The sequence below is a fragment of the Xenopus laevis genome, chromosome 9_10L (genome assembly GCF_017654675.1).
Source record: "Xenopus laevis strain J_2021 chromosome 9_10L, Xenopus_laevis_v10.1, whole genome shotgun sequence".
Taxonomy (NCBI): Eukaryota; Metazoa; Chordata; class Amphibia; order Anura; family Pipidae; genus Xenopus; species Xenopus laevis.
In genome coordinates, this window is record NC_054387.1 from 59,219,646 (window position 1) to 59,363,824 (window position 144,179).

General features: G+C 42.6%; 4 protein-coding genes and 1 long non-coding RNA gene across 19 annotated transcripts in view; 4 read left to right on the forward strand and 1 right to left on the reverse strand.

The window, feature by feature from the left end:
- Window positions 1-5,667: 5,667 nt before the first annotated feature.
- Window positions 5,668-59,734, forward strand: ercc3.L (excision repair cross-complementation group 3 L homeolog). 3 transcript variants are annotated; one of them, XM_018235647.2, is made up of 15 exons: window positions 5,668-5,821; window positions 7,046-7,254; window positions 11,497-11,733; window positions 12,228-12,277; window positions 12,442-12,577; window positions 12,689-12,853; window positions 13,061-13,265; window positions 13,538-13,852; window positions 14,193-14,377; window positions 16,154-16,356; window positions 17,798-17,894; window positions 18,719-18,836; window positions 19,614-19,732; window positions 20,304-20,459; window positions 20,656-21,989. In XM_018235647.2, the coding sequence occupies exons 1-15, from the start codon at window positions 5,794-5,796 to the stop codon at window positions 20,788-20,790; spliced, it is 2,358 nt and encodes a 785-aa protein (XP_018091136.1). In that variant the 5' UTR covers window positions 5,668-5,793; the 3' UTR covers window positions 20,791-21,989. The 3 variants fall into 3 exon arrangements, with proteins under 3 accessions (XP_018091136.1, XP_018091139.1, XP_041433139.1); XM_018235650.2 differs by lacking the exons at window positions 19,614-19,732; window positions 20,656-21,989 and having other exon boundaries at window positions 20,304-20,447; XM_041577205.1 differs by lacking the exons at window positions 18,719-18,836; window positions 19,614-19,732; window positions 20,304-20,459; window positions 20,656-21,989 and adding an exon at window positions 59,567-59,734.
- Window positions 27,386-35,659, forward strand: LOC108701260 (cytochrome P450 27C1). The gene is made up of 9 exons (XM_018235651.2): window positions 27,386-28,278; window positions 31,441-31,631; window positions 31,783-31,982; window positions 32,383-32,592; window positions 32,892-33,055; window positions 33,642-33,808; window positions 33,955-34,033; window positions 34,562-34,765; window positions 34,882-35,659. The coding sequence occupies exons 1-9, from the start codon at window positions 28,021-28,023 to the stop codon at window positions 34,996-34,998; spliced, it is 1,590 nt and encodes a 529-aa protein (XP_018091140.1). The 5' UTR covers window positions 27,386-28,020; the 3' UTR covers window positions 34,999-35,659.
- LOC121398261 lies at window positions 57,956-68,493 on the reverse strand. Its single transcript, XR_005964214.1, has 2 exons — window positions 68,339-68,493; window positions 57,956-59,667 (listed from the first exon to the last, which is right to left on the reverse strand). It is a non-coding gene; the product is annotated as an uncharacterized LOC121398261 (long non-coding RNA).
- On the forward strand, window positions 65,325-77,307 carry cyp27c1.L (cytochrome P450 family 27 subfamily C member 1 L homeolog). Its single transcript, NM_001094332.1, has 9 exons — window positions 65,325-65,647; window positions 70,080-70,270; window positions 70,422-70,621; window positions 70,996-71,205; window positions 74,629-74,792; window positions 75,534-75,700; window positions 75,812-75,890; window positions 76,380-76,583; window positions 76,704-77,307. Exons 1-9 carry the CDS (start codon window positions 65,549-65,551, stop codon window positions 76,818-76,820), a joined length of 1,431 nt encoding a protein of 476 aa, NP_001087801.1. The 5' UTR covers window positions 65,325-65,548; the 3' UTR covers window positions 76,821-77,307.
- Window positions 77,308-97,898: 20,591 nt separating this feature from the next.
- bin1.L (bridging integrator 1 L homeolog) overlaps window positions 97,899-144,179 on the forward strand; it is a 64,253-nt gene continuing 17,972 nt past the window's right edge. Inside the window, exons 1-12 of one of the 13 annotated variants that reach the window (XM_018234349.2) lie at window positions 97,899-98,145; window positions 122,422-122,502; window positions 132,337-132,391; window positions 133,662-133,756; window positions 134,405-134,500; window positions 134,774-134,881; window positions 135,572-135,664; window positions 139,057-139,142; window positions 140,199-140,274; window positions 142,213-142,304; window positions 142,625-142,669; window positions 143,888-144,047. In XM_018234349.2, coding sequence (XP_018089838.1) covers window positions 98,065-98,145; window positions 122,422-122,502; window positions 132,337-132,391; window positions 133,662-133,756; window positions 134,405-134,500; window positions 134,774-134,881; window positions 135,572-135,664; window positions 139,057-139,142; window positions 140,199-140,274; window positions 142,213-142,304; window positions 142,625-142,669; window positions 143,888-144,047 — 1,068 coding nt within the window. In that variant the 5' untranslated portion in view covers window positions 97,899-98,064. 13 annotated transcript variants of the gene reach the window in all.

The window sequence follows — 144,179 nt, forward strand, 5'->3', positions numbered from 1 at the left end:
CTATGTCTATCATCACAGGCGCAATGAGGTGTAATCCCTCGCTGCCATAAATACTTTCTGAAGGAAGTTATAAAAATTTTAGGTAGGACTATAAAAATGTCAGAGTCTGAAATAGGATGTAATAAAAATCCCCGGCAGGAATCCTCTAAAAAAGGTAATGCTGAGGGGCAGCGTTCCCCCTGTCAGTGGGTAATTGAACAGAGTCCTTGGTAAATGAGGCTAAAATTGTCTTGGTCAACGTATTCCCTTCCCTCTGTATATGAAAGTTTGTTACTGCTCACTACTGGGACTATACAGAATTTCCACAGATGACACCAAGATACAGAATTTGCCCATGTGTGCCAGCGGCTGGAAACTGTCTGCAGTCAGACACAGCAAACAACTTGAAAGGTACTGTGACTGTGGGATAGCAGATATAGTGGGGAAAATGGTGTCTATAGTACAGTGGGAATAATAGTCTCTGGGAAGGAACTGTGGCTATGGAATAGCACTAGCAGGTACAGTAGGGAGAGATGGTGCCCAGAGTATCAGAGGGAATAACAGTAACGGAACAACTGGGGACGGGGCCCGGGTACAGGCTATGCAGCCAGGACCCCCCGCCTCCGGAAGACCAGATTGCAGCAGATTTGCAAGAGTGCGAACCACCAGCGGACAGCTAGGGCGTGCAGGCCCTGATGCAGTCACACCATCTACACCCCCAGTAGTTCTGCCAATGGGGAATAATAGCTTCTGAGAAGGGGGTGTGGCTGTGAGATAGCAGGTATAGTAGGGAGAGATTGTGCCTATAGTAACAGTGGGGATAATAGTGTTTGGGAAGGGACTGTGACTGTTGGATAGCAGGTACAGTATAGTAGGGAGAGATGGTGTCTATATTAGCAGTGGGATAATAGTCTCTGGGAAGGGACTGTGACTGTGGGATAGCAGGTATAGTAGGGAGAGATGGTGCCTATAGTAGCAGTGGGGATAATAGTCTCTGGGAAGGGACTGTGACTGTGGGATAGCAGGTATAGTAGGGAGAGATGGTGCCTATAGTAGCAGTGGGATAATAGTCTCTGGGAACAGAGGGGATTTTAAGACAGCACAAGTAAGTCAAACCACTTATTTATAAACAATAATACCCAATATTCCCAATGAAATAATATTCTATAATAATATTGTATATTGATAGACAATAGAAAGGCATTCACAAGAATTGACAGTGCAACCCTAATCCATAAACCAGCCACTTAAGTCAATTCTTCTCTTTCTCCCACGATTTCAAGAACATTGAGGCATAAACATTTATGTTTTCAGTCACACTGGAGCCAAACAGCAGAGAGATAATAAGAATATAATTTACTTACAATTGCTTTTTCTACTCATATAAAACAAATGGATGGTCACTGAGCAATATTCTTATTTTACTTTTATTTTATGTGCATGAATGTTGGGGGAATTGTGTTTTCATAAATATGTTCAGTTTTCATATCTTCCTGTAATAAAATTTGCTTTATGGCCGAGATTCTAGCTATATTTATAACAGAGCATTTTGTCATAGTGGCACAGATTACATCTGATACCCATTGTAACCAACAGTCCTGCCCTGCTTCATGGCTGAGATTCTAGCTATATGTATAACAGAGCATTCTGTCACAGTGGCACAGATTATATCTGATACCCATTGTAAGCAGCAGAACATTGCGTCACAGTAGCACAGATCCTATCTATCCATTGTAAGCAGCAATCCTGCGGGGTGGCAGGAATACTGTTGAGGGGTAAATAACCTGATGTCGTCTTTGTGCCTGCACCTGCAATTTAGAAAATGACTGAGATCTTGAAGTTCATCACTTTCACTATCACTTTGCTTTTCCTTTTGTAAATGGGTATCTCCAGCAGTTGTGCAGCAATTTGCATGTCCGTTTAAACCCCCAGCAGCTAATTTACTCATAAGTAGGTGCAAATGCTGGAGAATTAAGGGGTGTAAGTTTGCACCCTCTAGAGCCCCATACACTAAGCAGTTGCATATCTTTATCGCACAGAAGGGGCTCAATGGCATAATGACCTCTAAAAAAAACCTACTGCCAATGTGCCACAGTTTCTGTATGACAGCATGGCAGTTGCAACTCACAGGGGACCTGGTGGGCAAAAGAAACGTGATGTTTTGGTTCTGTTCTAAAACATACCTCCCAACTGTCCCATTTTCAAAGGGACAGACCCTCTTTTGAGAGCTCAACCCGCAGTCCCTCATTTGTACTGGAAAGTCCCTATTTTCTCTGCACTGAACAGCCAGAAAAAGAAATAAAGTTTCTAACTTAATTGGCTTTTAGCAGAGAGCCCAGAACAGGTAACAGGTGCAAATAAGATACTTTGTAACAATTTTGAGACACAAAAAAACAGTTTGGATAAGGAGAAATATTTTCAAACTTTCATAACCTGCCAAATTTTATAAAAACAACATGGTAATTATGGGATGTGCCACGCAAAGGGCGTGGTCAAAAAATGTGCTACGTGCAGAAAAATGTTGGCCCTCTTTTTACTTCCAAAATGTTGGGAGGTATGCTAAAGTCCTTTCAGAGCCAGTGTTTTGGTTTTCAGCATGTAGTAAATGTCCAGAACTAGATCACAAAGTTGGTCCATATACACTCATTGTCTCCAGGCACGTTAAATAATTGCTGAACAGATATAAGCTCAATACGGTCCCCAAGAGGTTCGAACTTGCCTACCAAAAAGATTTCCGGTTTGCCCCAGCCTAGCAGTGCCGGCCCCAGGCAAGCCAGCTGACCGTTGGCAAGTTGGTTGGGTCCCCGCCACAGCTGTGCGCAAGGGCGCGCAACCGAGGACGCGCGTGCGCAACCGTGCGTAATCAAGGACGCGCGTGCGCAATCGTGCGTAATCAAGGACGCCCGTGCGCAATCGTGCGTAATCAAGGACGCGCGTGCGTAATCGTGCGCAACCGAGGACGCGCGTGCGTAACCGTGCGCAACCGAGGGCGCGCAGCCGATGGCATGGTCGTGCGCAAAGCGCTTCGACTTCACAGAGCGCGCCCAATTTTCAATGTGGTAAAATTTGCTGGACTAGGGGTAGGCTGCATATTAGGTAAGTGCCTGGAGCCCCTAAGCTTTGCGTCCTAGACACCTGCCTCTTGTGCTAGGACAGTTCACATCAGCCTTATTTCCACCATAGGCCTTTGTAAAAGTGAATGCCATTTTCTACAATGTATATGATATCCAACTGGTGGTGTGAGAGTGGGCCAAGGGTTCTCTGATGGTCTCTAGCAGAAGGAGTCCAACAGTGGTCCCTAAGTAAGTGAATGTACAGTCCCTTACACCTGTTTCCTCAAAGGCTGGTTAGTGTTTCTCTCCATATTTGTTCTGTTTAAAGGTACCCACCATGACCCAATTAGAGACTACGATCCATTTATGACTATTTAGGTATGTGAGTAAAGGACAAGTGATAATAGGACAAGTGAAATAATAATAGCTATAACTCTACCTGCACATTTTTGGGTGCAGTTAATTTAACCCAAACCTAACCTGATATCAACCACAGCCCTTACATTGGGTACAGACACTATCATATTGACAGCCTTATATCACTTGACACAAGCCATGGATCCAATCAAGAGGCAAGTAATCAATGTGCTCCATTCACAGTCCTAATATAGAACAGCATTGGGCAATACTTGGCCCCTCATTTTCATTCCTGTCTGGGATAATAGGGACTGTTTATACCTTAACCTTTACAAAGCAATATGAAGTGCAATTCATCATCACAAAAGGGGATATAAATCTCTATAATTTGTCAGGGTGACGCTGCCCTTTAAATGTTTGTGTAAATGTCAGCAGAGAATGTCTATCGACATAATTACATATTTCCCCAATAATGTATGGATCTCCCTTGAATGCTGGCTGCACATATGTCAATTTAAATAACAGTCATTTATAAGACATCATTCGGAGCCCGTCCTTACATGCAATTTGCTGCTGGCTACGAGGTAATTTGCCTGCACAAAGAGTGGAGATATGCTAGCAACTGGCAGAGGGTATTTGCTTTGGCATTTACAAAAGGAAGAAAAGTTCATACTTATAAATATAAAATCCAATATCTGTAACACAGACTCCCAGAGAAAGAGCATGAAGCGTCCAGCCCATGGTCACTGAGAGTGCTACCTGGCTGTCATTTTATCATTCCAGATTGCAAAAATGATACTTGGTGCCAATGTTATTAGGAGGTGCAACCCGTAGTCATTAAACTATGAAAGAGGTGCTGTTGCTGGCTTTAACAAAAGCCTAAAATGAATATGGCTAGAAATGCTGTAATTAATATACTGACCTTACTATACCAGCCCAGAGGTCCAGCAGCAATAATCCAGTGGATCCCCATCTTCTGTTATTGTTATGCCACCTCTTGTGTGTTACTGTCACTGCACATGCTCTGGCCTCCTCCATCCTCTAGTCTCCCCTCCTACCCCTATGTGCAATTTTAGGGGGGGCATAAATTATTATCAATAATAATAATGTTGATTCACCTTGATAAAGCACAATTGCGAAACGCACGTCTGCGTTTTCATCTTGTTGCCCGGTCTATTTTTAAACTGTTCTACGGACAACTATTTTATTATTTAATTTACAAGACTGAGCTTTGAAACCAGTCTTCTTAGGGGGCTTTTTATAACCTTTTGCTCAGCTCTCATCTTTCTCCCTCACTGCACTGAATTACAAGGGGCCTTGATTTGTGTTTTTTTAGTTCCAGATAGCCTCTCATTCAAGCACAGGTTTAGTTTTAAATTTGAGACCACAGTCATGGTTATCCTGCCTGACTTTGCTTTGTGATGTCCCTTGATAGAAAAAATATAGCCAGTTAAACTTTGGGACAACTTCACCGCTCTTTCTCTTCCATTTTCCAACCTATTTTCATGAACTTGAGCAAGTGGTTTTAATCGTATCTTATATTGGTGCTGGTCACATTAATTATTCATTCTCCTACTACCATTTATATTTTCAATTGGCGATCCTTATTATATGGGTATTTATTGCACTGCATTTTATATGGAGGAATTTTGATCCTAATTGATTGGGATGAACGTTTGTGCAATAAGTGTCAATTAAATTGTAGCTTTATAAGTTTATAATTAATTGTGGTTATTCACTTGATTACTGTTAGCACTGCATTTTATTATTAGAGAACCCTTGTGGGTTTAAATTAATGAATGTATATGTTACACTACACTGTATAAAAGTGAAAATTTATTTTTCTGAGTATATATTAAATAACAACATTAGATACCGCGGTTTAGGTCGTAATAAGATTCACTAATCCCCAATTTGTATGCATTATAGTGGTGGGTGGAGGAGAAGGCCACGTGTGATCTAAGATTTAAGATAATTTTATCATTGCTGACCCAAGTCAGACCTCAACAGAGAGATATGGTTATAAATAGGTAATCGGGAGTACTGATTTGCCCTGCTATTACAATAATTATGATAATACATAATAATTATTGTTATTATTATTACTTATAATAAAATGATTCCCCCATTTAATAAAGTTACTTTAATCCCCCTCTCATTATACCCCACCTCTTTCTTCCTACTGTCTACCTTTGCGCTCTCTGAGTTTTTATCGGCAAGTTTATTCTCCCCTCGAGAAAGAACCTATTTATTCCAAATGTAAGTTCATTCTAACTAGGGGCCGCCAGGTGGCAGCGCTAAGCTACACGAGAGCAACGAGTTGCGAGGTTCTTGTCGGATTCCGTAGTGCGTGGCGGAAGTGGGGAAGAAGCAGCCGGAAAGTGTTGCTGCCAGTGAAGCTGACATGGGCAAGAAGGATAAAGCGGACAGAGGTAGAGGTTTTCTCGGGCAGGCGCTGTCACCCTGTGGCCGTGCTAAACTCGGGAGTAGTAATAACAAGTGGGATTTCTAGAATTTGCACGTCATTACACGGGCTGCTTGTAGACAAGGGTTCTGTGTCCCATTAGGGAAAACCCTGTGTAATAGTTAATTGTGAGATATTTGGGCTATATTGTAAATGTGTCCTGTCTGCAACCTCCCAGCGGTTGTTTCACTGCAGGACCCAGCATGTGACAGCCGAATTTGCCGCAGGATTCTACCCTTAAAAAGTTGCCACTGGATTATATAACGCACAGGTCCAGTAGGATTATAGCACTCATAGCTCCCACTGGATCGTACCCCCTCCCACAGGTCCCAATACATTGTACCCCCCACACACACACACGTCCCACTCCCACAGGATTTTACCCCCACCCCCAGTCCCATAAGATTGTATCCCTTCCCACAGGATTGCACCCCCTCCCACAGGTCCCAATACATTGTCCCCCCTCCCCCCACACACACAGGTCCCACTCCCACAGGATTTTACCCCCACCCCCAGGTCCCATAAGATTGTATCCCCTCCCACGGGATTGTATCCACTCCCACTGGATCGTACCCCCTCCCACAGGTCCCAATACATTGTCCCCCCTCCCCCCATACACACACAGGTCCCACTCCCACAGTATTTTAGCCCCCAAAATTTGTAACCGCTCCCATAGGTCCCACAAGATTGTACCCCCTCCCACAAGATTGTACCCCCTCCCACAAGATTGTATCCCCACCCACAGGATTGTATCCCCACCCACAGGATTGTACCCCCTCCCACAGATCCCACTGAATTGTACCCCTCATAAAGGTCCCACTGGATTATACATCCATTGATGGCACATGATTGTACCGTCTCATAGCTATGGGGTGCCACAGTATTATAGCTCTCATAGATGCAATCTTACCAGTTCTGTGGCACTTTTGCTCTTTGTAACAGCCAATTCCCTATAGAGTTTGGGGGAATGGCTTTGTTTTTTTTGAGCTGCACAGTGGAATCTCTATTGCTAAAACATAGAGCTGCCATGTTGCTTCCAACTGCCAGCAGTCCTGTGCCACATTATTTGTAACCTCCCAACAAGTTCCCATGTCTGCTAGGCTCCACCAAGATGGGCTGCTTTCTCTTCTTTTGGGGCATTTTGTAAGTAAATGAGTCACTTTACTGCTCTCTGCTGTAATTTCCCTCCCAGGAGACAAGAAGAAGTCCAAGAGGCGTCACTATGAAGAAGAAGACGAAGAAGAAGATGAACTTCCTGGAGGTGAATACCAGGAAGCTGTTCCTTCTGCTGCGGGAAAGCAAGTGGATGAAGCTGGCACAAAACAGGATGAGTACGGAGCAAAAGACTATCGACTGCAGATGCCTCTGAAAGGGGATCATTCCTCTCGCCCCCTGTGGGTGGTACGTGCCTTATTTTACTCACTGTGAGACTTCCATGGTGTATTGACTATTAACAGTACTAGTATTAGGTGGCAAGCATATTTTGTTAAAGCAAATATCTGGTTCATCCCGATTAAGGCAAATATACCCTAAAGGCACATGGCACAGATTTTATGTTTGTGTATCCTTTTATTCACATTGCAGTTTTATTCACATAATAAATGCACTCCACTGAGTGACAAATCAAATCTTGTCTCCAAATGAGAACAAAACAGCTTCCAGTGTTGGGTAATAGACTCAGTTGCTGCTCTTAATCTTAAAAAAATAAAAAAAAACCTATGAACTCTTCTTAATCTGTGGGCTCTGTGTGCCCTACAGAGCGTTGGAATCTCGCAGCATAAACAGGCAAAAGGAAAGCTGTACCATTAGTCAGTGGAAGGCTTATTTAACCCAAATTACCACTTGGATTTACTTCTCTTTTACGTATATTCTGCTAATCCATTAATCCATTTATTAAATGGACACTTTGTAACAGGGTCCCTGGCTCCTGCCATTCAAAACAGATTGTTTAGACCCCATAAACAATGTTCCCTCTAATTCTTTCTCGGCTGTGTGCACAAAAAATTACTTTGTGCACACATTTTAAACTTGGTGCTATTTAGAGACTGAAAATATCCACTTCCAAATCTCTTGATTAAAACCAGGGTCTGACGTATGTCAGTGCCAATTACATTTATATGTTATAGAGAAAATAACCCCTTATTAACCAATGTATTAAATTACCATTCCCTAGTTAGGGTTAAATTCTAATTTCCTTGGTGCTCCCCCAACGACCCAACAATAACTAACAATTTTAAAAATGAATCAACCATAAATTAGTGTGATAAATTAAACCGCCGTAAAATAGATTGAGGTATCTATAGTGCAAGTGCGCAATAAAATAAGCAATCCCTTGGACTAAAATCCTTAATTGTAAAGTGACTAGTGCTTATGATAATCAATCAATAATCCACAATGAATTAGTACAATTAATTGACCTCCTTCATTTAATTGAGGTATCTAAAGTGCAAATACTCCAATCAATTTATACTGCATTGAGATCCAATACTTAATTCTAAAGTGACTTGTGTTAATAACATTTCAAGGTAAGTTTAACCAATTTACAAAATAAATTATCAACCAGCTCAATTGATTTAAAAGTCAGGAAAATTAAATATGTAGACGGTGCAGTTGTCCCAAGAAACTATCTTGTTTTTTGCTATCTATGGGACACCACAAAGATGGAGATGTCGGCAATACCTGGGGTCTCGTATATTAATCTTTTATCCAAAACCGATCCACAAATGGTGCACTCTGCCGAAGAAAAATTACAAACTCCGCTTGCCTTCATCCATATATTAAAGCATACCTAGTGATACAATGGCTTCAACAGTTCATGTACGTTAACGCGTTTCGTGTTCAAACACAATATTCGGCACTTCCTCATTCTGAGTTCAGTTCCTCAATTGCCATAGTGTGATGTCGCCACGTCATTGTGTAACTCTAACCTCATTGCGTCATCACGTTGAGGCGTTCCACCGAGGGTTTGGCTCAATATCCAATAACACTCTCTTTTCAATAATGCTTGTTCTAAATTACCCTTTCCAATACCTAGGTTAACTTTTTCTACTGCCCACACTCTTATGATTGGAAGGACTCATAGAATGATATCTTTTAAAATGCTGTGCTACTGTAGAAAGTGTGTTATCAGATTTATTGTGATTGCTGGCCGTTTTGATGGAACTGCAATGTTGTTGTATCCTTGTTTTGAGCATTTGGGTTGTCATCCCTATATACTTCATATCGCAGGGACACTATGTAGTAAGTGACACCCTGGCTCTTGCAGTTGATATAATCATTCACTTTGTTTTGTTTTCCAAATCTATCTGTAAATGTGACAACTCTTCGTATTCTATAGCAAATATTGCATTCCCGACATGTAAAGCATCCTCGGTTTTTGATTTGCTGTCTATATTCTTGAAAGTGACTTTTGGACAACATATCTTTTAAATAGGGCTCCTTCTATAACAGGTCGATACCCTGTCTTGTAGAACTGACCTCATAGTACTATCTTCTAATAGTACTGACCAATGTTTGTTTAGATTATCTTGTATTTGGGAACTATATGTGCTGTATGTGGTAATGAACCTTACTGTATTTTCATACAGCACTAGCCACTTTACAATCAAGGATTGAAGTCCAAGGAGTTGTTTATTTATTTGAGCACTTGCAGTTTAGATACCTCAATCTATTGAAAGAAGTTTCATTTATCACACTAATTTATGGTTGATTAATTGTTAAAATTGTTAGTTATTGTTGAGTGAACACCAAGGAAATTGGAATTTAACCCTAACTAGGGAACGGTAATTTAATACATTGGTTAATAAGGGGCACATTTTAAACTTTTGTGCTCAGGTCGTACTTAATACAAAATTTTGTGTTTTCACACAAAATTCTTTGTGCGCACTTAGAGGGAACATTGCCTTTGAGGATTGACAATTGATCCTTCAGAACCATTACATGGTTCTCCAGGTTATGCTAGAGCCCCGTATTTGATATCTTTCCCCGCTAGGTTCTATGGAGCTAAAGTAAGAAAAGTTGCAAAGCTTGTAGAAGTTAACTGTCACCTTTATACACTGGAAGTCAAGTGCACTGGGGATGCCAATTTGTTAACCACCACAGTGAATAAAATTGCTTACTTACTGACAAGGGTTTCCTTCTATCAGTGGATGTGGGGGGTTTAATAATATATTGTATTCATTAGCAGGGGTTCCTGACATGGTGGTACCACCCAGACTGAAATTCTCTTTCCTTGTGCTTTAAAATAACAAACAACTCATAAGTTGCTATGGGTTACTAGAGCTGATTCAAATATTGTGAGTTATTACCTTACACTGCTGTTTCTAAAATTATTGACCCATCTAGGCTTCCCTAAAGCTGGCCATAGATGTAAAGATTTTTAAAAGATCCGATCGTCATTGCGAGACCACAATTATCTCGAAACGATCGTATGAATTGTCCATCGACTAAAGACCAATTTGCCAGGAAAACAAAGCTGCCTGCTTGGCCCTGCAAACATAGATAGATTGCACTGGGACCGACAAAGATTTTTTAACCTGGCCGATCAATTTCCTGACAGATGTCGGCCGACAAATCGTAAGATGTACGATCGTTCGAATCCCACGAACTTCACGATAATTTCAAAGGATTGGTCGGAATTTGGTAAAATCGGTCGTTCGGCAAGAAAAATCTTTGCGTCAATGGGGAGCTTAAGAGCCCACAAGAAATGTTAAAGAAGGAAGGCCACTGTCCAGCACCCAGAGGTGATGTTGGACTAGAGCGAGTGAAAGGAAGCAGCCTTTGATAGATGTATTGATAGACGGATAGATCTGATAGACAGCACAGGACTATAAATTAAAGGATAAAATATGCGCTTAATATATACATTGTATAAGCTTCTCTCTGTAATTTGTACCAGATGTTCCCATTAGCTTAGCTTTGAGAAATAAAAGATGGTCACGAGTTCAAATAACACGGTGTTTGAAAAACACTTTATACGTATACTACAAATCTGCTTTAAAACTCCATAATCTACTTCATATAGAAACTCTGTAACAGATTCTGTGCCTTAGCAGTTTAGACTATTCAGACATCCGAGCGGTTGTTTATTATTGGGGTATCTTCTTGTCAGCACAGCAAGCTCCTCCTTCCTCAGAGAGCAGTATGACTTATTCTGCGTCATTGTAGATAGGACTTAATAAAGATAGTATCAATATAGAAAGTATCAATATAGAAAGTCCTCAGAACATTCAGCATAAGGGAATAGCTTATTGTGTGCCCAAAACATTCCTGCTCTGCATATTTGTATTTATACATATGGAATGGAGTTGCTATATTGTTTCTTTTAGACAGTACAGTATGAGGGTTTAGCTTATTGTGTGCCAAGGAAATACTCAGTTCCCATTGGCTGCAGCTTCAGTGCCTAAAAAGTCCTAGGGGGTAATGTAATACAATTTGCAAAACTTGTGCCAAGTCTGATAAAGAATGGCAACTAAATGCAGAGACAATTTACTGATACAGAGCATTCAGTGGTGTTTCCTGTTTTTTTGCTTGTAATGAGATCCATAAACTGGTTTCACAAGTTACACACAGCTCTGTTGTTGAGATACTTTGCTGTAGTGACAAATTGTTACAAATAGATGATGCCAATGTGTTCTTTGCCAGGCACCCGATGGGCATATCTTTCTAGAAGCCTTCTCCCCGGTGTATAAGTACGCTCAGGATTTCCTGGTGGCCATATCGGAACCCGTGTGCAGGCCTTCGCACATCCACGAATACAAACTCACGGCTTATTCGCTGTACGCGGCTGTCAGTGTTGGGCTGCAAACCAGCGACATAGTCGAGTATCTGCAGAAACTGAGCAAAACTGGGGTCCCTGAAGGGATTGTACAGTTCATTAAGGTGAGTGCGATACCAGGACTTAGGCCAAGGGCAGACAGAGCATTGGCTGCATTTTGTTTTTCAGGCTGAGAGAAGTAGATCCGGGCCCATTGCATGGGTCAATAAGTGGCCAATTCAGTCTGGATGGATGGCAACTTTTAGCAGCCTATGTATTTTAAAGGGAAGCTAAACCCTCAGCTCCCAGACCATTAAAAAGACCCCAATTTATCCCCAAATACATTACCCCCCCTAGTGCCCAAATACATTCCCCCCCCCCTTCATGACTGAAGAACTGCAAAGCAGCACAACAGTGTTGACAGCTGCCTTGTTTGGTTGTATCATTTTCATTCTCTGCTTGAATGGAGGTGACCAACAAATAAGAGAATTTGCACTGGCTCATTATTTTCCCCAACCATGCTAATTAATAGGCATCAAATACAGTCAGCACATGATAGATCTCCTTGAGGCAGATTTATTATTAGAATCTCACCATTCCTGCTTACTTTTCTCCACAGCTCTGCACTGTCAGCTACGGGAAAGTGAAACTGGTCCTGAAACACAACAGGTACAGGAGCTATTGTATATTTCTCTGTTTTTTGCAGTTGCAGTAGAGATGGCTGACATTGAGGGATGGCCGGGGGAGCTGATGTCCTCCTGCTCTCCTGATATATTGGTGAGGACCCAGTGCAGACTTGTTGTTGTCATTCTGAAAGAGAATCTCTTTTCAAGATACTTTGTGGAGAGCACCCACCCGGAAGTCATCCAGGAGTTGCTACAACATACTGTCATCCGAAGCTGCCGACTGCGAGATGCTGAGGGAAATGAAACTGAACTCATCACTGAGACCTTTACAAGCAAATCTGCTGTAAGACCAGAACTGGCACTAGGTTATGCCCATCAACAGGCTTTTTTAAAGCTGTGCTTACTTTCTTTATGTCTCACTCTTACTGAACTATTCTTCTCACACCCTTCCAAGATTTCCAAGACAAGCGAAACTGCCAGTGGACCTTCTACCTCCCAGGTACCAGAGGGGCAAGACAAGACAAATGTGCCTGCTGATTTATATGAGTTTTATGAACAGATGGACAAAGAGGAGGAGGAGGAAGAAGAGACACAAACAGTGTCTTTTGAGGTCAAACAGGTAAAATCTCCTATCTCTGCTACTATTTTATGCTCCTTTTTTAGAAGTTAGTGCCGCTAGCCAACCAAAAGGTAGTAAAGTGGTAGTAACGTTGATCTGGGGCACAGAGGCACATGAAGAGTTTACTTCCCCTTTTTATTCTATTCATACAGAATATAACCAATACTTTTGGCAATTGAGTTAGTTAAATATTCTGTACATTTGCAGGAGAAGATTGAAGAACTTCAGAAGCAGTGCATACAATTGGAATATCCTCTGCTTGCAGAGTACGACTTTAGGAATGACACAATGAATCCGGACATTAATATTGATTTAAAGCCTACAGCAGTGCTACGGCCCTACCAGGAAAAGAGCCTGCGCAAAATGTTTGGAAACGGCCGAGCAAGATCTGGCGTCATTGTGCTTCCTTGTGGTAAGAACTTGTACTGTGAACTAATGCAGATAGTATGCAAATTATAGGCAGGCCTTTTACTAGATATTGTGGTGTATAGTAAATTAACTAGTATACTATCTAGTACAGTCCAACGGAAGCTTTATGATAGGAGACTCTCCGTTTGGGTGCAATGCACTTTATCTCAGTATTTCTTTTATACATACTTATATTACACAAAATATATTGGGTTGCCAGTTTTATGTGAAGTATTTATTTGCAGAGTGGTTCTGAGTAGAGCTGTGTTTCTGCAGGTGCCGGCAAGTCCTTGGTTGGTGTTACAGCTGCTTGTACCGTTCGCAAAAGGTGCCTGGTGTTAGGGAACTCCGCCGTTTCTGTGGAGCAGTGGAAATCCCAGTTCAAAATGTGGTCAACCATCGATGACAGTCAGATATGCCGCTTCACCTCTGATGCAAAGGACAAGCCCATCGGCTGTTCCATTGCCATTAGCACATACTCTATGCTGGGACACACAACCAAACGATCATGGGAAGCAGAGCGTGTCATGGAGTGGCTCAAAAGTCAGGAGTGGGGGCTAATGATCCTAGATGAAGTGCACACTATACCAGGTAATTATTTTGTACCTAGGATTGGAGGAAAGGAGATTTCTCTATCAGCACAGGAATGGTAAATGTGTCCCCCATTCCTACATCACATGCACATAATGAGTGAGCTGGGGCATTTGCTCATTATGTTCATGTGTGAGCTCTAACATTGCAGACCAGTGCAGGTAGCATAGCAACTGCCGGAGGGTGGTTCTTGAGGAAACCCAACTGAAGTGTGGGCTCAATTTGACCGCACCTCGATGGGAAAGCCATTTTTGCCCCTTATGTGATTGCTGTGGAGCTGTTTGCCGATCAATATAAATGGGCAGAATAAATACCGACCGCTAATTAATTCTCCTTTCAGCTAAAATGTTCCGTAGAGTCCTGACCATAGTGCAGGCACACTGCAAGCTGGGACTCACAGCCACACTTGTACGAGAAGATGACAAAATTGTGGATTTGAATTTCCTGATTGGTCCAAAACTGTACGAGGCCAACTGGATGGAGCTTCAGAACAATGGCTATATAGCCAAGGTGCAGTGTGCTGAGGTGAGTGATAAACTGCCATTGCTTTTGGCCACAGATACACTGGGTCAGCATATTTTATTGAAGATAATGTCCAAGTCTCAGACCCCACTGCTGCTAGGCAGTAGTGCTAATCTATGATCTGCTGTGCCGCAGTAAATGATTTACTAACAAATCCACTTTAATTCATGACGTCTTCTGCTCTAAGTCTCTTCAGCTCTTTGCCCTAACTGAGACCTTGCTCTCTCACATGACAATGCTATCGAGTCAGCTCTCTTTTATGGCAACATTAGCCAAGTCCTGTGCCTAACCTTGTGCACTTTTTCATCTCCAATTCGTGCCTGTATGTTAGGCTCCCATCCACTTAGACTGTAAGTTCTACTGGGCAGGGACCTCCTTCCCACTGTCTCTTACCACATAGCACTTAAGCTCTTTGTCCTGATATGATTCTGTATATATTTGTGATTTGTCTTGTATGTATATATATATATATTTGCACTGTACAGTGCTGCAACTCCTTAACAGCGCTTTACAAATAAATTATACATACATACATACATACATACATATATATTAGGGATGCACCGAATCTAGGATCCTTATGCTCGGCCGAACCAAATACGAATCCTAATTTGCGTCCAACCAACGTGTAGGCTGCACACCTTGAAGTCAAATAGAAACCTGGTTGCTAATGCAAAAATAAAGAATAAACTGTGCATAGTGATGGCGCTCACAAGATTTACACAACACCAACAAAATATAAACTTTATTGATCCGACGATTTGGTCCCACACAGTTCTCTCTCTCTCTCTCTCTCTCTCTCTCTCTCTCTCTCTCTCTCTCTCTCTCTCTCTCTCTCTCTCTCTCTCTCTCTCTCTCTCTCTCTCTCTCTCTCTCTCTCTCTCTCTCTCTCTCTCTCTCTCTCTCTCTCTCTCTCTCTCTCTCTCTCTCTCTCTCTCTCTCTCTCTCTCCCCCCCCCCCATCCTGTGATTTATGTAATGCAACATGTTTTATGGCTTCGGCCCATGTTGCACCATTAAATAAATCACAGGCTGGGGAGAGACCGTGCCTGGCAATTCTCAAGCATCTGCTGAGTCTTGGATTCCCCTCATCACGTTCCCAGCTTGTTCCTATTAACTGGAGGTTAAAACTCCCAACTTTTAGGCTGCCCTTTCACATGATGGATATGTTCCTGTCTGTGTACCTTTAAATGAAATTCTTCTAATTAAAAAGAACATGAAGTATTTATGCTAGGAACTCAATATAAGTACCAGACATACTTATAACCGTTGCATAGGCCAATTCCCTGACCTTTATAACTCAGCTTGCAGCCTTGTTCCTTCATTATATGGACAAAGAACTATGCATTGACTTCTAATATACTTAGAATTTACAGAAGGGTGTACATTATTCTTTATAATATATGAGTAATACTCGGAGTTCCCTCTATAACTCAGTCTGCAGTCTTGTGCCTTTATATGGTCACATAACCCCTTTGTGACTTATAATGTCCTTATAATTTACATTAGGCTGTATACTATCCCTATATATGTGATACTCAGAGTTCCATGTATAATTCAACCTTGTGCCTTTATATGTTTCCTGATAAAGAGAGTTACACAAGGTGCATGTTTCAGTGTAACACAGTAGCAGTGTGTTGTTGTTGGTAAGTCAGTGCTAGTCTAATCATTGCGCTGTTGTTGGACTCTTTCCCCATTTATTGAAAAGCAGCCTATTCAGCCAACGAGCCTAGAACGTGTGTGGAATGCTACTCCTATTCTGACTGTGTTTATTCCTCAGGTCTGGTGCCCCATGTCTCCTGAGTTCTACAGAGAATATGTTGCCATAAAGACAAAGAAGCGAATTTTGTTGTACACTATGAACCCAAATAAATTTCGGGCCTGCCAGTTCCTTATTAAGTTCCATGAAAGGAGGAATGACAAGATCATTGTGTTTGCAGACAATGTCTTTGCACTGAAAGAGTATGCCATTCGGCTCTGCAAGTAAGTAACCCAGGAGGGGCTGAAGGGGAGGAAGGATTAAACATGTATTTCCCTGGCTTGGTAGCAAATTTACTCAGGCTTGTGCTCCATTGTTGAGCTTGTGCAGGGTTTATATGGGGGTTCATTCAAGAAGCATTACCCCCCCCCCAAGTTTTAATTATCCCTTTTTTTAAAAAAAAGAAATTTAATGTCAGTTGGACAGTGCAATCTGTACTGTCCAACTAACATCTGCATTCCTTTAATAAAATAATCACCCATGTTAGAGCTATAATTTATTCAGACAGCCAAGGAGTTACCCCCATAGTGCCGTCAAGTTATGATTTTGGGTTTTTGAGTGCTTATTTGTGCTCTGGATACTCCTGAAATTATAGCAGGGTGACTGTCACCCCAATGTTTCTATATATCTGTAACTTTATAAGCTAAGGGAGTCCAGCATAAAGGTCAGTTATGGTGAGATTTGGGTTGAGTGTTTATTTGTGCCCTTGGTACCCCTGGAACCATAGCAGGGTGACTGTTACCCCTATGTTTCTATATATCTTTAACCTTGTTATGAGCTAAGGGCAGTTAGGGTGAGATTTGGGGTTAGTGCTTATTTGGGCACTGGGTACCCCTGCAACTATAGCAGGATGACTGTTACCCCAAGGGGTATGTATATATGTAACCTTGTTATGAGCTAAGGAGGTCCAGTCTAAAGACCAGTTAGGGTTATATTTGGGGTGAGGGTTTATTTGTGCCCTGGGTATACATGGTACTATAGCAGGGCGACTGTTAACCCAATATTTCTAAAGGACAATTAGGGTGAGATTTTGGTTGAGTGCTAAATTGTGCCCTGGGTACCCCTGGAACAGTGTGCAGTGTGACTGTTACCCTGATGTTACTATTTATCTGTAACCTTGTTAAGATGGGCCCTTCGCGTTTCTGTCTTCTGTAGTGCCCTTTGCATGAATGGAAACGACACTTTTTTTTGTAAGCTTTATAAATAGGCCCCTTTGGTGCTTTTGAACTATAGAGAATTCTGTCAGCATTTACCACTCTGACCAGCTAAATTCATTCCAATCAAAGTTATTTTGTTAATAAAATCAGATATGAAATACCAGGACTGAAAGTGCTTATATAGTTCCAGGAAAGCTCTTTTGAAATATATCACTGCTGTTTATTGATGTGAAAAGGGTCTGGAAGGGGCTCAGAAAGCTTTCTTCTATAGCTACACATCAGCCTGACCGTGCCCTGACCTCTTTACCTCTGGAAGGCTTGTGGCCTGTAAGAAAAGAAATAATAGGCCCATAAATCTTTCAGCTTTTAATCAGTGCATTATTCAGTGAAAATAGAAGAGACTACTACAGCTCTGGCTGAAATCAAACTTAGCACCCTAGAGCTGCAAGGCACCACCCCATAAGATGAAATCTTTTTCATTTATACATTTATTTATATTTCTTTAAAGACCTTACATTTATGGTCCCACATCCCAGGGAGAGAGGATGCAAATTCTCCAGAACTTCAAGCATAATCCAAAGATCAACACAATCTTTATATCTAAGGTGGGTCGGTTATATTTACTATTTTGCATTGTGCAGATATTTGGATGCATAGGGGTTAATTTTTGCAGCCAACCTTGTGCTCTTAGCTGTATGGCAACCCATATACCCAACCCCAGCTGCTTGTGCTGGCTCAGGTGGGATTGTCTCTTTTGCAAATAGAAGTGCAGTGACACTCAGCTGTATATTTCACATGGCTACTGACAGCTTCTGTTGTGACTGCGGCCCTGTGGATTTCATGGGTAATATTAAAGGAATACTAAAGTCTAAAAATAATCTAGATAGAAATGCTGTATTATATATTCTGAAATTCTGATACTAGCTCAAAGATTCAGCAGCCCTGTAACAGTAATGATACAGACCTTTAGAGTTGCTCCCAGCAGCTCCCCATTATGGATCTTTATAGGTTATCTTTTGTCGGTGGCGCTGCTAATGGTTATTGTGATCTGGGCTGCTATTGGGAAGCTAAGCTTAGTGGTCAGGTAAATCAAAAGTGAGGGCACTTTTATCATAGAAGTTGATGCTATAGGGCTGATTATGAATCAATTCTGATGCAGACTGCAAAATGCTGTTATGTAATTGGAATCTCAATTCATAACTAATCAGCCTTATATCAGGTATTTTATATTGTCCGTTATATTGTGCATGTGCTGTAAATAAGTAGAAGACAAAGAGCTACTAGGGGGCATTTATGGAACATTCAGTGCTAATGAGCTTGGGATGGCCTTAGGCTAATTGAAAAAGTCGTAAAATATAAGGTGCAGCATATTTACACTAGTTCTTTGTTGAGCTTTCATTTACATTAAATAAGACACTGCTTTATACAGGTAGGGGACACATCCTTCGATCTGCCAGAAGCCAACGTGCTGATACAGATTTCATCCCATGGTGGATCGAGGAGGCAAGAAGCTCAGCGTCTCGGAAGAGTCTTGAGAGCAAAGAAAGGTAAAACTAGTTACAATTTCACCAACACACTAGCATATTGTGAACGAAACACAATCATGTGTCTGAAACATTGGGAACAATAAATTGATTTCTTTCATGGTATAGGTCTGAAGGGCGAGTGAAACACTGGATAATGTGAACTCAACATGAACTTAGAAAACTCCAGTTAACACTGTTTTTTTTTTTTTTCTTTTCCCATAAGCTAGCCAAAGCTTGACGTACTAGAGCCCATTTATCCTATTGTTAAACTAAAGGAACTAATAAACTTTGTAAATGCTACCTGATAAGCAGTTTATTCTGTGAAATCTTCTTAAAGGAGGAACATTCTGAAAAAAAATGCAGAATTCAATCCTAGAAAGCACTTACCCTTTATTTTAAAAGGTACATGTTATGTAAAACGCATGTAAACCGCAGACACCCAGAATAAAACAAATTACAAAGTGGTAGTGACAAGTGCACCACACTCCATTAACACACAGTTAAGAGTCTGGCATCACAGGGCATGCGGGAGACATATAGGGTAAAGCTTCACAATCCAGTAGACAACATTTGCTTTAGTAACCAGCAATATTTATGGGGTTGCAAGCAGAGGAGACTGTCCAATGGCTCGCTTATGAACTGATGGGCGTTCATTTAAAACAACCTTTTCTTCTGGTGCTAGGCAACAACAGATGACACAGGTGGTATATGGAGGCTACAGCATAATGATTCATATGACAATTCCAAAAAAAAAATAGTTGATTGTTGCTGTGGCTGCAACATTATGTCTCTGTGCAGGAATGGTGGCGGAAGAATACAACGCCTTCTTCTATTCTCTGGTGTCCCAGGACACGCAGGAAATGGCTTATTCCACGAAGCGACAGAGATTTCTGGTGGACCAGGGTTACAGCTTTAAGGTATCCGCAGAATACTAGTTGGGTATTTACACAGATCATCAGCTGGGGTAGTGAGGCCTGACCCTAACTTACCCATTCCAACACACATAACTCAGCCCAACTTCTTGCAGCGTTTTTTGTCTGGCCCCCTATATGATCTCAGAGCTGGGCAGGGTGTTAGTGGACATGTCACTGTAGTTGGTGGGGGAGATATGTGTTGTGATGTCACTGGGGGATGCCATAAAGGGAAAGGATGTCATTGAAGGGGACGGTTCTAGTAAAAATGTAGGTCCAACACTTGCCCTCCCACTAGGATCAATTTATCCAAATACACCCCCAAGTTAGTGGTGCACAGGTTGGAATTTGTGAAGTTTTTCATCCTCCACTCCTATACTCTCTCTGTATTCTTCAGTGTGCACATGGCTGTTCCTTGTTGCAGTTTTAGGAGAGGCAGCTGTTGTCTTGAAATACTTCTTGTAAGCCACAAGGAATGTCGCCAGTAATTGCAGTGATGTCACAGAAAGCGAGCCTGCTCAGCTGGCTAGATAGAAGTTGCAGATAAAGTTCACAACAATGTATTGTTCCTTTTCAGGTGATCACTAAGCTTGCAGGGATGGAGGAAGAGGACCTTGCATTCTCCACAAAGGAGGATCAGCACCAACTTCTGCAGAAAGTCCTCGCAGCCTCTGACCTTGATGCAGAGGAGGAAATAGTGGCTGGAGAATTTGGATCCAGATCCTCCATGCAGGTACATGTTCTGGTGTTGGATCATTCAACATTATCATTGGGGTCTGAGGATCTGTATTACAGTGAAATACAACATTGCTACATTATCGCCAGAGTTCACTCACTTATGAAGGAGAGTGATCCATCTGGATTTATGTTTAAATGTGCTATCCTGCCAGCAGCAGCTTTATCCAGTAACCATTTCCATTCCCCCGTAGGTATCTAGACGCATTGGTACCATGAGCTCCATGTCCGGAGCCGATGATGCTGTCTACATGGAGTATCACACACCACGAAACAAGGGAGCATCGAATAAACATGTGCACCCCTTGTTCAAGCGCTTTCGGAAATGAGAAGATGCAGCTTCACCTTTCCATAGCACAATATGGAGTCAAGACAAAGCTACAGACTTGTATCTATTTGTATAAAGTACATTTACAGTTAGACCTTTCAGTTCACTTGGCAAGTGCAGAGCTGACACTGAAGGATTCTACAAACGAGTCTGGTATTTCTCTCAGAACTGCTACATTTTGCTCTATTTATTTGTTATTCCCAATCGGCTGATGGACTAGGATATCTCTTGATAAGTTTCCTTTATACAGTATTCCTGAGGCGAGGAATTAAAAGCTTGTGTTGTTCATGCCACATGTCTGTGATGGCAAATATGGTTTTGGCCTTAATGAAGGTTAAATATATACTCAGGTTGAAGAAGGGGTTTTGCTTAAAAGACCAGTAAAAAAAAAAGTTTAAAAAAAATGTTTCTACATAACGAAAAAATAAACTCAAACACATTTAACTTTAAATTCGCAAAGTCTTTATTAAGAAATAACTAAGATTCTCCGCTTGTGCTCCTCTTCAGAAACGTCGTCCGGTGCTCGATTTCTCCTCCATGCTTTCTATAGGAGATAGCCAGGGAGGCAAAATCGAGTGCAGCACGATGGAATGTCACCCTATCGCCGTTTCTGAAGAGGAGCGCAAGCGGATAATCAGCAAGTTAATTCTTAATAAAGACTTTGCGAATTTAAAGTTAAATGTGTCTTGGTGTTCTGTTTTTTTTTCTCATTAAATACAAACAATAATGGGTAAAGTATGCCGACCTCCAGAGCCAGACCCTGTGGGAAAAAACCTTTTGATGCACTTCTGAAAACAAGGTAGGGCTGTGTGGTTGGTGGCTGCTGTATTTGTCTTTGTAACTTTCACTCTATGATGCCAATTGCCAATCAGGAGTGTGCATACTGGAAGCCAAGAGCAGGCCTTAACAGCCTTTAGTTCAGAGGTGCCCCACAGTTTCCCTTCCCATGATTTAAAATGTATGCCCATAGCCCACATCACTGGCAAGGCATCCTATTCCCATGGCTGGATTGTGCCAACTGGAAGCCCGCACTATTCAATGAGAGCAACTTGTGAAGCCATCAATCACCGGGTGGAGATGTAGGGTCAGTGAGTTGTAGCAACTGCAAAGCAATTTACATTTCCAAATATAAGCTTACAGACAGAAAAGGCTGAGTAAATCAAAAATCTTTAAGTAATAAAGGACCAATTGTCAAACTTCCACTGTCTGTATGATATAGATGCTGTAAATAACATATGTTCTATGCTGTTACTCATTGTAACCTCTGCACAGCAACTGACTAACTCTATAACTACCAGTAAGTCTGAGTGGGTGAGGCATATATGGCCAGTGGTGCTGAACTTTGCACTTGGTGTTGTCACTAGTTCTGCAGAAGGCAGGCTCCTGTCAGTGAGAGGGGACCCACAAACTGCCTGATCTTCCCTATTGACATGTGATTATTCTCTCTGCCAGAGACGACACCTCCTGGAAATTGACTATAATGAGGGTAAGGTTTGCCATAGTTCCTGATTTATATCATTGGCACCAAACATCTGTTATGTGAGTTGGGCCTGCAAAATAGTGATCAGGTGGCAACCCTACAGGTGGGAGCATCTACTTATTCTGATTTCTGTTCAAACTATAAGATCGTAATGGAGGGTGCAGGGGATATATCAGGTTTTAATAACCTGCCCATTTGGGAGCCTGTAAAACAAGTCTGAGCTACTATTTCTTATCGTGAAAAAAGCAAATAACTGAATCCATTCAGGCAGAAAAATGTCTGAAATGTAGCCGCCTCCCAACATTCCATCTCACTGCAACTGTGTCATAATGTGAAGAGAACCATTTGTGCAGGCTCTGCTTTCTGTGTTGTGTTTTGAGCCACTCCAGGCATTTCTGACACCTGATTTTATGATAGCAATTACAACAGACGCATTAATACCCTAATTAATCAGAGTTAAAGGAGCACTGGTGTGTTTGCTTCAGAAACACAACTATACTTTATATAAACACTAGGGATGCACCGAATCCAGGATTCGGTGTAGGATTCTGCCTTTTTCAGCAGGATTTGGATTTGGCTGAATCCTTGTGCCTTGCTGAATCAAATCCTAATTTGCATATGTAAATTAGGGGCAGGTAGGGAAATTACATGATTTTTTATCACAAAAGATTTTGTTTACCACTTTTTCTTTTTACTGCCCCTAATTTGCATATGCGGATTCAGTTTGGTATTCTGCCGAATCTTTCACCAAGGATTCGGGGATTAGGCCGAATCCCAAATAGTGTATTCGGTACATCCCTTATAAACACGCTGCTGTGTAGCCATGAGGGCAGCCATTCAAAGTTCAAAAAGGCTCAGGATACACAGCAGATAGTAGATCAGCTCTGTAGTATACAATGGGATGCTTCTGCACTTATCTGTTGTGTATCCTTTGCTAGAATGGCTGCCCCCATGGCTACACAGCAGCTTGTTTATATAAACTAAAGTAGTGTTTCTGAAGCAAAATTGCCAGTTTTAGCAAGGCAACACTGCATTATATTTTCATTACTTTAAAACACTTTCATTGAATGGTGTTACTGTTCCTTTAATTGATATCTGCTATATCAAATGCCTTCAAGTAGTTTTCTTTTGAAGTGTGGCTCCTGCAATCTGCACCTTGTATAATAGGAGTTAAGGGACAACTATGTCTATTAAAGGGATTGAGAATTGGAAAACAAACAAGGTTTTATTCCTGCACCAATACAGCGTCCAGCACGCAACGCCAATGATTACTTACTGTTCTTGGTGGTCATGTGACTACTTGCTTCTGGCAAAAACCCTGCAGTACCATTACACTTTATGGCAGGAGCCAAGTCATTTGGTCATTAACAAGTAGGAAACACCACTAATGCTATTGATCCATTAGTGTTCATTTTGGGTTTCTGTATTCGTTTTTGTCCAACCTTTGGCCTTTTAGCACCTACCAGTAGCCAATGTCTGACATCCTCATTTTACCCCTTTGCATGGGGCCTTGTCGGGTACTCCCTCTTCTGTTACTTTAGCCCTGCTTGCAGGATTCTATAAGAGTGGCTGCTGAAATGAATGAGTGTTGGACATGGTGCTGCCTGGTTTCACTAGCTGGGGTAGTAGCGACAGAAGGTGAGAATGGGATCCAGATGTCAAGTACTGTGTTGCATTTGATTTCCACATAACAGAAAAAAACATCAGACCCATCAATCTATTTCATTTTGGCTAGAGTAGTAGTGGGGATAATGGACTCTGGGAAGGACTGTGGCCGTGGGATAGCAAGCATAGTAGGGAGAGATCGTGCCTATAGTAACAGTGGATAATAGTCTCTGGGAAGGGTCTGTGACTGTGGGATAGCAGGTATAGTAGGGAGAGATGGTGCCTATAGTAACAGTGGGCTAAAAGTCTCTGGGAAAGGACTGTGGCTGTGGGATAGCAGGTATAGTAGGGAGAGATGGTGCCTATAGTAGCAGTGGGATAATAGTCTCTGGGAAGGGACTGTGGGTAGCAGGTATAGTAGGGAGAGATGGTGCCTATAGTAACAGTGGAATAATAATCTCTTGGAAGTGACTGTGGGATAGCAGGTATAGTAGGGAGAGATGGTGCCTATAGTAACAGTGGAATAATAATCTCTTGGAAGTGACTGTGGGATAGCAGGTATAGTAGGGAGAGATGGTGCCTATAGTAGCAGTGAGATAATAGTCTCTGGGAAGGGACTGTGGCTGTGGGATAGAAGGGAGAGATGGTGCCTATAGTCAGGGCCGCCATTAGAATCACGGGACCCCCTAGGCCCCACCCACACGGTCGCCCAAGCCCCACCCCAGATCCCACCCACTCCACATCACAGTTAAAAGACCACTCAGGCTAAAAAAGTAACCCCCCACACACACACGTTATAAAAAGCTATTGATGGTCAGGGCCTCCTTATAAGTAGAAAAACATTGGCGCCAGGGCCCCCCATAAAATTTTTTTTTTTTAAAAAAAGCATTGGTGCCAGGCCCCTCCTTACAAGTATATTGATGGCCATAGGATTAAAGAAAAACAAATTGGTGTTCAGTAGAATTGAACTCATGGCTTCAGGACTTTTTATTGATGGCCATAGGATTAAAGAAAAACAAATTGGTGTTCAGTAGAATTGAACTCATGGCTTCAGGACTTTTTTGCCTCCTTTCGTGACTTTTCACCACTTCGGCAGTTCAGCTTCGGCTGTTTTCGTGGCTTCGGGTCCTTCAACTGTTCGGCACTTCCCGATTTTGGCTGTTCAGGACTTCAAAAATGGCCGCACTGCTTCAGCGCTCTCAAGGGGGGCCGGCTCTTTCAAAACTGCAGCACTGCCGGGCCCCCCTTCATCCAGGGGCCCGGGACACTTGTCCCCCCCCTGATGGCGGCCCTGCCTATAGTAACTCTCCCTACTATACCTGCTATCCCACAGCCACAGTCCCTTGCCAGAGACTATTATCCCACTGTTACTATAGGCACCATCTCTCACTACTATACCTGCTATTCCACAGTCACAGTCCCTTCCCAGAGACTATTATCCACTGCTACTATAGGCACCATCTCTCCCTACTATCCTATATACTAACCGAAGGCCTATCTATGTCCCGAGTGGAGGGGAGGCAGATGCGCACGCAACTTCGGTTAGGATCTATGAGATGCGCGCGCAACTTCAGCCGAAAGACATAGATGCGGCCTTCGATTAGCAGATGTGCTGGAAGGTTAGGATCAGAACAGGTTAGGATCGGGGAGGCAGATGCGCTGGAAGGTTAGGATCTAGGGAGGCAGATGCGCTCACCGTCTCCTTCTGCCTCCCGCCGCCTCTTCTTTCCTGCTCACTCAGGCGGCGACCGCTGGAAGGTTAGGATCTAGGGAGGCAGATGCGCTCACCGTCACACTAGGGGAACCGGTTGCGTACCTGCACGAAAGTCTGTATAAGCGTCGGCCATCTTGCTACTCCTCTGCGACTTTGTCATCCGCCCACTGCCAAATCCGCCCACTAAAGTCTGTATAAGCGTCGGCCATCTTGCTACTCCTCTGCGAGTTTGTCATCCGCCCACTAAAGTCTGTATAAGCATCGGCCATCTTGCTACTCCTTTGCAAGTTTGTCTAATGGCGGCGCTAGCGTCACTCTAGGAGGGGAACCGGTTGCGTACCTGCACGAAAGTCTGTATAAGCGTCGGCCATCTTGCTACTCCTCTGCGACTTTGTCATCCGCCCACTGCCAAATCCGCCCACTAAAGTCTGTATAAGCGTCGGCCATCTTGCTACTCCTCTGCGAGTTTGTCATCCGCCCACTAAAGTCTGTATAAGCGTCGGCCATCTTGCTACTCCTTTGCAAGTTTGTCTAATGGCGGCGCTAGCGTCACTCTAGGAGGGGAACCGGTTGCGTACCTGCGTGGGTGGCCATTTTTAGCAACTGACTGTATTTAGTACTGACTGTATTGATTCTGAAGACGAAAGTGAGAAACTTAACTTCCCATTAGAATATTTAAACACTATCAACAATGCTGGATTACCACAACACAATCTTATACTCAAAGTAGGAACAATAGTCATGCTGTTAAGAAACCTTAAGGGTAGGGGCACACGGCGCGATTTCGCCGCGATTCTGCGCTAAGCGAGTTGTCGCTGCGTTTTTTAAGCCGAAATAGCTTTGCTAACTTTGGCGCTGGCGTCAATGCAAATCGCGGCGAAATCGCTGCGCTAATTCACACGCGGCGATTCGTTTTCTATTGTCGTCCGAAGTTGCCTCGCTGAGCGTTTCCGGGCGACAGTAGAAAAAGAATCGCCGCGTGTGAATTAGCGCAGCGATTTCGCCGCGATTTGCATTGACGCCAGCGCCAAAGTTAGCAAAGCTATTTCGGCTTAAAAAACGCAGCGACAACTCGCCCAGCGCAGAATCGCGGCGAAATCGCGCCGTGTGCCCCTACCCTAACACTAAGCAAGGTTTATGTAACGGTACACGGTTGGTTGTGAAGAGCATGAGACAAAATGTTATCAAGGCAGAAGTGCTTACAGGATCCCATAGCGGTGATACTGTTTTGATTCCCAGAATTGACCTTACCAGTTCTGACCAGGAATTACCTTTTAAACTTAAACGACGACAATTCCCCATTAAGGCTGCATTTGCCATGACAATCAACAAATCACAAGGACAAACATTGGATAAAGTCGGCATTTACCTATCTGAGCCTGTGTTTGGTCATGGTCAACTTTATGTTGCATTTTCAAGAGTGCAGCGTTCATCTGATGTTAAAGTCAAGATTTTAAGTACAGCTCACCAGGGAGAACTCATTCAAGGACAGGAGAACATTTTCACAAAAAATGTTGTTTATAAAGAAATTTTTCAGTAACACTTTACTACCAATAAACTCAAAATTTAAGAATTCTAATAGCAGATAGGTAATAACAAGCAATAGGCACAGATTCACTCTACATCCCCACAAATTAGCGTCGCCAGTTGCTGCCTGGGGATGCCGAGTGAATCAGCACCCATCGCATTTTGCTGCCTCACTGTTGTTACCATTCTTTCATTAACGATTCTTTAGAGAATCGGGGGTTTACTGGTACCTGCTATCCCACAGCCACAGTTCCTTCCAACAGGCTGTCAGCATTTTGGTTGGGGGAGACACATGTTGCAAAATAGAGTAATGTGCCTGTACTTATACACATGTAACATTAACAAGGCTACTTCTGAATTGGCCTCCTATTGTATGGCAAAGCACAGGGAGACGGGACAATGGATCACAAATAACAGCTTTATCTTTGATCACCTCTATATTATTCTCTGATAAATGACTAATAAACTATAGTCCTACTATTACCCAAAGTATTATTTTAAATTAAAATCTGATCTGAAGCAATGCAGAATTAAAACAAAAAGAAAACAGATATCTATGCTTCTGGGTGAGGATATAGCTATGTGTGAATATATGGTAGAATATAATATATAGAGCCTTTTGGGAGGAAATAGAATATATAGATGTAATTGCAGATATTTTCTCTCTCTTTAACCAGGACTTACCTGTAGAATAAGAATCATGTAAAGAAATCTGAATAAATTGATTTTAAGGCTAAAGAGGTGGAACAAAGGAGCTGTGTGTTACACAGTAGGGGAATTACATAAAATTGAGGCCCCCCCCATCCCCAGTCCTGCCCCCATGGAGGGCGGATAAATGATGGAGCAGGGAATGTATCGCACACACAGCTCTTGGGACAGACTTGGGCATCCTATCGAGACATCAGATGGCAGCACTGGGGCACCTACTGAAGTGCTCTGTCCGGCTGGAGCTGGAGAGCTTGGCCAGGGGTTTCCACCAGTTCCCCGTGATGCAGGCAGCTGAACAGGCATTGGAGCGCAATCAAGCGGAGGTGGTGTTGGGGCCCAGAACCAAGGGGGCCCCAATGGTGAAGAGCCTTAAGGACATGCCCGGACCCAGCACCCTGGCCAACCTGGTGGAGTTCTTCTGGCGGGATGGGTTCGGCCATATCCAAGACATTCAGGTATTGAGTCAAATAAGGGGCTGGGGGGCACCCCCCCACCCGGGGCTCCAGGTACTAATTGTGGGGTTCCAGTTGCTGTCTGCGTGCAGAAGATTTGAAAACTGGATTTGCTGCAGATTTGGGGGGTTCAGGTGCTGACTGAGGGTTCCTGCTGATGTACTAGATTTGGTTGCTGATAATGATGCAGAAGGTTATCTGATGAGAGGGAATTACTGGGGTGCCAGTTGTGTGACTGGACATATCCCAGTGATATGGGGTCTCTTTCTTGCACAACAAGAGTTAATATCGAGTAAATCCAGCAGCAGGGGGAGGAGGTCCAGTAGTGCGGTTGTGAAAGTGATTGTTGGAGTGCAGTGATGCCCCCCAGGATCTCTCCCTTGTGCAGGTGAACAGGGTGCAGTGTGAGTATCCGAGAGGGCAGAATAGAGCTGATTAGCAGCCGCTCCCCCCCCCCCCCCCGCCATGTGCTCCAGCAGTTACACAACTGGAACCGCACCAACTACTGCTTCTCTCCACCCTGTCTGGGGGAGTCATGGATCCTACTCTGTAATACTCAAGCTGGATCTGCCCCTTGGGGGCGTGTAATGGACTGGAGAAGAGTAATATTACTCCCTGTGTGTCACCCAGCTTTGCTCTGCCCAGTAGGTTGGGGGATTCATAGCTACTTCTATGCTGCCTACTCTTTATCTGCTCCCCTTGCTTGGGTATTTCTCACTGTGTGAGACAAGCCCCTTGGTAAGTGTAATGGAATATCGGGAGTGGGGGCGATTATTATGTAGCCCCTGCTTGCATTTACCTGCTGAGTTAATAGCTCTTATTGAATGTCACTGAGATTGCCTCTTTGGGCATGTAATGGGTTAGAGGGGGGTTAATTTCTGAGTCAACCAGACTGAATCTCCCTACTGGGAGGGTGTAATGTAATGAAGAGAGAGGCGTTAACTCTTACTGTGCCACCCAGCAATGGGAAGGGAGGGAGTAGTATTTCTTCCCCAGTATTATTCACTATTATAGATTCACTTTTAACCCCTAAAACACTCAAAGTGCAGTGAGGAAGAGAAAGGTGGGGAGGGATGAAGCAGAGGTGGGAGGGGGTCAATGTGGGGTTGTTGCTCAGTATTCAGGAGAGCAAACCCAAAAGAAAAGTGTAGCTTGAGTCTCTGCTTTCCAGTAGAGGGAGGGGGGAGGACACGTCTGGGCACAGAGCCAAGGTGTGTATTAGTGGGGCACGGAGACTGGCCGAGGAGGAGACATGAGTGTCACAACCAGAAAAGCAGAGAGAGGAGAAGGCAGATCAAAGAGAAATCATTGGCACTGAGATGTTTATAAAGCCCCCCCCCCCCCAGCAAGGTGCAGGGAAGCAATTGGGTAGAAGAGATGGGACAAGTCAGAGATGGTCAGGAGAGAACTGCTCCAGCCTGCAGAAAAAGGGCATTTTAGTTACCTTTCTACTGGTGTTCCAGGCATCCCTAAAACAAATGTCTCTATTTGTATGTATGCTAGAGTAAAGATTCCCCCACTACACATGCACAGTCTGGAGTCACCAAAGGATTAAAAGTAAGGATCAAAGGTAAAGAAGAAACGAGATGCCAGCACAGAGTGTTTTTCCACTTAGTGATCTAATTCATTGGGGGTGTCCAACATTTTGTCACTCCCCCAGTGAAATAGACTGTACATGCCCTTTAAAATCTCTAAGCCGCCTATAGAGGCCTCCCATGCCCATCCCAGAACAGTACTATAGCAGACCCCCAATACTGCCCCATTGCCATACCTGATAATAAAAAGCAGAGTAGTGCTAAATGCTGTGTGATATCATATTTCCAGTGATTGTACCACCAGCACCACATCCAGTTTGGCTTCAACTACTCATGGTGCCCACTTGCCCTCATTGCAGAGTCTATGAAGTACTGGTCCTGTTATTGCAGAATAATTCCCTCTCTCTATATTTTTTAAAGCAGAACAGACCTTGCTGTGTTGCTTCCTTCTCGGTTTGCCTTTATATAACAGCTGCCTCTTTGCACCAGAGGAGGGAATTGAGTTTTACATCTGTGACCTTCTCCCTATACCCGGCTCTGCTTTCTACAGGGCTGGGATTGGGTTTTGTCGCTTCGTGGGAATGCTGCCAAGCGTCTGGGATGAGTGAGAGCAACATTCACACAAAGCAAAAGCATGACCGGGGTGGGAGTGTTAGGTTTGTTACAAACCAGCCAATAAGCACAAATCAAACTGGAGATTTTTAAGGGGCTCTGAAATCTATAAAGGACACATTATATCATGCACATGGCGCCTCTCCTGCCCCCAGGGGAATTGGTTTTCCAACAAGCTCATATATCCCAGCAAATGCAGTCAGCTGTAGCCAACCACAGCAGGAAATGAGAGTGCAGGTGGTTAAGTCCCTTACTTCATCCTAATAAAGGGAATTATCCCAAAAATTCCCTTAGGATCTCTGCCACTGTGACAGAATGCTCTGTTATACAGATAGCTAGAATCTCAGCCATAAAGCAGGACAGGACTGCTGCTTTGTGAATTTAAATGATAATGTAACATTTCCAAAATGATAATTGGTTTTTTTTTTTTACATAAAACTGCTTCCAATTCCAAAAGTCCAATTCTAATTTTTTATTAAAGCATTCATTGCCTGTTGAAGCTCATTTAAAAATCTCAGCTGTCAATAAAATATTGCCTGCCCCTCCTAGGCATAGAGGTGGAGCAGACAATTACTTTCACTTTCCATTCAGCACTTCTTAGATGTCACTGTCTCCCCACATGGGGATGGACATCAGGTCCCCCATTCTGGTGCACAAATAAGATTCTGATATGATGCAGGGCTTGCCTTAATAACAAGGTCCACAAAATGGCTCCTGCCTGCTTTCTACAATTATGAATTCCCAGACTGAAGGAAAGAGTGATATAATTTACATAGTGTAATTAAAGTTAATTTTGCTTGACTAATGTGATAAAATAGGATTTTGAATAATTTCTTTGGGTGACAGGGCCCCTTTAAGGAAGCCAGTTGGATGGGGGAGAGGCAGGAAACAAAATAATTCTGCAATTACAGTATAATCACTTGCATTTCAGCCTTCTGGAGGATCATGGTAAATGTATATGTTTAGCTTTAGAATTTGGGGTTCAACATATTGCCTGTCTCCCCCTTACTAATTCTAGCAAAAGCACACGCGCCAGTATGGCCGGATATTCAAGTCACACTTTGGGCCTCAGTTTGTGGTGTCCATCGCTGACAAAGACTTGGTCGCCCAGGTGCTCAGGGCAGAGAGAGATGCCCCCCAGAGGGCCAACATGGAGTCCTGGCATGAGTATAGAGAATTAAGGGGCCGATCGACTGGACTCATTTCAGCGTGAGTTAAAATTGGGGTTTCATTTACTAACTCTGCCTTAAAGGGGAAGAAGTAATGTTCTGGGCAGACACCAAACTGTAACCTCATGCTGTGCCACCTAAGGAAAACAAAATGGCAGATCCAAGGGATATGTTTTGTTGTTGTTTTGCAGGGAAGGGGAGAAGTGGCTGAACATGCGAAGTGTCTTGCGACAGAAGATTCTCCGGCCAAGGGATGTGGCCATGTATTCTGGAGGGGTAAATGAGGTCATTGATGATCTGGTAAAGAGGATCCGCAAACTTCGAGCCCATGAAAGCGATGGACTGACTGTGACCAATGTTAATGATCTGTACTTCAAGTACTCCATGGAAGGTTAGTAGCCTCCACAGTCACATAATCTTTTGTTAAGTGGAACTCAAGCCCAAAGCTGTTTTTGGGCAATGAAAGAAATGTCAGATTTGTCATTATAAGCAACCTTCCAGTCTACACTCGTTGGTTATTGAAAGCAGTGTCTGTTCCTTTCTGTTCTCTTGTTTTGACTCTTAAAACAATGCCAAATAAGGCAGTTTCCTCCAGGTCTGTTAATCAGCTTGCTTCTGCTATATTGTTTCAGGAGACAGAACCAGCAGTGCAGAGGTTATCAACAGAGTTGTGTTTGTTTGTACCAGATAGTCACTGGTACAAACACAAGGACCTATTGGATACCAGTGCCCACTGGAGAAGCTGTTGGTATCAGAATGTTTTTCCATACTTTTCTTTTTTCCCTCATCAGCTATTGCCACAATCCTGTATGAGTGTCGTCTCGGGTGCTTGGATGACAAAATCCCTCAGATGACAAAGGAATACATTAAAGCTCTGGAACTCATGTTCAGCATGTTCAAAACAACCATGTATGCTGGTGCCATCCCCAAGTGGTTGCGCCCCATAATCCCTAAACCGTGGAGGGAGTTTTGCAGGTCCTGGGACGGACTCTTTAAGTTCAGTAAGTTTCTACTTATTTATTTCTTCCACTGTTTCTGTAAATAAACATTACTACATAACAATGGTCCCCAGAGGCCCCAATTATCATGAGAAATGGTAAAATCTATACTTGGATTAAGAGAATTCCACCTTCTCGCCAAAGACAGATAATGCAGCTTTAAAAAGAAGGTTTTTAGTTAATAACCCATGGGTCTTATTGAATGTTTTCTGAAGCTAAAATACATTTAATATAACTGATGCCACATCTTGCCCCTCTCTCAGAAGGCAAATAGTCAGTGTGATCTATTTCTCACTGCGCAGGTCAGATCCACGTAGAAAACCGACTGCGGCAGATCGAGTCCCAGCTGGATAAAGGGGAAGAGGTACAAGGGGGCGTTCTTACGCACCTTCTGCTCTCCAAAGAGTTGGACTTGGAAGAGATTTATGCCAATATGACAGAAATGCTACTGGCTGGTGTTGATACGGTAACATACAGTTCTTGTGCTTTTTGTTCTTCTTGGAAAGCTGATGGAGTGGTTGAGAGATGTGTCCTGAGTCCTCTAGAGCAGCAATAAGTGGTAGAAACTTGTGAGAGCACCAGGGATAGTAGGCAACAGTAGAGGTTGAGACAGTGTGACAAGATAGAGAGCAAGATGGAGACAGTAGAGCAAGATGGAGAACATAGTGAGGTGGGAACAGTAGGAAAGCATGGGGACAGTAGGACAAGATGGGGACAGTAGGGCATGGTACAGAACACAGTGAAATGGAGGCAGTAGGACAAGATGGGGACAATTGGGCAAGGTGGGGACAGTAGGACAAGTTAAGATGTAGAACACTGTGAATTGAAGAAAGTAGGACAAAATGGAAAAGACAGAGTAAGATGGTGACATTAGAATGAAGTGGAGGCAGTAGGATAAAATGGAGGCAGCAGGACAAGATAAACAATTGGGCAAAATTAAAAGAATGATGTTTCCCTCAAATATTAGAACCCTCATTTCTACCCTATAAAAATCAATGCTAGTTCAGTTTTGTCTTGAAGTAATTTCTAACCTAAAACATATTTCCCCCTAGACTTCCTTTACTCTTTCTTGGGCAACGTATCTGCTGGCTAAGAATCCCGGTATTCAGGAGAGTGTATATCAGCAGATTGTGCAGTACTTGAGGAAAGACCAGGTTCCTACTGCAGAAGATGTTCCCAAAATCCCATTGGTCAGAGCTGTCGTCAAGGAAACCTTGAGGTGATATTGGGTGGTCTTGGATTCCTACCCCAAGGACTGGGATATCCTATACAAATGTTAAAAGGGAACTAATTCATTCAAAAACTATTTTTGTGTAATGGGGGAAAAATCGTGAATGAAACACTTCTTTCTCTGCTTCTGCCCAGGCTCTTCCCTGTTTTGCCTGGGAACGGCAGAGTAACCCAGGATGACTTGGTTTTGGATGGATATTTAATCCCTAAAGGGGTGAGTATAGAAGTAAACTATTTGATTGACTGATAAAACAATTTAGCACTTTCTGCATCAATGTCTAGGGCTGGGGAGGTATAAATCCCTTTTGTAATGCAACACCTTCATTATTATAATGTTAAGTAATGTAAGTACTTTGAAGGGCACAATGCAGACCTGGTGCAGAAACAATGCAGACCGGGTGGTCTGGACCTCTAAGGTTAAGAAGAAACCCACCTTTAAGAGCTGCTGCACATGTGGGAAATAATGGCGCTCTACTTGATGCATTATGAAGCCACGCATATGGAGAGTAGTAAGTTATGGTCCGATTTGCCTTAGAGAACTAATACTTTGGTTCTGGAGATGGTCTGTCCCACTCCTGGCAGTGCCCCATTGGAAGAGACGTGAATTATTAAATTAATCTTTATACACAGGCCAATAGGCTGCAAAACTCCGTTACTCAGATGTCAATGTGTACCCTAATGCCTGGGGAACTGTTATTCCATGCAACCTTACTAAAATTTCCCCACACTTTTCTCTTTACAGACCCAGTTGGCGCTCTGTCACTATTCTACATCCTTCGATGACAAGTGCTTCCCAGCTGCAGAAGAGTTCAAACCAGAGCGCTGGATACGCAGTGGGAACCTGGAACGAAAGGAGAACTTTGGTTCCATCCCATTTGGCTATGGAATCCGCAGCTGCATCGGTCGGAGAATCGCGGAACTGGAGCTCCATCTGTTGCTGATTCAGGTAGAACCTCTGCTCAATGTTTGTCATCTTCCTAAGCAGGATGGCTGGCAAGGGGTTAGGGCAAATATTCTAAATATTGCAGATGATTAATACTTTCGCTCTAATCTGTGTTGCAGCTTCTTCAGAATTTTGAGATTAAAGTGTCGCCCAAAACAACGAACGTTCTCCCAAAAACCCACGGGCTTCTTTGTCCAGGGGGAAAGATCAACGTGCGTTTTGTGGACCGGCATTGAACATATCCAGAAAAGATCCCAAATACCCCCCTTCTGCACTCCAAGGTCTACGGGGACGATTCCTGTGGAATGGATCTCAGTGGCATTCAAGGACGATGCACTGTATCTCCCCCCACTGATTGCCATATAGTGGCGCACAATGGACAGCCAGTCTCATCCAGCCCAGTCAATTTAAAGGTCAGCATTCCAGAATTGCCTTAATTTGGTGCCCATGGCCAAGACAAAACCTCCCTAGACCTCAAACTGCCCTCCCCCCACTGTGTGCATAGAGTAACACTGGGGATGGTACTATAATGCTAGTGTTTATATAGTATGTCTCAGAAACTTACTCTGTGTCCTTTTTAATCTTTCCTGCTTTTTTCTCCTTTTTTTACTCTTTATTTAAGCTTCAAGCTTCAAGTTCAGCATCAATATTTTATAATTATTCTTACTGTGGCTTTACTGGTCACTAGTCCAAACAGTGATATCCTGGGACAATTTGCAATTGGTCTTAAGTTTTTCATTGTATGTGGATTTGATTTATTTTGATTTTTGTTCCAGTTTAGCATTTAAGAAGCTATTTGGTTACTAGGGTCCAATTTACCCTATCAACCAGGCAGTGGTGTGAATGAGACACTGGAAAAAGAATAGGAGATTGTTTAAATACAGAGTGCCGGCTCCACTGCTTCCAGCCTGTGTTTTTTTCTGCTGGCTGAGAGAAGCCGATCTGCTCCCTTTCCCAGCTCCATTTATCTGCACTGAATAGAACAGCTTCTGCTTGAGCCTATATAGCTCACTCCTGCCTTGCTGGGCACTTCCTTTTTTGGCCTGTAACATCTAGAAGTAACATCAGACAGAAGTGGCCAGACCATTGGGGAGGTTGGTACTATTAGGGCTAGCTAGTGGACAGTAGTGGCAAGTGAGTTCACTTTAGGAGTGAAAGTTAGAGAGGGCTAGCAAGCACAGATAGACTGTTGTCCCAACAAGGAGTAATAGTTTGGGCTAGAACTGAGGATTCAGGTGTAGGTTAGTGGAGAGCCTACGGAAGAAGCTAGGGCATTGTATGTGAGGTTACAGCAGACAATAGGGGGTAAGAGATCCTTAGCAGAAGGAGCCCCTAAACAGCATAAGACACTCCTGCCAGTGCATTCTATAGGACAAGGTCCTGGAGGCTTCAGAAGAGAAGCTGTGGTGTGTGAGTAAAAAGTACTGTGTGATAAATATCCTTGGCAACCAGAACCCTCGTCTGACCTGCATGATGTGCCCTGCAAGAGGCTGCATAACAATAAGGTGTTTGAGTCCATTTCATTTATTGTGACCGGGAGTTCTTTGGGCAACTAAGACCTCAAAACAAACTAAATTCATAATTGCAGGCATAATATGTGGCCCAAAGCACTTCATGACTGAAACAGCATGTGGCCCCAAAGAATTTAATGACAGGCATAGCACATGACCCAAAGCTTTGTATGACCTATGCAGTGTGCGGCCCCCAAGCATTTTATAACAGGCAGTGTGTGTCCCCTCCAGCCTTTCATGACTGACAGTGTGTGGCCCTAAAGCATTTCATGGGTGGCCAGCATGTGGGCCCTCAGCATTTTATGACAGGCCCTGTGTGTGGCACCAGCATTTCACAACAGGCACAACATGTGGCCCACCAGTATTTTACTGTATTGCAGCCCCGGTGTTTAGGAACAACTTCACCATTCACATGAGATTCCTTGATGATTGTTTATACTGAGACCAACACCAATGAAGTTCATTAACTGCGACAATGTGACCATGGCAATGCCAGACAGGAGGGGGTCAGACCACTGACAGGAGCCTCCATAGAGGGGTTCTTCACATGTGTGACAATTGAATATTAATAAAAATAGGGATATGTGAGTACATAGATAGGTCTGTATAAGTATGCAGCAGCTGGAACTCTTGCCAATAACTTTACAAATCAAAAAAATAAAGTAATTTATTGTGACAATATTTCTCTGTTAGCCAGTATGGGGCGCTGTTTTACCATTAATGATTTGACAACAAGAGATAATTAAAGTATAAAATAAAACACAACAAACAGATTTTTAAAGGCTGAAGCTGAGGGCCCAGTAGGAACTCAGGCTCTAACCATGACCCTTTAAAATCCTTGACAAATTAATTAATGGTGTCATCTTCCATTTACTTTGATTTTGTGTGTGGGATAAGCAGTTATTAAGGAACTGCAGAGCTTTTACATCTACAGAATTCTTACTCACGCTTTCATGTTCATTAGCCAATAGCCATGGATCTGCGCTGGGAAATCTGCAAGTACATTTTCTTACCTTAACTACAAATATAACTACTGCATGAAATGGGGTTACATTGAGCAGCTATGGATCTACACAATGATAATGGAAGCTACTGACATTGCAAAGCTCTGTTGCATTCTACACTCAATAGGCCATTTAAGAGGTTTCTTGGGAGCTGCAAACAACCACAATATTCTCCTTTTAGACTTATAGCCAATCAGAGAAATAGAACATTCAAAAGATTTGTTGATTCTTGCCGTTTGCCAAAGATCAAAATCCTCCAGGAATCTGTCGCAGGGATTATTAAGGCCACTACCTATCCCTGACAGACCCTGGTCCCATCTCTCGATGGATTTTTTATTGTCGATCTTCCCCCTTTTTAGGGGAAAACTGTAATTTGGGTGGTGGTAGACAGGTTCAGCAAAATTAGTCACTTCATTTCCCTCCCACACCTCCCTTCTGCCAAAACCTTGGCTGAGTTATTCATTTCCAATATCTTTAAGTTACATGGTTTTCTGGTCAATATTGTTTCTGATAGAGGGGTACAATTTGTTTCGAAGTTTTGGAGAGCATTTTGCTCTTTGGTTGGAATTGAGTTATCTTTTTCTACCGCATATCACCCTCAAACTAATGGTCAAACCAAAAGGGTTAATCAGTTCCTTGAACAATTTCTAAGGTGTTGTGTGTCTGACAACCAGTCCTCATGGGCTGAACTATTACCCTGGACAGAATTTGCTTACAATAATGCAACTCATTCTTCAACTGGTGAATCTCCATTTTTTATTGTTAACGGTTTACCTCCCAAAGCATTTTTCTTTTTCTGGTTCTTTGTCCCCTGTACCCTCTTTCAATTCTTCTATCCGTTTGCTAAAATTTGGTCTGGGGTGCACGATTCTCTTTTTGCAGCTACGGCCGATCAGAAAAAAGCATGCACCCAAATATCAGGTAGGAGACTCTGTATGGTTGTCTACAAAAAACATTAAGCTTAAGGTCCCTTCTCTCAAGCTGGGGCCCAGCTTTATTGGTCCATATCCCATCATTGAAATAATCAACCCTTAGTCTGTTCGTCTCAAACAACCTGACAATTTCAAAATCTCTAACTCTTTTCATGTTTCTCTTTTAAAACCAGCTTCACAAGTCCGTCAATTATTTGTTCCTCCCCCAGTGTTGGTTGAAGGTCAGTCCAAGAGCTCCTCGATTCTCGCCTCTTGCAAGATAAACTTCAGTACTTGGTTAAATGGAAGGGCTACGGCCCTGAGGAGAACTCTTGGATTCCTGTTGGTGACATCAGGGCTGACCGTCTCAGGAAACCGTTAAACCTAAAGTTTCCTGAGAGAGCTGGGGGTCCAGTGGCCCCACTAGAGGGGGGTAATGTAGTGATCTTACCTGGTGGTCCAGTGAGGGGACGGCGGGGACGCCTGCCTTCCCCTCGGTGGGGACGCCCACCGCGCTGTGCGGTCTCTGCCATTAGACCGCAGGCCCCTGCTCTCTAGGGCGTGCACAGCGTGCTGCTGACTGATTTAAAGGCGCAGGCATGATGATGTCAGCGCACAAGGGCGCGAAATTTAAAAAGTATAAATAGCCTAATAGGGCTTCCAGACCTTGCCGTTATAGGAGTTTGTTACTGGTGCTATTTGAGCTTTGTGCTATTCTGTTTGAACCTGTTTGATTCCTGTTGTGACCCCTGCCTGGCTTTTGACTATTCTGATCTCTGGATCCTAACCCTTGCCTGAATACCGACTACCTCTTCTGCTTAACCCCTCTGATTGACTTCCTGGTTTGACCCTTGCATGCCTGACTATGTTAATTCTCTGCCTGCCCCGATCCGGCCTGATCTGACTTCTCTATTGCCTAACGTCTTCTACCACGACCTTCTGCCCAAAGACTTTACCTACAGTTGTGCCCCTTTGCTTGTTTAGAACCTTTTGCCTCGCACCTCTCGTTTTAAGACCTGGCAGCATCTGAGTAGCTGAGGGCTCCTCCCGAGGCCAAAGGCGGCTGCTACAGGAAGAAGCACGAACCGAGACCAGGGTGCTTGGCATTGGTTCTAGGTTTAGGGTGCCACCATTACAGGGGGGGTATCACTGTGCCTCTGATTTTCTGTGGGCTATGGGGGGGTATCACCATGCCTCTGATTTTCTGTGGGCTATGGGGGGTATCACTGTGCCTCTGATTTTCTGTTGGCTATGGGAGGGGGTATCACTGTGCGTCTGATTTTCTTTTGGCTATAGGGGGATATCACTGTGCCTCTGATTTGCTGTGGGCTATGGGGGGGTATCACTGTGCCTCTGACTTTCTATGGGCATTGGGGGAGTATCACTGTGCCTCTTATTTTCTGTGGGCTATGGGGGGTATCATGTGCCTCTGTTTTGCTATGGGGGGTATCACTGTGCCTCTGATTTTCTGTGGGCTATGGTGGGGGTATCATGTGCCTCTGATTTGCTATGGTGGGGTATCGCTGTGCCTCTGATTTTCTGTGGGCTATGGGGGGTATTGCTGTGCCTCTGATTTTCTGTGAGCTATGGGGGGGGTATCAGTGTGCCTCTGATTTTCTGTGGGCTATGGGGGGGTATCACTGTGCCTCTGATTTTCTGTGGGCTATGGGGGGCCATCACTGTGCCTCTGATTTTTCTTTGGTCTAAGGTGGGTATCACTGTGCCTCTGATTTTTCTGTGGTCTAAGGGGGGTATCACTGTGCCTCTGATTTTCTTTGGGCTATGGGAGGGGGTATCACTGTGCCTCTGATTTTCTGTGGGCTATTGGGGGGATATCACAGTGGGCTATTGGGGGGCTATCCCCATATAGCAAACACCTTCCCTGCTGCCCTTTTTTGGGGTTTGCATAGCTTCAGCCCACGGCTAACCTTGAAAATTGCTTATTTTAGTAGTAGTGTAGTGTTCTGTACAGAACTTGAAAAAATATTGGGTTATCTGGGTTTAGTGCTAATGCAGCTTGAAGAAAAGGGATTCTTAAGCATGCCTCCAAGGTTTCCAAAATACCACCCGGGAATCGAACTCGGGTCTCCCCGGCCATTTAAGAGACGCCTTAGCCGGTGCGCCACAGTGGCCCAGTGTACCAGCAACGGTTTTGGATGACCATTAGCATTAACTGGCTAATGCTGCTTGAAGAAAAGGGCATCTTAAGCATGCCTCCACGGTTTGCAAAAGGAACCTCCCGGGATTCGAACTGGGGACTCCCCGGTCATTTAACAGGCGCCTAATCCAGGGCGCCACAGCAGCCAGGCCTTCCGGGGGGGGTTCCAGGTGACCATTACAACCGAACATCCCATAGTGTCTCTTCATATAACAGGTAGTGCCGGCAGGCTATTTTCTGCCTAATAGAGTCAATAGGCTCCCTGGAGGGCCTTATAAGGGAGACCTTCTGGATAGCCAAGTGGTTAAGGCATCCGCCCCCGGTGCACAAGGTCGTGAGTTCGATTCCCGCCCCCGGCAGAAACTCGTCATCGTCTGAACAGGTCATTGGGTCGAAGAAGGGGATCAGATGGTGCGTTGATCAGTGGAAGTTGCTGGCTGGTGTAACAGTGCCCGATGGATCTGAAGAAGTTGCAGCCTGGTGTAAGAGTGGCCAATAGAACAGGGGAAGTTGCAGCCTGGAGTAAGGGTGACCGATGGATCAGTGGAAGTCACCTCCTGGGGAAAGAGCACAGCGTAGCTCAAAGGAGGAATAGGGAGGGACGATGGCACGATGGCCAAGGTGGAGGTGACCTGCCTGGGATGGAAAGAGGGGTCTTGCTGAAAAAAATGGTGGTTGGCAGGTGCTCTTGCTGAATGAAACTGTATTTGGCTGGCTTTCTTCTAATAAAGGTTGCCTTTTTAACCCACTAAGGTATCTGCCTTGGGTGGGTTCCCCATCTGGCTTCCTATCCACTAAAAGGGGTTGTTCCCCTTTGAGTTAGCTTTTAGTATGCTGTAGAGAGTGATATTTCGAGACAATTTGCAATTTGTTTTATTTATTTTTTGAATCTTTTTTATTCAGCAGCTCTCCAGTATGTGGTTTCCACAATCTGGTTGCTCTGGTCCATATTACCTTAGCCACCATGCATTGATTTGAATAAGAGACTGGAATATGAATAGGAGAGGACCCGAATAGAAAGAGAAGTCATAAAAAGTAGCAGTAACAGTAAATGTATAGCCTTGCAGAGCACTTCTTTTTAGATGGGGTCAGTGACCCCCATTTGAAAGCTGGAAAGAGTCAGAAGAAAAAGGCAAATAATTCAGAAACTATAAAAAAATAAATAATGTAGACCAATTGAAAAGTTGCTTAGAATTGGCCATTCTATACCATACAAAAAAGTTAACGTAGAGGTGAACCACTCCTTTAAACTACCCATGCATCTGCTTCTGGTCATGGGTCCCCATTTAACACATTGCCCATACCTTGCGCTTACCTTGCCCATACCTTGACCTTTCTTTGACCTTACCTTGCCCATGCCTTGCCATCACATCGATTTGGGGGAATCCCCATATAGCAAACACCTCTCCTGCTGCCCTCTTTTGGGGTTTGCATAGCTTCAGCCCACGGCTAACCTTGAAAATTGCTTATTCAGAGTAGTGTTCTGTACAGAACTTGAAAAAATATCGGGTTATCTGGGTTTATTTATGCTGTGTTAAACACACAAACCAAAGTGACGTCGTCTGTATATACCCAGCCATATTGTTACACTGAACTGTTGCTTTAATGTAGCCAAATGGAAAAAAAACCACATACCCCGGTGTGGAACAGACTAGCCCCAAGCGGGACTCAAATTTCAGCCTCTGTGGGGTGAAAGACATGTAAAGACATGCAATTTGAAAAGGAAATCTAAAGCATGCCTCCAAGGTTTCCAACCGGGATTCGAACTCGGGACTGCTCGGCCATTTAACAGGCACCTTAGCCGGTGAGCCACAGCGGCCAAGTGTTTCAGGCATTGTTCCGGATGAACATTAGCCTTAACTGGCTAATGCAGCTAGAAGAAAAGGGGAATCTTAAGCATGCCTCCAATGTTTCCAAGACATACCACCCGGGAATCGAACTCCGGACTCCTTGGCCATTTAACAGGCGCCTTAGATGGCACGCCACAGTGGCCAGGCCTTCCAGGAGTGGTTCTGGATGAGCATTAGCATTAACTGACTACTGCAGCTTGAAGAAAAGGGAATCTTAAGCACGCCTCCATGGTTTGCCAAAGATACCTCTCGGGATTTGAACTCGGGACTCCCCGGCCATTTAACAGACGACATAGCCGGCGCGCCACAGTGGCCAGGCCTTTCGGGTGTGGTTCCGGATGACCATTAGCATTAACTGGCTAATGCAGCTTGAAGAAAAGGGATTCTTAAGCATTCCTCCAAGGTTTCCAAAACATACCACCCGGGAATCGAACTCGGGTCTCCCCGGCCATTTAACAGGCGCCTTTGCCGGTGTGCCACAGCGGCCAAGTGTCCCAGGAGCGGTTCCGGATGACCATTAGCATTAACTGGCAAATGCAGATTGAAGAAAAGGGAATCTTAAGCATGCCTCCAAGCTTTGCAAAGGATACCTGTCGGGATTCGAACTCGGGACTCCCGGCCAGTAAGCAGGCACCTTAGCCGGTGCGCCACAGTGTCCAGGCTTCCGGAGCGGTACCAGATGACCATTAGCATTAACTGGCAAATGCAGATTGAAGAAAAGGGAATCTTAAGCATGCCTCCAAGCTTTGCAAAAGGATACCTGTCGGAATCGAACTCGGGACTCCCGGCCATGTAAGAGGCACCTTAGCCGGTGCGCCACAGTGCCAGGCCTTCCTGAGCGGTTGATGACCATTAGCATTAACTGGCTAATGCAGCTTGAAGAAAAGGGATTCTTAAGCATTCCTCCAAGGTTTCCAAAACATACCACCCGGGATTCGAACTGGGGACTCCCCGGTCATTTAACAGGCGCCTAAGCCAGGGCGCCACAGCAGCCAGGCCTTCCGGGGGGGGTTCCAGGTGACCATTACAACCGAACATCCCATGGTGTCTCTTCATATAACAGGTAGTGCCGGCAGGCTATTTTCTGCCTAATAGAGTCAATAGGCTCCCTGGAGGGCCTTATAAGGGAGACCTTCTGGATAGCCAAGTGGTTAAGGCATCCGCCCCCGGTGCACAAGGTCGTGAGTTCGATTCCCGCCCCCGGCAGAAACTCGTCATCGTCTGAACAGGTCATTGGGTCGAAGAAGGGGATCAGATGGTGCGTTGATCAGTGGAAGTTGCTGGCTGGTGTAACAGTGCCCGATGGATCTGAAGAAGTTGCAGCCTGGAGTAAGAGTGGCCAATGGAACAGGGGAAGTTGCAGCCTGGAGTAAGGGTGACCGATGGATCAGTGGAAGTCGCCTCCTGGGGAAAGAGCACAGCGTAGCTCAAAGGAGGAATAGGGAGGGACGATGGCACGATGGCCAAGGTGGAGGTGACCTGCCTGGGATGGAAAGAGGGGTCTTGCTGAAAAAAATGGTGGTCGGCAGGTGCTCTTGCTGAATGAAACTGTATTTGGCTGGCTTTCTTCTAATAAAGGTTGCCTTTTTAACCCACTAAGGTATTCTGCCTTGGGTGGGTTCCCCATCTGGCTTCCTATCCACTAAAAGGGGTTGTTCCCCTTTGAGTTAGCTTTTAGTATGCTGTAGAGAGTGATATTTCGAGACAATTTGCAATTTGTTTTATTTATTTTTTGAATCTTTTTTATTCAGCAGCTCTCCAGTATGTGGTTTCCACAATCTGGTTGCTCTGGTCATATTACCTTAGCCACCATGCATTGATTTGAATAAGAGACTGGAATATGAATAGGAAGAGGACCCGAATAGAAAGAGAAGTCATAAAAAGTAGCAGTAACAGTAAATGTATAGCCTTTGCAGAGCACTTCTTTTTAGATGGGGTCAGTGACCCCCATTTGAAAGCTGGAAAGAGTCAGAAGAAAAAGGCAAATAATTCAGAAACTATAAAAAAATAAATAATGTAGACCAATTGAAAAGTTGCTTAGAATTGGCCATTCTATACCATACAAAAAAGTTAACGTAGAGGTGAACCACTCCTTTAAACTACCCATGCATCTGCTTCTGGTCATGGTCCCCATTTAACACATTGCCCATACCTTGCGCTTACCTTGCCCATACCTTGACCTTTCTTTGACTACCTTCCCATGCCTTGCATCACATCGATTTGGGGGAATCCCATATAGCAAACACCTCTCCTGCTGCCCTCTTTTGGGGTTTGCATAGCTTCAGCCCACGGCTAACCTTGAAAATTGCTTATTCAGAGTAGTGTTCTGTACAGAACTTGAAAAAATATCGGGTTATCTGGGTTTATTTATGCTGTTTAAACACACAAACCAAAGTGACGTCGTCTGTATATACCCAGCCATATTGTTACACTGAACTGTTGCTTTAATGTAGCCAAATGGAAAAAAAACACATACCCGGTGTGGAACAGACTAGCCCAAGCGGGACTCAAATTTCAGCCTCTGTGGGGTGAAAGACATGTTAAAGACATGCAATTTGAAAAGGAAATCTAAAGCATGCCTCCAAGGTTTCCAACCGGGTTCGAACTCGGGACTGCTCGGCCATTTAACAGGCACCTTAGCCGGTGAGCCACAGCGGCCAAGTGTTTCAGGCATTGTTCCGGATGAACATTAGCCTTAACTGGCTAATGCAGCTAGAAGAAAAGGGGAATCTTAAGCATGCCTCCAATGTTTCCAAGACATACCACCCGGGAATCGAACTCGGGACTCCTTGGCCATTTAACAGGCGCCTTAGATGGCACGCCACAGTGGCCAGGCCTTCCAGGAGTGGTTCTGGATGAGCATTAGCATTAACTGACTACTGCAGCTTGAAGAAAAGGGAATCTTAAGCACGCCTCCATGGTTTGCCAAAGATACCTCTCGGGATTTGAACTCGGACTCCCGGCCATTTAACAGACGACATAGCCGGCCGCCACAGTGGCCAGGCCTTTCGGGTGTGGTTCCGGATGACCATTAGCATTAACTGGCTAATGCAGCTTGAAGAAAAGGGATTCTTAAGCATTCCTCCAAGGTTTCCAAAACATACCACCCGGGAATCGAACTCGGGTCTCCCGGCCATTTAACAGGCGCCTTGCCGGTGTGCCACAGCGGCCAAGTGTCCAGGAGCGGTTCCGGATGACCATTAGCATTAACTGGCAAATGCAGATTGAAGAAAAGGGAATCTTAAGCATGCCTCCAGCTTTGCAAAGGATACCTGTCGGGATTCGAAACTCCGGGACCCCGGCCAGTAAGCAGGCACCTTAGCCGGTGCGCCACCAGTGTCCAGGCCTTCCTGGAGGGTAACAGATACCATTAGCATTTACTGGCTAATGCAGCTTGAAGAAAAGGGAATCTTAAGCATGCCTCCAAGGTTTCCAAAAGAACCCCTGGGATCGAACTGGGCTCCCCGGCATTTAAAGGCGCCTAGCCGGGCGCCACAGTGCAGCCAGGCCTTCCGGGGGGGGGTTCACTCCATTTCAAGGAACTCCCGGGTGTCTCTTCATAAACAGAGCAGTCGAGGCATACAAAGGTTCATATAGATGCGGCAGGCTATTTTCTGCTAATAGAGTCAATAGGCTCCCTGGAGGGCTATAAGGGAGACTTCTGGATAGCCAAGTGGTTAAGGCATCCGCCCGGTGCACAAGGTCTGAGTCGATTCCGCCCGGCAGAAACTCGTCATCGTCTGAACAGGTCATTGGGTCGAAGAAGGGGATCAGATGGTGCGTTGATCAGTGGAAGTTGCTGGCTGGTGTAACAGTGCCCGATGGATCTGAAGAAGTTGCAGCCTGGAGTAAGAGTGGCCAATGGAACAGGGAAATGTCAGCCTGGAGTAAGGGTGACCGATGGATCAGTGGAAGTCGCCTCCTGGGGAAAGAGCACAGCGTAGCTCAAAGGAGGAATAGGGAGGGACGATGGCACGATGGCCAAGGTGGAGGTGACCTGCCTGGGATGGAAAGAGGGGTCTTGCTGAAAAAAATGGTGGTCGGCAGGTGCTCTTGCTGAATGAAACTGTATTTGGCTGGCTTTCTTCTAATAAAGGTTGCCTTTTTAACCCACTAAGGTATCTGCCTTGGGTGGGTTCCCCATCTGGCTTCCTATCCACTAAAAGGGGTTGTTCCCCTTTGAGTTAGCTTTTAGTATGCTGTAGAGAGTGATATTTCGAGACAATTTGCAATTTGTTTTATTTATTTTTTGAATCTTTTTTATTCAGCAGCTCTCCAGTATGTGGTTTCCACAATCTGGTTGCTCTGGTTCCATATTACCTTAGCCACCATGCATTGATTTGAATAAGAGACTGGAATATGAATAGGAGAGGACCCGAATAGAAAGAGAAGTCATAAAAAGTAGCAGTAACAGTAAATGTATAGCCTTGCAGAGCACTTCTTTTTAGATGGGGTCAGTGACCCCCATTTGAAAGCTGGAAAGAGTCAGAAGAAAAAGGCAAATAATTCAGAAACTATAAAAAAATAAATAATGTAGACCAATTGAAAAGTTGCTTAGAATTGGCCATTCTATACCATACAAAAAAGTTAACGTAGAGGTGAACCACTCCTTTAAACTACCCATGCATCTGCTTCTGGTCATGGGTCCCCATTTAACACATTGCCCATACCTTGCGCTTACCTTGCCCATACCTTGACCTTTCTTTGACCTTACCTTGCCCATGCCTTGCCATCACATCGATTTGGGGGAATCCCCATATAGCAAACACCTCTCCTGCTGCCCTCTTTTGGGGTTTGCATAGCTTCAGCCCACGGCTAACCTTGAAAATTGCTTATTCAGAGTAGTGTTCTGTACAGAACTTGAAAAAATATCGGGTTATCTGGGTTTATTTATGCTGTGTTAAACACACAAACCAAAGTGACGTCGTCTGTATATACCCAGCCATATTGTTACACTGAACTGTTGCTTTAATGTAGCCAAATGGAAAAAAAAACACATACCCCGGTGTGGAACAGACTAGCCCCAAGCGGGACTCAAATTTCAGCCTCTGTGGGGTGAAAGACATGTAAAGACATGCAATTTGAAAAGGAAATCTAAAGCATGCCTCCAAGGTTTCCAACCGGGATTCGAACTCGGGACTGCTCGGCCATTTAACAGGCACCTTAGCCGGTGAGCCACAGCAGGCCAAGTGTTTCAGGCATTGTTCGGATGAACATTAGCCTTAACTGGCTAATGCAGCTAGAAGAAAAGGGGAATCTAAGCATGCCTGCCAATGTTTCCAAGACATACCACCCGGAATCGAACTCCGCGACTCCTTGGCCATTTAACAGGCGCCTTAGATGGCACGCCACAGTGGCCAGGCCTTCCAGGAGTGGTTCTGGATGAGCATTAGCATTAACTGACTACTGCAGCTTGAAGAAAAGGGAATCTGTTAAGCACGCCTCCATGGTTTGCCAAAGATACCCCGGTTGAAACAGACTAGCCCAAGCGGGACTCAATTTCAGCCTCTGTGGGTGAAGACATTAAGACATGCAATTTGAAAAAGAAATTAAAGCGCCCAAGGTTTCAAAGGTCACCAGCCGGATCGAAGTGGACTGCTCGCCATTTAACAGGCCCTTAGCGGGAGCCACACGGCAAGTGTTCGGCATGTTCCGGATGAACATTAGCCTTAACTGGCTAATGCAGCTAGAAAAAAAGGGGAATCTTAAGCATGCCTCCAAGACATACCACCCGGGAATCGAACTCGGGACTCCTTGGCCATTTAACAGGCGCCTTAGATGGCACGCCACAGTGGCCAGGCCTTCCAGGAGTGGTTCTGGATGAGCATTAGCATTAACTGACTACTGCAGCTTTAAGAAAAGGGAATCTTAAGCACGCCTCCATGGTTTGCCAAAGATACCTCTCGGTATTTGAACTCGGGACTCCCCGGCCATTTTACAGATGACATAGCCGGCGCGCCACAGTGGCCAGGCCTTTCGGGTGTGGTTCCGGATGACCATTAGCATTAACTGGCTAATGCAGCTTGAAGAAAAGGGATTCTTAAGCATTCCTCCAAGGTTTCCAAAACATACCACCCGGGAATCGAACTCGGGTCTCCCCGGCCATGTAACAGGTGCCTTTGCCGGTGTGCCACAGCGGCCAGGTGTACCAGGAGTGGTTCCGGATGACCATTAGCATTAACTGGCAAATGCAGATTGAAGAAAAGGGAATCTTAAGCATGCCTCCAAGCTTTGCAAAGGATACCTGTCGGGATTCGAACTCGGGACTCTCGGCCAGTAAGCAGGCACCTTAGCCGGTGCGCCACAGTGTCCAGGCCTTCCTGGAGTGGTAACAGATAACCATTAGCATTTACTGGCTAATGCAGCTTGAAGAAAAGGCCCTCCAGGGAGCCTATTGACTCTATTAGGCAGAAAATAGCCTGCCGGCACTACCTGTTATATGAAGAGACACCATGGGATGTTCGGTTGTAATGGTCACCTGGAACCCCCCCCCCCGGAAGGCCTGGCTGATGTGGCGCCCTGGCTTAGGCGCCTGTTAAATGACCGGGGAGTCCCCAGTTCGAATCCCGGGAGGTTCCTTTTGCAAACCGTGGAGGCATTTTGACAAATGTCATGTGTACAAAGGACACATGACATTTGTCAAAATATACATAATATTAAAGGACGTAAATTGTTGTTGTAGGTGTTGTTGTTAAACAGTAGTGGTTATGTCTTCACAATTTTCAAGCATGATAATTGAAAATGCAGCACCTAAGAAGAAAACATTCTTGCACAAATTGCAAAGATGTCTCTTCTACAAAAAGTTGACATCCTCCAATTATTTATTCAGGTGGTGGTGGTAGTAGTAGTAGTAGTAGTAGTAGTAGTTGTTCTAGGAATCTATTGCAAAAATGAAAATTTAATATAAACTTTATCTCACTGAAATAAGGCACTTTCTATATACAAAATATTTAAAAATCTCTTTTAAATATTTTTAAAACTTCAACATCTCACTATACACAACCTGTCACTCTTCATGCTGAGGTCTGGGTCAGACTTTGATTGACAGGTATGTTTAATACATCTTTTGGGGGGCTCCCTTTCATAGCAGGATAACTTAAGTAACCAACTCCAGCACAAACTAAAGGTAACAAAATAAAAGACTCTGGCAGAACCCAAATATGCCCCAAATGCTAGTTTTCTGTAACATGCACATGCCTGCATGGTTTTAATACTGAAGCCGTACCATCTTGTGTTGGTAAACCAAGAGACCAATGAAAGCTGTAGAACTGTAATCCTCAGAATGATAGAATTTGCATAACTATAGCAGTATATTATTTATAGGGATGCATCGAATCCCAATTCTGGATTCGGCTGAACCCCCGAATCCTTCGTGAAAGATTCGGCCGAATACCGAACCGAATCCGAATCCTAATTTGCATATGCAAATTAGGGGTTGGAAGGGGAAAACATTTTTGACTTCCTTGTTTTGTGACAAAAAGTCACGCAATTTCCCTCCCCGCCCCTAATTTACATATGCAAATTAGAATTCGGATTCGGTTCGCCCTGGCAGAAGGATTCAGCCAAATATGAATCCTGCTGAATAAGGCCGAATCCTGGCAAAATCCCGAAACAAATCCTGGATTCGGTGCAACCCTAATTATTTACATGACTGAGTTTGAAAAAAAAATAGCTTTTTTATTTTAATATCAAAAAAACTCTAATATCCACGTTTAATAATGCATTTCTTATATACCAGAGGCATGTATCAAGTTGGAATAAAATAATCTAAAAAAAAGATAAAAGCAAAAGATAAAAAAAACCATAAGACTTTCTGATGACTAAACATTATTTCTGTTTGGGGCATGTACCAGATTTGTTCACTTAAATGAAACATTGCAAATTTAAACTACTTGTTGGAGCAGTAATAGAATTCTGTATATATAAAATCTCTGTAAAATTACTTTTCTTTTGTGCTGCACTTGGCTACTTCAAACCTTAAAGCAATACTGACACGTTCTTATAAAAATCATAGGAAAGTGTCAGTATAAAGTAAATGCTGCACCCGTAATCATTCCCCGAAAAGCCCCCCGGCAAAGCTGCCCCCAGCCCCGCGAACCTGTGTGCTGCCGAACACTGACACTACTACCAGATCTTCCCAGTTGCTTCAGTGATGCCGGGCTGGGGGCGGAGCGATCCTTCCATAGGCTGAATACCTGTTTTCATTCGTAATCAGCCTATGGAAGGATCACGGCGCCCACAGCCCAGCGTAACTGAAACGGCTCAGAAGCTCTTTTAGCAGCGTCAGAGGGTCGGCTGAGTGCAGGTTTGCGGGGCTGGGGGCAGATTTACAGGGGGCTTTGACGATTACAGATGCAGCATTTACTTAATACTAACACGTTCCTGTGATTTTTATAGGAACGTGTCAGTATTGCTCTAAATTTTAGCATTGATTTCACCACTCGTGAGGCTCCACCTGTGTCTTCTGTGTGTGTGTTGTATATAATCTGTGCTCATATTATAATATGCAGTAAATGTGTTCATTAACAACATGACTTTTATTTGTTTATTTTTTATTATAACAGAATTCACTAAGACTTCTGAAATACCTGTAAATGAACAACCTAGGTGTAATCTATGTGTTTTCTGACACAGATAACCAGCCTGGGTTTGTCAAGTATTACTATATGTTACATCCAGTTTTGAAGCAGATAAAGCATTGCTGTAATTGCTATTCTAATAATGCTTTTGATTCAGGCTTAAAATCATTATACATCAAACATGCTTTGTATAATGCTACACTCTGTATACCTCCAACCTGGATCCATATCAGCCATCCTTTACATATGTTTTGCTAACTGCTTTACTAGTCAGGTAGTAACCATGCTCTAGGTGTCTCTGATCTGGAGTTATCACAGCCTGGAAGTGTAGCATCTATGCTTTACGGCTCTCTAAAAGGGATATGGTGATGATTGACTCGCTACATGATAGTGTAGCATAAATTGTTCCAAATAATTGGAGATAGGTTTCTTTTTCATTAAAGAAACTAAAAATGGGATTTTATTTTTTTGCCTTTACATGTCCTTTAATGGCTGATTAAAGCATCCACTGTGGAAACACTACAAACACAGGGTTCTTGTCAAAGGGCACCTTAAATGTCAATGCCGTGTGTTCAGCATCTTAGCAGTGAAACTCCAGTGTTCCTTGTGATGAAAATTCCATCCAGTCCATCCAACTGAATGTCTATTTCAAACCTTAAATACAAAGGGAACCAATGAATCAGCAAAATGGAGCTAACGCATGCATCCATCCATCCAAATGTGTCCCACACAGGATTTGAACCCAGGACTCCCAGACCATAAACTAGTCACCTTATATGCTGCACCACAGGGTCTACTCTAGATTCATCCAGATGACAATTACAACCAAATGTCTCTGGGGGCCCACCAAGATTTTCTCTGGTTCCCGCTGGGCCAGTCCGACACTGGTTTCTAATATAGTTAGGCGAAAATTGAATGTATAAAGGCTGGAGTGACTGGGGGTGTAACATAATAGCCAGAACGAGTGCTTGATAAAGGTCCAACCCTGTATATAGCTCACTCCTGCCTTGCTGGGGCACTTCCTTTTTTGGCCTTTAACATCTAGAAGTAGCATCAGACTAAAGTGGCCAGACCATTGGCAAGGTTGGTACCATTAGGGCTAGCTAGTGGACAGTAGTGGTAAGTGGGTTCACTTCAGGAGTTAGAGAGGGCTAGCGAGCACAGATAGACTGTTTTCCCAAAAAGGAGTAATAGTTTGGGCTAGAGCCCTGAGGTGACTGTGCACCAGAGTTAGGGAACTGAGGATTCAGGTGTAGGTTAGTGGAGAGCCTACAGAAGAAGCTTGGGCATTATATGTGAGGTTACAGTAGACAATAGGGGGTAAGAGATCCTTAGCAGAAGGAGCCCTTAAACAGCATAAGACACTCCTGCCAGTGCATTCTATAGGACAAGGTCCTGGAGGCTTCAGAAGGGAAGCTGTGGTGTGTGACTAAAAAGTACTGTGTGACAAATATCCTTGTTGGCAACCAGAGCCCTGGTCTGATCTGCATGCTGTGCCCTGCAAGAGGCTGTATGAAAACAAAGTGTTTGAGTCCATTGCATTTATTGTGACCGTGAGTTCTTTGGGCAACAAAGACCTCAATACAAACTAAATTCATAATTACAGGCATAATATGTGGCCCCAAAACACTTCATGACTGGCACAGCATGTGGCCGTGATATGCATATCTCCTTATGGGAGAGTTATATTTGGCTCAAAGCAAGTAAATTTCCCATAGATGATAATCTTTTGCCTTGGTAATTTCAAGCAGTTTTTGGCCCAATGGATAAAACAGGTATCACCTGCTCAGAGCAGCTGGAACTATTTCTTGACAGTTACTTTACAAATTAAAAAAATAAATAAAGAGTCATTTATTGTTTACAATTTATAGAAAATGTGACAGTGTGACAACTTTTGCTCTGTCAGCCAGTAGGGGGTGCTGTTTTACCTTGAATGATAAAATAAAAACACAACACACAGGTTTTTAAAGGCTGAACCTTAGGGCCCAGTAGGAGCTCAGGCTCTGACCATGACCCTTTAAAATCCTTGACAAATTAATTAATGGTGTCATCTTCCATTTACTTTGATTTTGTGTGTGGGATAAGCAGTTAATAAGGAATTGCAGAGCTTTTACATCAACATCATGTTTATTAGCCAATTGCCATGGAACTGCGCAGTGAAATCTGCAAATACCTTTTCTTACCTTAACTACAAATATAACTACTGCATGAAATGGGGTTGAGTAGCTATGAACCTACACAATGATAATGGAAGCTACTGACATTGCAAAGCTCTGTTGCATTCTACACTCAATAGGCCACTTAAGTGTTTTCTTGGGAGCTGCAAACAACCACAATATTCTCCTTTTAGACTTATAGTCAATCAGAGAAATAGAACATTCACAGGGTCAAACCAACTTGTATCTAGTGAGTGCATGGGACATTCATAAGGCCAGAACAGCCTGGAGGTGATTAGAGCATTGGAATATTTACAGGATCAGAGGATTAGAGCATTCACTGAAGGAGATCCATCTCCAGTAGGAGCAGCCCTAGAAATTCACCTGTGCATTGGTTTAGATAGTGATCCCACAGAATCAGGATGTGTCACACCATAATTTGTAAGTTCAGTATCCACTTGGTTAAACACAAAACTTACCCCTGGGCTTTATACCAACATGTTTACAAAACATGGATATGTGCTCCCCTGGCATTGACCTTAAATCACACAGGGCCGGGAATAGGGCCAGGAACTGTAATCAGGATGTTGCACTTTCAACACACTCAGTACATGAACTCAGATATGATATAAAACCAAACTAGGACCTTAGTAGAGTTGCCGCCTCACCCCTTTAACATCAACCAGACATTGAATCCACATCTTGCATGGCTAATTAGTAATTAATTTAGATACATGCTGCGTGGTTGATCATAAATCAGTTCAGTCTGCAGCATGCATCGAAATTAATTACTAATTAGCCATGCAAGATACATGCAAGCACAGGTTTGTATTTATTACTTCAATATTGCTGGGATCATTTCTACTCTTTGTGCCCTTAGATACTTTTTGTAACTTGTATCTTTGCCAAGAAAGCAGTGCCAGGCCAGGCCCCAGACACAGCCGTGCACAACCAAGTACGCGCGTGCGTAAACGTGCGCAACCAGGGACGCGCGTGCGTAACAGCCACAGTGCGGTAGTGCGCAAAGCACTTTGACTTCAGAGAGCGCACCCTCTTTTCACTGAGGTAACAATTGCTGGACTAGGGGTTCACAAACAAAACAAAGCTGATTTGTGCCTGGTGGCTTTACACGATCTTTAGATCTGGAGAAATGTGAGCGGCAGAGACAAAATAACCCACAACTTTTGGGCAACGTATGGTACAGGTACAAATTGCCAGAGTGGCCAACAGGTTTCCATATTAGAATAGAAACTGAACTGTATAAAATATGGCAATTTAGCCTTCAAACAATTCCCCATGGGCAGATTTACCATCTCCCCCAGTCTGTGCTTTATATAAAAAGTGCAAAGAATGCAGAATCCCACTGAGTGTTAAAAGTAATACCCCGCACCTTGCTACCATTTTATTGGCACTTCATTATAGTTTGAGGCGACACTGGGAATTTATGAGTAGATCTGTAGTTGTTTTTATCTTATTGTATTCACTAGCAGGGCTGCAGGGGTTCCTGACATAGGGACACCACCCAGAGTGCAAATCTCATGCCTTTTGCTTTTAAAACAAACAGCTGATTGGTTGCTATGGATTGCTAGACCTGGTTCAAATATTGTAACTTATTACTGCTGTTCATATGGTTATTGACCCTTCTGTGCTTCCATAAGAGCCGACTAGAATTAGGAAGGCCACTGTACCCTGAGGTGATGGGCTAGAGGGAGTGGAAGCAGCCTTTGATAGATGGATAGACAGATAGATCTGACTATGATTTAAAGTATACCAATAAGCTTCTTATATACAATATTTACATTCCTCATTAGCTTAGCTTTGTGAAATAAGAGCGTGTCATGGGAGTTCAGCTAACATGGCCTTTTCATCAAGTGAAAAACATTGTATACGTATATCACAAATCTACTTTAAAACTCCCTAATCTACTTAATATAGAAACTCTGTAACAGATTCTGAACTCTGACAGTTTAAAGCCGAGCTGTTCAGACATCTGAGGGGGGGGCATTTATTATAGGGGTATTAATGTGTTTGTAAGCACAGCAAACTCCTCCATCTTCAGAGTGCTGCATGGCTTCTGCGTCATTGTTAATAGGACTTAAAGTATGAATAAAGAAAGTACAGCTTGTGTGCGCCAGACAGTACAATGGAAGGGTATAGCTTATTGTGTACTCAGAACATTCCTTCTCTGCCTATTTATATTTAAAACTATAGGTAGGATATGACATATTGTTTCACATCAGGGTTGTCAAGTTGGCGGTTTTCCAGCCAAATTGGGCTACTAATTTAAAGGCCAGGCTGATTTTGAAAGTACAAACTAGCCAAGGTACAGATTTTTGGCTTTTGGCTGGTTTGCAATTTGGAAGCCACAGTTTTTCTTGCCCTAATGTGCCAAGCCTGTGTCTCCCAATGCATGTTGGGTAATGTTGTTTTTTGTTTAACAATTTGCCAACTGACAAGTTTAATGTAAGAATACAATACCCAGCATGCAATGAGACTGACTTGTGTAGAAGCCGGGAGTTATCAGATTTTGGGCTCTGCGTCCCGGTCTCACGTCACTCCTAAACAGTCTTGCATTTTCTGATAACTTTCCTCAATTTCAGACAATTTTGAGGCAAAAATCTGCTGGCCACCAAAATGTCTAGAGGTTGAGCTGTTTTACTAATATTTATTGAAATTGTATATGTATAAGGGCCTTATTGGGCCCCTATACCTCCTGGGCCCCACTCTGTAGTTACGCCTGGTGACGGGGGAATCTCTCCTATTTTGCTTCATGGAAAAATATGTGAAAGTGAAAAATTTAAAAAGGCATATTTTCACATATGTTTATTTATTTTTTAGACTTGTTTTCACTGCACATATTGTGTACATTTTTGGGCTACTTTTAAAGTGCCTCTTGGCTTGTTTTGGGCTGGTTTTGTAGCTGTCTTTGGCTGGTTTTGGAAATTAGACCTGGCAAACCTGTTTCCCATAGACAGAAAAGTATGAGGGTTTAGCTTACTGTGTGCCCAGAACATTCCTCCTGTGTATATTTGTATACAGTACATACGGGGGGGAAGCGCCATATTTTGATTAGACAGCACAGTGTGGAGTTATAGTGTATTGTGTGCCAAGGACAAACTTCACAGTACATTTTCTTTATTAATTCCCATTGGCTGCAGCTTCAGTGCCTAGAAAGTCCTAGGGGGTAATACAATTTGCAAAACTTGTGCCAAGTCTAATAAAGAATGGCAACTAATCTGCTTACTGATACAGAGCATTCGGTGGTATTTCCTGTTTTTTCGGACTGACCATCTGACTGTTTGGGCATTTGCCCGTAGGGCCGCTCGCTCTATATCTTGTGTAAGTGGGCAGTCAGCACATGATATATCTCCTTTATTCTGATTTACTAGTATTAGAATCACACCATTACCATTTCCAGAGGTAAATTAAACTGAACTCAGTACTGAGACCCTTACAAGCAAATCTGCAGTAAGGCCAGAACTGGCACTAGGTTATGCCCGTCAGATCATTTAAATGTACCCCCCAAGTAAGAAGTTTGAACATCAGCTCACCACAGGAACAGGAAACCTGCATAACTTTCTATAGAGTCTGTATGGAGAGTTAACAGGAGAGTTAACATTTCCCAGCATGCATCAGAGCTTAGGACTGTAGTATAGTTATCTGTGTCTTTACCACTGGTAGTAACATAGAGGGAGCAATGCTGTACCTGCAGTGGTTTTTATTTTCGGTGCCTGCTCTGCTATGTCTCTTCTTAAAAGAGCAGTCTCACATATTAGCAAGTACCAGATACTTATACTGTGAACATAATTTGTTCATACACTGCATAGCAATGGCTCATTTCAAAGCTCCACAGGCAATGCGGCAATCTGTCTGAAAACTGGCAGAGATGTGCCCAGAAATGTACTCTTTACCTTTCAGCAGCAGGGCTGGATCAAAAGCCTGAGCCTGCAAAGATTGCACAGTTACTGCACAGTATTAGGGCCAGGCACTAGAGGTGCATAACACCATAGAGATTGCTTATTTTCAGCCCAAAATAAATGTATTTGAAAGACACCAGTTCTGGACCCCTACAACTCAGACCCTGCTGGGTCTCTTAATATCACCATTCATTACAATGAGTGCAAAAATTGAAGGACAGCCCTCTCTGGATACTGTATAAAAAAGGGGGAGCTATGGGACAAAGGGGGATTCTGATTAGGGATGCACCAAATCCACTAATTGGGATTCGTCCGAATCCCCGAATCCTTCATGAAAAATGTTGCCGCTTACCTAATATGCAAATTAAGGGCAGGAAGGAGAAAAAGTGGCAAATTTTTTTACTCCCTTATTTTGTGATGAAAAGTCAAGTGATTTCCCTCTACAACCTTAATTTGCATATGCAAATTAGGATTTGGTTCTACCAGACACAAGGATTCTTCCGAATCTTGCTGAAAAAGGCAGACCACCTTTTCTGGAAACGGCATGACGTCAGGAATGAGTAAGGATAAGGGACATTGTATTGCATCAGGTGCCATTTCCTAATTTGGACAGCCCTTCTGCAAACCGGGCTGTCTGGGTGAAAATAGGATAGGTGGCAACTCTAGCTGTGCCTGCTTTTGTTAAAAAAAAGTTGCAAAGAGAGAGCCACAAGCAGAGATCCTGATCCAGGGGAAGCCTGCTATGGAGAAAGTGCCTGGGGAGAAGCTGAACCTATTATCCCAGCTTTGGACTAGCACCTGTAATAGAGCTGCTATGAGTGTTAATCAGAAAGGAAGCACTGGGAAGCGGCCTGGCTGTTTGGTAGGAAAGTCCCAGGCTAAAAAGACTCATTGCTATGAGGTGGACATCAGCTCACCCCCCAAAAAAAAGCCAATGGATACAAATGGTCAATGATACATACCATACCAACTATTATATTTACAGAGAGGTTGCTCAAAAGGAATGATTCTCAAGGAACCCAAAATCCCCTTCCTCCCTAAATAACCTCTCCCCCCCACCCCAAGTTAGTCAGGGAAAAGAAAGTGGAATGATGACTCAATAAAATATTGATGGGTATTATGTTTGTTTATTTGTATGATAGTTAACATCCCGGTATTCTGAAAACTTCCATTCCATGTAAAGGCTTACAATTTAAACTGAATCTGAGGAAAACTTTTGACATATGCTTTGAACTTGTTATTCTGTGTCAATTTTGCTTAACAGATAACTGAATGGATGATGTTAAAACTGATGTACTCAAGATGTGGATGTATGTTTAAAAAAAAAAAAGCAATAAAAAAAAGGCTGAAAGGCTACCCAGAGGCCCAGGTGATTTACAGCTGCTGGAGAACAGAACTGCCTGCATCATCTCTGTGAATCAAAAGGATTAACATTGGGCAACTGTGTACTCATTAAGCCCTTGATGATAATTTGGCTGTTGCTAAAAGCCTACAAAGTATCTAGATAGAAATGCTATATTATACAGTATATTCTGAAATTCTGATACCAGCTCAAAGATTTAGCAGCCCTATAACAGTAATGATACAGACCATTAGAGTTGCCCCCAGCAGCTCCCCATTATGGATCTTTATAGGTTATCTTTTGTCAGTGGCACTGCACATGCTCATTGTGATCTGGGCTGCTATTGGGAAACTAAGCTTAGGGGGGAGGGAAATCAAAAAGTGAGGTCACATCTGTCATAGAAGCTGATGTTACAGGGCTGATTATAATCAGTTTTGATGCAGACTGCACTGATTTCTATGCTGTTATGCAGCGTGGGACTGACACATGAGGGGCCCACCTGGGCTGCGACCGGAAGCACCTCTTGGCAGCCACTAGGGCCCCCCTCCTGATTTCCAACTCCCGTCAGCGAACATGTGCGCACCATGTCTGATTCACTCAATTAATGTATACTGGTTCATCCATACCATAGCATATTTAATATTATAGCTCCGGCATAGAAACGCTTTAGCGTTTCACCTTTCAGTCTGCTGAGTTCTTTAGTAGTGACTGTTGCGGTGGTGTCAGGCAATTTTGTGGAGAGCGTTGCTTTAGATTCAACGATCGCTGACGTAAGTATCTGAAGCATAGGCTCCACAGGATCCCCATCCGACTGCCTCAGCTGTGTAGTCCAGGGACGTAACTACAGAGGAAGCAGACCCTATAACTGCAGGAGCAATCTCAACATCTATTTGTAAAAAAAAAAGACGTCTTCTAGAGATGTTGGGAGCCCTAAAATTAATATGCTGTGGGGCCCAGTTACGTCTAGTTACATCACTGGTGCAGCGTCTCAGTCAATCTTGAGAGAGTGTCTTGGTAAAAAGTTTCTGAAAGCCATCAGACTTCCTCTTAGAGCTTGTAGATCTTTTTGGAGGCAGAGTAAGAAATATACTTAATTTGGCCAAATAGAAGTTTTAGGCGCCATGGCAATCACAATCAGAATGGATTTCAGCCTAGTAGACACAAAATGCGTTAGGCCTTTGTTTTAAATTATGGAAAATAAAATGTAAATTTTGAACTTTTATCATCTGGTTTCTGATTTTCTACCTGGTGTGGTCCTGCCTGTGCCAGCCTTTTTTCAAAGTTTGCAGAAGCAGTTCCTCTATGTCTCTGTTCACATCCTGGCCACTCCCACAAAAGATTTACTTATCTTTTAAATAAGACACTGCTTTATGCAGGAAGGGGACACATCCTTCGATCTGCCAGAAGCCAAAGTGCTGATACAGATTTCATCCCACAGTGGATCGAGGAGGCAAGAAGCTCAGCGTCTCAGAAGAGTCTTGAGAGCAAAGAAAGGTAAAACTAGTTACAATTTGACCTACACACTGTAGCATATCATGAAAGAAACACAAACAATTGATTATGTTTCAGAAACATTGGGTACAATAAATTGATCACATTTCTTTCATGGTATAGGTCTGAAGGGCGAGTGAAACACTGGATAATGTGAACTCAACATGAACTTAGAAAACTCATGTTTTTTCTTCTCCCTAAGCCTGCAAAGTTTGACGTACTAGAGCCCCTGGTAGACAATCACTTATCCTATTGTTAAACCAGAGGAACTAACAAACTTTGATACTGTAATCCGATAAGAAGCTTATCCTATGAAATCTGCTTAGAAGGAACATTCTGCTGTTCCGATTTCAGGCAATCCCATAGAGAGAAATGGTGCCTATAGTAGTAGTGGGATAATAGTCTCTGGGAAGGGACTGTGGCTGAGGGATTACAGGTATAGTAGGGAGAGATGGGATAGAAGGTATAGTGGGACAGAAGGTATAGTAGGGAGAAATGGTGCCTATAGTAACAGTGGGATGATAATTTCTGGGAAGGGACTGTGGCTGTGGGATAGCAGGTATAGGGAGAGACGGTGCCTATAGTAGCAGAGGGGAGAATAGCCTAGCCGGTAAAACACTCGCCAAGGCCGGGCCGGTATTACAAATTTACCGGCAATGTAGCTGCCGGTAAATTTGTGATATCACTAAATAAAGCCCTTGGCCCGGCCCAATCTGCGCAAAACATACCTTTTTTTCGCCACCTGGCCAATCGCACGCCACGGCCCTGCCCCCTTTGATGTTACGCCAGCCCCTTTTGATGTCACATCCAGCCCTCTTTACAGTCAAACCCCACCCCTTTTTACCGCCCCCAGCACCGGCCGGTGCAAATTTTATTGAAAGGTGGCAACCCTATTCCTAACTAGAACATGTGGAAAAAACAAATGTAAAAAAAACAATCACTTTCACAATGTTTTTTCTATATTTACAAACTCTAAGCAATTCTCTTTCATTTTGACCCACTATATAATTGCTAGGGCTTCATTATGCTAGCAACCAAGCAGCCGATTGTAGAGATTTTTTATGGCTTAGGAGGGCAGCTACTGGCACCTAACAATCTATTCCTTAATCCAGCCCTGATCTTCTATGCACACTGAATACTGATATTGACCTAAGACTTTAGTTCTGGTTGGGCCCCATTATTCATTATAAATCTTGGGTAACTAATTTATTATAGACACCATCTTTCCCTACTATACCTGCTATCCCACAGCCACAGTCATTTTCCAGAGACTTTTATCCCACTGCTACTATAGACACCATCTCTCCCTACTATACCTGCTATCCCACAGCCACAGTCCCTTCCCAGAGACTATTATCACACTGTTACTATAGGCACCATCTCTCCCTACTATACCTTCTATCTCACAGTCCCTTCCCAGAGGCTATTTTCCCACTACTACTATATGCAACATCTCTCCCTACTATACCATCTATCCCACAGCCACATTCCCATCCCAGAGAATATTATCCCACTTCTACTATAGGCACCATCTCTCCCTACCAGGGCCGCCATCAGGGGGGGACAGGGGGGACAAGCGTACCGGGCCCGGGCATGAAGGGGGGCCCGGCAGCGCTGCATTTTTTTGAAGATCCGGGCCCCCCTTACGAGCGCCCGAGCCGTACGTCTTGCCTCTTCAGTGCTGAATGCGGAAGTGCCGAAAAGCCGAAGCCGATGCGACGAAAAGACCCGAAGTCACGGAAAAAGCCGAAGTCCCGAAGTCACGAAGCGCCGAAAAGACCCGAAGTCACGAAAACAGCCGAAGTCCTGAAGCAGCGCAAAGACCCGAAGTCACGAAAACAGCCGAAGCCGAAGTCCTGAAGCGGTGAAAAGACCCGAAGTCACGAAAGGAGGCGAAGTTGAAGTACAGAAGCCATGAGTTCAATTCTACTGAACACCAGTTTGTGTTTTTTTTTTTTTTAATCCCCTGGCCACCAATGTATTATTTTAATATTCTATAGGCCCCTGCCACCAATCTTTTTTTTAAAACTTTTGTTTTTGGGGCCCCAATTTTTTTTTAACTCGTAAGGGGCCCCTTGCCACCATTGTTTTTTTTTTGGGGTTTTTTTTTTAAAAAAAAATTAATTTTCTTTTTGGTGGCCCCAAATTTTTTTAACTTGTAAGGGGGCCCCTGCCACCAGTTTTTTTTTTTTTTCAAAAAAAAATTATTATTTTTTTTAAATTTTTTTTGGGGCCCCAATTTGTTTTTAACTTGTAAGGGGGCCCCTGCCACCATTTTTTTTTTTTCAAAAAAATTTTTTTTTCTCCAAATTTTTTTTTCTCCAAATTTTTTTTTGGGGCCCCAATTTGTTTTTAACTTATAAGGGGGCCCCTGCCGCCAATGTTTTTTTTTTTTTCAAAAAAAAATTAATTTTTTTCAAATTTTTTTTTGGGGCCCCAATTTGTTTTTAACTTAGAAGGGGGCCCCTGCCACCAATGTTTGTTTATTTTTTAGGTTTTTTTACATTTTTTTTGTTGGGGCCCCAAGTTTTTTTTAACAGGGGGCCCCTGCCACCAATGTTTTTAAAAAAAAAAAATGTTAATTTTTTTTTTTTTGGGGCCCCAATTTTTTTTATAAGGGGGCCCTGACCATCAATAGCTTTTTACAACTTGTGTGGGGGGGGGGTTACTTTTTTAGCGCTGATGTCTGTGTGGTCTTTTAACTGCGATGTGGGCGGGATATGGGGCGGAGCTTGGTCGTCAGTGTGGGCCCAGGGGGCCCCAAAAATTTTGTTGTACGGGGCCCCGTGATTTCTAATGGCGGCCCTGCTCCCTACTATACCTGCTATCCCAGAGCCACAGTCCCTTCCCAGAGACTATTATCCCCACTGCTACTATAGGCACCATCTTTCCCTACTATACCTTCTATCCCACAGTCCCTTCCCAGAGGCTATTTTCCCACTACTACTATATGCAACATCTCTCCCTACTATACCGTCTATCCCACAGCCACATTCCCATCCCAGAGAATATTATCCCACTTCTACTATAGGCACCATCTCTCCCTACTATACCTGCTATCCCAGAGCCACAGTCCCTTCCCAGAGACTATTATCCCCACTGCTACTATAGGCACCATCTCTCCCTACTATACCTTCTATCCCACATTCCCGTCCCAGAGACTATTATCCCCACTTCTACTATAGGCATCATCTCTCCATACTATACCTGCTATCCCACAGCCACAGTCCCTTCACAGAGACTATTATCCCACTGTTACTATAGGCACCATCTCTCCCTATTATACCTTCTATCCCACAGTCCCTTCCCAGAGGCTATTTTCCCATTACTACTATATGCAACATCTCTCCCTACTATACCGTCTATCCCACAGCCACATTCTCGTCCCAGAGACTATTATCCCACTTCTACTATAGGCACCATCTCTCCCTACTATACCTGCTATCCCACAGCCACATTCCCGTCCCAGAGACTATTATCCCCACTGCTACTATAGGCATCATCTCTCCCTACTATACCTGCTATCCCACAGCCACATTCCCGTCCCAGAGACTATTATCCCCACTTCTACTATAGGCATCATCTCTCCATACTATACCTGCTATTCCACAGCCACAGTCCCTTCCCAGAGACTATTATCCCACTGTTACTATAGGCACCATCTCTCCCTATTATACCTTCTATCCCACAGTCCCTTCCCAGAGGCTATTTTCCCACTACTACTATATGCAACATCTCTCCCTACTATACGTCTATCCCACAGCCACATTCCCGTCCCAGAGACTATTATCCCACTTCTACTATAGGCACCATCTCTCCCTACTATACCTGCTATCCCACAGCCACATTCCCGTCCCAGAGACTATTATCCCCACTTCTACTATAGGCACCAGCTCTCCCTACTCTCTGGAGGAGGTATCATCTGAAGAAAGAGGCCAAGGAATGGGAGGGGTTTAGGGTAATACCTGTCTCCAAACCTGAAACTAAAGTAGAGACTATAATGATGAAGAATGAGACGGTACATGAGCAAGACGTCCTCATATGGCTCAGACGCCAGTGCACTGTCTTATCCCCCCTGGTACAACTGTTTGATGAGGAGGGTTTCTGGATGGGGGGATATAAAGTCCAAGTTAAACTGCATGAAGAGCACAATGTTCAGAGTCACCTCCCAAATTTGTTTTTCATTGGGAAAACAAGTGGTGTCTGTGGGTCAGCCCAGACTATAGAAGAAAAACCAGCACTCAGAGCTCAATGCATGCGGGCAAAGCCCTGCGTGTTTATTACAACGTAACGTTTCGGGGGCGGGCCCCTTCGTCAGACAGACAGCCCAGACTATGCTATAAATGTGGGTCCAACAGGCATTATGCCATGAAATGTACTGTACAGAAATGTGCTTTGTGTGGGGAGACTGGGCACCCTAGCAAAGAATGTGTCCAGGCAATAAAATGTAACCTGTGCATGAAGTCACGCCATGCTTATAGATCATGCCCCGAAGCCTGGCGTAACATTCAGCGAGCTTGTCCCAATTTGGCACAGGAGATGAGCAGTGTCTGACTGGCCCACCGGGATGCCATGAAAACTCCCGGTGGGCCCAGGTGTCAGTGGGCCCTCATGCTGCTAAACATTTGGCTTATGTCATGGCCATTCCCTATTTCTATGAGAATGAAGAGGCTAAATAGATGGAATAATAGGTTATAGTATGTAAAGAAAAGAGATTAGGTGAATAGAGGTTGAGTAAGGAAAGGAAGAAAATAATACTTAGAGTGGGCCCCTGGTCTAAAGGTGTTTGGGTGGGCCCCTGGTCTAAAGGTGTTTGGGTGGGCCCCTGGTCCAAGGGTTTTTGGTGGGCCCCTGGTGTCCCAGTGCGACACTGGAGATGAGCACCCCAATGCCAGGGAAGAAAAAGGAATAAAAAGACAAAGGTACTATTTCCCACTGCTACTATAGGCACCATCTCTCCCTACTATACCTGCTATCCTACAGCCACAGTCCCTTCCCAGAGACTACTATCCCACTGCTACTATAGGCACCATCTCTCCCTACTATACCTGCTATCCTACAGCCACAGTCCCTTCCAAAAGGCTGTCAGCATTTCAGATGGGGAAGACACATGTTGCAGAATAGAGCTATGATCTTGTATTTATACCCATGTAACATTAACCAGACTACCCCTGAATTGGTCTCCTATTGTATGGCAATAGGAGAGCAGGGAGATGGGGCAATGGGTCACAAATGTATCTGCCACCTTCTCTACTACTGAAAACTGTAAATATTATTATACATTGACAAATTAAAATATAAATCTGTTGAAGTTTCTGGTATCTTTACAAAATTGACTGAAATGCAGAATTAAAGCAAAAAGAATACATAGATATCTGTGTTTCTGGGTGAGTATATAGATATGTGTTTATCTAGAATAAAATATATGGAGATATTTAGGATGAAATACATATACATGCAAATGTTTTCTCTCTTTAATCAAGACTTACATGTAGAATGAAAATCGTGTGAAGTAATCTGAATAAGGGGATTTTAAGGCTAATGAGGTGGAACAAAGGAGCTGTGTGTTACACAGTGGGGGAATTAAATAAAATTGAGCCCCCCCATCCCCAGTCCTGCCCCCATGGAAGGAGGATAAATGATGGAGCAGGGAATGTATCGCACACACAGCTCTTGGGACAGACTTGGGCATCCTATCGAGACATCAAATGGCAGCACTGGGGCACCTACTGAAGGGCTCTGTCCGGCTGGAGCTGGAGGGCTTGGCCAGGGGTTTCCACCAGTTCCCCGTGATGCAGGCAGCTGAACAGGCACTGGAGCGCAATCAGGCGGAGGTGGTGTTGGGGCCCAGAACCAAGGGGGCCCCAATGGTGAAGAGCCTTAACGACATGCCCGGACCCAGCACCTTGGCCAACCTGGTGGAGTTCTTCTGGCGGGATGGGTTCGGCCGCATCCAAGACATTCAGGTATTGAGTCAAAGAAAGGGCTAGTTGCTGAAGATTTGAGAACTAGAGGTTAGTGCTGCAGATTTGGGGAGTCCAGTTGCTGACTGAGGGTTCCTGCTGATGTAGGAGATTTGGTTGCTGATAACGATGCAGAGGGTTTTTATTGGGTGAGAGGGAGTTACTGGGGTGCCAGTTGTGTGAGGGGTCCAGGGAGACATTTTTTCAGATTCTGATTCTTGCAAGGTCCTTTCCCATGAATATGGGTTCTCTTTCTTGCACAACAAGGGTTAATATCTCAGAGTTAGTGATTCTTGGGGTACAGCATTGCCCCCCACTTCAGGATCTTTCCTTGTGCAGGCAAACAGAGTGCAGTGTGAGTCCTAGAGAAAGCAGGAAGGAGGACCAAGCAAGGAGGGGGGTAAGTAATTAGCAGCCAATTAGAGTCCTCACCCCCCCCCATCCCTGCCATGTGTTCTAGCAGTTACACAACTGGGACTGCACCCCCTACTGGTTCTCTCCGCCCTGGCTGGGGTTGTTATAAATCCTACTCTGTGATATCCAACATGGATCTGCCCCCTGGGGGTGTGTAATGGGCTGGAGAAGAGTAATATTACTCCCCGTGTGTCACCCAGCTTTGCTCTGCCCAATAGGTTGGGGGATTCATAGCTACTTCTGCCTAGTCTTTATCTGCTCCCCTTGCTTTGGTGTTCGTATTTCTCACTGTGTGGCCGAGGTCAGGGTCTAGCCCTCTGGGATATGTGGAGGAGGTTAATAGCTGTTATTGTGTAGCCCCTGCTTGCATTTACCTTCTGAGTTAATAGCTCTTTGTATGTCTATGAGACTGCCTCTTTGGGCATGTAATGGGTTGGAGGGGGTTAATTTCACCCAGCCTGAATCTCCCTGCTGTGTGGGTGTAATGTAATAAAGAAAGAGGTAATAGCTCTTAAAGTGGCCATACATGTTACAATTACAATGTTTCCTGCGACCATTGAATTGTCAGACATGCAGGTAGAAACAATAGAATTCTACTTCTATCTGACGATTCAGCATTAATTGCATGCACCTTCAAAGGAGCCTAATTACAAAATATCGTCTTGGCTGATCAATGAGACGACCAATATCCAAGTCTTTTGCCAATATTGATCGCCTTGTCTCCCACTATAGACGTGTATCGGTGTAACCCAGCAATGGGCTGGGAAGGAGTAGTATCTGTGGCCCGGCAACGGTCTGCCCATAACGGGTGTGATAGGATGGAGTGGGTTAATAGTTTTTAAGGATAAAGTGCAACCTAAAATATTCACTAGCAGGGTGAAAAGATCCAGAATAGGAAGTTTATTGATTCCAACAAACAAAAAATGAAGACCAAAATCTTCTATAGAACATGGGATAGAACAAGACAGGAAGGCACAATTAGATCCAATGTAACGTTGGTACTGGAGTATTTCAGTGTATCCAAGATATCCTGAATATGATGGTCTGTCTTGTGGGTTCAGTGGTATTAGCTTGTGGATTCAGGTGTATTTTTCTCTGTTTTTGGTATACTAGAATATCATAACAGGGGATTCTTGATTCCTCCCGTGGGATAAACAGTGCAGGATTCTAGGATGTGGGATTTTTCCTCTTAATCCTTGGTAACTATATAACACCACTGAAGTCTAACAGTATGTTTATGAAGGAGCAGAAGGAACATTATTCCTTATTATAGACTCACTTCTAAGCCCTAAATCACTCAACTAAAGTGCAGTGAGGAAGAGAAAGGTGGGGTGGGATGAAGCAGAGGTGGGAGGGGGCCAATGTGGGTTTGTTGGGAATGACAACAGAGTGGCTCAGTATTCAGGAGAGCAAACCCAACAGAAAGGTGTAGCTTGAGGACACGCCTGGGAATGGAGCCAAGGTGTGTATTAGAGGGACATGGAGATTAGGAATTCTCTCCTCTCACATAGTGTAGCACCAGAAAAGCAGAGGAGAAGAAGCTAAATCAAAGGGAAATCGTTGGCACTGAGATGTTTAGGGCATTGGGTGGTTAACCATGAAACATTTATTTTACTGTGCTGTGCCAAAATGGTAAGCATACCCAGTAATAAGTTGTTTCCCCAGGTCGCTGTTCCTTTTAGGCCAGAACTGCAGCGGCCTCTGCAAAAAAACTACCTAAGCTCCTCACCAGGATTTTAGTTGTCAGAGTTCCAGTCATCCCTTTCAAGTAAACCAGGCAAGATTTACCCTACACCACATGCATGATCGCCAATCACTAAACAATTGAAGATCATAAGGTATGGAGATGCCAGCGTAGCTGTTTGGCAGCACCCAGTGAAATAGACTGTATATGCCCTTTAAAATCTCTAGGCCGCCTATAGAGGCCTCCCATGCCCATCCCTGAACAGTACTATAGCAGACCCACAATACTGCCCCATTGCCATACCTGATAATAAAAAGCAGAGTAGTGCTAAATGCTGTGTGATGTCCTATTTACAGGGATTGTACCACCAGCACCATGTACAGTTTAAATCACGTCCATATTGGCTTCAACTACACATGGTGCAAGAGCACTGGGAAAAATGGACATCAAGTGGCTACACTACTCTGATTTTTATAAGCAGGTTCAGCAAATAGGCATTATTGGGGTCTGCTCTGGTGCATTTTAGGAAGAAGGCCTCTGGAGGGGGCCTAGGTATTTAAAAGGACAATACGGATTCTGGGATAGACAACACCTACCTTACAATCCATGTCTCCACTTGCCCTCATTGCAGAGTCTATGAAGTACTGGTCCTGTTATTGCAGAATAATTCCCTCTATGTATTTCTTTTTAAAGCAGAACAGACCTTGCTGTGTTGCTTCCTTCTCTGTTTGCCTTTATATAACAGCTGCCTCTGCACCAGAGAAGGGAATTGAGTTTTACATCTGTGACCTTCTCCCTATACCGGGCTCTGCTTTCTACAAGGCTGGGATTGGGTTTCGTGGCTTCGTGGGAATGCTGCCAAGCGTCTGGGATGAGTGAGAGCAACATTCACACAATGCACGTGACCGGGGGTGGGAGTGTTAGGTTTGTTACAAACCAGCCAATAAGCACGAATCAAACTGGAGATTTTTAAGGGGTTCCGAAATCTATAAAGGACACATTATATCATGCACATGGCGCCTCTCCTGCCCCCCGAGGAAATGGTTTTCCAACAAGCTCATATATCCCAGCAAGATGCATTCAGCTGTAGCCAAACACAGCAGGAAATGAGAGTGCAAGTGGTTAAGTTCCTTACTTCATTCTAATAAAGGGAATTATCCCAAAATTTATTTAGGATCTCTACCACTGTGAGAGAATGCTGTGTTATACAGATAGCTAGAATCTCAGCCATAAAGCAAGGCAGGACTGCTGCCAGTAAAGTAACTGGAGGGGGGCGGGCCCTGGTGCGGGACATGCAGCCGGGCCCCCGCCCCCCTCTGTACCAGATTATCTGCCCCGAAATCGGCCGATGCGGCCGGAAATCAGCAGTGCGCGAGCTGCCGGGGGCCCTGAGGGGGTGCGGGCCCTGGCCCAATTGCACCCCCTGCTCCCCCCAGTAGTTCCGCCACTGGCTGCTGCTTAAAATGGGTATCAGATAGGATCTGTGCCACTGTGACAGAATGCTCTGTTATACAGATAACTAGAATCTCAGCCACAAAGCAGGACAGGACTGCTGCTTACAATGGGTATCAGATAGGATATGTGCCACTGTGACAGAATGTTCAGTTATACAGATAGCTAGAATCTCAGCCAGGGGCAGGCCAAGGGCACCCTAAAACCACCTCGCTTCCTGCCACTTTCACGTACATGTGCAAGCAAAGCATATCGCATGGGGAGTGGCCACGGTGACAAGAAGGGAGAGTGGCAGATGGAGCAAGCAAACATGAACTAGGCGCCTCCACTCCATCATTGGGCGCTAGTCTATCTATCCCTAGTTTTGGCCCTGATCTCAGCTATAAAGCAGGGCAGTACTGCTGCTTTGTGAATGTAAATATTAATGTAACATTTTTTAAAATTATATGCAAATGTATTTTTTACATAAAACTGCTTAAAATGAATCATTGTATACAATCTTATATTTTGTTATAATGTCCCTTTAACCTTTTCTGCTTGTTCTCATATCCTCCCCATACTCTATACTCTGACAGCTGCATCAGGGGAAGGGGACAGTGATGCCCATAGCAGCTGCTGTTGGTACTGAGACTCTGTGGGCACCTGCGGGGTAATCAATTAGCAGCGCCGGGTTAAGGAAGCCAGTGGGTGGGGGAGAGGCAGGGAACAATTCAAACATAATTCAGAAATAGGTTTAAAATAATTAAATTACAAAATAATCACTTGCTTTCTTTCCAGCCTTCTGGAGGATCATGAAAAATGTGTGTGTTAAGCTTTGAAATTTTGAGGTTCATCATATTGCCTGTCTCCAGATAAAATGTTCATTTACCCCCTTTCTAATTCTAGCAAAAGCACACGCGCCAGTATGGCCGGATATTCAAGTCGCACTTTGGGCCTCAGTTTGTGGTGTCCATCGCTGACAAAGACTTGGTCGCCCAGGTGCTCAGGGCAGAGAGAGATGCCCCCCAGAGGGCCAACATGGAGTCCTGGCATGAGTATAGAGAATTAAGGGGCCGATCCACTGGACTCATTTCAGCGTGAGTTGCAATGGGGGTTTCATTTACTAACTCTGCCCTAAAGGGGAAGAAGGAATGTTCTGCGCAGACAACAAACTGTAACCTCATGCTGTGCCACCTAAGGAAAACAATATGGCAGATCTAAGGGATATGTTTTGTTGTTGTTTTGCAGGGAAGGGGAGAAGTGGCTGAACATGCGAAGTGTCTTGCGACAGAAGATTCTCCGGCCAAGGGATGTGGCCATGTATTCTGGAGGGGTAAATGAGGTCATTGATGATCTGGTAAATAGGATCCGCAAACTTCGAGCCCAGGAAAGTGATGGACTAACTGTGACCAACGTTAATGATCTGTACTTCAAGTACTCCATGGAAGGTTAGTAGCCTCCACAGTCACATAATCTTTTGTTAAGGGGAACTCAAGCCCAAAGCTGTTTTTGGGCAATAAAAGAAAATGTCAGATTTGTCATTGGTTATTGAAAGCAGTGTCTGTTCCTTTCTGTTCTCTTGTTTTGACTCTTAAAACAATGCAAAAGAAGTCAGTTTCCTCCAAGTCTGTTAATCAGCTTGCTTCTGCTATATTGTTTCAGGAGACAGAACCAGCAGTGCAGAGGTTATCAACAGCCTTGTGTTTCTACCAGATAGTCACTGGTACAAACACAAGGACCTATTGGATACCAGTGCCCAATGGAGGAGCTGTAAGTTGGCATCAGAATGTTTTTCCATACTTTTCTTTTTTTCCCTCATCAGCTATTGCCACAATCCTGTATGAGTGTCGTCTCGGGTGCTTGGATGACAAAATCCCTCAGATGACAAAGGAATACATTGAAGCTCTGGAACTCATGTTCAGCATGTTCAAAACAACCATGTATGCTGGTGCCATCCCCAAGTGGTTGCGCCCCATAATCCCTAAACCGTGGAGGGAGTTCTGCAGGTCCTGGGACGGACTCTTTAAGTTCAGTGAGTATCTACTTATTTTTTCTTCCATCTCCACTGGTTCCGTAAATATCCAGTACTAGATAACAATGGTTCCCAGGGGCCACAGTTATTAAAAAGGGTAAAATATCCACCTACTGGCCAGTGGGACATAAATGCAGTTTTAGAATTTTAGTAGGGGTTGATCACCTTTAAATTAACTTTTAGAACGATTATGCTGTGACAATTTGCAGGTGGTCTTAATTTTTTATTTGCGGTTTATGAAATATTTATCATTTTTTTCTGCAGCCATCTGGTTGCTTGGGTCCAGTTTAACATAGCAACCATGCAGTGGTTTGAAAGAGAGGCAGGAATAGGAATAGAGGAGGACCTAATTAGAAAGATAAGTAATAAAAAGTAAAAATATCATCATAACATCATCACAGAACAATAGTTTTGTGAAGAGGATGGTAAATAATCCAAAAACTATTAATAAAAAAGACCAAAAACATTTTTCAAAATGCACCAGTCAATAGCGCTGCTCCTGCAGAATTCTGTAAATAAACAGGAAAAGGATTGCACACTCAATTTGCAAAAAAATTATAATATATTTATTACATAAAAAAGAAAAAGAAAAAATCAGAAAAAATACAAAAATCAAAAGTAAGCCTTACATTTGATTTTTGTATTTTTTGTGAGTTTTTCTTTTTATATGTAATAAATATATTCTATTTTTTTTGCAAACTAAGTGTGCAATCCTTTTCCTGTTTATTTACATGTTAGATTTGGAGACCCACACGGGAGCCTCCCTATGGATTAGCACCTCACATTATAATTTTAAGGGTGTGCGCCCTCTTCTCTGATTTTTACTGACCTGCAGAATTCTGCACAGAAAAAAAGATTTTTCTATATTTAATTTTGAAATCTGACATGGGGCTAGACATATTGTCAGTTTCCCAGCTGCCCCCAGTCATGTGACTTGTGCTCTGACAAACTTCAGGCACTCTTTACTGCTGTACTGCAAGTTGGAGTGATATCACCCCTCCCTCCCCCCCAGCCAGGCCCGGACTGGCAATCTGTGAGTTCTGGCAAATGCCAGAGGGGCTGCTATAAGGTCCCATAGAAAATCAGTATTTAGTGGGCTGGTGGGGGCTGTTTGGGCCTCTATGTGGGCTGATTTGGCTTCTGTGTACCTGAAATGCCAGGGCCTATTTTAATTCTCAGTCCGGACCTGCCCCCAGCAGCCCATCAGCAGAACAATGGGAAGGTAAACAGATTGCAGCTCTCTAACACAAGATAACAGCTGCCTGGTAGATATACGAATAGCACTCAATGGTAAAATCCAGGTCCCACTGTGACACGTTCAGTAACATTAAGAAGGAGAGACAACAGCCTGCCAGAAAGCAGTTCCATCCTAAAGTGCTGGCTCTTTCTGAAAGCACATGACCAGGCATAATGACCTGAGATGGTGCCTACACACCAATATTACAACTACAAAAATACACTTTCTGGTTCAGGAATGAAATTTTATATTGTAGAGTGAATTATTTGCAGTGTAAACAGTGTAATTAAGAAATAAAAAACAACATCATAAAAGTCATGACAGAATCCCTTTAAGACTAGGCCATTCTTTAAACATGCTAAAAGTTAACTTGAAGGTGAACCACCTTTTTTAGAATAACCCATGGGTCTTATTGAATGTTTTCCGTCAGGAGCACAATTGTGAAATAACAATATAGCAGGTGCATTTCTCTTAACTGGCTCCCCAACAATCAAAGAGCATATATCTAATATCTCCCTCCAATATATCTGGATCCTAGGGCAATTGAACCAAATATGATCTAATGTTCCTGGATTGCTGTTACATCTCCAGCAAAGATCAGTAGGCACTAACCCCATTTTCCGAAGAACCACTGGAGTCCTGTACCAACGACATAACAACTTGTATGAGGATTCCTGTAGCCTATTACTAATAGAGCATTTACTTATTGTTTGGAACACCTTATCCCATTCACAATTAGATAACGTAATGTTCAAGTCTTTTTCCCATTGCTTGGTAAAGGACGGATAAGCAGGGTATTTCCTATCTATAATTATACCATATAATAGTGATAAAGTATGCTTTAACGGGGCGTCCAATGCACAAAGTTGTTCAAAAGCCGTAAGAGGTCTCGCTACTGTCCCTTTTAAGTGAAGTTTGTGTAACAGATTTTGCACCTGATGATATCGCCAATGATCCTTGTAAGACCATCTTTCTTTCATCTGTACAGATTTTGGGACTGGGTCTATCTGCGAGCCCATAAAGTGTAGTAATAATGGGTTAATACAAGCAAACGCCGTACCAAATCCAGTGTCAAACTGCCCAGGCAAAAATTCTAAATTATTTCTAACTGGGAACAAAGGTGAGGGGTAAGGAGCTAAGCCCAGTTTAGCATTCACTTTAAACCATATCGCCAAGCAATTATCCAACAGAGCATGGCCCTTAAACTGTTGAGGAATACTACCTTTCTGTACCCACGGCAAGCTATGAAGCATATTCCCAATCCATAAATCAGTTATTGTACGCCATTGACAAAGTGAATCCAATTTATTATATTCTAATAAAGTAGAGAGCACCGCAGCCTTATAATACGATTCAAAATCGGGCACAGCTAAACCCCCTCTCAATTTAGGCATATATTAAGTTTCCCTATTAACTCTCCCTGTCTTCACCTGCCAAATATAATAAAAAACAACCTTATTTAAATTTGCAAAGTACGTGGTATTGACTGCGATAGGTAAAGTGGAGAACAGATAAGTAAATTTGGGTAAAATGCTCATTTTAATACTATTAATTTTCCCTTTCCACGTAAAGTGTTTCGTCGCCCATTTCATCAAGGTGGTTTTAGTATCACTCAAAAGTGTCATATAATTAAGATCAAACAACTGTCCAAGATCTGCTGAAATCTGCACACCCAAATATTTCAATTTAGTATCTTGCCACTTAAATGCGAAAGAATGTTTCAATTGGTGCTCTAAAGCTGAGGGTAAATTTATGGACAATACCTCCGATTTCCCCATATTAATTTTGTAATTGGACAAGCGACCATAAATAGTAAATTCTTTAATAATATTTGGCAATGAAACTATTGGATTAGATATTATGAAAAGTAAATCATCGGCAAAGGCCGCTATTTTATAGTCGTGGGACGAGGTATGAAATCCAGTAATATCTATATTATTCCGAATTGCTACCAACAAATATTCCATACAAATCACGTATAATAAAGGCGACAATGGACATCCTTGTCGCGTCCCATTACGAATATCAAAAGGGGAAGACAAAGTACCATTAACCCTAATTTGTGCTGCAGGAATCGTATTATTGAATATTTTCCAAAGCTAAAATACATCTACTATAACTGATGCCACATCCTGCCCCTCTATCAGAAGGAAAATAATCACTGTGATCGATTTCTCACTGCGCAGGTCAGATCCACGTAGAAAACAGACTGCAGCAGATCGAGTCCCAGCTGAATAAAGGGGAAGAGGTACAAGGGGGCGTTCTTACCCACCTTCTGCTCACCAAAGAATTGGACTTGGAAGAGATTTATGCAAATATGACAGAAATGCTACTGGCTGGCGTTGATACGGTAACATATGGTTCTTGTACTTTTTGTTCTCCTTGGAAAGTAGATGGAGTGGTTGAGGGATGTGCAAATATGGGTGATTGCACAGAGTCCTCCAGGGCAGCAATTATAGATAGTTACTTGTGGAGACACCAGGTATAGTAGGCAACAGTAGAAGTTGAGACAGTAGGACAGTATAGAGAGCTTAGAGCAAGATGGACAGAACAAAGAGCACGGTGGGGACAATACATCAAGTTTGGGACAGTAATACATGATGGAGACTGTAGGGCAAAGTGGGGACAATAGGGCAAAGTAGGACAAGACGGAGAACACGGTGAGATGGAGAGAGTATGACAAAATGCAAAAGACAGAGTGAGATGATGACAGTAGAAGGAAGTGGATGTAGTAGGTTAACACTTGATAAAGGGCAGTGCTGCCCGAAACATGTCGTGAATAAAACACATTTGCAGCTAGTCTGCGTTTTGGCGTTACTTCTCAGTTACCCTTTGGATTTCTGCATTTGCTACACCCGAGGCGGAGGTGTTTTACTGGGAAGAAGAAGCCTTGAATTTATCGCCCTGGGCCATCTTACAGATTTGTAGTAGGATAAAACAGAGACAGCAGAACAAGAGGTAGTCAGTAGGGACAACCATAAGAATGATGTTTCCCTCAGATGTCACAACACTCATTTCTACCCTATAAGAATCAATGCTAGTTCAGTTTTCTCTTGAAGTAATTTCTAACCTAAAACATATTTCCCCCTAGACTTCCTTTACTCTTTCTTGGGCAACATATCTGCTGGCTAAGAACCCCAGTATTCAGGAGAGTGTATATCAGCAGATTGTGCAAAACTTGGAAAAAGACCAGGTTCCTACCGCAGAAGATGTTCCCAAAATCCCATTGGTCAGAGCTGTCGTCAAGGAAACCTTGAGGTGAGATTGAGTGGTCTTGGATTCCTATACGAGTGTTAAAGAGGAATTATTTTTGTGCAATGGGGGAAATAATCATGAATGAAACACATCTCTGTTTCTGTTTCTGCTCAGGCTCTTCCCTGTATTGCCTGGGAACGGCAGAGTAACACAGGATGACTTGGTTTTGGATGGATATTTAATCCCTAAAGGGGTGAGTATAGAAGTGAACTATTTGACTGATAAAACAATTTAGCACTTTCTGCATCAATGTCTAGGGCTGGGGAGGTATAAATCCCTTTTGTAACTCAGCACCCTCAGCATTATAAAGTATAGGAGGCGAGGTCTCAGATCCCCTCATATTTAGGGGCCTAATATTCAGACATAATGCAAACCTGGTGCCCTCTAAAAAAAGAACCTACCTTAGGGGCAACATGCATGAGCAGAGGTCTGCTCCAGTTCCACTGGATGAATAGGAATGTCACACCTAGAGAGTAGTAAGTTACAGTCCAATATGCCAAAGAACTTTGGTTCTGGAGATGGTCTGTCCCACTTCTGAGTCTGGCAGTGCCCCATTGGCAGAGAACTGAACTATTAAAGTGATCCATATCCAACTCCGTTAAATCAATGTGTACCCTAATGCCTGGGGAGCTGTTATTCCATTCAATCTTACTATAATTCCCCCACACTTTTCTCTTTACAGACCCAGTTGGCTCTCTGTCACTATTCCACATCCTTCGATGACAAGTGCTTCCCAGCGGCAGAAGAGTTTAAACCAGAGCGCTGGATACGCAGCGGGAACCTGGAACGAAAGGAAAACTTTGGTTCCATCCCATTTGGCTATGGAATCCGCAGCTGCATCGGTCGGAGAATTGCGGAACTGGAGCTCCATCTGTTGCTGATTCAGGTAGAACCTCTGCTCAGTGTTTGTCATCTTTCTAAGCAGGATGGCTGGCAAGGGGTTAGGGCAAATATTCTAAATATTGCAGAAGATTAATACTTCCCCTTTGTTTAATCTTTGTTGCAGCTTCTTCAGAATTTTGAGATTAAAGTGTCGCCCAAAACAACGACTGTTCTCCCAAAAACCCACGGGCTTCTGTGTCCAGGGGAAAAGATCAACGTGCGTTTTGTGGACCGGCATTGAAAATATCCAGAAAAGATCCCAAATACCCCCCTTCTACACTCCAAGGGCTACGGCCACTGAGGGACGATTCCTGTGGAATGGATCTCTGTGGTATCCAAGGACGATGCACTGTAACTCCACCACTCATTGCCAGATAATGGTGCACAATGGACAGTGAAGATTTTCTTTGTACATAGCTGTGTGTCTTTTAGCCAATGAGACTGCTACCATGCACTTTCAATTTACTGCCTCCACCAGTCTCCAATTAGTTGAAAGGTCGCCTTAATTTTGGTGCCCATGTGTAGGTCAGAACCTCTCTAGACCTCAGACTGCCCCCTACTGGGCGCATAGAGTAATACTGGTGTCTGCACTACATTACTAGTATTTATATAGTAAGTCTCAGCAACTTACTCTGTGCCTTTTTAACTTTTTCTACTTTTTTTCTGGAGATTTTATCCTTGATTTTAGCTGGAATTTTTTAAATCAATAATAAAAATATAACTGCCCACTTACGAGTTCAGCATCATTATAAGAATATGGTTACGGTTGTTTTAAATGTTGATTTACTTCTAGGGTTGCCACCTTTTCCAGTCGAGGAAAATGGGCAGAGGGCAGGGCGGATGATGTCAGGGGTGGGCCAGTGGCATTGAAGCGAGGGTCAGTGCCGGTGGGGGACGGGGCTGATAATGTGGCCATCAGATCGCCATGTAATTAACTTCAATGACCTGTCCGGATTTCCTAATTTGCTTCCTTTCAAGATCCAGACTGTCCGGATGATATCCGCACATGTGACAAACCTATTTACTTAATTCTCATCATAAAGGGGTATTTCACATTTAAATGAACTTAAAGTATGATCCAAACAGCGATATCCTGAGAAAAATTGCAATTTTTTTCATTTTTTGTGGATTTGAATAATTTTTTGTTACAGTTTAGGATCCAATTTATCCTAGCAACCAGGCAGTGGTCTGAATGAGAGACTGGAAGATGAATAGGACAGGGACTGAACAGAAAAGTAAGCAAGTAACCCAGTGGCAGAGAAATCTGCTGAGTGAAGTGCAACTTTGCTTTAAACCATAGAGAATGGAGTCAGAGCATTGTATTACATCAAAATGTGCCAGTGAGATCACTGAAGATAATGCATCCAGAGCATTGCATTAAAACCTGATTTTCAAATAAGCATACTTCCAACAATTTGGAAATAGAAATAGAGACAAAAAGATTTTTGACCATGCCCATTTTGTGGCCACACCCCCCTGATTACCATGTTATGAACACATTTCTGTGGTTTTTAGGTGTTATTATAGTTTTGCTAATGAAGGTGAATTGCCCTTTAAGATGCAAGTCACAGTTTCCCCAAGAGATCTGATTATCTTACAATTGTTTCTTTGCTTAGCTTAAATTGTTACAAAAGTATCTAAGTGCACCTGCCACATATTCTGGGCTCTCTGACAAAAGCCAATTAAGTTTTAGAAACTTTGTATCTTTTTCTGGCTGTTCAGAGCAGGAGATCAAAGAGAAAATCTGAGCTGTCAAAATTGGGACTGTCCCACGAAAAAATGTGAGGTATGCAATAAGGCCACTGCAGAAAAGAAATATAAAGCATTGCATTAACAACAGACATATGTTAAATCTTTGTTACAGATCTGTTGTATGTTAGTTACCAGTGGCATACTAGATGTAACTAGGGCCCACAGAAAATAAATTTTAGGGCCCCAATAAATCCAAAAGTTGTCCAATATATGTATAAATGCTCGTTAATTAGGGTCCTCATGGGCCCCCCTGCAGTCACAGGATCTGCTTCCTCTCTAGTTAAATCCCTGTTAGTTATGTTATGCAGAATCCTACAGTCCCCACAATTCATCTGCTACATATCACAATGTAATTTCCTGTGTGTGTGATGCAGTGATTGCTCGTTGGTTCTGGGTTGCTTCCTGATATATAGTTCCCTGTTCCTGTGAGAGTGTGTGTGAGATATCTATCTCCCTCTCTCTCTATTTCAGATAATTGCCTAGGGTTGCTGTCTGTTCGGTTTTGACCCAACAGTTCAGATCAGGGTCAGACTGGTGGTTGCAGGGACCACCGGGGCTGCTGCTCCAGGGGGCCACGCCTAGCCCCTGCACGGCCCTGCGTGGCCCCCTTCCCCATGCGAGCGTAAATTAAACATACCTTCAGCGCGCTGGGAGCACCGGTGGGTTTGAGTCTGATTCTGTTTTTCTTAGGGGTATTTGGGTTATAACTGCCTGTTTGGGTTTCAGCTTTCTGGAACCTGAACAATAATCTGGCCAATAACCACCTCTGATGTCAAAACCATACCCACACATCACCTGCACGTCACTGCTACACCCCAATATCATTATCCCATCCATTTGCTTGGTTTTTGCAGTTGTCAAAGGTGGCAACCCTATCATTGCCTTACCCACATTTTGCATAAACCTAGCACCACAAACCTTTTGTCCCAAAAGCTCCAAGCTGCATATCTCTCTTTCTCACAGTAGAAGGTCTTGCAAAACAGATGAAAGGTGACTGTGTACAGTGAAAAGCATATGCTAGTAGCGCTGTCTGACACTATGTCCCACTTTAAAAACCCCTTTAAAACTGACAGCTCATAGATAAGATCAACACCAGAGGCCTCCCCTTTAGACTAGAGGAACAGAACTTTCATTTTAGTATAGGTCAGTGCTGTCCAACTTCTATGGTACCGAGGGCCAGAGTTTTTCTAATCTACATGGTGGAGGGCCAATAACGGAAGCCAGTGTTAGCCACTCCCTGTTTTTAGACCACACCCACTTTAAACCACACCCATGTTACCGCAAGACCATGTCCACATTAATAGCACACCAAAAAACCAAATAATTGGTGCTCACTGCAGGGATCAGGGCTGGAAATAGGGGTAGGCAGAGTAGGCGGCTGTCTGGGGTGCCATCATTAAGGGCGCACTTTTAAGGGGATTTTTTTTTCCGTTTTTTTCAATCGTTTATTTAATAATTTTGTTTCAGTAATAATCGTCACCCAGTTGGGTGGAATTCATTTCCTTCCCCTTCTCCCTCTTGCCTGCATGTAATAGCTCCTTCTGTGCGATGCAGCACGATGTGCGTACACGCGTCAATGACGTCACTGATGTGTTGGGTGTCAGAGAGAGACAGAGAGCTGGTGGCCTGCTTGGTGTGGCTCTCGCTGCTCTCAGCCTTGCACAGTTGCACTGAACTGAAGACATTCTTTCTATTACTGTAAAGTGTGAAGCTTCCTGCTGGCACAGCCAGGTACAGATTTGGGGGCCATATGTTTGCTGTTGCTGCTGGGCGCTGGCACAGGTACATAAATACTTGGGGGCAATATGATGTGATCAGATTTATTTTTGGCTGCTGCTGACACAGGTAAAGATTGGGGGCAATATGATGGCTGCAGGAGGGCTGTATGATGGATGGCTGCTGAGCTTGCTGGTACAGGTACAGGGGGCAGTAATATAAATGAAAAAGTGTTGTACACTTTCTTGCTCTCTTTATTTAAAAACCATCATGTTAAGGAGGGAAATGGTAATGCAGGACAGGGGGGCACTGAGTGAAGCTCTTGCCTAGGGTGCCAAACTACCTTGTGCCTGCCCTGTCTCATATGTGAAAAAAGCTAAATCATATAAGACATACTCATAAATCCATATGCCTCCCCCTCCCCTGTGTATAATACAGTACCCCAGCATATGATTAAACACCTTAGGGGCCACTAACAATAATTTTCAAATGCTAACAAGCCCCCAGAACAAATACCAAAGTATGACACACACAGGGAGCATAGGGAAGGCAAAACAGAGCAGGAGACAGGAATCAGGACCAGTCTAAGATGTACTACATACAGAGACACAGTGCTGGTGCTCCATTAGCATTTTGTATAAAGTGTGAACAGATGAACAATGTGGGCAGTTTCAGTCTGGGTCTCAGGTGTGAACAGTACAGGCTTTAGGGGAGTAAACAATAGAGGTGTCACAAGTGTGAACAATACAGGGGATTAGTTTGAATTTGAGGTTTAAACAATGCAGGGGCCAGTCCGTCTCTGTAGTGATACCTTTTAAATGTTACATATGGTAAGTAGACACAGCAGGCAGACTTTGATGTGGAGGACCATATAAGGGGGGGGTCGCGGGCCGCCAGTTGGACAGCACTGGTATAGGTTGTACTTCATAGTGAGGGCAGTGAGGTTGTGGTGGCAGATACTATTAATGCCTTTACAGGGAGTGGAGATCGGCCTGAAAAACATGAAAGCAGGCTTTGTCAGGCTGACCTCCGCTATGTGTATCTGCATTCAAGTGGAAGCTATACTTTTTAGTGCAAATTAACGGAGTTGGGACAGGGAGCTGATTTGCTTCTCTCAGCCTACAGAAAAAACACAGGCTGGAAGCAGCAGAGCCAGCACTCTGTGTGCCTTAGCCTTAGGTCTACAGCTATTTAGTAGCAATATATATATATATATATATATATATATATATATATATATATATATATATATATATATATATATATATATAAAATTGTATTTATAGTTAAACGAACAAATATAGTGCCCATTGAACAATCAAAGATGTGTATGGGACATTATATACTTATTATATACATTGTATATATATACATATATATAAATATATATATATATATATATATATATATATATATATATATATATACACACACATATATGTGTGTGTGGCCAAAGCTTTTTATGACCATCATAGTGTGTGGCCCCCCCAGCATTCCATAACAGGCACAGTGTTTGGCCCCCCATAATTTCCTGACAGGCACAGTGTGTGTCCCATCAGCATTTCACGACAGGCACAGCGTGTGACCCCAAAAAGTTTCCCGAAAGGCACAGAATTTCATGACCAACAGCGTGTGGCCCCCAGCATTTCTTGACAGGCTCAGCTTGTGGCCCCCAGCATTTCATGAAAGTCACAGTGTGTGGTCCCCATAATTTTACAACCGGCAAAACATGTGGCCCACCAGAATTTCACTGTATTGCAATTTAGGAACACCTTCACCATTCCCATGAGATTCCTTGATGGTTGTTCATACTGAGACCAACACCAATGAACTACAACAGTGTGACCATGGCAATAGCAGGCAAAAGAGGAATTAAACCACTGAAAGAAGCCTCCTTAGAGGGGTTTAAGTGTGTATATTAAAGTATTAAATATTAGAGGTGTTTAAGTATGTATATTAACTTTAAGTCTTTTTGAATATCAGATAATTTATGTAATTGTGTAGCTGCCTTATGAAGCTGTTGAAGCTCACAGAATTTGTTTCCCATAGATGAAAAATTTCCAAAACTTTTTGCCTTGATTAACTGATATAATTTAAGGCAGACATGAAAGCTTTTGGCCCATAGGATAAAACAGGTATTGCCTGCTCAGAGCAGCTAGAACTCTTTCTTGCCAGTAACACTGGTTCTACCATGCGGCAGGGCATTATTTAAAAATAGAAAAAATTAAATAACAGTAAGTTATTGTTTCCAATTTAAAGAAAGTGTCACCATGTGACTGATTTTGTTCTGTGAGCCAGTAGGGGGCGCTGTTTTGTCTGGAATAATTTTAGGATAAAATAAAACACAACACGCAGATTGTTAAAGGCTGAAGCAGAAGGTCCTGTAGGAGCTCAGGCTCTGACCATGGCCCTTTAAATTCCTTGACTGATTAATTAACTGTGTCACCTTCCTTTTACTTTGGTTGCGTATGTGGGACGAGCAGTTAATAAGAAGTTGCAGAGCTAATACATCTATAGAATCTTTACTCAATCTGCCATGTTTAACCATAGATCTGTGTGGGGAAAGCTGCATACCTATTCATTCCTTAATTTTACAAACATAACTACTGCATGAAATGGGGTTACATGGGGGCAAATTTACTAAGGGGCGAAGTGGCTGTGGCTATAAAAAAATTAATTAACTAGATGAATAAAAGCAGCCCATTAGAAAATAAATTCTTTATCAGATATTCAGTTTTTTGTGCTCTGCAAGCACAGGTTTTTATTTATTACTAACATTATTATTCCTTTTTTATTATTGAATAACACGGCTGCCTCTCTCTGCAAGAGCACACATGGCTCAGTTATATGACCCTACCCTTGTGCCCTTAGACACTTTTTGTAACTTGTGCTGGTACCAAGCTGCTGATCAGCCTGTATTAATGAACCACATGCAAGGTGCAAATTAAAGGACAACTCATTTTCTCCTTGAGAAAGGAAATTTAAATTGACTTACGTAAAGTCTTCAGCACACAGCTTACTCGCAAATTAAAAATTCATGGTGGGGGGACACCTGCAGAAATTCAGAGCAGGGGTGCAGAGTGCAAAACCATGGGGTGTTCTGTCAATTTTTTGCACTTGGCAGTTGGCACCCTGTTTTTCACTAAGTAAAATGAAATATAGATTTCACAATTTACCACAGCCAGGTAAAAGGATGCAACCAAGGTTCCCAGAGATGAATCGATTTATTCAGATTATCTAGCCCAGATACTGCAAATTATACAGAGATATTTTTAAATTTGTCCAAAGGTTATGCTTCCTTCCTTCTCTCTTTCCCTGATTCCCTCTTCAACAACCCCTGGTGTTTTGAGCCACTTTTTTGCTCTTTATACATAGCAAAACTAAATGGGATTCCCAGTTCCAGGATAGCAGTGCTATGCCTTGCCACAAACAAAACAAAGCTGGTTTGTGCCTGGTGGCTTTACATGACCTTTAGATCTGGAGAAATGTGGGTAGCAGAAAGAGAGAGAAATAACACTGAGCTGTTGGTCAACATATTGTAGAATATTAGCCTTTGAGTATTGATGCAGGTCACATATCATATATAGGATTATGGGTCATAATCAGTTTCTCATGTAAATTAATCAAATGCAGGTATGCAATATGTTATCCAGAAACCCATTCTACAGAAAGCTCCAAATTATGGGAAGGCCATCTCCTATTGACTCCATTTTAATCAAATAATTCCAATTTTTAAAAATAATTTCCTTTTTCTCTTACGTTTCTCTTAAAAATATATAATCAATCCATATCGGAGGTAAAGAATATGAATTAATATTAATTCCATTTGTATTTAAATGATTTTTAGTAGACTTAAGGTATAGTGATCAAAATTACGGAAAGACCCCTTATTTGGAAAACCCCAGGTCCGGAGCATTCTGGATAACAGGTCCTATACTTCTGGTATGAATAGAAAGGGTAAATTTCAGTCAATCATGACAGTTTCCATAAGGATCGCTAGGTGGCGCTGTACATGTACTAATTGCCAGCGCACTGCCACTAGGTTTGCCTATTAGAAAAAAACGAAAACTGTGGTACCGTGTTAGCCAGTAGCAAAAATAACAAATAAAAAAACAAACAAATACAAAAAGTATTGTAGAAGTGATACCTATATTGGCTAACAATAAAAATACATTGCAAGCTTTCAGAGCACCAAGGCCCCTTCATCAGGCAAAATACAAATGAAAGCTAGAAAGGCACAGCATATATTCTGCTAGATCAGTGAAAGGTATTCATGGGCAATAAATTAGGACGTTACAGATAGATAGAGATAAATTGTACAGATAATAAAATGAATTAGGGTGGGTTGTAAATAGTCCAAGGGTCTGGATTCAGTCAGGTCACATAATGTGACATGAAACCTGACCCTAAATTAAGGCCCTGTCTTAATGTGATATTTTACCACATTGGATCAGGGCCGGAACTAGGAGTAGGCACAAGAGGCACGTGTCTAGGGCGCAAAGCTTGGGGGGCGCCAGGCACTTACCTAATATGCAGCCTTCCCCTAGTCCGGCAAATGTTACCACATTGAAAAGTGGGTGCACTCTGAGAAGGTGAAGTTCTTTGAGCACGACCACGCACACACGCCGTTGCGCATGGTCCTCGGTTGTGCATGGTTACGCACGTGAGTCCTTGGTTGCGCCCTGCCAGCTGGGTAACGGGTTGCCTGGGGCAACTGACAGACCTGACCCGGCACTGCATTGGATGAAGCACACGAATGGTATTCCAGAATGGTGTAGTTTAGGTAACTACAATAGGTACCCTGTTGTTTTCTGTCTTTTCTTTGTAATCCAAGAGTGTGTCTCTGGGTATTTGAGTTGCTCTGTGGATTTGATCATCAATAACCTGCGGATGGTATCCCTGATTAACAAAAGTTTTCCGTAAGGAATGGAGATGTTTATTGCTGTCATCAAGGTTCGAGCAAATTCAGTTGTATCCCAGAGCCTGGCTAAACACAATTTATTTTTTTTGTGATGAGGATGAAAACTGTCCCACATAAGATATGCAGGACGGCCTGTTAGTTTTTGGAATAGGGATGTTTGTATGGTTCCATTTTTTATGTAGATGTTGTATCCAAGAAGTTGTTGTGTGAGTAAGCGTGGTTAAGTGTAAGGTTGATGGTGGCGTGGAATTGGTTAAATCTTTGGTGGAATGCCAATAGTTCTTTTTCTGATGCTGTCCATATGATAAGTATGTCATCTATATACCGTAAATAGGTTAAGGGCCTGGTGTTGCAGGAAGCCAGGAAATTTTCCTCTAACTGGGCCATAAACAGATTGGCATACTGAGGTGCCATTTTGCTTCCCATTGTACCTACCATTTGGAGGTATATGGGATCCCCTAATGAGAAGTAGTTGTGTGTCAGTATAAATCTGATCAGTTGCAGAGTTGGTACTGTGGGCATATGATTTTTTTTCTAGGAAGTGCTGGCAGGCTGCAATACCATATTCATGTGGGATGTTGTTATACATAGACTCCACCTCCATGGTAGCTAGGATGGTGCCCTCTGGAAGTGGACCTTTACTTAAAAGGTCAGTGGTATCTTGTATAAAGCTGGGTGTTTTTCTTACAATTGGCTTCAGGATGTTTTCTACCCAGCCAGATATGTCCTCAATTAATGCTCATATACCAGAGATGATGGGTCTGCCTGGGTTTCCTTCCTTATGTATTTTGGGTAACATGTAATCGGTACCAATTCTGGGGTTCACTGGTATCAAGTCCATTAAGTGTGTCTGCAGGGGGAGAGACCACTGATAATTTGTTTTGATTCCTTTGGATATTTATGAGTTGGGTCCTCTTCCAGTCTTTTATAATATGTGGTGTTAGACAGTTGTCTATTGGCTTCTTTTATGTAATCTGTGGTGTCCATTATTACCACAGCGCCCCCTTTATCAGCTGGTCTAATTATTAAGTCCTTGTTGGTTTTCAAAGTCAGTATAGCATTTTTCTCCTGGATATTGATGTTGTAAATTAACTTTCTTTGTCTGGCCAGTATATTGGATGTAACCCTTTTTCTGAAACAATGCATTGGTCCAGTTTCTGGTTTTGTCTTGGTTGTGGGGTCCAGTTGCTATTCCTTTTTGCTTTGTTTAAACGACTCTCTGTGTTATCCTCTGTTATGTTTAGTCGACTAAAGATAACACCAGAGAATAACACTGAGAATCATTCAGTGGTCAGTGGTATCTACAGGAGGCATATACATTGGTTAAACAGGACAAAAATTGCACACAAAAAGGGAACTTTAAAACTGAATGGGAAAAGAAGATTTATGAATTCAAATGTATGGAGTTATTTAACACATTAAGACAGGGCCTTAATTTAGGGTCAGGTTTCATTTACAACCCACCCTAATTCATTGTATTATCTCTATATTTGATCTCTCTCTATCTATAACTTCCTAATTTATTGCCCATGAATACCTTTCACTGATCTAACAGTAAATATGCTGTGCCTTTCTAGCTTTCATTTGTATTTTGCCTGACTAATGGGCCTTGGTGCTCCGAAAGCTTGCAATGTATTTTTATTGTTAGCCTATTAGAAAAGTAACAGAACTGTATAAAATATGCCAATTCTGCCTTAAAATCTTTAAATGCCGATGGACAGATATACCATTTCCCCTAGTCCGTGCTTTATATAAAAGATGCAAAAAGTCTCAATGAGCAGTAAAGTAAAGCCCCCCACTGCCATTTTATTGGGGCCCCATCTTTATTATAGTTTGAGGTGACACTGAGAATATATGAGCAGATCTGTACTCACCCCTTGTTTCCAACCTTCCTTCCTCTTGGTGCCAGTTCTCCAATGGCCTTGGGGCTGGGTTCTCCATTTATGAAGTTGTTTTTTTTTTTAAAAAAAAAAAAAAAGGCAAAAACGGGCAACTCGGAAAGGAAAGGTGTATTATTGAGAGGTAACAACTGACTCCTGCAACAGCTCCTATGGTTTAGCTGTGCCAATTGGAATTTTACAAAAGAATTTCCTTGTTTCACTTAGTGACACTAATAACATCCATCCTAGCCAGGCCCAAATAGGTGATCTGAGGCTGCTGCTTTATACTGATCCTGTTTAGGGCTGTTTTGGTTTTTGTGTATGTGAAATACCAGGGTATATTTTGATTCGCAATCCTGACATGATTCTTTCTTTTGCACAGGGCTGGAACTAGGGGTAGGCAGAAGAGGCACCTGCCTAGGGCACAACAATAGGGGGGCGCTGTGTAGGTACCTCTTCTGCCCACCCCCAGTTTGTAGTCCCTTCTTTGTGCTGGTCTACCCTCCCCTCTGCTGCTTCCCCTTTCCACTCTGGCCCTCCTCTCTGCCGCTGTCCCCCCCTCTTCGTCAGGGTGTGCGATTGCACACGCATGGGGGGGGGATATTGCCGGCCAGGTTGCCTAGGGTGCCCAGTCGGCTTGGCCAGCCCTGCTTTTGCACCTCTTACTGTTCCTGCTTTTGTGGCAAGGGCAGTTTTAAATTACACCTTATATCTTTCCCTACTGGCTCTATCTTGCTCTAATGTGTCCTTCTTGTCCTATGGTCTCCATCTTTCTGTACTGACTTCATATTGCCCTACTGTTGCCATCTTGTCCTATTGTCTCCATCTTCTCCTAGTGTGTCTATCTTGCCCTACTGTCTCAATTTTATCTTATTGTCTCATCTTGCCCTTCTGTCTATATCTTGTATGTAACCACAAAAGAGGACCAGTGCTAAAAATCAGCTTGAGGGTAGACAAAAAGAACAGATTGACTAATATAGTGTAGTATTTTTAATCCTTGGTTTAGATAGTTTTAAGGTGACCACACACTCCATAAGGGGAGTCTTCCTTCTCCTTTACCTTTCTGGTTGTTACCATCACCTTTTACCCAAACAGTGCAGACATGTTCCAAACTGTGTCTAGGGGGGTTTGTAGGTGGGTACTTACAGACGTTTAATATTTGTACAGTATAAACCTTCAACTATAGTGTTGTTTTTCACAATGAGGTCTGTTTGTTCTCTCCTGGGTTTCAGTAATTTTATGGGAATGTGCTTAAAATAGTGTAAAATCTTCCTTAATAATAAAATATATAAAAGAGTTGCACTCACATTTTCACAATGTATTGGCGTTTAAATAGAAGTCCTCGTGGTGTCACAGTCCGGACAATTCGCAATGCGGTCTGTTGTTTTTTCCTCTGCGTTTTTCTGCAGTGCGTAGTTCTTAGGTGCACACGGGTGATGTCACAGCTTGACGCGTTTCGTCTTGCGAGTTCCTCAATGTATTTTTATTGTTAGCGTATTAGAAAAGTAACAGAACTATATAAAATATGCCGCCTTAAAACCTTTATATGCAAATGGGCAGATATACCATTTCCCCTAGTCCGTGCTTTATATAAAAGATGCAAAAAAGTCTCACTGAGCACTAAAGTAATGCCCCCCACTTCCATTTTATTTGGGCCCCATCTTTAAATGTAAAATCAGGGAAATGTGTTAAAGTAACTTTTTCTTCAAGTACTGAAAGGATATAAGCACAGGAGTCTGTTTTACTTTGAGAAACAATATTTACTGTGTTAATAACAAGGGTTAAGCACTGCATTATTAATGTTACACTATTGGGGGCATGTGCAAGGCCTCTCTGTCAGTCACAAACACAACTAAAGCAGTGATCCCCAACCAGTAGCTCGCAAGCAACATGTTGCTCTCCAAACCTTTGGATGTTGCTCTCAGTGGCATCAAAGCAGGTGCTTATTTTTGAATTCCAGGCTTGGAAGCAAGTTTTAATTGCTTAATAACTTAGTATAGAGCCAAGTAGAGTCTCCTGTAGGCTGACTGTCCACATATGGGCTACCAAATGGCCAATCACAGCCCTTATGTGGCACCGCAAGGGACTTTTTCATGTTTGTGTTGCTCCCCAACTCACGGGTTAAAAAGGTTGGGGACCCCTGATCTAAAGCAATAAGTGATTGGTGCAGGACTGTATAGGGGCCAGACGAATTGGAATTGACCATTTACAGGCAGAACATTGGCAATATATACATCTGGTTAGTATTTTAAACCTCTTTATTTCACAAATAATAACATTCATAAAGGAAAAAGGCTAGGGATGCACCGAATCCACTATTTGGGATTCGTTCGAACCCCCGAATCCTTCACAAAAAATTTGGCTGAATACCGAACCGAACCCTAATTTGCATATGCAAATTAGGGGTGGGAAGGGAAAAACCTATTTTATTTGCTTGTTTTGTGACAAAAAGTCACGTGATTTTACTCCCCACCCTTAATTCGGACATGCAAAATAGGATTCGGTTCGGCCGGGCAGAAGGATTTGGCCGAATCCGAATCCTGCTAAAAAAGGCCGAATCCTGGCTGAATCCTGAACCGAATCTTGGATTCTGTGCATCCCTTAAAAAAGCAGTTTTTGGGTACATCAAGAAAAAAATGTAAAATGCGGGAAAACTTAAAATCAGGGTACTTAAAATTGAGGTTTCATTGTATTACTCATGGAGCACAGGAATTTCCACTCACCATTGTAGCAGTTCTCTTACTTATATTCTCAATTGCAATATACGAAGTAGTGCTTTGCAGAGACTAACTGAACAGTATATTTTGGGACTATGGGAGGAAATGAGAGCAGTCAGAGGAAATCTAAACAAACAGAGGTAAAACATACACACTGCCCCCTGTGTCCCAGTAGAAAACAAAGCCAAGATCCTAGCAATGAAGGGCAGTAGCCTATATCTCATGTGTTACAATGTTACAGGGCTTAGCAATCTCCCTCTCCCCTGGCCAAGACTCTAATGCCTTGCACTGTCATCTATATAGTTCCTTTGCTATTGTCTCTTACTGAGTCCTAAGGAATGAGCCTGCTCAACCCAACATGTACAACAGGGACCTCAATGATCTAAAATCCCCTTGCTGGCCTGAACAGAAGGACAGAAGGTTTATTCTGTTTTTTTAAAAAAAAGACCAACCCTTTGATATCGCCGCAGCACAGCCACATAGCAAACAGCTGCTCCTACTGAACATTTGGTGCAACCCATAAACATTAAAAGAAGCTGTGTCACATTCCTAGATTTTTCAGATACAGAAAAAGTTATGTATTTATTCTCTTTACCATAAATAGATGGCAGCAGCACCTATAGTAGCAGTGGGATAATAATATACAGCAGCCTCTATAGCAGCAGTGGGTGGAGCACCACTAATAATTAAGATGGCATTTGGCTATGGTATGTCACCAGTCAGGCAGATGACACAGTATAAGTTCCATAAGAGTGCAGTTTTAGCTCTTGAGCTCAATTCTGTGTGTGCAGTAAGATCAGCTGCTGCAGAAGCTCTTGAATAGTCACTGATTGTTGTCTGACAGCTGTTGTTATGTTTCTTCCAGGGTCCAGGGAAGAAATATTTGCTTTGTGACCTTAAAAGTTCTGATCTCTTAGGCCAAATGTTCCCAATCCTGTCTGATCTGGCTCTGATTGGTCAAACACTGGAATGTAGATGAGACAGAGGTGAATAAGACCCCAACGCACATAATCACAGAGGGGGCTGCAGTGAATGTTACTGGGAAGCCTCAGCTGTTGCTGGAGCGGAAGGCTGCTGCCCTGTTAGCCACACTCTGCTGAGGAACAAGCTAATTTTAGTCTCTGGGTATTATTTTGGAACGCTGTAGCCCACATTGGCCGATAAAAGAAAGTGCTTAACCCCAAGGGCACCAGTAGGTAAAAGGTCAGGTGTGGTTGCCTCCCTATGCCTGGCACATCTCACTCATACACCAGCCTGGACGTGCCCCATGTTGCTTTGCATTTCTTCCATTAAACATTTTCACTGGCTTTAGTTACAGTAGAATCCCTTATTTAATATTTTTCAGGAAAAATAGTGTAAAGTCTGGAAAAATTATAATTGGAATTGACCATTTACACACAGAATCAAAATATGCATCTGGTTAATATTTTATACTTCTTAATTTCATTAATAAAAATAATAGCATTCACAGAGGCAAATGGCCATTATTGGGAACATCACGGAAACTGATGCTGGGAAATGTTAAATTAGTGCATGCAAAATGTAGGCTACTCTGTATTTGTAACTGTAATTGAAGCTCACTTCTGAGCCTGTTCCCTGCATCTCCATAACAGCAATTAGAAAATAATGTATCAGCTACCTATAAAAAATCATGCACAGAATTGTAAGAAATGGAGTCTGGGCGGGAGAAGAATGGACTTCACTGCTACACTGACTCATGAGTCAGACCCAGAGATCAGAAATGGACAGACAGTGACAGACAAGAGCAATGTAATTTACACATAACTATAGTGTCAATGAGGAATGTATGGATATTGGGAAGTTGCACAGAATTAGAATTTTTTTTCTTTAGTTGGGCTGCATTTTTCTTTGATGATTTACATCCCCTTTAATATTAAAGAAATAAAGGATGTGCTATGTGTGCAGCATGGGGTAAGGGACAAGGCTTACTTTGGGGACCATATACACTGCTTCCAGCCCATTCTCCCTCTCTGTACATTTACTAGCCCTATGTGGACATGCACTAGCCTATGCTCTATTTTTGGGATTTGAGACCTCTGAGAAAATCTGAATTCATTTCAACCCAATGACACATGGCTCTAACTCCCAGGCCACCTGCTTCCCACCTGCTCATTTAAGGGGACATATGTTTTGAGGAGGGAGTAGAGATCTCTCTTACCCTGCTGCCCTAAGTAATCTCTCCTGCAGATTAAATATCACCCCTGACTTCCCCTCCCATAGCAAAACCTCACAGAAACTCTTAGTTAGGTTCACTTTTTTCCCACACAGGCCCGGATTTGTGGTGAGGCCACATAGGCCCGGGCCTAGGGCGGCAAGACTGTAGGGGCAGCACACCGCCCAGCCACCTGCCTGTGCACACACGCACCTGAGGAGGAACAGGGGGTTGCGCATGACATTTATGGTCATTAGAACTCAGCGGCGTGCCGTTAGCGGGCTCTATGACCCTGCGGCGCAGAGCTGCCTCGGGGCGCCGAAGGCATAAATCCGGCACTGTTCCCACATTGCACATTCCTGCATTAGCTCATTGGTGTGACACTTGCCAGCACTCCCAGGAATGGTAAGACCACTACTGACAGCCCTAGCTGAGGGTGATGGGAAATTGAGTCCACCATAGCTTTAAGAGTTACAGTAACAGCTATGTCACACCAGTAAGGGTGTGCACCAAGGGCACCCATCAGTAATAAATGGTCCCATACTATTAAATTAGTAGGGCCTTCCCTTCCCCAGTTGGTCCAACCCACCAGTTACCTGGGCCCCGTAGGCAGTAGATGCCAACAAGTACAATGGGGCCCCAATGAAAAGAAATGTCGTGTGCATGCATGTCATGTCTCTGACCCACCCAGGCAAGCCCCATTTCACTGCAAACCCACCCACTATGCATCCAACCACACCCACTATCCACCAAATCAACCACATCCACTTTATGATAGATGCATCTTACCTTCCTTTTGGGTCCCTCCACTGCTAGAGGACGCCTATTTGGAGAACCCCTGCGTTGGCAGCCCTGTTTGCAACAGGATAATTTTATGTTGTGTCGTGCAGCTGCATTTTAATGCCTATAATTAAATGGGGTGTCAATAAGCAAGCAGCAGGCGTAGGGAGTTACAAGGCAATAGTTACAGCTATAGGGCCATAGAATTGTAAAGATGTTATCTCAGTGGTGGGGACTCTACTTTATTCTTTACTGTAAGGGGGCTCTTGCTTTTGATATGCAGCCATGTTTAACTTCCCCTTGGCTCTTCAGCATGAGGCTTCTGACTCTGCTAATTGTACTGCTCTAAATTTAGACTCGTCTTCCTGTTCTGAAAAAAAGTGACAATTCTGACACCATCTCTGTGCCTGGCAGTGGGGGGTAGGCAGCACCCAGTTGTTCTGATCTGGCAGGTGGAGACTTTTCGCTTCTGAACGTCTACCATAACTGCCTGTGCCTCTAGCTCCACAGAGGATCCTGCTTGATATATTGCTAGGGATGGGCATGTGTGTAAAAGGGGAAATTCGCTGTATAGTCTAATATGCTGTATAATGGCTAATTGGCCCACTGCTTATAATAAGTTGCAGAGCATTATTTTAAAGGGGACCCGTCATCCAAAAGAAATATTCCAAATCCTATTTTATCATGTGAGCAAAATTAACTTTAATTATACTGTATACATTTTTGAATTGTGTTTCCATAAGTCTGGGAACGCATAATTATAGCAAACAGGCAGGAGCCATTTTGTGGACACTGTTATTAAGCCAAGCCTTGCATCATGTCAGAATCTTGTTTGTGCACCAGAATGGGGGACCTGATTTCCATCCTCATGCCCTGGCTACACAATTAAATGGTAAAGAAAACAGGGGAATGTGGGGAGAGCAGTGACATCTAATAAGTGCTGAATGGAAAGTGAAAGTAATTGTCTGCCCTGCCTCTATTCCCAGGGCATAGAGGAGTGGCAGACAATATTTGATTGACAGCTGAGATTTTTAAATGAGCTTACAACAGCTATTAATGCTTTAATAAAAAATAGAAATTGGATTTCATATTTAATTTGAAAAGGACTTTTATTATACAGATTTTTACTTCTGGGTGACAGGTCTACTTTAAAGGACCAATAAGACCAAAATATAAAATTATATTTTTTGACAAGATGTAGTTATGATTTCTGTCCTGTACATGGAAATGTCTTGTCTTTGAAGCAGATGTCCTGTTTTTTATTACTATCAGTTCTACCATGTTCCGTAATCTTTTTCACTGTGTTCATTGGATCCTCAGATAATACTTATTCATGAACTGCCCCAAAAGCAAAGCTAGACAGGTATATTAAAAAGTGACGTCTAAAGCAGTTATGTACATGTACTAATGAATCTGTCCTAAAGTGAGCACCCAGGTGCTGGGCCAAAATTAGCTGATCCAAATTTATGGCCCCCCAGACTGAAGTAGTCCTGGGGTGAGTAGTGGAAACACTGAGTGCAGAAGCAGCTGAAGAAGCAGAAATCCCAGTTCCTCTCTTCTATAAACCAATATATTATGTCTATTTCTGTCCATCTAGAGAAACAGAATCCCAGGAATGTCCCATCAGTAAACCAAATCTGCTGATAAGACTGGCTAACACTAACACCCCACAATATGAGGGTACAGTTTATTTTGTGTCCAGAACATTCCTTCTCTGTATATTTGTATCTGTATATTTGTAATTTGTACTTTTCCCCACTCTTCTATTCTCCCTAAATGCTTAGGCTCTCAGTGCATAGCAAGCTCAGTTAAAATGTAATTTATTTAGTGATTATTCATTCGGGACCTTGGACTTTGTTCCTGAATCCTGATTTTCGTGTGCCAGTTCCCTTGTGTTACAGCTCTCTGACCTCTCCCTGTTTAAAATGATTTTCTAGGCTGTGGCAATGCATTTGGGTGCTGCTCTATTAAGCCTTAAAGTTCAGCCATACTCTGCTACTTAGATATATTTCCTTTGTCTGATAAGCAATGTTGGAATTGGGGAGGGATGCACAGAGATGCCATCCCTTCACTTATTTATTTCTGTGAAATAGGATCCCCTCAGTGGGGATGCAAGCGTTTTGAATCCCGGAACTGTCTTTTGCACCTCTATCCAATTCTGCATGCAAATACAATGCAGAGGTAAAATATAATATAGCTAAATATACAGAGGATTAAAGGAGAGAAGAGATTGCTGTGAGAGAAGTAGAAAAGATAGAGAAGTGTTAAACAGATAAAGAAGGTGGAGGCATCAGAGAGGGTTATAGAGAAAAGGAGAGAAGAAGAAAACATGGAAAGAAATAAGAGAAAATGAAAGTATTAAACAGCATCGGATTAAGGAATAGTGAGAGAATGATATATATGAAGTAATCTTGGGTAATATAGAATATGATGGGGTTGTTATGACCCAATACACAGAAAAGGTGCTGTGTTTGTAGAAGCTGAATTGGCAGCCAAGAAAAGTCATATGCACAATTTTCATTTTGGGGTCGCTTTGGGTCACATACATAAATCTGAGCATACTGAGCATCAAACTGTGCATTAGAAGGAAATACCAAAAAGGAAATAGCAAAATGGCTTTGCTTTAAAACAGTGGGTGTGGCTTATGATTGTGGGAGGGGCTTGTTTTAGCATGCTGTGCTACGCTCACCACACAGAGCATCCCTCCACTTTTTGCACTCCAATTCAAGCACTGCTGATAAGTGATATTTTCTGCCAGTGGCATTTTTCCATAGTTTTATGGTATCTCTCTGTACAGAATATGAGCAAACTTAGGGGCTGTTCATGCTGAATTGTGCTTAGTACAGGGGAATACCAATTCTGCTATAGTGTTATGGCAGTGATGTAACTAGATGTTACTGGGCCCCACAGCAAATTCAATTTAGGGCCCCAAACTATTGACAAGTTGGCCTATTCTACCAAGATATGTTAAAATTGCTTATTAATTAGGGCCCCACTGGGCCCCCTATACTCCTGGACCCCCCTGCATCTGTAGGGTTTGCCTCCTCTGTAGTTACGCTCCTGTGTTATGGTATCTCTCTGTTCAGACTAACAAATTTAGGGAATACTTTCTGTTGAATTGTGCTTAGTACAGGGGAAAATGGTTTTGCTGCCATCGTTTTATGGTATCTCTCTGTACAACAGGCTGTATGCAAACTTAGGGGGCTGTTCCTGCTGAATTGTGCTTAGTACAGGGAAATACCTATGCTGCCATTGTTTAATGTTATCTCTCAGTCCAGGCTATGAGTAATATTAGAGGCATGTTTCTGCTGAATTGTGGTTAGTACAAGTACCTATGCTGCCATAGTAGCTCTCTGTACAGGCTGTGAGCAAACTTAGGGGGGGGGCTGTTCCTGCTGAATTGTACTTAGCACAGGAGAATACCCATGTTTAGGACTGATTTGGGCACAGTTGTCTCCGAATCCGATCCACTGTTTGTAAAAATGACCTGTCCCCAATGGGGTTGGAACTGGAAGTATAGAAGAGTCAAACTGCTTGTTAAAATTAAGAGTACGGCTCTTAAAGCAACCTGGTCTGTGTTTGAGTGCAGGAAACTGTGGGCAGCCCATCCAGCAGCACCTCATAAGGGACTCACTTTGCCCTTTAGCACCAGAGCTCCCATGCTGGGTTATGAAGAAGCTGAGAAGTTGCAGTCTTGCAGAGAATAAAAATCTGCAAATTGGAGCTGTAATGTTCCTCTTACTTATTTTGCATAAATCCTGGGTTTCTGTTCTGCAGACAACTTCCACATTTTCTCCCCGCTGCCCACATGAACCGGCACTCAAGAACTGCAGTTAAACCAAGTCAAGTACTTTGCACTGGTAAACAATGTGGTGCTACCCCTTTAACAAATTGTACATTGTCCACATATTGTAAGCACAATTCCACTATTATTTATTTACCAAAATACTGTCTTCAAAAACTCCTGAAATATGCGGCACTGGTTTGTACATTGTGCACAGTTGCACCCAAGACATGATAGGCCAGCTGCCGCTTGGACATGGGAGTTTCTATATTTTATGTAGGTTTTATGCCTGGTGAGTAATACAGGGCTTCTTTTAAACTTGAACCTTTGTATCCTTTATTTGTATAGTACAAACATATTCTGCAGAATTGTATAAATATTATACTTCATTCTCCCAATATTCTGCACTGGATGCAATCAAATCCGCTGGTACCCATCTTATTCCCATTAATGGGTGCAACCAGTGCATTGGAAATAGGTGAATGTGAGCACAGCTGTTACCATGGCAACCCTTTTGCATCTGCAATAGAAAATAAGACCCATTGCTGTTCCATAGGCTTTGGGGACAGGGTGGCCCTAAAACTATTTTGCTGTCAGCTCAATTGGTGATCCATGGGTGATCCATTAAGATTAAATTGCAAGCTCTCTGGCATGGGAATTAAATCATGCATAATGGAGTGTGTGGTCATTGGCTTATATGGGAGTAAAAATTACTGTCCAGTTGCAGCTAAATATCAAGTCCCTGTATTCTTGTTAGGGATGCACCGAATCCACTATTTTGGATTCGGCCAAACCCCCGAATCCTTCACGAAAGATTCAGCCGAATACTGAACCAAATCCGAATTTGCATATGCAAATTAGGGGTGGGAAGGGGAAAAAAAATTTACCCCCTTGTTTTGCGGCAAAAAAGTCACGCGATTTCCCTCCCACCCCTAATTTGCATATGCAAATTAGGATTCGGTTCGGCTTCTCAGAAGGATTCGGCTGAATCCGAATTCTGATGAAAAAGGCCGAATCCTGCCAAATACTGAACCGAATCCTGGATTCGGTGCATCCCTAATTCTAACGTTTTTGTATATAACTCCCTATATTTATGTTACTGAGCTGGAAATTCCTAGAATCCACTGCTGGAAGAAAATGGCAAATCTGAATAAAAGTGACTATCCAGCTATTGTTGGACTGCCATTCCCACCACTTCCCCCACAGCAATCCAATCTTGTATAAATCAGCCCAGGATACAGTCACCAAATGATATAGACCATTGCCTTTAATTAGTTAATGAATTTAATTAATTTTGATAGCATAGTCACTCACTGTCACTGTAATTAATGGCACATTCCAGTCCCTCCACCCCAATAAGGATGAACAGTCCAGCTGCTGCAGATATGTGACCCCCCAGATCCACACAGGGTTAAAGGTTATATCACACAGACAGTCAAATGTTCAGTTTTTACAACCTAGAATTTACAAATAGAGAAGATTCAGTTGGCAGCGAGGAATGAGTTACAAGACGGGCAGCTAAAGCCCCTCCCAGCCCCAGATGAGGAGCCTGTGCTTGATAATCCTCAAGCAGGTGGCTGGGTTGTGTCACTGTCTCTTTAAGGAATTTCCTCTCATCCCTGCACGTAATGTCATTTTAAAAGGCGGGGCCAGCGGAGTCAGCCTGTCAGGAGGGTGTATATCCATTGTTTCTACCAAGGGCTTTTTCCTCTCTCTCCGATCTGATTATTTTACGGGCAGCTCCGGCTTAAGGGAAGGCAAGATGGCTGAGCTCGGGAAGGGAGTGTCTGCGGGCAAAATAGCCAGCAACATGCAGAAGAAACTCACCCGGGCCCAAGAGAAGGTAAGCCTGCCCAGGGGGTACCACTCATCTGCCAGCTGGGGGTGGAGGGCCTGACTATATCTGCTGGGTAACGGGGGTGCGTGTCAGCCAGTACAGGGGGTGTCGAGCTGTGTTCTGCTGAGATACAGGGGATACATGGGGTGTCAGCTTCTAATTTGTTGGGAATGGGGGATACAGGGGTGTCAGGCTTTAGATCTGCTGGATGAAAGGAGAGTGTCAGGCTGTGATCCTATGGAACACATTTGGTGCCAGACTTTGATCTGCTGGGTCTCAGCAGAGTGTGGGTCTCTGATTCTGTGCAATACAGGAGGTGTCAGTCTGTGATCTGCTTGGATACAGGGGGTTTCAGGCTGTGATCTGCTGGAAGAAACAGGAGGATGTCTGAAACAGGAGGCTCTGATCATCTAGGGCACATGGGGGTGGGGTCCACTCAGATACAGGTGACAGCCAGCTCTGATCTGCTGGGGTACAAGGGGTGTCCTGGAATAGAGGTGCAGAGGGGGCTGTTTATCTCAGGGGTTGTGACCTCTGGCTTTTTCCTTGGTAACTTGTACATTGGGGGATAGAGAGTAGAGACTGAGGTCAAAGTGTATATAACAGAGCCTCCAGTACAGGGCAACTAACTGTGGCACCTCCCCATCCTCTGGTGTGTGTATAAGCGCTCACTCACACTCACCTACTCTCATACTACACACATCCTGGCACTTCAATTTAAGTACACACAGTCACATACTTGGACACACATGCAAACACACAGACACGGTCACTTGAGGCCATACTTTCACTAAATAGTTCAAATGAGACACTTTGAAAAGCAGTGTGTGTGCAAAGTACAGTGGCCCCTTTATCTACCGCCTGATTCACAGCTGCCCAGGTATCTGACCCTGCCGTCTGCACTGCTGAGTTTCCTCGCTACCAAATAGCAGAATAGCTGGAATTTGTGTGATTATATAGAAGGCTAATGGCCAGTGTGGTGCCCCTCATCTTTATGGCAAACAAATGCCAGCCATTTGGGCACACTGTCTCACACACACACTGTCTCTCTGTGCTCATTACAGCACTTTGAATGATTCCAACCATGTGTTTGCCTATAAACAGAAATACTAATCTGATAGTTCTGCAATGTAACATATGCTGATATTAGATACATTGTAACAGCAGTAACCAGGCGCTGGAAATATCCCCTCTTTCTCAGCTCTCTCTCTCTCAGCTCTCATTGCCTCTCTCTTACTTTGTGTCCGTTTCAGCTCTCTCTCTCTCTCTCTCTCTCTCTCTCTCTCTCTCTCTCTCTCTCTCTCTCTCTCTCTCTCTCTCTCTCTCTCTCCTGCAATACTCCTGCCTCTGTATCTACATCTCTTTGCTTCACCTTACTCATTTTGTTTCTCTGTCCCTCTGTATCTATCTGTTTTCTCTATCTCTCTTCTCCCTCTGTACCTTTATTTTTCTGTGTCCCTCTATCTCTATCTGTTTTCTCTATCTCTCTTCTCCCTCTGTACCTTTATTTTTCTGTGTCCCTCTATCTCTGTCTTTGATCTCTGTTGTCTCTCCCTGTCATTCTGTCTGTACCTTTCTCCTGTGATATTTATTGCTGTATCTTACTTGATGTCTTTCCCTGCTGTCTCCCCCATGTATCAGACCTGCAATGGTGCAGTTAAAGGATCAGTATTTCAGTAGCCATTGCAGTGATTGGTCAGTGAGCAGAGGAAAGAATTGGAGAGAGAGGGGAGATGGGCTGAGGGATTACAGATGGTTTTTAGGTGAATCATTGTGGGGGCTGGAAATATTCGAAAGTGGTCTTCCTGCTGCTAGATGCCTGATTTCATTCTCTGAAATATACTGGAAATTATTCAAAGACAGGATCCCCCAGTATGTTCTGCTGTTAAATGTTAATTTCATACAGGGAAGGCAGATTGAGATAAGGCTGCCACAGTGACCATAGGAAGATCCAACTGGCCAAATAGGACTCTTATTGGCACATTATTGTTCTGGCCACTGACTTCCACTGTACAGTATTATGAATGGACCTCTAGGATATAAATGGGAGCATTGTGTTTATGTGAGAGATGGAACTGAACTGTAATAATTACAGAAACACTCAAATATCAAAGAAATGTTTGGTTTGGATTCACTGATTTTCATATTATAGATGCTTAACCCTGATACCACAGATATGTATGTATGCACCCACATCATGAGAATGGCTCTACTCCACAGGAACCCTACAGGGAGGGTTGGACTATAGAGCAAACAATGTTATAGGGAGGGTTGGACTATAGAGCAAGCAATGTTATAGGGAGGGTTGGACTGTAGAGCAAACAATGTTATAGGGAGGGTTGGACTGTAGAGCAAGCGATGTTATAGGGAGGGTTGGACTGTAGAGCAAGCAATGTTATAGGGAGGGTTGGATTGTAGAGCAAGCAATTTTATAGGGAGGATTGGACTATAGAGCAAGCAATGTTATAGGGAAGGTTGGCCTGTAAAACAAGCAATTTTAGAGGGAGTGTTTGACTGTAAAGCAAGCAATTTTATTTGGAGGGTTGGACTGTAGAGCAAGCAATGTTATAGGGAGGGTTGGCCTGTACAACAAGCAGTTATAGTAGGGGTCGAACTGTAGAACAAGCAGTGTTATAGTGGATTTTGGACTGTAGAAAAAGCAATGTTATAGGGAGGGTCGGACTGTAGAGCAAGCAATGTTATAGGGAGGGTTGAACTGTAGAGCAAGCAATGTTATAGGGAGGGTTTAACTGTATAGCAAGCAATGTTATAGGGATGGTTGGCCTGTACAACAAGCAGTTATAGGAGGGGTCGGACTGTAGAACAAGCAGTGTTATAGGGGATTTTGGACTGTAGAAGAAGCAATGTTATAGGGAGGGTCGGACTGTAGAGCAAGCAATGTCATAAGAAGGGTCAGACTGTAGAACAAGCAATGTTATAGGGAGGGTTGGACAATAAAGCAAGCAATGTTATAGGGAGGGTTGGACTGTAGAACAAGCAATGTTATAGGGAGGGTTGGACTATAGAGCAAGCAATGTTATAGGGAGGGGTGAACTGTAGAGCAAGCAATGTTATAGGGAGGTTTGGCCTGTACAACAAGCAGTTATAGGAGGGGTCAGCGTCAGACTGTAGAACAAGCAGTGTTATAAGAAGGGTCGGACTGTTGAACAAGCAGTGTTATAGGAAGGGTTTGACTAGAACAAGCAGCATTATATTGAGGGTTGTACTATAGAGCAAGCAATGTTATAGGGAGGGTTGTGCTGTTTAACAAGTAGCATTATATGGAGGGTTGGACTGTGGAGCAGGCAATGTTATAGGGAGGGTTGAATTGACCTTAGAGTGAGGGTGTTGTTTTCATTAGGGAAAATAGAAATTTGGACATTAAGTAGAATGAGAATTTTTAAGCGATGACTGTTTTATTTCTGCTGTTGTGCTGGAATTATTTCATTGGGGTCAGTTGGGGTTGTGAAAGAAATTCTTTTTTCAAAAACAACTCACTACTTCTTTTTTTTAAAGTAAGGAGACCAGTGGCTTTCAAGGTTATTGCTCCCCTCCTGCCAAGACTCCAGGTTCTACAATGCATTGTGGAAGGAGAATCACAAGACATTGGGGGAAATTGATCCTTGGCTGGAACAGAGCTTAATATTGCTATAGTTGTTTCAATGGTACATGTACAGTATAGTAGTTAGGACCAGCAGTGCAGAGAATTGCATTCAACTACATTTACAAATAACTGTGTCAATGAGTGTATATTGGAAAGTTGCCTAAAATTCCCTTTACTTTCATTATGCAAAAGTAAAGTTTTGGGTGTTTTTGTTGATAATTGACACATTACCTGCATTTATAACCTGAAATAGTGATGATGATAGTGGTAGTGATGAACAGTAACTTGCTTTTCAGGATGTTTATTTAATTGGGTTGGAACTGGTACACACCTGAGTAGTCACTGCGGAAAGTAACACAGGAATTGCACAAAGCAATAATTAATTGGGCTGCTTTACACAAATATTCCTGTGTCCTGTGTTCTGCTCAGGTTCTGTAACCCAATGTTACCAAATATGGCTGAACGGGACAGAACAGATATATAAAAGTTTAGAGATTGGATTGGCCTAGTCTACCAAAGTACTAGACTGTCTAATGATGGTCCCCAGTGTTCCTTATTATTTACATTGTGGGCTTATAGTAAAACCTATACCTATGTCTAATAGTTGTGACAGTAAGCCCAGGATGTGAGATTAATTGGGGGGCCCAGTCTGGAAAGGCATCTTATCGCCACTTAGTTCAGCTTCCCTGTTTGGTGTGTGGTATCTATCATTTAAAGGGGACCCGTCATCCAAAAGAAATATTCCAAATCCTATTTTATCATGTTAGACAAGCAAAATTAACTTTAATTATACTGTATACATTTTTGCATTGTGTTTCCATAAGTCTGGGAACGCATAATTATAGCAAACAGGCAGGAGCCATTTTGTGGACACTGTTATTAAGCCAAGCCTTGCATCATGTCAGAATCTTGTTTGTGCACCAGAATGGGGGACCTGATTTCCATCCTCATGCCCTGGCTACACAATTAAATGGTAAAGAAAACAGGGGAATGTGGGGAGAGCAGTGACATCTAATAAGTGCTGAATGGAAAGTGAAAGTAATTGTCTGCCCTGCCTCTATGCCCAGGGCATAGAGGAGTGGCAGACAATATTTGATTGACAGCTGAGATTTTAATTAAATGAGATTACAACAGCTATTAATGCTTTAATAAAAAAAATAGAAATTGGATTTCATATTTAATTTGAAAAGGACTTTTTTTATACAGATTTTTACTTCTTGGTGACAGGTCCCCTTTAAGTTTACTTAGGGAAGCGCTAGTTCTTACATCTGCTAATTTAGTTCTTATTTGTATTTCATTGCCGAAAAAAATATTGTACGGGAAGGCTTTTATGTGTCACCAGCTGCAATCACCCCCATTGGGTTAGTCTACCAGGGTATGAAGGCAGTGTTATATGTTTCAAAGCTGCCCAGGGTTGGCTGTCAACTCTGTTCCTGATTCATTCAGCAGCTTATTGGCCCATGTTTGGTGCAGAATGACCAATGTCTGGCTCACCAGGGCTCCAGTTGGGTAGCCTTGAAGATCCCATTGGCCAAGGAGCCTGGAGGTGGTCCCCAAGTGATTTTTTCTCTACAGCCTTCCCCCTCCCATGGGATATGATCATTGGTTCAGGATCACCCACGTGCATCCACTTTGTCCATTGATATGGGTGAATTTGGGCAAAACCCTAGAACTAAATGCAAACAGCCCCAAAATTGAAGACAGAACAACAGCACCCCCCCCCCAATGAATAGAAACTAGAGGAGAAAGCTCAGTGCGCAGCACACATTTAATTATAGATGGTCGGGGAAACATTCGCTCTGTGTCTACATGTGGATTATCTGTTGTTTTATCTCTCGCTGCTCTCCAAGGAACGAGGCTGGTTATGCAAAAGAAAATCGCCATCTTTTCCCTTATTTTGCTATTTATAACCACCAAAAATAAGTTTTATTTGCCCTTAACACTTTTATCTGTGCTCCTCCCCAACATGCAGTCGCTCGAATGCAAGGGGCTTAGGGCCGAGCACAGACACCAGTAGAAGTGCCCTAAACAGTTCAGTTCTTGTGCAAGTGGAGGGCAGAACATTCACTAAATCAGCAGATCCCAATGGAGACTAAATTAGAAACACGGCTTTCATTCTTCTGTGTACATTTGCATTTATACTTACAGGTGGAAGCTGCCATATTGCTTAGAGGGTACAGTAGTATAGTGTACTAAACATATATATATTTATTTATAGGTGTTGATGGAATCTGCCATATTGTTTCCCTTAGACATCTATTTTTGTACATATGGAATACGAGCCACACCTTTAAATGAGGCCCATTTTCCCATTGAGTTGTTGATCTCTCACAGATAGAAAGAGCACCAGAACAGGAAATAAAGGGGGAAGAATCACTATCTCATAGGAAATCATGGCTATGCTTTCCTGGTGGATACAATGGAGGGACAATATTTTGAGGACTACAGCTCCAGATGCCCAAGTGTTGATATCTGAAAGCAGGTGGGATCAGTGAGTTGGGCCATTATATCTTGCAAGAATGGTATAGATTCTGCTAGCAAAGGGTGCTGGGAGTTGTTGTTAAGCAGCAGTGCAGTCAGAAATCTCTTATTGCTGGCTCTTCAGAAAATGCAAGGAGAGGGGCATATCAGTGGCTCACGTGACAAATCTGCCCATTTTCCCACATGTGTGTTACGCAGGGTTGGAAGGGAGGGGCAAATGGGACAATGCGTCATCTTCCTTAGTGGCATGGGGCAACCCGGGCAGATGAATGTACAGCTCAGACAGTGTTTATTGAAAGTGTTTAACTGCTACAGTGTGAAAATGTAGATAAAAATACTTCCCTGCAGATTTCTGTAACTGTAGATCCAATAGTTTTTGTATCTGTAAAAATCTTCGGAAGGGATTAGAATTAGAATTTTAATTTTCAACTCCGTCGCTGACCTATAACGCCCACTGCCCTGTGTGCCAATATCTGACGATTTAATCCTTTCTATAGGTGGTTTCCACTGACCAATCACCACTCTGTCCCTGCAGGAAGATTATTCCTCAAGGCAGTGACAAGGCTGATTTGGTCTCCGTTGATCTAACGACTTCTGATTCTTCTGACAGAGACATTCTGAGCCAAGGGAGGCTCAGCACTGGCAGAGCAAGGGGACACAATTTGTTCGAGGAGGCTTGAATAAATCTATCCCAGGGTAGGAAACAGAAATGGCATATAATGGTTTTTAGGGAGTTTAGGAGAGGAATAGTGTATTATCCAATATTATTGGTATTGTACATTTTTAATATTAAAGTAATGTATGAGAACAGACCCAGGAAAGGGAGAGGTTATAAAATTACCTTTTAATATGAGTTAACAAATGATTCCCAAATGCAATCTGAAATTGGTCTTCATTATGTATTTACTATATCTTAACATTTGAAATGCTGCCTAGTATCTATGGTCCTTGAGCCTAGCAGCCAGGTCTAAAAGTCCAGAGTGAAGGATGAAAACAAGAGCACCCGAAATATATACAATATAAATGACCTGTGTAATTTTACTCCACTGGGGGGGAGGGCGGGGGCTTTGATTCTGGGATGCCAATGGGTTAAAGGGATACTGTCATTGGAAAAAAAATTTTTTTCAAAATGAACCAGTTAATAGTGCTGCTCCAGCAGAATTCTGCACTGAAATACATTTCTCAAAAGAGCAAACAGATTTTTTTATATTTGATTTTGAAATCTGACATGAGCCTAGACATATTGTCGATTTCCCAGCTGCCCCAAGTCATGTGACTTGTGCTCTGATAAACTTCATTCACTCTTTACTGCTGTATTGCAAGTTGGAGTGATATCGACCCCCTCCCTTTTCCCCCCCAGCAGCCAAACAAAAGAACAATGGGAAGGTAACCAGATAGCAGCTCCCTAACACAAGATAACAGCTGCCTGGTAGATCTAAGAACAACACTCAATAGTAAAAACCCATGTCCCACTGAGACACATTCAGTTACATTGAGAAGGAAAGACAGCAGCCTGCCAGAAAGCATTTCTCTCCTTAAGTGCAGGCACAAGTCACATGACCAGGGGCAGCTGTCAGATTTCAAAATTGAATATAAAATAATCTGTTTGCTCTTTTGAGAAATGGATTTCAGTGCAGAATTCTGCTGGAGTAGCACTATTAACTGATGCGTTTTGAAAAAAACATGTTTTCAGATTTCCTTTAAATGATTTCACAAATGTTAAAAGTGATTTCTAAATGTAATTGCTATTGAAAGCAGCATTTCTGTCCTGTGCTATAATCTGCACTGCTGGTTTTAACTACATGTACAAATGAAACAATTTATTACCTACAGCCAAGACTCCAATAACCACAATGCCATTATATTATATCAATCAATCACCAAGATCCTTTTAAAGACTGCTTTCTCTTAGCTGCTGGGGAATGCACTGCAAGAAGCTAGTTATATTCAATGATATCCTGTTAGCTGTAATGTAGGAGTGTTATAAGGGTATAGATAAATATAAAACTGAGCCTCCTCTTTCATGTGGTGCCCTATATGGCAAGGGGGGCACCTCACCTCACCTTAAAACCAGACATATGAAATCAGTGGCTATAATAACCAATAACCATTTAATGTAGATATTGGCTGAGCCCATTATTTCAACATGCCTCCGCTGTTTTTGAAGCTGTGAATTGGCATCAGTCACGTGAGTGGCAGGGATTCAGAAGGACAGGGATGATGGGAGTGTCAGAGAGCAGCGCTGGGGATATCATTCAGCAAACTGGGATCTGGCTCCGCTGCAGGTTTATTTTAAGGTACTGATTCCATAAAAGGGCTCATAACTTTGCTGGAGGCACAGAAATGTATCATTAGGGCCCTGAGCTGAGACTTCTCCTTTTGTTCTGATGTGAACCAGCCCCATGTATTGCTCCAATCATTAACGGGCAATGCTACACTCTATCCAAATGTAACCACATGTGTCTCTCTGGGTCTGTAGTGAGCCAGTTACCTTGTCTCTTTCCCCCCCGTATTGCCTATCATATTCGACGTTACAGCTATTCAAAAATGGGTGGCGCTTGCCAGGGAGCTGGTGGAATTTGAGGGGATCAGGGGCAATAAATTTAAATTGTGGCCCTATTCTACATACTTACCAGGGGACCAGTGGAGTAACTAGGTATTAATGGGCCCCACAGCAAATTATTTTTCAGGCCCCAAAATGTCTAGCGGTTGACCTGTTTTACCAATATTTATTTAACTACTATATGAATTAGGGCTTCATGGGGCCCCTATACCTCCTGGGCCCCCCTTTTGCAGGGTCTGCTTCCTTTGTAGTTATGCCCCTGCAGGGGACCATGGTTTGCCTAGGTGACTAGTGGGGGCCCCATGATTTCTGATGCCATCCCTCTCCCTGCACACATTTCTTTTTTGGTGCGTCCCATGAGGATTGCCTTGAGGATTGCGTTATTGTGTCACAGGAGTGACAGCTGCTGTTAATAACCCCCGTGGTGTCTGTCCTACCCCAACCTCCCCCCAGTTCAGCTGTCACAGTTCATAGAATAGGTAATATTCCTGTAAGCCATTTGTTTCTGTGCTCCGACGTTACAACAACTAGGAGGCTTAGCCTGGATCTGGCCCTCCTTTATTTGGAATGTAGTGGCTGGAACATATATTGGATTTTCTGAGTCATTTTAATTGGTGTCCGGCCAAGTCCATCTCGGTGCTTTCTCTAATACCACGGGGGGGGGGGGTTCTGTTTCTTACTAAACAGCTTTTCTACCGGTTGTAGGTCATGTACAGCTTTCCTTACTATTCATACATCTAAGCTAACCAGCAGCACAATGCAGCTTCCTAATATAACGTTACCCTCATTAGTCAAGGGGTGCTCTAGGGCTACACACAGGGCTGCACATAATACTTGTTTGCCTTGTAGGATGACACAGACTGTAATGCTGTAAGATCATTTTATACAATTTTGGATGAGATCAATTGTTTGGTTAAATTACTGCCTTTAATTCTGTGATCTTATTAAAGCGTACTAAACGCTTAATGATGCCATGAAACCTTAGGGCACAATTTATGAAGCTGTGTAAATAAAAGATATTGTCAACTTAAAGCCACGGTACACGGGGTAGTTATGAAGCTGTGTATTGGGTTTATGTGAATCAGTGGTGTAACTACAGAGGAAGCAGACCTTGGTGTTGCAAGGGGGCACAGGAGGTATAGGGGCCCCACGAGGCAGTAATTCATATACAATTTCAAAAAATATTGGTAAAACAGTTCAACATCTAGACATTTTGGGGGCCTGAAAAATAATTTGCTTTGGGCTCCAGTAACAGGGTTGGACTGGGGCTGTTGTCTCAGGGCTCCCCTGGTATGATCGGACTGGGCTGGTGGGACACCAGGAGAAACCCGGTGGGCCATGGCCCTTATGGGCCACCGCTGGCCCAGACCTGCTCCTACGATCGGTCGAGAGGGGGACCACCAGGAACTGACAGTAGGGCTCTGGTGGGCCCCCAAATGCTCCAGTCCGACCCTGTTAACTGGTGGTTGCAACTCTCATTACAGCAGTGCTGGCTGGAAGTGGCTGTGAGTGTGTAAAACTGGCCTGCCTTATTGGCACCCATGGGAGGTAAAAGCCCTGACTGATATGGGTTGAGCTGATTGGAAAATCCCATTGGGTAAAGGGAGCATTGTTTTGTGAATACAATTATCATTTGATGGGTCTGCGCAGGTCCTCTGTGTGATCCAATCGTTGGCCCTGGTGTCAATCACCTGGGTTCAGACAAAGGTCAGCAGGTTTGGCAACTGAACCACATGAGTAGAACTTAGCATCTATTAGCATGTATGGCAGCTTCAGAGATGAGCAAGCTTTGTTATGGAGGAACAAACAAAACCACTCTGTACAACACATAAATATACCATAGAAGATAAACCAACACAAATAAGATTTGAGTAGAAAATGATAAGCAATGATGTTTCCTTTTGATGACAAGCCAGTTGTGTGTTTATTGGTACTTAGCCCTTTGGGGGCCCACAGTGGATTTGGAGACATTAGACTAAAGGCTGTGAGATAAATCCAGAGTGGGAGCTGCTCCCTGCCGTATTTTTTGCCTATAGCCTTGACATTTCATGTATTGCTCCCTCTTCATTTGGGCCTGGATTTGGGGAGAACCAGTCACATGTACATGTCAGGGATTTGTTCTGCAGAGACCTTACAGTGAGGACAAGGCCACTTTGAAATGATTGGGTTGTTGAGAGAGGGGTAGGAATGCCTAAATAATGAGCTATAAATGGGTTGTACCATCATGCAGGAACAGGGTAGGGGGGGGGGGATATTTTCCTACAGTGCCATGAAGGATATTTGGTTTACATATTGTTTTTTTTTTACCTGTGATTCGTATATTGTTTTGTGGTTTATTTCTCACATATAGAAAAAATAAATAAATGTGTGTATGTATATATATATATATATATATATATATATATATATATATATATATATATATATATATATATATATATATATATATATATATATATGTGTGTATGTATTTATTTATTACTGATGCATCTGTTCTTCAATGAGATTCCTTATCCCAGTAGCTGATGGACCGGGGCTGTGAATTTGCAGTCTCGGGTGGAGGACATCACTTTGGGATTTGATGACTGAGAATAGACATGCACATTTGGTGGGGGGAAAGACAGCTGGAAATGTGAAGCAATCCCATAATGCATCTGGGCCCTGCCGTTTGATTGGCAGGACCACACGCTTCCAATATGGGGACTTGGTGACATTTTGAGAATGGTTTTGCTCTGGTGCCTAATTATAGATACTTCTCAATGGGATAGCAACGGCCTGTGGCAGTAGAGGGGGATTTAAAGGGGCATTGCACTAACCAGTTATGGCTTTTATAAACAACAGAAAGGAAGACAAGCAGCCCTGTGTCTGAGAGATATTGAGAATAATATAGATTACATGTTGTTACCTTGGTACAGGAAGTATTGTGGCAGCTTCTATTTACAGTGATCTGCTAATTAACTGAATAATTGCAGCTAATACAGGAAGCTGGGGCTACAGACCACTATTGTGACGTCATTCAGGGCCAGAAAATGAATAGTCTCCACATTGAAATTCCTTGTGCAGACACACTGCTGTACAGAAAGATCCATTATCCCGAAAACCCTAGGTCCCAAGCATTCTGGATAACAGGCCCCATACCTGTAGTATAATTAAGTTATTCCTACAATGTCTGTATATGTTTTAAATTGGGGTTATCATCTATGTATCTATCACTCTATTGATCTGTGTGTGTACTCATCTATCTATACCTGTTTGTCTGAATATATATATATTTATATTTTATGTTTGCCTATCTTCTGTCCTTGTCATGATTGGGATATTGGCAAGGTTGATACATTGTGGAGCCTCTGAGAACTGCTGAATGTTCACCAATAGAGTAAGTCCTGACTCGGCAGGAATAATGACCTTGCGGTGCAGTTGTGTAAGGGAATGCTTTGTATCTTCAGCACCCGGCGATTTCCCATTACTAACCCTCCCCACAGGCAGTTATGACTGTGCAGAACTGACGTTGGAGATTCTCCTGTTTTATGGGTATTGATCTCATCACTTCTCAGCTGCAGCTTAGCCACTCATTGCAGTTAAAATAAATACATTCCGCTTATTATCTGGGAGATCCCCCAGTGCCTGTTCTGCTCCTGTCATTCTTCACATCTGCTGTACCTGTCTTGGGTGGATCTGGCTAAAGAAGAATTCAGTTTTGTCACATTCCTGCAAGGTTTTTACTTGGTCAGGTTTGGGATTCCATTTATCTTAACTCTTTCAGTGGTGCAAATTGTAGAATCTATACTATAGTGAAATAAATGTTATGTTTCCCATTGGCCTCACTACATCGTAGTCCTGTACCAACTTGAGATTGAAAGTTTACTAAACCTCAACCAATTCCCTTTGGGCTCCCATGACAAAATGAGCTGTGACTTCCGTGGCCTCTCCCTTGTATGCCCTTGTCTATTACATCTTCATTTTGACGCTTCAGAACCTCAAACTAAGCAAAGGGTAGCGAGAACCAAGATCGTGTAACCAGAGGCAGCTGTTAAAAATAAAACTGCTGAGAGCTGAACCTGATCCTGCCACATGAGAAGTGGAATTCTATAAGGGCCGAGCGGGAGCCGGACAGTTGACGGAGTGATGAGGAAAGACAAATTTTGCACGGCAAATTATATGTATAGGGATGGCAGACTTGCCTGTTTCTGCACATTCCTTTAGAGCCCATCTAAAGGAAGGATTTTTTCTTGTTTTTATGCAAACACACAAACGCCCCCAGTGTCAGATCATCTGTTAGAATCAAAGCACTGGAGCTTGGGCTTCTATTTGCCAAATCTATGTATTTTTAGCTCCTGACCCTCTGAACTCCCAAACTGTTGATATTTTGTGTTTTGTCATTCCAAAGCATCTGCGCTGTGTTTGTGCTCTATTTGTGCCTACTCGCTGGGCTGTACTGTTAAAGCCTATGCTAAAATACTTCAGCAGAGCCAAGCAACATGGCAGCTCATGCCTTAGAGACTTAAGGAGTTATTTATTTAATAAGTGCAGGACAGGGTGCAAAGTGCAAACTATGGGTGCAATCTTCACAAAGGAAATTACTGTAGGTCTCTGCACTCAAATGGTCCAGAAACCTGTATTCATGAGTGGAAGGGGGCATGTCGGTGTAACCCCTCTACCTATCCTTAATGCATGTGTCGTTCATATTCACAAGTTAGAGAGCGCTGACAGGTGCAGGCTGCAACAGAACCCTGTACTTATGGCCTGCCCTATCACACCTTCACTTACCTGCGCACAAGTTCCAAAGGCAAATGCAATGAGCTTGGTGTAACGATGCATGCAAGACACCATATATTTTTTTTTACCCACAATGCAGCATTGCAACCACAATGTGCATGCCACCAGTTTACCAATGCAGATGCAAGCTAGCGCCCTAGTTGGTAAATATTGGTGTATTTCCATCAACAGAGAATATGAAGTAAGTCGTAGCCCTTTTATGTATAATAATCATCACAACATAGGACTGCTTTGCCTCCCAACTGTCCCTTTTTATCGCGGGACAGTCCCGATTTTGACAGCTCAACCTGCAGTCCCGGATTGTTACTGAAATGTCCCAAATTTCTCTTTGATCTCCTGCACTGAACAGCCAGAAAAATATACAAAGTTTCTGAAACTCAATTGACTTTTGGCAGAGAGCCCAGAATACGTGGCTGATGCACTTTGATACTTTTGTAACAATTTAAGATAAGCAAAGAAGCAATTGTAACAATTTAAGATAAGCAGGTCACTTGGGGAAACTGTGACTTGCAGCTTAAAGGGCAATTCATTTTCATTAGCAAAACTGTAATAACACATAACATTTTGTAAAATGAACATGGTAATTAGGGGGTGTGACCACAAAATAGGCATGGCCAAAATGTCCTGCGCTGTGCGCCAATTCTTTTTGTCCCTCTTTCTATTCCAAAATGTTGGGAGGTATGCTTTGCTTATAACTGGAACCTTCTGATGTCACAACTTAGTGATTATAAAGATTACTCTTCTGTTCTTCCAAAATGGAAGTTTCCCTCAAATTCAAAGAAATAGGGAGCTTTATTTCTGCCTGCGATTGGGTTCATAGACATCTGTTCTCACCTCCTCCGTGCCAAGGGCACTGTAAACACTCATATTGGCGACCGCTCAGCTGTCTTTCCTTTGGCATCAGCTAGCAAGCTTGTAGCCAGCCTGGCCAACCTCTCTCCAGCAATTTGTAATTGGTCTAATAAAGACACACACACACATATATATTTAATATATGGGGTGAGATTACTGATATGTGGCTATAAATTATTAGCTGATGGCTGCATTTGCTCTTAAAGTCTATAAAAACCTTCTATGCAATGGATGATATGGATTTTTTTATTTCGTATGGTTTCGTTTCCCTTTATCTTTTAAGGATTCGCTGAGAAGATAGGAAATTATTTCCCTCTTTTTATCCATTCTCCATGGAAACCAACTATTTATAGCCAAGGGACTGTTTTTTTTTTTTTTTCAGAAAACCTGTAGAATGCAGATTTATTCCAAGTGACATGCGCTCCCCGTAATGCACCCGACAGCTGATCTCCCTTTAGGGCTATTCCACACGGGGAGATAGCGACGCGTTTGCGGTCGCGGCGACAAAGCGCCGCGACAGTCGCCGCGACCGGCGCAGGCGACAGTTTTGTATAGGCGCCTATGTAAAAACGCCTGTGCTAACCACACGAGGCGATGCGCTTTTCAACAGTCGCCTGAAAAAGCCTGGCGAGGCATTTTCAGGCGACTGTTGAAAAGCGCATCGCCTCGTGTGGTTAGCACAGGCGTTTTTACATAGGCGCCCATACAAAACTGTCGCCTGCGCCGGTCGCGGCGACTGTCGCGGCGCTTTGACGCTGTGACCGCAAACGCGTCGCTATCTCCCCGTGTGGACTAGCCCTTAACTGGAAATGCCACCTGTATAATATTTCCAAATGCAATAAATAAATAAGCAGAAACATGTGACCCACAACTGTTAGCACTGTTTTCCAGTAGATTAAAGGGATCCTCTCATCGGAAAACATGTTTTTGTCAAAACACATCAGTTAATAGTGCTACTCCAGCAGAATTCTGCACTGAAATCCATTTCTCAAAAGAGCAAACAGATTATTTTATATTCAATTTTGAAATCTGACAGCTGCCCCTGGTCATGTGACTTGTGCCTGCACTTCAGGAGAGAAATGCTTTCTGTCAGGCTGCTGTTTTTCCTTCTCAGTGTAACTGAATGTGTCTCAGTGGGACATGGGTTTTTACTATTGAGTGTTGTTCTCAGATCTACCAGGCAGCTGTTATCTTGTGTTAGGGAGCTGTTATCTGGTTACCTTCCCATTGTTCTTTTGTTTGACTGCTGGGGGGGGAAAAGGGAGGGGGTGATATCACTCCAACTTGCAGTACAGCAGTAAAGAGTGATTGAAGTTTATCAGAGCACATGTCACATGACTTGGGGCAGCTGGGAAATTGACAATATGTCTAGCCCCATGTCAGATTTCAAAATTGAATATAAAAAAAACAGTTTGCTCTTTTGAGAAATGGATTTCAGTGCAGAATTCTGCTGGAGCAGCACTATTCATTCAACTGATTCATTTTGAAATTTTTTTTTTTCCCATGACAGTATCCCTTTAAGATTCTAGATGTCTGTATAACAGAGCACTCTGCCACCATGGTAAATGCATAGCATTTTTATGAGTAGAGGATGGCCATAAAATGTGGTTTCAGGGACACTGTATGAAATGTGCTGTATTGGGAGGGAATGGTGGGATTGGGATGTAGTTTGGGGAGTGTAGGATACAGTTTTCATAGGATACACCAGTCATTGGTGATCCCCATGTGAATATACTATATGCAGTGTAGTTTTGGTCTTCAATACTTAAAAATAATAATAATGAAGAATGAAAAGTACAGAGAAGAGTGACTAAGCTGATAATGGGAATGGAAGGGCTCAGTTATTGGGAAAGGGTGGCCAAGTTGGGATTGGTTACACTGGAGAAGTGGCACTTAAGAGGGATATGATATATATATCTATCTATATATATATCTATATATCTATATATATATCTATATATAGATATATATAGATATCTCTCTCTCTCTCTCTCTCTCTCTCTATATATATATATATATATATATATATATATATATATATATATATATATATGGGGCAGCAATGAAATAGAGAAGGAATAGAGAAGAAAGACTAAGCTGATAAAGGGAATGGAAGAGCTCGGTTATGGCCAAATTGGAATTGGTTACATTGGAGAAGATTCCGTTAAGGGGATATAATCACTACAGTTATGGGATCTATTATTCTGAAACCCGTTATCCGGAAAGCTCCAAATTACTGAAAGTCCCTCTCCCATAGACACCATTTTATCGAAACAATCCAAATTGTACCATGTACTTGATCCAAACTAAGATATAATTAATCCTTATTGGAAGCAAAACCAGCCTATTAGGGTTATTTAATGTTTACATGATTTTCTAGTAGACTTTAGGTATGAAGTTCCAAATTACGGAAAGATCCATTGTCCGGAAATCCCCAGGTCCCAAGCAGTCTATAACAGGTCCCATGCCTATATATATGAAGCAATAATAAAATAGAGAAAGTATAAAGAAGAGCGACTAAGCTGATAAAGGGAATGGAAGGGCTCAGTAATGGGAAAAGGCTGAGCAAGTTGATGCTTTATTTACCAGTAGATTTTTACACCAGACATGAGGGAACCTATCAGATTAAAGGAAAGGAGGTTCAATGTTAACAAGGAAAAAGGGTTGTTACAATGAAAGCTGGGAAGTTGTAGGATTGTTACTGAAGCAGCTGTACTGGCAGATACATTAGAAGGCTTTAAGGAAGGGATGGATGCCATTTCAGCAAATTGAAAAAATACATGGTTACTGAAATTAACTCTTAGCCCAAAGTTGAATCTGGTAATGGTCCAGCTGCCATCTTTGAGTCAGAAAGGGTTTTTTTTCACCCCTGAGGCATATCAGAGAGGCTTCAGTTTAAATCTTTTTTACCTTCTTCAGGATAAACTGGCAGTTACACAGGTTTTATTTAGGCAAAACTATTGAGCTTGATGTTTTCTTTCCCAACCTCACCTACTTTATTTGTTTTTCTTTGTTACTAGTAGTACTGTAGTTGCTATGGGATGGTTAATGCTGATTTTCATGGGTCATGAGATCACCAGCAAATGATAGTTATCACTATATAATAACAGGTAGGGGAATCTCTGTAATAAGGCCCTGGAGATGCAGCATTTGACTTACTATTGACCCTGACTGAAGCAGAGCCATTAATGTGTGGCAGTGTCACTGTCTCCCTGGGTAGACTGTTTGGCACGTGACTTACCAATCATGGCTCAAGTTCTTGGATGTGATTTTGCGGATTACAAATGTGACTGGTTCCCCAAAAGAAATGTTACAGTGTTTCGTGGGGAAGTACACCAACCTATGATGCATTTACAATACAAAATGTGTGTGATTTCTGCACAATCAGCAGAGGCTAAAATCTGTGTTTATATTATTTTTCCTCAGTGAAACCCTAATTCATTCCGCAGGGGAGTCGGGTCTATTTGCACTTTCAAGGACTGGTAACAAAATAAATGAGTCACGGCTGATCAAAAGAGTCAGCAAGCTAAAACTTGTGCTTTTTCTATTGTGACTCATGAGGTTTTTAAAGGACACTGCAGCTCAGAATCAGAGTATTTGTTCCAAAATCTGCCCAACCAACAATCGCTACAGCACAAACTTAAAAATTACATATCGGCTTTGGACATTAAATACCCATTGTAAGCAGCAGTCCTGCTCTGCTTTATGGCTGAGATTCTAGTTATCTTTATAAAAAAGCATCACGTTACATTACAGTCATTTAAAAAAAAAAAGAGCAGAAATCTGCTCTTAAACTCACCAGTGGCAATATTTCGTTGTCCCTGGTAAAGTGCCGCCCAAGGCCTCCTACCGCATACCAAAAGCTGCCTCACCGCCCTGTACATTAAATTGATAGCTTAATACACAGGCTCAAATCTGTGCCCCTTGTGTTTGTCTGTCTTTGTGATGATTGCTTGGGAACTCATTGGAGCATGGACCTATGAACATTTACACAATCATATTTCTGCAATGGGGTCAGCTGTTAAATATAGGCCAGCTGGCATAGCTGCTGTATTGCTTAGTTTGTAAGCCATCAGTAAGGCCTGCTAACCAGCCTGGAGTTAGACTGGGCCTGCACCTCTAAGGACAGGATTATTGGCAGGCTTGGCCCACGTGCAGTGAATATTATAATATATAATATTATAATGTCCTGACAGTGGCCGTGTATTTGTCATATGTGATCTAGAATGTTTTTTTTATGGCAAAAAATGGGTGCAAATATAAAAATAAAAACTCAGATTCCACTGGGAATGTGATAATTTTGTCCCTGGAGCAGCTGTTCTCCAGGAAGGATCAAGGCTGCAGATCCCAAAGGGTCACATCTGGTCCAAACATGTCATGTTAATTACGTCGCTTGTGACCCAAAATATCCGCATGGATGCCACTTTGAGCCAGTTATGTCACAGAAGTAGTCAACATGCATTTGTTGCACTTGGATATTTTGTTGGTTGTGGTGACAGACACAGAAGAACAGACCTGAAGAAACCAGTCCCTTCCCTGGTGGAAGATTAACATGGGCTACAAATACTTGTTTTTGGATTAAATTATTGCACTTTACTAAGGATATACATGCTTTTTGCACCCTAAGGTAGAGCTCACCCCTAAAACAGAATGCAAAAAGTAGTGCAAATGCTCTGTGCATGAATACAGGGGGCAATAATACATTTCCGTGAAAGGAGGGGGTGGCAATGCACAATTCTCTTATGATGCCATGGCACCACCACAAAGTGGTATGTTAAATACACATTTAATACCCACAAAAACAAAAAAAACCAGCCCCTAGCCTTTGCGATGAGAACATAAAATAATGGTGTATATTTTTCGGGCCAGGGGTTAAATTCACAACGTCTAAATTAAGCGCAGCAGCTGAAATAATAGAATCACGCTGCTCTACAGAACTACGAAGATAAAATAACCCCCGGCTGGCAACGGTGGAGATGGATTATGTGTTGCACTTTCCCTTTGCCAAACATCTCTCCTGCAAGTGATGTGATAGTCAGAGATGGAAGGATCAGATTTCTCCACTCAAATTTTTGTCATTACAGCACCAGAGGGGCACGTCCTTGGGGTTTACTGCTAACTTCCTGTCCAAGCCAGACCTCTGCATCGCAGCCCATTTATTATTTTGGATGAAAGTATAAAAACTTTCCCAAATGTGACTTTAGGGTTCATAAGGGCCCTCTATGTGCTGGACCCAATCACAGAGCACCTGCACTAAACTGGACTGGAATGCGGCGCTGTATTTAGAGGAAGGTGCACGTCATGTTGCTTCATTCTGGGATAGGGTTGCCACCTGGCCGGTACACATGATGGCTTATCCCAATGTTATTAATAGGAAAAAAGATAAATAACTAGGAAAGCCGGTATTTTTTTCCAGAAAACATGGCAACCCTATTCTGGGAGCACCTTCAGGGTCTACTTGTGGAGCCACTACCCAACTTCAATAGGAAGTTACTCCATTACTCAATGGAGCATTTTCTAACTGATCCAAGTGACTAGTAGTGTTATTTACCTCATGTATGCTGCAGCACATCTTAAGTTTGGGGAGGTACAAAGCAACATTTGCATCAGTTTAAAATTATATATTATGGCTACCTTCATATTTATTGATGCTATTATGTGCCATTGTTTAAGACTGATTGTGACTACTAAATAATTACTCATTACAAAATGTTAATGATCTTTCTGCCTGTGATTCATGGCCCCTATCTCAGCAGGACATTCCTATCCCTGGAAGGAACTATTGAGCAAGTTAGGGTTGCTCCTGGGATGTTTCAATCTCATCTGTGAAGGATCCCTCCCTAGATACAATGACATAGAAAGGGCTCTCCCTAAATGCCACACCCACAGTAGGATCCTGTAACTCATAGCAACCAACAAGCAGTTACATATCAATGGTCAGCATCTGACTGCTGTAGGTTTGTTTGCCCCTGTTACTTGTAACTCTCTTGGTGATGTAATACTGGGTGGCTTTTTGTAGGAGGGCTGGGTGGGGTGTTTAAACTAGCAATGGGGACAAATTAAAGCTTTTCGAAGGGTTAATAAAGGATAAGATACTGGACTTCATAGCAAATCAGACTAACTTAATTTCTTTTTATGAGAATGTAAGTAGAGACCTCGATTCTGGGATGGCAGTGGATGTGATTTACTTAGACTTTGCTAAAGCATTTGATACAGTGCCACACAGAAGGTCACTGGTTAAATTAAGGAATTTTGGCCTGGAACATAGTATTTGTACCTGGATAGAGAACTGGCTAAAAGATAGACTACAAAGAGTGGTGGTAAATGGAACATTTTCTAATTGGACCAGTGTTGTTAGTGGAGTACTGCAGGGCTCTGTACTAGGTCCCTTGCTTTTCAACTTGTTTATTAATGACCTGGAGGTGGGCATTGAAAGTACTGTTTCTATTTTTGCAGATGATACTAAATTGTGCAGAACTATAGGTTCCATGCAGGATGCTGCCACTTTGCAGAGTGATTTGTCTAAACTGGAAAACTGGGCAGCAAACTGGAAAATGAGGTTCAATGTTGATAAATGCAAGGTTATGCACTTTGGCAAAAATAATATAAATGCAAGTTATTGACTAAATGGCAGTGTGTCGGGAGTTTCCTTAAATGAGAAGGATCTAGGGTTCTTTGTAGATAACACGTTGTCTAATTCTGGGCAGTGTCATTCTGTGGCTACTAAAGCAAATAAAGTTCTGTCTTGCATAAAAAAAGGGCATTAACTCAAGGGATGAAAACATAATTATGCCTCTTTATAGGTCCCTGGTAAGGCCTCATCTGGAGTAAGCAGTTCAGTTTTGGACTCCAGTCCTTAAGAGGGATATAAATGAGCTGGAGAGAGTGCAGAGACGTGCAACTAAATTGGTTAGAGGGATGGAAGAGTTAAATTATGAGGGTAGACTGTCAAGGTTGGGGTTGTTTTCTCTGGAAAAAAACATTAGAGGACATTATAGACAAATAGCAGGGGACCTTTTTACCCATAAAGTGGATCACCGTACCAGAGGCCACCCCTTTAGACTAGAAGAAAAGAACTTTCATTTGAAGCAACGTAGGGGGTTCTTCACAGTCAGGACAGTGAGGTTGTGGAATGCACTGCCGGGTGATGTTGTGATGGCTGATTCAGTTAATGCCTTTAAGAATGGCTTGGATGATTTTTTGGACAGACATAATATCCAAGGCTATTCTGATACTAAGCTCTATAGTTAGTATAGGTATGGGTATATAGAATTTAATTAAAAGTAGGGATGGGTGTGTGTATGGATGCTGGGTTTTCATTTGGAGGGGTTGAACTTGATGGACTTTGTCTTTTTTCAACCCAATTTAACTATGTAACTATGTAACTATGTAACTGGGAACAGTTGGGGGGAGTGTGTGGCATGATTGGCAGAGAGCTGTATCCATGGGCTGTAGACTGGGCCTCTGTGGGGGAAATGGTCATGCTGACGATGTAGAATGGGCCTGATTATTTCTAATAGTGGCCCTGTGTATATGGATAGCAGGTATATTGGTGCCTCTAGTTAGAAAACCAGCAGAACAGACACACAGTTTCAGTTAAAATAGCCATGTATTTTTTATGTTTTTTTATTGCTGTTTCAGTCTTTTCCCAACTCATGATATGGAGCCAAGCTCAGCGCCTGCACGCTTTCCTAAATTATTCAGTGGTAAAAATTCAGCTGAGCTGCAGGATAATGGAACCGGGCTCTGGTGCTATGGAGGGGTTATGTCGGGCCTTTATCTGATTATCAGAACCTTTAGATGATCTAGATCTTTCCTTGCTTGGAATCCATGAATAGACCCAGAACATCATGGGAAGGATCATGCTCTTCTCAGCTAATATGCAGAACAGCAGTGCAGCTAGATAAAGTCAACAGCGATTGGGCTGAGGAAGTGAAATGCGCTTAGTAAGGGACAGAGGGACAGGAATAGAAAGCAGTGCTGGAAACAGAGTTTTGTCTGATTGGTCAGTGGTATCGGGCAGTTCTGCAATGTAATCATTTTCTGCCTCAAAAGGGACTTAAAATCGTTATTTTTATACAACAAGACAGTGCTATTTAAGACAGTTTTTATGTTTGATTCTCTTTATATGACTGTCTGTCTGACTTGAGTACCCAGGTAAAGTCTGACTGAAGGATAAGTAGGGAAAGGTCTAAATGGTAAGAAGATAAGTAAGAAAAGGGAAATTTCCCTTAATTATTTGCTAATTATAAATAACGTCCCAATATACATTAATTAAAATATTGTAGAAGAAGTCAGAGGTGCACCAGGTCTCCCATTCAGCTGGCTTGCTATATTGTTTCAGGAGTCAGAACCAGCCAGGTAATACTGCTTCCAACAGTAATTACATTTAAACACAGCTTGGTTCTTATGGGTTTTGCTACCTAATTCTTCCCGCACTGGCCACTCACTGGGCTGTGTCAATGGCAGAGCAGCCATTGGGTTAAGACAGGAGGGAGTCGTTTCAGGGTCCCAGACAGCTATGAGAGGGCAGGTCTTGCTGAGAAATGGACAGAGTTTAGGGTGGATAGTGGAGGTAGTTGGATTTTAGAGCAAGCTCATATGGGGCCATGATTTTTAAAGACAATAGATGGAGCCTTGTCCATATCCAAGAACTGCTAAAATATTGAGGAGTTCCTCTGTATAAATGTATACCTCTTAGAACCAGTTCCTGTACTAAGTAGGCCAGTTCTTTCTACTCTGCAGACGGGTAGTTAAAGGACCAGTAACATCAAAAAATAAAATTGTAATAAAAATATAATGCAGTGTTGCCCTGCACTGGTAAAACTTCAGAAACTCTACTATTGTTTATATAAATAAGCTGCTGTGTAGCAATGGGGACAGCCATTCAAAGGAGGAAAGGCTCAGGTTACACAGCAGATAGCAGATAAGCTCTGTAGAACACAATGTTATCCATTGTTTATCCTGTGCCATATAGCCTTCTTTCAATTTCCACCATTGCTACTCAGCAGCTTATTTATATGAACTATAGTAGGTTTCTGAAGCAAATACATCAGTTTTACCAGTGCAGGTAGGGTTGCCACCCGGCTGGTATTTTAATGGCCTAGTCGGTAAAACACCTGCCAGTGCCAGGGCCGGTATTACAAATTTACTGGCAATGTAGCTGCCGGTAATTTGTAATACCCTTAACAAAAGCCCTTGGCCCTCCGGTGGAAATGTACCTTTTCTTTGTCTTCTGCCCCTCTCGCGATGTGGCCCCATCCCCTTTGCGTCACGACCCAGTGCCCGCTTTTGCGCCGCAATACCCGCTGCTTCGCCCCTTTTTACGTCACACCCCGCCTATTTAGTTACCGCTCCCACCACTGCCCAGTAATTTTTTTTTAAAAAAGGCAGGGCAGCAATACATGATATTTTCATTACTTTAAAACACTTTAATTTTTTGGTGTTACTGTTCCCTTAATAACATGTATATAACAGAGCACGGATACCCAAGTCTGAGTGCTGCTGCAGAGAAGTGGGGCTCAAGAACAGAAGAAGGGACCCTCAAAAAGACAATTTTAAACAACTTACTAAACAACTTACTAAACAACTTGCTAATCACAAGTGGATTTTAGCACAATTCAGAAGTCACACGTAGCAGTTCCCTGGCAGTGTTAGAGGAAGTGCTGAGTGCCAAGCTGATAACAGACAAGTGGCTGGAAGGGGCCACTTGTGAATCTGTTGGTATGTGAAAGTGATTGGCCAGGTAACTGCTAGGAACTAGTTAAAGAGCTGAGTAAAGGAATGGGAACAGAGGGTGGGGATTGTTAAAGGATTGTGTTAAAAAACAGCATTTATGTGGAATCCAGTAGTAATAGGGTTCGAGCATTCTTGACTGGACTTCAAGTCGGTATGGCAGCATCTAAGTACAAATACACTGTTGCACAACTGTTATTTTATGAATGGTACAATTTAAAGGGCAAGCTTGTTACTGTAATGTGTATAATAATGTTCATTTTACTTTTAGGTACTTCAGAAACTGGGAAAAGCCGATGAAACGAAGGATGAGCAGTTTGAGCAGTGTGTGCAGAACTTTAATAAACAGCTGGTAAGACCCATAGCCCCTTTATATTTCATATTTCGTTAAATTTACACCCTTAATATCACAGGCAGGAGATAATAATTAGGGATGCACCGAATCCAGAATTTGGTTTGGGATTCGGCCAGGATTTGGCCTTTTTAAGCAGGATTCGGATTCGGTAATTGCCCAAATCTTTTGTGAAGGATTCGGGAGTTCGGCTGAATCCAAAATAGTGGATTCGGTGCATCCCTAATAATAATAACTCAACTTGCACTGTTTGTTTTCAGACTGGCTTGGCAAAACATTGATCTAATTTCAAGGCATTGCATCAAACATGACACCATGTTTGCACTTTAAGTTGTATATTGTCAACTTTCTCTGTTGTACTGCAGAGCTTGCATAATATAATTTTAAGCAGCAGTCCTGCCCTGCTTTATGGCTGAGATTCTAGCTATCTGTATAACAGAGCATTCTGTCACAGCAGCACAGATCCCATTGGATACATATTGTTACAATGCTGCAGGGCTTTTTATCTTTTACCAGGATTATTAGAACAGTGAGTATGACAAGAGAGAATACATTACAGCACTAAAACAAAGAAGAAGGAATTATGGGAAGGCAGTATCCTTTGTGGCATTACATGTTATGAGTTCTGTGGGTCAGTAAGGGGCATGCTGTGCAGTTGGGGACAAAGTATACCTATATAATGATGCTGTGGTTTATCGTCAGATTCTCTCAAGATTACGGTGTCTAATGAGAAAGCTCCAACTGAGCGTGCACTGGAATAGTAAAGCGGATTTATATAAAAGGCAAGCAATTCTGACCGCACAGTTTAGGGAGAATGTAAGGACACCATCTGGAAATCTCCAGTTCTGAGGCTCCCACTGGGGATTGGAGGGAAATAAGGATATTTAATGCAGAAATGAACAAATGTGGCTATGTACATCCTGCAGCTGAGCGAATATTGTTAAACGACAATTCCTAACAGCCAGAATCACTCAAAAATATTTACAGTTGTACTGTCTAAGAGAGAGAGAGCAGGGAAGCTCCTACATATATATATATATCTCAACAAATCGTTTGGAGACGAGTGCACACTGACTTTGATCTATATATACAACCCCATACTTGGCTCATGCTGGAGGGTGGGTTAGGACTGAGAACTGCAGAGAAGGAAGATTCTGGGGAGAAGAGTTGTTGCCAGGGGAATGAGCCTGTAGATTAATAACTTATGCCTCTGGCTCGGCAGCTGGACACAATCTGGAAGGTATAACTGATACAATTGCATTTACTTTAAATAAAGAACAGAATTGGATATAATGTTCCCCAGCGATCAATTAAATGAAGATAGAAAATTGTTATACTGTAATCCCTGCATAAAGGCAAAATAAACCTGCATCCAAATAGACACACGGACAGTGACTGCTGCATGAAATGTTGTTTTACTGGCTAAATAAAATGTGCCTGGATCTTCTGTATGTACTTGCTGCTTCAAGGAGCACTCACTCAAAATATATGTTTTTAAAGGGGGTTTTCACTTTTGAGATAACTTTTAGTATGATGTAATATTCTGAGATAATTTGCAATTGGTTTTCATTTTTTATTATTGAAGGTTTTTGAGTTATTTAGCTTTTTATTCAGCAGCTCTTCAATTTGCATCTTATGGAATCTGGTAACTAGTGTCCAAATTATCCTAGCAACCATGCATTGATTTGAGTAAGAGACTGGAATATAAATAGGAGAGGGTCTGAACAGAAGGATGAGTAATAAAAAGTAACAATAACAATACATTTGTAGCCTTACAGAGCATTTGTTTTTTTAACCCTTTAAGTGCCAGCAGAGTTTCACATTTTGGTTACGCGAAATGCCAGCCGTTTTTGAAACATTTTGTGCTCTCTCACTTTAGGGGCATTTTCTGAGGGGAAACCTATAGTTTACCTAGGAAAACTATACATTGTTTTTTTCGGTAGAAACTGAGCTTTCTAAATCTGCCTGAGTTTTCATGTATTTCCACCTCTGCAAAAAAATTTATAGTGCTAAATACCAAAAAAAAATGAAAAATTATGATTTTTCATCGTATATCAATTTATACCAGAAAAATATTTCATTTTACGGATGAAAATCCAACTGATTTGGAAAGCCTTATGTCTCTCGAATGTGCCAATACCAGATATGTATAGTTTTAGGGAGATTTAGGACTTCTGTACCTCAAAAACTCCCGGCAGTATATTACTGAATTATGAAAGCACTAAGGCTGAAAACGGCATGCTTTAGATTCCAAGGCAAAAAATCCTGAAACCGTAGGTTTACCCCAGAAAACCATACATTTTTGAAAAGTACACATTCTGCCGATTACAAAATGGGTAACTATGTCTCTCTACTCCCAACTACTAAACATAAAAGCTTGTCTGAACATAGTGGTTTTTCAAAAAAAATTCAAAATTCTGAAAAATCATTTCAAAGGTTTTATTTTGCTGCTCCGCATATCCAAAACTATATTAGGTACCAAGAAAAAGCACCTGAAATATGATTGCCAGGGGTCCACTGAACAGTTTGATACCCATTATGCATAGGTTTACCAAAGTATCTGGCATTTAGAGACACCAATATGAAGTTAGCACATCCAAATTGTTCAGGACTTTACTTCAGCTACTGAGAAATCAACACATTGACTGCATTTTTTGTGGGGTAAAAACACAGAAATATATGTTTACCCCCCAAACCCATATATTTTTGGAAAGTACACATTCTACAGAATCTAAAATGGGTACCCATGCCTTTCTGCTCCAAACTACTGAGTAGCAAGGCTTTCCCAAAATTGTCGGTTTTGGTGAAATATCTGAAAATTGCCTCAAACCTTCAACTTCCCAGCACCATATCACCCATGTATCGTTACGCAACAAGAAAAAGCACCCTAAATATGATTGCCATGGTTCCTCCAAACAGTTTGGTGGCCATTGTTCATAGGTTTACAAAAGTATCTGGCATTTAGAGGCCACAAAATGAAGTTAGCGCATACAAATAGTCCTGTGGGTAACTTCATCTAATGAGAAATCAACACATTGACTGCATTTTTGTGGGGTAAAAACACAGAAATATATGTTTACCCCCCAAAACCCATATATTTTTGGAAAGTACACATTCTACAGAATCTAAAATGGGTACCCATGCCTTTCTGCTCCAAACTACTGAGTCGCAAGGCTTTCCCACAATTGTCGGTTTTGGTGAAATATCTGAAAATTGCCTCAAAGCTTCAACTTCTCAGCACCATATCACCCATGTATCGTTACGCACCAAGAAAAAGCACCCTAAATATGATTGCCAGGGTTCCTCCAAACAGTTTGGTGGCCATTGTTCATAGGTTTACCAAAGTATCTGGCATTTAGAGGCCTCAAAATGAAGTTAGCGCATACAAATAGTCCTGTGGCTAACATCATCTAATGAAAAATCAACACATTGACTGCATTTTTCTGGGGTAAAAACACAGAAATATATGTTTACCCCCCAAACCTATATATTTTTGGAAAGTACACATTCTACTGAATCTAAAATGGGTACCCATGCCTTTCTGCTCCAAACTACTGAGTCGCAAGGCTTTCACAAAGTTGTCGGTTTTGGTGAAATATCTGAAAATTGCCTCAAAGCTTCAACTTCCCAGCACCATATCACCCATGTGTCATTACGTACTAATAAAAAGCACCCTAAATATGATTGCCAGGGTTCCTCTGAACATTTTGGTGGCCATTGTTCATAAGTTTACCAAAGTCTCTGGCATTTAGAGGCCCCAAAATGAAGTTAGCGCATACAAACAGTCCTGTGGGTAACTTCAGCTAATGAAAAATCAACACATTGACTGCATTTTATGGGGTAAAAACACAGAAATATATGTTTACCCCCCAAAACCCATATATTTTTGGAAAGTACACATTCTACAGAATCTAAAATGGGTACCCATGCCTTTCTGCTCCAAACTACTGAGTCGCAAGGCTTTCCCACAATTGTCGGTTTTGGTGAAATATCTGAAAATTGGCTCAAAGCTTCAACTTCTCAGCACCATATCACCCATGTATCGTTATGCACCAAGAAAAAGCACCCTAAATATGATTGCCAGGGTTCCTCCAAACAGTTTGGTGGCCATTGTTCATAGGTTTACCAAAGTATCTGGCATTTAGAGGCCCCAAAATGAAGTTAGCGCATACAAATAGTCCTGTGGGTAACTTCAGCTAATGAAAGATCAACACATTGACTGCATTTTTGTGGGGTAAAAACACAGAAATATATGTTTACCCCCCCAAACCCATAAATTTTTGGAAAGTACACATTCTACAGAATCTAAAATGGGTACCCATGCCTTATTGCTCCAAACTACTGAGTCGCAAGGCTTTCCCAAAGTTGTCGGTTTTGGTGAAATATCTGAAAATTGCCTCAAAGCTTCAACTTCCCAGCACCATATCACCCATGTGTCATTACGTACTAATAAAAAGCACCCTAAATATGATTGCCAGGGTTCCTCTGAACATTTTGGTGGCCATTGTTCATAAGTTTACCAAAGTATCTGGCATTTAGAGGCCCCAAAATGAAGTTAGCGCATACAAACAGTCCTGTGGGTAACTTCAGCTAATGAAAAATCAACACATTGACTGCATTTTTGTGGGGTAAAAACACAGAAATATATGTTTACCCCCAAAACCCATATATTTTTGGAAAGTACACATTCTACAGAATCTAAAATGGGTACCCATGCCTTTCTGCTCCAAACTACTGAGTCGCAAGGCTTTCCCACAATTGTCGGTTTTGGTGAAATATCTGAAAATTGGCTCAAAGCTTCAACTTCTCAGCACTATATCACCCATGTATTGTTATGCACCAAGAAAAAGCACCCTAAATATGATTGCCAGGGTTCCTCCGAACAGTTTGGTGGCCATTGTTCATAGGTTTACCAAAGTATCTGGCATTTAGAGGCCCCAAAATGAAGTTAGCGCATACAAACAGTCCTGTGGGTAACTTCAGCTAATGAAAGATCAACACATCGACTGTATTTTTGTGGGGTCAAAAAACACAGAAATATATGTTTACCCCCCCAAACCCATACATTTTTGGAAAGTACACATTCTACAGAATCTAAAATGGGTACCCATGCCTTATTGCTCCAAACTACTGAGTCGCAACGCTTTCCCAAAATTGACGGTTTTTGTGAAATATCTGTAAATTGCCTCAATGCTTCAACTTTCCAGCACCATATCGCCCATGTATCATTACGTATCACAAAAAAGCACCCAAATTGTGATTGCCAGGGGTCCTCCAAACAGTTTGGTGCCCACTGTGCATAGGTTTACCAAAGTATATGGCATTTAGAGGCCCCAAAATGAAGTTAGCACATACAAATTGTCCTGTGGGTAACTTCAGCTAATGAAAAATCAACACATTGACTGCATTTTTGTGGGGTAAAAACACAGAAATATATGTTTACCCCCCAAACCCATACATATTTGGAAAGTACACATTCTACAGAATCTAAAATGGGTACCCATGCCTTTCTGCTCCAAACTACTGAGTCGCAAGGCTTTGCCAAATTTGGCGGTTTTGGTGAAATATCTGAAAATTGCCTCAAAGCTTCAACTTTCCAGCATCCTATTGTCCATGTATCATTACCAGCATAAAGCATCCTAAATATAAACATAGGGGTCGAAACAGTTTGATGCCCAATATGCATAGATATACCAAACTATGTGGCGCACAGAGACCCCCAAATGACAATATGTATAGACATTTTCACGGCTGACGCGCTGGCTGCTGCGACATAACCACCCGGTGTGTGTATTATGCGACATTAGACCACCTAACAGTACAGATACCCCAGAAAACCATATATTTTCAGAAAGTACACATTCTGACGAATCCAATATGGGTAAATAAGTGTTTCTACTGCAAACTGCCAAACTGCAAAGCAATGCTGAACATAATGTTTTTTATCAAATTTCTGAAAATCGTCACAAAGCTTGAATTCTACCCCATTATATGCCCCACATTTCGTAACTTATCAGCATAAAACATCCTAAATATGAACGCCCGGGGTCTACTAAACACGTTGATGCCCAATATGCATAGATATACCAAACTATGTGGCACACAGAGACCCCCAAATGACAATAGTGTATATACATTTTCACGGCTGACGCGCTGGCTGCTGCAATATAAGCACCTGGTGTGTGTATTATGCGACATTAGACCCCCCTAACAGTACAGAGACCCCAGAAAACCATATATTTTCAGAAAGTACACATTCTGACGAATCCAATATGGGTAAATAAGTGTTTCTACTGCAAACTGCCAAACTGCAAAGCAATGCTGAACATAACGGTTTTTATCAAATTTCTGAAAATCGTCACAAAGCTTGAATTCTACCCCATTATATGCCCCACATTTCGTAACTTATCAGCATAAAACATCCTAAATATGAACGCCCGGGGTCTACTAAACACGTTGATGCCCAATATGCATAGATATACCAAACTATGTGGCACACAGAGACCCCCAAATGACAATAGTGTATATACATTTTCACGGCTGACGCGCTGGCTGCTGCAATATAAGCACCTGGTGTGTGTATTATGCGACATTAGACCCCCCTAACAGTACAGAGACCCCAGAAAACCATATATTTTCAGAAAGTACACATTCTGACGAATCCAATATGGGTAAATAAGTGTTTCTACTGCAAACTGCCAAACTGCAAAGCAATGCTGAACATAACGGTTTTTATCAAATTTCTGAAAATCGTCACAAAGCTTGAATTTTACCCCATTATATGCCCCACATTTCGTAACTTATCAGCATAAAACATCCTAAATATGAACGCCAGGGGTCTACTGAACACTTTGATGCCCAATATGCATAGATATACCAAACTATGTGGCGCACAGAGACCCCCAAATGACAATACTGTATATACATTTTCACAGCTGACGCGCTGGCTGCTGCAATATAAGCACCTGGTGTGTGTATTATGCGACATTAGACCCCCCTAACAGTACAGAGACCCCAGAAAACCATATATTTTCAGAAAGTACACATTCTGACGAATCCAATATGGGTAAATAAGTGTTTCTACTGCAAACTGCCAAACTGCAAAGCAATGCTGAACATAACGGTTTTTATCAAATTTCTGAAAATCGTCACAAAGCTTGAATTTTACCCCATTATATGCCCCACATTTCGTAACTTATCAGCATAAAACATCCTAAATATGAACGCCAGGGGTCTACTGAACACTTTGATGCCCAATATGCATAGATATACCAAACTATGTGGCGCACAGAGACCCCCAAATGACAATACTGTATATACATTTTCACAGCTGACGCGCTGGCTGCTGCAGTATAAGCACCTGGTGTGTGTATTATGCGACATTAGACCCCCCTAACAGTACAGAGACCCCAGAAAACCATATATTTTTAGAAAGTACACATTCTGACAAATCCAATATGGGTAAATATGTGTTTCTACTGCATACTGCCAAACTGCAAAGCAATGCTGAACATAACGGTTTTTATCAAATTTCTGAAAATCGTCAGAAAGCTTGAATTTTACCCCATTATATGCCCCACATTTCGTAACGTATCAGCATAAAACATCCTAAATATGAACGCCAGGGGTCTACTGAATACTTTGATGCCCAATATGTATAGATATACCAAACTATGTGGCGCACAGAGACCCCCAAATGAATCTATAGCAGACAAAATTTCCATGGGCAAAACGAAGTAACATAGAACTGAGCCAAATGGTATAAAATCAGTAAAATCCAACAAAACCACAAAAATCAATGGCTTTTTTTTTTAGCCTAATGTAATTAACGGTCAGAATCAAAGTTTGATTATTTTAGCATAGCTAAATAGCTTTTACAGATAGAAATAAGCGAACAACACCTACGCAAAGCTGAAAATGAAATAAAATGGCTAAACATGCAATAAAATGGCTAAAAATGTACAAATATCACTGAAATTGCAATATAATCACCGAAATAACATACAAAAGGTATTGCGCGGTGCAATTAGCAAATACGCTATTCGCAATGGCAATAAAACAGTTTTTACAGGCAAAAATACAGACGATGCGATAAAAGAAAATAAAAACACACAAAATAGCGTATGTGTGTGTACAACAGGCAAATTGTGTGTTGTATGCGTGTTGTTTGCATGTGCAAGTGTGTGCAAGCATGTGTAAGGGCTGTGAATATATGTGACCCCCCCTGATCCCCCAAAATTGAATGTATGTGTGTGTAAGTGGGAATATAAGTGGGAATGTAAGTGTATTAGTACAATAGGTGTGTGTGGGTGTGTGTTTGTGTGTATGTGTGTGTGGGGGGGGCACTAACCTGGGGTGGCAGGCTGTAGGTTGTCCAGGAGGGCTGCATGATGAGCTGGAATCGTCTTCATTGCTGGATCTGGTGAGTGGGCGGTGCTGTAGGGCTAGGAAGCACAGGCAGCAGCAGGGCACCTAGATTTCATTGTGCCTGCTGCTGCCTTGGGGCCCCTGGGCGATCGCGCCTCAGGGGCCACTTGTTCCCCGCTTCTGCTCGTTGCCTAGGGGCTGGGGGACGAGTATGAACGGAGCGAGCGGCTTTTTTAGCCGCTCCTCCGTTCAAAAAAAGCAGGCAGCAGGCAAACAGCAGCAGAGCACGTTTATTTTGCGTGCCTGCTGCTGCATTGGGGCCCCTGGGCGATCGCGACCCAGGGGCCCATTTTCCCTACGTAGGCTCGTTGCCTAGGGGAAGGGTAAGCTGGCAGGGACACTAAGAACGGAGCGAGCGGCTTGTAAAGCCGCTCCTCCGTTCTGAAAGTGCAGGCAGCAGCAGGGCACATATGCTGCACGTGCCTGCTGCTGCCTTGGGGCCCCTGGGCGATCGCGACCCAGGGGCCACTTGTTCCTCGCCTAGGCTCGTTGCCTAGGGGCTGGGGAACAAGCAGGAACGGAGCGAGCGGCTTTACAAACCGCTCCTCCGTTCCCAAATCTGCAAATGCTGCAGAACGTAGAATCTACGTTCTGTGGCATTTCAAGTTACTTTGCTACAGAACGTAGATTCTACGTTCTGTGGCATTTAAAGGGTTAAAAGGGAGTCGGCGATGCCCATTTGAAAGCTGCAAAGAGTCAGAGAAAAAAAGGCAAATAACTATAAAAAATAAATAATGAAAATTGAAAAGTTGCTTATAATTGGCTGTTCTATAACAATAAAAGTTACCTTAAAGGTGAACCACCTCTTTAATGGTATCTTAGGAACCTCTCACTGAAATCCAGTCTAACTCCTCCCCAGTATTTAGTCAGGGACAGAGCTTTTATTCTCTGCATTTGGGCTGCTCTCTTCACCATGGTCATGTAGGCTCAGGTCATATTACATTCCATTGAAGATGCAATAACTCAGGTGGCGATGTCTTTATTGATTACATCAGCCTGAATAATCAGTATGACACATGCCACCTATGTATAAAAGCAAATATGCTAAAGAGGAATGTGCTGCTCCTCTATTAGAAGCCTCGCCCTTTGCTGTGTCTGTGTGGGGAAACCAACGCTGCTTTCAAGATGCTGAATAGAATTCTTGTGACTTTGTAGGGACATTCTCTGTAATATGAATTTGGGAAGCAAAGGCTACACTCTCTCTAGAATTGCTGCCATGTGTTGTGTGTTTAAGAGTTTAATTTGAAGCTTCTGGCGCGACATCTTTTCCTCCACAATGTGCAATTTCAATGGGAAATCATATAAGAGAGAGGTTAATAAGTGGAAACATTTGTTCCAAGAACATATTAATTTTATTTTCCCTGCTACCTCAACCCAAGAGCTAACACTTTATTTTATTTTTTTCAGACAGAAGGTTCCAAACTCCAGAAGGATCTCAGAGCCTATTTGGCATCAGTAAAAGGTAAGTGCTGAGGGTGAACTTCCCACTGGACATCCAGTTTGTAGAATGGACCTGCTTAGTTATATATTGTCATTTACAGACAGAAATCGGTGGGGCAAACCTGTTGGTGGGCCCCATACCTGGGCAAATACGCCGCCCACTTGCCCTGAAGAGGCCAAATCAGCAGAATAATTGTGCCATGGGTTTACATCACTCTTCCATTGACTTGTTGGAGCCCACTGGTCTGGCCCTTCAGGAGTAAGAAGACTGAAGATGAAATAATGAGACAAATAGGACATGGGAGGGGGGGGGAGGGAATTGTTTATATAGTAATTTTCTCCCGTGGAATAATGATAAGAATTAAGGAGGCCATTATACCTTCTCCTTGCCTTAAGTTGGCCATAGACGCATATCCCGACCTGCCACTAACCACTCAGATCAAATAAAGTAGTAAAAGAACAGATCAGCGAATGTTCTGCCCCTGACAGCAATCATACGAAAGTTATGTCCGACAAAAGCTGGTGACAGTCTCCCACTGAAAATCACAGATCGGCAATAAAAGCAAAGAAATTATCGACAGCCAACAGAAATCTTAAAACCTGTCCAATCGACCAAACGACCAATCTCCGTAGGACGAAAAATGTTGGGACTCTCCACACATGGTCCGAAAAATCGTACGAATCCTCGATTCGTACGATCTGATCTTTGCGTCTATGGTCAGCATTACACTTCCAGGATTTTTGGCTACGATTTCCCAGTAACTGCCAGTCCAATAATGCACCTTGGGTAAAGAACTTTCCGTCCTATGGTTTTTACAGAATGAAACTTTGTTCCGGTTATACGTTATTTTTATGTTATACGGTTATTTTTATTTCAGTCATACAGTTATTATTTTTTTTATAAATTACTGAAAATTAAAAATGTTACCAAAACTGTATAATTTTCCTTCTTTGGCCTCTTTTCAAAAATAAGCCCATAACGAGCAGCCTTTATCTTTCCAGAGTTTCTGGGAGTCCAACCAATGGTCACACAATAACACCCCATTCTTTATAGCAGAGTATATGGACTAAAGTCAGGAGCAGTGATTGTGAAATTGTAGAAAAGACAGACCTTGCTCTGATTATTTTCCCCTCCTAATAATTTTTCATAATCTCCTCTAACTCCATTATGAGCCAATAAATCCCTCTGTCCTTCACATACATCCCTGCAGTTGGTCACTCTCATGCCTTTAGTAACACCCACTCATGATCCAACTGCAGTAATACCAAGCCCTCTCTGCTTTCTTCCCCAGCAATGCATGAGGCCTCCAAGAAACTGACAGAATGTTTGTTGGATGTCTATGAGCCGGACTGGCCAGGGAGGGAAGAGACTAACAAAATTGCAGAGGTGAGTGGGAGTTAAATGGACAGCAGTTGTAGAAGAGTGTTTATATTAAGGCAGGTCTATATGGTGTCACACCAATGAGACGATAGTGTGAATATTAAGAAAAGAAGATTATATTTTCTCTGAATTCTGAGGTTTGTAGTTCGGCTGCAGGCTGGGTTTTAAATAACAGACAACACTACAGTGTAATCTGTTGAGTTCAGCTCTCGGACCTGTAGCAGGGAAACTGTAACATTATCTGGCTGCCTGTGAAACAGCAGAGAATTATTCATTAGCTGCGCAGGGAGTTCTTTCTTGATGGTATCCCCGTATCTTTGTCCATGCCTTGCCTACGACTCCCAGAATCCTATAAAAGCCTTGCTCATCTCTACCTGGCACCAATATAGTCATACAGTCGTACACGCCATATTTTTAATTTCATGTAACTACCTCCAATGAGGATGAGACGCCCGCTTTATCTCTTAGTAGTCAGTTACTAGGAGTAGGAGGCAGGCAGGTAGATGGCAATGGAATCATCATGTCAAACTGATATCTGATAGGCTGCACTGCTTGTCTGTTTGAATGCAGTCCTGCCCACAGACCAATCATAACCCTCCCTTAGTGGGACCAAAGGAACTGAATAAAGTTGGGTATTTTTATTTCTTTGTATAGAATAATGACCTGCTCTGGACTGATTATCATGAGAAGCTGGTGGATCAGGCCCTGCTCACAATGGATACCTACCTCGGCCAGTTCCCTGATATTAAGGTAAGTACACAATATATATAAACAAATTTAAATAAATAGCTTTCTGAGAGTGTCTCACAAAACTTCTAAGGATCTTTTACCCTTTATCGAAATCGCTCATTTATGTTTGCATCAGTGCTGTTTGTTGAGAAGCTTAGCTGAGGCAGAGGGTTTGTATTTTCTAATAACCTCCCGAATCCAAGTAGAAGATTATAGGGACTCCTTTATAAACTTGGCCTCTTAATTGGAGTACGTACTGTGCCTGGATCTGACTCCTCCCCCTACACTTTACAGTCACGCATCGCTAAGCGCGGGAGGAAACTGGTAGATTACGACAGCGCCCGGCATCACTTTGAATCCCTACAAAATGCGAAAAAGAAGGACGAAACGAAAATCGCCAAGGTAAGAAACTCACCACTACTCTTGGGAGCTGCCATACTGCCAATATAAGAAATTAAGATCACACAATTCACTTACTGAGTGCCCTTTGTGACCAATAAAGAAGAATTAACATGAACACATTGCAGGCAAAGTATTTGGGATACACCAAATACAAGATATGATTCGAGATTTGGCCAAATCCAAGTGTCTGGCCGAACTGAATCCGAATCCTTAAAATCACGTGACTTTTCGTCAGACAAACAAGGATGTGAACATTTTTTTCACCGCAAGCTGTGTACACTTTAACCGTTCCTGTTGCTAATTTGCATATACAAATTCAGATTAGGTTCAGGATTCCGCCAAATCTTTCATGAAGAATTCAGCCAAATTCCAAAATCGTATATATATATATCCATATGTATCATATTATTGCAGGGAACTGAGCATGTTCAGTCTTTTGGGAAATAACATCTGAATTGGACTGTGCCCTGACTTTCTGCTACTAACTGTTCTTCTTGCCCCTGCAGTTGATTGATGGTTATGGTTTTGTCCTCGCCAATGGTTCATTCTATGTGGAGAGCTAATTAGCGGCATGCATTTGAGGATGGCATAATACTGACTCCCACCCCTCACACTGCCTTTGTGGTTTCTCCCAGCTTGTCTCTCTATATAAATCTTGCTCTTTCTTTCCTCTCTCTTTCTCTGGCGCAGCCGGTGTCGTTGCTTGAGAAGGCTGCCCCTCAGTGGTGCCAGGGAAAAATCCAGGCCCATCTTGTAGCTCAAACTAATCTGCTGCGAAACCAGGTGACTTCCTGGCTCAGCCCTAACCCTGCATGTGCCTGTGCCTTGTGTTAGTGGCGTGCTTTGTTTTGATGTCTGTGTCTAATGATGGTGCCAGCTACTTGAGTTGGTCTGTTTTAGCCGCAGCACTGAGTCGTAGCAGCACTTGTTCTGGGCTCATGGCATAGGACAGACTTAGGGGACCCAATAGAGTATTTAAAAGGGAACTAGTATTTTATTGAAATCTAAAAGAAGATTTTTTTATACTATTTTAATATGCACCTTAAATTTGGCCATTAACCACCAAATATGTGCCGGGAACACAGAGCCCACCAACCTCCCATACTCTTTATTCCACTTCTTCCTTTATATTTTCTGTTCCCTTCTTTTTTGCTGTTGTGTCTTTCCCTTCTGCCTTTTATTATTTTATTTTCTCTCTTCTTCTGTCTCTAATCCCCTCTCCTTTCCATTTCTATTCTACCCAACTGTTTGGCCTTACTTTCCCTATCTTCCCTCTTCTATATTTTTCCTCTCTACTACTTAAAGACAAGGAAAGTTAAACTAAAGATGTAGGCTACAAATGTTGTACATCATGTTTTGTGCTTCTGTGCCAGCCAAAGGCAACCACAGCCATTTAGCAGTAAAGATCTGTGTCTCCACAGATGCCCCAGTAGCTCCCCATCTTCTTTTCTGCTGATTCACTGCACATGCTCTGTGCTGCTGTTCTTACTGTACACATAGAATAGAAATGTTACAGTATGAGGCTGATTATTAATTAAATGGCTAATTACTAGATGGCAGCACAGAAACCAGTGCAATTAGCATCATTATTTAATAATCAGCCCTGTAGCATCAGCTTATATTACAGGCCAACCTCATTTTCTGCTAGATAATTTGCCACAACCCCTAAGCTTAGCTTCTCAAAACTCCTGGAACATTGTTGTTATTGAGAAGCTGAAACTTAAGATTGGTGCAATAAGGTCATTATATAAAATATGGCATTTTTAGCCCTATTCATTTTTAGGGTTTAGTTCTCCTTTAACCCACTTTACCTTCTCTCTCATTCCCTCTCTTTTCTTTTTCTATTTTCCCCAACAATTTGGCCGTATTCTCCACATCCTCCTTCTACTTTCATCTTCTATATTTCTCATCTCTCCACATTTGTCTCTCTACTGTCTGACCCCCTTTCCCTTCTCCCCTCTCCTTCTGTCTCTTATCCCCTCTCCTTTCCTGTTCTCCCCCATCTGTTTGGCCTTGCTGTCCACGTCCTCCCTCTTCTATCCACTTCTATATTTCTCCTCTCCTCACCATTTGTCTCTGTACTCCCGAACCCACTATCCCTTCTCTCTTCTTTTCTCGCATGCCCTCTCCTTTCCTTTTCTATTTAACCCAACTGTTTGGCCTTACTCTCCCCATCCTCTTTCTTCTCTCCCTTTATATATTTCTACTCTTCTCCCCATTTGTCTCTTTACCCCCAGACCCCTTATCTCTCCTTCTGGTTCTCAACCACTCTTCTTTCCTTTTCTACCCCCTAATATTTTGGCCTCGCTCTCCCCATCCTCACTCTTTTCTCCCCTTATATATTTTCTCATCTCCTCCCTAATTGTATCTCTACTCACTAACCAATTCTCCTTCTCTTTTCTCCTTCTGTCTGTCATCCCCTCCCTTCCTCTTCTACCCTCCTTCCAACCCTCCTCTTCCCTCCCCATCAATATTTTAGTTCCACATCAATTTCCAAAACAACAAAAGCTAATAAACACAGTTATCAGTGTTGCTTTCATTCTTAATAGTACAGTTAACTAAATTCTGAGTTTTCTTGTAAATAGTACTACATTTTGTGATTTTATTTTTGGAGGAGAGAAGATTTTGTGCCTTTGGTAGTTTTTCATTATTCCAAGGATCGTCGCCAGAATCCCGTTGATAATAAATCACACAGGAAGGGGGGGGGGATGCTAGAAAGGGAAAGATATAATGGGGAGGATTTTGATTCCAAGTTCAAGGGGAAACAAGTTTTAACTTTAGATTTATATTATCTCTGTCCCAGATGAAATTACTGAGCCCAGAACTGATACAATTTCAGCTTTTTAAAGGCTGGGGGGGAATTTCTAAATGGGAGCAATGTGCAAGTAACTTAAGCCTAAAAGCAGATTGCTGTAGGGGGCAGTGGGACTGCATCTGTCCCAATGGTAATTGCTAGTTTCATACTAATCCAGGGGACAGGTATGTTTTTTTCTAGTGCATTATATTAAACATAAAGTCAGTAGAGCATGGGTTTTGCCCCAGGAAAGCTGTTTTTTAACACAGGAGAATGCAAGAATTTCCATATGATCATCTGTTTTATATCAGGGCTACACTGACAGTTGTAGTTCAACATGTGGGTGGGATAAATCTGAAGAACACGCTGCTCTCCCTTTATAAATGTGCCCCCTAATGGCAAGATGAGTTGCTGGAAATGCTTGACTGAAAGCTGCACTCATGTATATTGTTGCTACCTGGGGAATGTCATGTTGTATGTATGATGCGTATGTGAGTCACACAAAGGGTGTGTGCTATTCTCTGCACTGCAGTTTCTGACTACCTGTATCAAAGAAACAATGTTGCAGCAGTCCACTCCACTCCATTTTCCTTGTGGTGCCGTTACATAAAACCAATGACGTGAAATAAGACCTTCTTGATACAATGTGGCTGCCCCGTGACAAGGAAGTTGCCGTTGTTATTCAAAAAAACAGGATTTTCCTTACTGGGAAGTCAAATATTTCTGTTGAGGCAATATGTTTCTCCTGGGGCAGTCATGCCAGCAATCCAAATATTTATTCCCCCTCATCTGTGACTAGAGCATTGTGCATTGGTGCATGGCATTCCTGCATGGCGTGTTAGTATAGTGATGTCTGTTGTGCTGTCTGTGTCCGGCTTGATAGATCCGTAGTTGATTAAAATAAATCTTGACTCCTCCCAGAATCCACAGGCTCCTAGAATCTCCAGTTCTGGATTCAGGAATTAATTAATTCAATATTAAACAGAAATTAAGCATCTTAACTGCCCCTTCAGAGTGGACTGGGTGTAACATACCCTTGTGCGCTGTCAGTTGGCTGTTTTCCATGCTGACATTCAGTCATTCAGTACATCTCTTCTTCCGATAGAAAGATAATTAAACTACCACTGGCAGTTATGCTCAACCATAATTAGATACAAAACCCACTGGCATTATAGTAAGCTCCTCCCACTTAAGCAAAAACAACAGGGCTGTAAAATGCCCTCAGCAGTGTAAGATAATCTGGACCCAACAAGTGACTTCATATTTGAGACCCCAAAGAGAGGCATCTCAGTATCTAGAAATTCCTGTGCACTGACCCCCTTGCCCTGTTATATGTTCCCCCTGTACTAATGTATTGTCTGTTCTCCCTTGCTCTGTACAGGCCGAGGAGGAGTTGCTAAAAACCCAGAAAGTGTTTGAAGAGATGAACGTTGATTTACAGGAGGAGCTGCCTTCTCTGTGGAATAGGTATGGCTTCTCCTCCCTCCTTACTTGCCTGAGAACCATCAAATATTCAGTAAACAATCTGTTGTATTGGATAGTCTGAATCCAGGTCACATTTTATTTGTTATAAAATGTTGTTTCTATAGAAATTGGTGGGTGATGCCATATTGTTTCCCTTAAAGGAGAAGGAAAGGTTAAAACTAAGTAAGCCTTATCAGAAAGGTCTATATATATACACCAGTAACCCCTCAAAGTAATGCTGCTCTGAGTCCTCTGTCAAAAGAAACATTGCATTTCTTTCCTTCTATTGTGTACTCATGGGCTTCTGTATCAGACTTCCTGCCTTCAGCTAGGGCTAGGGCTTGAGCATGCTCAGTTTGTTCCTCTCTCCCTCTCCCTGCTGTAATATGAGCCCAGAGCTATGAGTGAGCAGGGAGAGAAAAAGTCAAAAAGGTTTACCAAACACGAACGTCAAATGTAGCGGGGAGGTTCCCTGAGAGACTCAGGCAGGAAGTGATGTCACATCAAGCTAATGTGGCAGCTGCTATCCTAAACAGAGAGCTTCTAGCGCTTTTTACTTGGTATGGTAAAACATTGTACAGAATAAATATAGCATTCTAGCTTGCACTATTGCATTTATTGGCAATAAAATGCCTCCGTAGCTTTCCTTCTCAATATGAGTACAAAATGAGGGTATAACATATTGTGTGTCCAGGAAATTCCTTCTCTATATATTTCTATTTCTATACATTGTAAGGAATTGCCATATTGTTTCCCTTAGAAAGTACAGTATGATGATATGGCTTATTGTGTGCCCAGAACATTCCTTCTCTGTATATTTGTATTTATACATATGGGTAGGAGGTGCCATATTGTTTCCCTTAGACAGTACAATATGAGGCTATAGCTTATTTCTTACATAAGTCAGTTGATAGGGAGTGAGTAAAGCATGGGGTAGGTGAGTGGAAGGTGATGAAAAGCAGATGATCAGAATTGCATTAGAGGATTTATTATTTCTGTTCTGTGTGATGTTTCACTGTGTCTGGAAACCACTAAAGACATTTTCTTTTAACTTTACAGCCGTGTTGGTTTCTATGTCAACACATTCCAGAGTGTCGCTGGGCTGGAAGAGAATTTCCATAAGGAGATGGGCAAGGTAAGGATGAATCTGGGGGTTAACCTTTCAGCCCCCTGCCCCCCCCCCACAGCTGTGTGTTGTGAATCCTTTCATGTTCTTTGGATAATGTGGTCAGTGGGGGTTAATATTTTCTTCAAACACCCCAGTATTCCCCACCTAGTCTGTTACGTACATGGGATCTGTAGACGATACTTATTCACGAGCAGTGTCATTTACAATTTAATGTTTTATCAATATATGGGATAACCAGTCCTGTTACAAGTCCCATTGTAATGCCAGTGGGGCAAAGAAAGGGGCAGATCTGCAAAATCCCAGATAATTTCTCAGTTGGGGTGATGTGAGCATGGGCATACCCTAATGGTCAGTATTCTGTGGGTTTTCCTATAGCCCCGATTATCTCCCATTAGCGATAGGCTTGAGAATGGTTGGAGGGATCGGCACCTCTCCCAATATCCGTATAAGAAGAAAATACCAAACTCCAAAGCCAGTGAAGTGGGGAGAACCCCTGTGTGTTTATTAGTTACTTGAACATCAATTGACTAATAAACATGCAGGGGTTCTCCCTGCTTCACTGGCTTTGGAGTTTGGAATTTTCTTCTTACACACCCTAATGGTATCATCTCACCCTACTGCCCCTATCTTGCCCTAATGTTATCATCCCACTGCATTGTCTCCATCTTATCCTACTGCCTCCATCTTGCTCTGCTGTCTCCAGTTTATCCAAGGGAAAAATAACCGAGTCCTTAGGATTTATTCAATGAAACACTTCCAAAATGTATTTCCTTCACATGGCATTCCAGCCATAGAAACTCCCAGCAGCTTGAAATCAACCTAATAGGAACTGACAGGGATGCTGATGTATTCTGCAGCAATAATATTCATGGAGCCAGCAACAACCCACATAATAAATTACCAAAAGAATAATACTGTGCTAGTTACTCCTCCTGCAGAGCCTCATGGAGATACACTTTTAACCACTTGTCTGAGCAGCTCTCACTTTTATCGATTACTGATCAGTTACACAGATCCCTGGTGCAGCCGCTCCACTTGTCTCCTGGGGAGGTTGGGTGGAAATGATATGAGCCATAACTCTTTACTATGGAAACAAAGATAGGAAGCAGTAAGTGAGTTGTTCAGACTATTTGCCCAGACTGTGTGAGTAGCACTTTAAGAGAGATCAGTAACAAATGAGCAAACGTCACAGTCTCAATCTTGCCCTGCTGTGTCCATGTTGTCCTACTGTCACCGTCTTGCCTTACTGCCTCCATGTTGCCCTAGTGCTTCCATCTTTCCTGTGGTCTCCATCTTGTCCTACTAAAAACAGTTTAAGGGATGAGAAGCTCAGAAACTTAGTCCAGGTCACCTTAGGACCTGCACTAGTGGAGCTTGTTGCACTCGCTACATACTGGAAATATTTATTTAGCCACAATCAACAGGTGCAATCTTTGGCAGATGCAAAAAAGAATTTGCTGACCGCTGGCCTGGACACTGCAGATCAACTCCATGGTGACATTTCTGAGCCAACCCAAGACCTGTATGTGTGCACTAAATCAGATGACTTGGCAGCAGTCCACTGGATTGATTTCTGTGCCACTATAACATAACTTTTTACTTGTACTTTTTGCAATACAAGAATTGCCAGAGATAAAATGTAGAAGCTGCGAAGAGATGTATTCTGCAAAATCTACTTTGCAAGAATCAGGAAATTATAAACATGGAGCAGATTCATTTTCCTGGTTTAGCAAAAGAAATCCCCCCCAAAAACGTAGTTTTTTTAATGATCAAAACAGTAGTATGTTGACCACCAGCCCTATTCATTGCACTCATGTTGAACAAAAGGGAATGCTGCCCCTTTAATTGTATAGACAAGGGTAACATTGTAGATGCACTGAAGTGCATTTAAGGAACCCTTTAATGTCCTTTGATTGATAAGACCATGGTGAATTGTTTTCACAGCTGCACCAGAACCTCAATGAAGTGATGGTGAATTTGGAATCAGAACAAGGAAACCTCTCAACAAACTCCTCCAACATTAAAGTTCAGCCAAGGTAAGTTCTAGGAAGTGTTGGATGTGTAGGAACGTGGATTGCACCCTTAGGAGTCACCTTTGCTCTGCATTGTTTAATGTGTAGCTGCAGAATTATTATGGGTGACCTAGATTTTGGGACTGCAATACATTTTGGTCTGGCAACACTATCAAGAGAATGCACCTAATTTGTGACTTTTCAACCCACAATAAGGGCTGAAATTGACAGAAATTAGGGGGCGAGGATTTTCTCTCATTGGGTGTAAATGCATCTATTACATTCCTCCAATATCTTTATTTCACTGTCGGTGACCATAGTTTGCACCTTGCCAACTCCAACAGAAAGAAAATGAACTTGTTCTCCCGCCTGAGGATAAAGAAGGGCAGGTAGTGACACAGAATGCATCGTGTATTAACGTGGGGTGCAGAGAGCATCAGTAACCCCCCTGTGTGTTGGCTCTTTGGTTTATGCCATGAACATCCATTGGGCCTTTTGTGTTGTATTGGATGATCAGTTCTTAATTGATTGAAACAATCTCTAATTAATCCTGCTAGTCTTCCATATTGTACACTAACAACTCTGTAATAGCTACTAACTGTTTTATTATAGTGTACTGACACGCTTGTTTCCCTTGGCAGCCAAGTATTTTTACTGTAAAGTCTATCCACAAGCTTTTTAAGCTCCTTTTTAGGTCAGAGACACACACTGCGATTCGGGGAGATTAGTCTGGCGACAAATCTCCTCTTCTTCGGGGGGCAACAAATCTCCCCAAACTGCCTTCCCATCAGCGAAAATGTAAATCGCCTGCGGGATGACACCTTTCCAATAACTTTTAGGATGTTATAGAATGGCTAATTCTAAGTAACATTTCAATTGGCCTTCATTATTTATTTATTTTTTATAGTTTTTGAATTATTTGTCTTCTTCTGACAATTTCCAGCTTTCAAATGACCCAATCTAAGGCTTTCACCAACCCCGTCTAAAAATAAATTCTCTGTAATGCTACAAAAATAGTGTTATTGCTACTTTTTATTATCCATCTTTCTGTTCAGTCCCTCTCCTATTCATATTCCAGTCTTAATTCAAATCAGTGCACGGTTCCTAGGATAAATTGGACTCTAGCAAACAGAGTGCTGAAATTGCAAACTGGAGAGCTTCTGAATAAAAAGCTAAATAAAACAAAAACCACAAGTAATAAAAATAAAAACCATTTGCGATTATCAATCTCTACATCATACTAAACGTTAGGTGAACAACCCCTTTACCAGAGACTCCCCAACTCTTTTGTTCTTAGAACTGTAGGATCCTCGGGGGGAGGATATTACTGTCTACAGTCCGTTTCATATGAACTCTGGTTAGTGGTATGGGGGTGGGTTAGCAGCTGGATTTTAGACTGAGATGATTGGTTGCAGTGTGTTCATGCCTTGTTAGTTTTCTGTATGTCACTGGGGCCAAAGAACTAGTAGCAATGACCTAGGTATAAAAACCCCAATTGCCTTCCAGTTCATTCTCCTTTGTATTATATAATATTTATAAAGTGTCCAAAAGTTGTGTCACTAATGATATAAAGAATCTTTAAAGATCACAAGTTATTGTATTCATAGTGAAACAACACCCACGAAAACGAACAAGAGCCCATCTCCACCTGCTTTCGATGGACCACCAGCTGTCTCTGAAACAAAGAATGTCAACCATGATTTTGAAGCACCTTCTGCAGCTGCTGAGGAGACACCAGCTTTGGCCATATCCAAGTCACCTTCACAGGTATAACTCAAATTGGTCCTTTGTTGCCAACATTCAGGCCTGTCTACCTGACCATGCTGGTAGGACGTCTTCATTAGTATATTCTATAGAGACCTGATCAATGCTGAAGGTGATATCTCTGGTTATAGCCAA

Coding starts and splice junctions, on each gene's coding strand:
- ercc3.L (XM_018235647.2), top strand. CDS start 5,794: ATGGGCAAGAAGGATAAAGCGGACAGAG. Junction 16,357..17,797: donor TATGCCATTCGGCTCTGCAA/GTAAGTAACCCA, acceptor ATTTCTTTAAAG/ACCTTACATTTATGGTCCCA. Junction 20,460..20,655: donor GATCCAGATCCTCCATGCAG/GTACATGTTCTG, acceptor ATTCCCCCGTAG/GTATCTAGACGCATTGGTAC.
- LOC108701260 (XM_018235651.2), top strand. CDS start 28,021: ATGGCAGCACTGGGGCACCTACTGAAGTGCTCTGTCCGGCTGGAGCTG. Junction 31,983..32,382: donor CTTCAAGTACTCCATGGAAG/GTTAGTAGCCTC, acceptor TTCCCTCATCAG/CTATTGCCACAATCCTGTAT. Junction 34,034..34,561: donor GATATTTAATCCCTAAAGGG/GTGAGTATAGAA, acceptor TTCTCTTTACAG/ACCCAGTTGGCGCTCTGTCA.
- cyp27c1.L (NM_001094332.1), top strand. CDS start 65,549: ATGGTGAAGAGCCTTAACGACATGCCCGGACCCAGCACCTTGGCCAAC. Junction 65,648..70,079: donor GCCGCATCCAAGACATTCAG/GTATTGAGTCAA, acceptor TTCTAATTCTAG/CAAAAGCACACGCGCCAGTA. Junction 76,584..76,703: donor TCCATCTGTTGCTGATTCAG/GTAGAACCTCTG, acceptor TCTTTGTTGCAG/CTTCTTCAGAATTTTGAGAT.